The 144,179-nt window shown below is 43.1% G+C and overlaps 1 protein-coding gene across 1 annotated transcript; it reads right to left on the bottom strand.

The window, feature by feature from the left end:
* Positions 1–26,421: 26,421 nt before the first annotated feature.
* Positions 26,422–108,180, bottom strand: FER1L6 (fer-1 like family member 6; the record flags this gene model as incomplete). The annotated part of the gene is made up of 41 exons (XM_082479020.1): positions 26,422–26,602; positions 30,821–30,921; positions 33,583–33,746; positions 34,836–35,077; positions 37,148–37,246; positions 39,049–39,137; positions 39,710–39,852; positions 42,647–42,807; positions 43,967–44,137; positions 45,980–46,107; positions 47,141–47,266; positions 48,310–48,441; positions 49,550–49,665; positions 51,446–51,485; positions 51,617–51,739; positions 54,111–54,295; positions 54,493–54,676; positions 55,807–55,968; positions 58,162–58,272; positions 62,463–62,612; positions 63,183–63,317; positions 65,799–65,923; positions 66,474–66,660; positions 68,002–68,154; positions 69,291–69,410; positions 70,185–70,275; positions 70,932–71,032; positions 72,357–72,477; positions 76,860–77,040; positions 78,990–79,098; positions 83,016–83,365; positions 85,051–85,243; positions 86,858–87,044; positions 88,138–88,294; positions 89,808–89,886; positions 93,439–93,501; positions 94,228–94,359; positions 94,455–94,509; positions 95,137–95,263; positions 98,303–98,385; positions 108,146–108,180. The coding sequence occupies 41 exons, from the start codon at positions 108,178–108,180 to the stop codon at positions 26,422–26,424; spliced, it is 5,592 nt and encodes a 1,863-aa protein (XP_082335146.1).
* Positions 108,181–144,179: the final 35,999 nt, after the last annotated feature.

Raw genomic sequence — 144,179 nt, 5'->3', positions numbered from 1 at the left:
TTAAGTACTGGAAGGCTGCTATAAAGTTTCCCTGGAGCCTCGCTTCTCCAGGCTGAACAACCACAACCTTCTCAGCCTGATGAAGGGACTGGAGCACCTCTCCGTTGAGGTGCTTATTTGATTTTCTTGGCCAGTCTGGAGGCAGGGATTTCTCTTGTAGGACCAAATGAAAGAAGCTTCCAACTGGGAAGCAGAGGAAATGGTCTGAGCCTGGATCCCCTCTGGAGCAGTGGGTGATCGTTCTTTGCCTGCTTAGGACTCAAAGAGCAGTCTGCCCTGGAGCCATGATCAGGGAGCCCTGGGGGGCAAGGACTTTCAACCCACAAACTTACTGAAGCTGAAAATGGTTTTTCACAATAGCTGATGCAATTTTCCACATGCCAGTTAATGGAGGGAGCCTTTTTCTCCACGGGTTGCAGACGTCAGATCACTTAGATGTTTTAACAGAACTTCAGGAATTAATTAAGTACTTCAAGCTAAGTTAAAAAAAAAAAAGAAAAAAATATTTTAAAGTGAAGTGCAAAGTTCAGAGGTGACTAGCCCACAGGGAAATACAAGTGGTGTCAGAATGAGATTCCCTGAAATACCAGAAGCATTTGCAAGTCAGTGAGAAAGATTTACAATGGGGACTCTCCTCTTCTCATAGGTCCATGGGAATATATTGCAATGTGAATCCTGATGTGTTTGTTTTCAGAGCCTATGATTTAGAGGGAGTCTGCCTTGGTCATTGGGCTTGCTCCAGCAAGGCGCTTCAACCAAGGATGAAAAATGGGTATGAGCAAATTGTGGGTATTCAGCAGGGTGTTACTGAGAGAGAAATCATCTTTACATGCTCAGAAATGGAATCTAAATAAGATGTGAAAAGGTGCTGTGCTGGGATAACTTGGGGAAGTTGCAGAGATTCCTTGGCATATTTCAGTGCTGTTGAAGAAATTATTTCTAAGTCTGCCTTATAGCTTTGCAGGAGGTTTGTGATGACAGGAGTAATCGCTGAGAAAATACTGGGGTCTGGGAGACTCTTGGCTACATTCTGTTTCTTAGTGTACAGCCTCAGTCCTCTGCATCTGAGGATGTGTCCAATGCCGTTTTTCCTGGGTACGAGACCTCCAGGCAACTCCAGGAGTGGGGTCTGATGCTTCTCCAGCGGTGAACACCAAATAACAGCTGTAGTCCTTTTGGTAGTTGCCAAGTGTTCACAACATTGTCCTGTGAAGTGAACAGCCCAGTGAGTGAAGTGATGGCTTCTTCACCCTAGGAATGAGCCTTCAAAGTCAGCGTTGCAGTCCAGTGATGGATGAGTAGGTGGAAATCAAGGCTGCACTATTTACCCTGGAATGATCCTTGACCAGTATGTGAAGAAGAGCAATTTCCAGGGCTGCAAAGCTGCTCCCTTTCCTGGAGACCATGTGTTCAGCCTGCTCTGAATGAAAGACCTGGGAAAACTCCCAGTCATATCTCCTTACCATGCCTTTCAGAGGAACAGTGTGCAAGGGCAAACCTACTGAGGCTACTGGACGACCCTGCTTCTCTTATTATTAAAATAATTCTTATCACTGAGTCTGTAGTAATAACATTCAATTCCACATTGTAATTTTTGGAGTCACCCTCCAGATGTAATACCCTAAATCCAATTAATTATGATCTCTCTCCTATTTTTATATAACAAGCAATTCTTGGCCAGCTTGAGAAAAACAGCTTAAAGAGACTGCCACCATGACAGTCCTTGGCAGAGAGAGACCGAGGCACTTGGCACTGGATTTATTATTATCCAGTCTTGGCACTGGATTTATGACAGCTGGAGGTACTTGAGATCTGGTACCTGATGCCTGAGATACAGCTGTATGGACATGTGCTTCTCCAATGTCTGAAGAAGAACAATTCATGGAAATGCTTTCAGGTTATGGCTTTGATATTCAATAAAAGCAAACCAAATAATATCATGTTCCATAACATCAAATGACATTACAAATCCACTTGAAACCTTACTTAAGACTGTCATTCCTGTAAATACAACAATCATTACTCAAATACCCTTTTTATCTGACAAAAGCACTCTGATTCCCAGGGGAACGTTCTTATTCATGGATACTATATATGTCATCTCTCAATTCTCAGTTGAAAGGGGTTATCTTTTACATATGTAAATAATCACTTAACCTGTTGCACCATTGTTTTAGTTGGACAGGCAAAGATAACAAAGAAAACTCCAGAACCTTGTCATACAGATTACATTAATTTATTGCCAGATTAGGTAAAGCTGAATAACAAATAATATATTGTATTTAGAGGATATCCCTTCTTGCTGAGGACCTCACTGGCCAAGCCTCCAGCAACAGGATGAAGGTAATTCCTATAATGTGCTTGATGGGTCTTCAGTCTTCAGATCCAGCCTCTTTTTACTGTGCTTTCCTTTCAATTTAAAATATTGTTAATGTCCAGTTGGTTATTTTTAAACTCCTTGATATGGATGAATCCTAAAGAAAGTGATTTTTCTCTACAGTTTAGGTCCTTTACTGAGAAATTTTGCATCTGTGATGCTTTGTCATTTATTAGTTGCAGTATCACATCCTTTATTTTGTCTTGTCTGCACTTACTTGCTTACAGTATCCCAGCAACAGCAATCAGGGGTCTGACTGGATTTACATCATTTTCTTTTGGCATGGTGAGAGAAAAAGTGACAGTGAGACAAGGTAGTATGTCACCCACACCTTTAAGCAACATGGATTCCACATACACAAAATGTCATTATTTTAGCTATATTCAAGCCCACAGAAGTGGATTTTTCTTATGAAACAAACAAGAGGTTGCTTTATGACTGAGAAACTGTGCAAAAGGAAAAACTCAAATTTTATTTTCAGCTACAGAAAAGAAAGAAACAGGGCTTATAGCTCAGCCTTCCCCAGCTGAAGTGTTGCGATCATGGGGTTATTGCTACATTTAGTGAGTGATGGGACACGAACAACTTCTTCCACTGTATTCCATGAGAAAGGATAGTCCTGGCTGAAGCATTAGCTCAAGGGAAAGTCTTATGGAGAAAGGTGCATTTAGCCTGTCTCCTCCTCCCTGTCACATGCCCTGCTGTGGCTTGGGGACTGCACCACTCTTACTTACCCCTGTGGCGTTTGTGTAATATGATTCATGCATCTCACTGAGAGTTTAGGTGTTGAGCTGAGGACTAGGGCTTCAGAGATGGGGCAAGTGGTTTGAGTCCTGCTGCTGGGATGCTGCGTGCTGCCAGTTTCCTTCATGGCCCTCGCTCGCTCATCTTTAAGACTCTTCCATGGTGGGTCACTCCCAGGGCTTGCTTGATGCGATGTCCCATTTTTTTTCTTAAAAATCCTTTGTGTCTAATACTTTAAACCTGAATCGATATGTAGCTAAATCCTTTTAATATCCACTTTAAATTTCCTTCTGGAAAACATAGCATCCATTTTACAAGCAGTACATTGATTTCTTACACTAGTAGAAACCAGTTTGTCTTACACATTTTTTCCTCTTCCAGCCTCTGGAATATTTTTGTGCTGCATTGACACAGATAAAGAAACTGCAGTAATCTGTGGAAAAGATGGGAAAATATTAATTTTAGTAAACAAAAGAATATATTAAAATAGAAATAGACTGCTCAAAAAGCTTCACTGGCTATGGTTAGTCAAGGTGCAACCTTACACAGTGGAATGCTGGTGTAATTCTACTGGCTTTATAGTTGATTCACTTTGGATGGAATTACATTACAGAAATAAAAGTAGCTGAGTGGAATTTTAAATGGATTCAACAATCTTCCATCAACCAATTTCTGATATAGAATTACTCTTAACTAAGTCCTTCATTTCTTTTCATTCTCTGCTCTTTGGATAGCTGAATCACCGCCTTTTATTGCACCAGGAGAGGGATCATGAAATAGTTTATAACAATAATCAATCTTCTGCCCAGCCTGTCACAAGTAATCCACTATTAACAGAAGTGGGAGGCTGAGTTTGCGTTGGAGACAGTCTTTGGGGGATACTGTTATGTGGTACATTTTGTGTCTGATCTACAAAGTTCACTTAATAATTGCAATCTGATCTGAGGTCAGGATAAGACATAGAATTTAGATGACATGCAAATAAGCCACATGTCTGCCCTTTAGTCAGTTTTTGAAGTGTCCATGTTCTCTCTGAATCTTTACAGGAGTTTTTTTTCTGCTATCTCTTCTGCCCAGATTCTGCATATAATAGTTCATAAGGTCACTCTGCATATAATGATACGTTGGAGTAAAAAAGATTTAGAAGTGCCCTGATACAATAAGACATCTTCCACAATGCAATGTGTTGTGCGCATCTGTCCTTATGCTCTTATGCTCCCCAAGCACCTTTCAACTGAAAAGTTTTAAGAACAGCTTTATAGATCCACTGAGATTACTGATGGGAAATATAAACATTTTTCTTTGAACTTTTTCTTCCTTCTCCTGGGCTGGCTGCAGTACATGCCTACAAAACATGGACAACAGCATCAGTTACTGGACCTGCCTGACTCCCCCACCTTTCCCCAAGCAATACAGCTTAGCTGGTCACAACAGGCTAAATATTAAGGTGACTGTTGCAATTAGCCTACAAGGCCTCCGAGGTTTCCCTGCTGCCCTGTTCAGCACAGATGCAGTCTCAGATGGAGTACTTGGGTCTGTTCAGAGGCAGTGATGCAGAAACATTAGAAAGGTCTTGAAATACACATCAGGTGCCTGCGAGGGAGAAAGGAATAATCCCCATTTCCATCTCATGATGGGCAGGACAAGAAGTAATCAAAGAAACATGGGCGCATGTTCAGATTGGAGAGCAGAAAACACTTTCTGTGAGATCAATGGATGAGGAATGACTTATTTGCCTGCTCTGAAGGCAAGATCCTTCCAACCCTACAATTTTCCTTATAAGCATGTCTCCCATCACTTGTAATTTTGCTCATTTCCAGCTGCTTGAGCTGAAGTCCTTGAAGATGAAGGACGTAGGGAGTATCATCAGCAAGTTTGCAGATGACACCAAGTTAAGCAGGAGTGTTGATTCCCAGGAGGATAGGGAAGCTCTACAGAGAGACTTAGTTAGATTGAATCACTGAGCCAACATCAATGGTATGAGTTTCAACAAGGGCAAGTGCCAGGTCCTGCACTTGGGCCACAATAACCCCATGCAGCGCTACAGGCTTGGGGAGGTGTGGCTGGAAAGCTGCCTGGCAGAAAGAGACCTGGGGGCTCTAATTGACAAGCGGCTGAATATGAGCCGGCAGTGTGCCCAGGTGGCCAAGAAAGCCAATGGCATCCTGGCTTGTATTAGAAATAGCATGGCCAGCAGAAGTAGGGAGGTGATTGTGCCCCTGTACTCAGCACTGGTGAGGCCACACCTCGAGTATTGTGTCCAGTTTTGGGCACCTCAATACAAGAGAGATATCGAGGTGCTGGAGCGAGTGCAGAGGAGGGCAACGAAACTGGTGAAGGGCCTAGCAGACAAATCATATGAAGAGCGGTTGAAGGAGCTGGGACTGTTTAGTTTGAGGAGGAGGAGGAGGCTGAGGGGAGACCTCATCACTCTCTACAACTATTTGAAAGGACACTGTAGAGAGGTTGGTGCTGGTCTCTTCTCACAGGTAATTAATGACAGAACAAGAGGGAATGGCTTTAAGCTCCAACAGGGTAGATTTAGACTGAACATTAGGAAAGAATTTTTCACAGAAAGGGTGGTCGGGCATTGGAATAGACTGCCCAGGGAGGTGGTTGAGTCACCATCCCTGGATGTGTTTAAGAGACGTTTGGATGTGGTGTTGGGGGATATGGTGTAGGGGAGAACTTTGTAGAGTAGGGTAGATGGTTGGACTTGATGATCCCAAGGGTCTCTTCCAACCTAGACAATTCTATGATTCTATGATTGTATGAAGTTTCCCAGCCTGGGAAATCTACCTGGACCTGAGGTTTGGAAAAACTTTCAGCCCAAGCAGCGACAAAGTTTTGGTTTCCACCACTTCTCTTGGCTCCATTGCTGACTTGGATTGGAAGGATTGGATTTGGGAAAACACTAGTCTTTGCTGTTCTCAGTCATCCAATCCAAACTGGAGGAGCTACTTTAAAAAACCCAGGGTCTCTGTTTGTACATACCCAATAGAGACATTTGCATTTTGTGATTATCAAACAGAAAGAGTCTGTGTTCAGGGAATTGAGCTCAGCCCCTAAAGACTCTTTACATGAATAATGTTTGATCGAGTATTGGAGAAGTTCCTTCTATTGCTACTTTTCACAGCATGTGGAAGTCTCACAAGATTCCATTAATGCCTCCCATTCAGCTTCCGCCCCTCCCCCCCTCCCCCCTGTAAACTAAATGAAAAAGTGATGCAATTGTGGCTACCTCTCCAACAATTGGCATAGGACCTATTTCAGTCCCTTATCTCTGCTAACTTGAAACACTCTCCTTGAATTTGGAAACTGAGATGAAGCACAAGCCTTTGCCATCTATTTGATGTCAGTCTGCCAGGGTCACTAGATCAGCTGCTTTTGTTGCTGCAGTGCTGTACAAAGCTCATGCATCTTCATCTGCATCCTGCTGATACTTTCAGGGGGAGAGGGCCATCAGATCCTGTTAGCCTTTCTCAACAGAATCTGCCCCCTGCTGCCATTCATGGAACCAGCATACAGCTTCTGGGCTGGTTCCATGATGAAATGGGCTTTTTTTTCAATCAAACACCTATTTGCAGCACAGTTAATTCCTCAGCTAGTTAGCTTTAATAATAGTAATTAGCAGATTGGAAGAGCACACTTGATTTCTGAAGTCTCTGCAATGATTTTTCTGCTGATTACTTGAAGAACAGCAATACCCTGAACCTCAGACAAGAGTGCAAGAAAATTCTATATTAGAACAGTTATCAAAATGCAACGATATCACCATTTGAAGAAAAATAGATAGCTCATATTCTCCAAAAGAGATTGATGGATAAATGCTGTGATGAAAGAAGGATAATAGTATTTTCACTTGGTCAAATATGGAGGTGAGATAGTTCCTCCTTTCTTCATGGTTATCCCAGATGGGGTCATGGCCCTACATTGACTGAGATGAGGCAATGTGAAGAGACAGAGGTATCTGTTGGGGCATTCTGGGCTGTGATCTCACCAGGATCAAAATAGAGAAAACAAACTCTGAGACAGGAAAGACCCAAGTGTTTTTGGAGACTGTCTTCCAGAAAACTTTCCATTCCCTCAAGGAAGCGAGGTATGTGACAAGAGCAGGCGAAGAGAGAAGGGTGCTTGGAGCTGGAAACTCCCTCAGCTGCTGGAGAGGGACTTCTCTCTGGGAGCTGGCACTGAGTGAGGCATATATGATAGAGACAATAACACAGTGGGTACTAATTGGCTAGTAGTGACTTATAACCTAAAAGACAGGCCTGATAAAAACCTAGACGAAGCAAGAAGTCTTGAGACTTTGCCAAGGACAGCTCCTGATAACGAATAAGAGTATGTCTTGAAAAGCGGTTGAAACCAACCCTGCGGTCTGGACAAAGACCAAAGAAGAACTGAGTCTGCGCAGGGATGAAAGGTTACTTGTGGTGATGAAGAGGAATCAGCAGCCTTCATCCTCAGGACCCTCAGTGACCACCATCAGGAGGCATTGCTCAAGCGCAGTCGGGAGGAGTTTATGAAAATGACTTCTTAGAGCTAATTTTAATACGAAGCGGGGACAGGTTATGCATATGTATAGGCATATTGGGAAGTCTTATGATTATGTAATTAAGTACTATATATATTTGAGAAGGCTGCTGCATTGGGCACGCACGATTGTGGTGGGGCGACCCCCCGTGCTGCCTGGTGCCAAATAAACATACCTACTTTACAACCTTCTCGTTTGTGGAGTCTCTGGAGTCTCATTTCTGCACATCAGCACCAGGGAAAGCTGCCTTATGAACCACCTCTAAAGCTTTGCAGGAGACATACCATCACTCGTCCTGGGTGGCAGGTCCCAGTGGTGCTGCCTATGCACATCTCCAATTTGTCTTATCACTGCTGAAGAGGATTCCTGCTTCCCCAAAACTTCTAACACCAGGGAAAGCAGGGACGGCAACGTGACAGGCTTATTGCAGCCAAGCCGAAGGATCGGTAGCTGCACTTCAAGTAGGGGAAAGATTACAGAAGAGAAAGGCAGAATAAAGGAACCCAACTGCATATCCCACCTGTGCAGAAACATTCCTCCCCAGTAGTTGCTCAGGTGCCCTGAGGCTTTTCTCAGCTGCTGGAGAGCAGAAAGGAGTTCAGGCATCGCCACTCACCCCCCTGCATGCTGCTATTCAGTGTAGAACCACTTTAGGGGTTCGACCCCTGAGGTCTTAGCCCCAAACAAACACCTTCACCGTCACTCCCACGGTAACTGTAGCTGAGCTCTCTCTTGCTCCTTTTATCTGTGAAGGACACCTCTTTTCCCAGCAGTATTTGAATTTCTCTTGCTGCTTCTTCACGGTAATAGGAAGGCAGCCTTGGCGGCTCAGACTTGTTATATGGGACCATCTGCTCTAACGCCTTCCCCTGTCATGTCTTTTGGAGACAGGCTTGGAGGTATAACATGTAAATGTAATGGGAGCTCCCTTGTCCTCCCAGGTGGCCCCTCAGTTCTAGAATCTTCTTTGGCTGGGACCTTCCTTTTGCTGTAGTGACTCACACGTCGTAAGATGCATTTATTGTACATCGACTGTAGGCAACCCACGGTCCTGCTGAGATTTATCTCTCCACAGAGACTGAGACCTACATTGCTAACGCAGAGGATGGAGTTGTCCAAACTTCACTCCCATGCCTGCCCACCCACCTCCCACAGAGAGTTCGCTGGGAAGTCAGTGTTTATTTATTGATTGAGCAGAGGGGTGCGGGGGAAGCAACTGAAGGGGTTTCCATTACTTTGGTCCTTACCTGACAGCCAAAACATTTTCCTTGATTTAAATAACTATGAAGGGTGTTGTTGGCACACTTTCTGAGTGCCTCAAACTCTGAAGAGTTTTCTCACCTCCCTGATACAATGTCAGATTTTACAGATGGAAACAGAAGTTCTAAGTATAAGTAATAAGGAGGCCAACAGCACCCTGAGCTGCATTGGAGAAGCGTTGCCAACAGGTAGAGGGAGGTGATCCTTCCCCTCTGCTTAGCACGGGTGAGACATGTCTGGGTGCTGTAGCCAGGGCCAGGCTCCCAGTACAAGAGAGACAAGCCTAGTAAAGGGCCATGAAGATGATTAAGGGACTGGAGCATCTTTCTGGAGCTGGGACTGTACAGCTTGGAGAAGACAAGGCTTTGGGGATCTTATCCATGTGTATAAATACTTGATGAGGAAGGAATACAGAAGACAGAGCCAGTATCTTTTCAGTGGCACCAGCGAGAGGACAAGATGCAAAGGGCACAATTTGAAATATAGGAACCATTTCTTTATTTTGCAAGTTCTCCCAGTTCCATGAACAGCACAGGGATTATTTGCTTCTGCATCCCCATAAGAATAAATATGCTGAAAAAGACAACTCAAAGCCAGGGCCATGTACTGGCTTTGTGGCACCAGTGTGACAGCAGCTCTGGTACTCCATAGGCAGTAGCATGCTTCCACGCGCCCCAACACATCCTAATGTGACTCCATAGCCAGCCTCAGGAGATGATGAAATGTAGGAAAACTTCTCTGTGAAATACAGATCCCATCACAGGCTCCTGCAATAAGTGTGCCTGCGCTCAGCTTGTGTTTCAAGTGGGTTTTGCAAATATTTCATTGAAATATGAAAATTGGGAAAAAGCCCACAGTGTTCAAGGTCAAAAGACAAACCTCAGACTGAGTGGTAGATCCAGCCATGCTGATCATCCAGACAGGAGACAAGCACAGGGTGGTTTTTCTGTAATACGAAAGAAAAGCTTCACATTTTTTTCAGAAAAAAACAGTCTTTGGAGAGGTTCACAGCTGCAGTAGTTTGGCTGCAAAAATTTGTTATTTAAAAGTGTTCATTTGCAGCACATCGGGGGAAGGACAAGTAACTTTCAACTCTAATTGTATATTTTGAAAATAACGCAATGATTGCCGAGATCAGGACAGTATAGTGAGCATAAATATGGTCTGATTCGAACCTCCTGTTGCTTTGCTGGGCTTGGAGTGGACTCAGCACAGAAGGGCCCTTATTGCTGTTGCTGCTGAACCAGATGTGAGAATTCTGAGCTGGAAAAGACTACAGGGCTTGGTAGTATTGCAGAAATCTCTGACATGGATGATGTGGGAAGATCAGGCTACGTACGCTGTTCAGACAGATCAGAACAGTGAATAAAAGCTTAAGAGGTCCTGAGGATGATATTCAGTGAGCACAGCGAGAGCATTTAAGCAGGAGGGTAGTCTCAGCCGTAGAGCTCACCTGTCTCTAATTTGGGCAATACAGTATATGCCCATTTTCATATACATCCAGCAGGGAAAACCAGACACAGTGACTCTTGGTTCACTACGGAATTTTCATTGAAGACAAGGACACGTAATCTGGATCCCCACTGTCCTGGACTGCCATGACCCAACTCCCGGCACAAAGGAGAAAGGTGGTTTTTAGACAGTCCATACTGCTCTTCATTAAAAGTGAGAGTTGGCAGCTCCTCTGTTGTGGAGATCTGAAAACCAAGCTTGCTGCTTGGAAGAATAGCATAGTTATTGCAAAGCTTTCAGAAATTTTCAGCTTTTAGAAGCAATTTAAAAGTGCATCAGATGCTACAGCTCTTGTTTTCTTCCAGACAGCACGTCAACTGAGCTCCCACCTCCAGCAACTTTCCCTGGTACAGCCAAAACCAAATGCAAGTCAAATGAAAGCATCAGAGCTGCTAAAGGTGGTAAATGTATTTATGCAGTTTATGGTTTATTCATTCACAAAAGGCAGCCTTTTGAAAGCCAGCAATGGAAGGGATGGGTACCCCCTGCCACAGCAGAATTAGTTACCACCCAGAAATCCTACCTCCATCCCCTATACCCACCTCAGGCAGGCAGCATATTGGGAATAAGCTTTCTCAACTGCAGAAATTCTCAGCCCTGAAATGATCTTGCAAGTAGAGTGTAATCATTTTTTTAATCTAGCTCCGCCAAGGTTAAAACAGCCATTTGCATTCCCAGTAGCCATAAAGGGGCATTGGGCACAACCCACCATCCTGGCTACGTCCTCTTGAGTTCTTCAGAGTGGATGTAAGTCTTCTCTGAAGACAATGTGATGGATTATGGGATGATGTTATTTGAATATACACGATATTCAAGCACTAGCGAAGTGTACTGCATTCACACACACACACACACATTCCTGCTAAGGTATACCGCTGTGTAGAGACTTTTACAAACCTTCCTAAAATCCAAACTTCCTAATTGTTCTTTCCAAAACTGAATTAAGGAAACTTACAAAACTTCCGCCAAATATGAGCCTGGGAATTAAAAGTCATATTCTTATTGCATACCAAAAATCAGTGGCTCTGTAGCAATATTGCTTTTATGGCACTTAATTGCCCTTCTCCCTGATAAGCTCTCTTTGCTCCACATTTTCAACACTATCTTGCTTTCTCTTTCCTCAGGCAATATCTACCTCAGCACCTTTCTCTCCATCCTATTAATATCTTTCCACTTGAGAGGTACCAGCCACATTTCCTTCAGAGATGGTCTGATATACAGCTCTTCAAACCACGGTAATTTTCTCTGCTATTATGCACCTGTGAAGCTTCCAGCTTCTATTGCAGATCTGAAGAAGTTCTTGTGCACCCAAAAACTTGCTTAATTTTCCCTTTCGTGTTCTAAAAAGAGATGGTGTCTTAACTTACATACCTTGTCTTGACTTAATAATTTTTATATTCTTTTTTTTTTTAAAGAAATGTTTACATTAGGATTTGCTTTAGGATGCCGGAACGACTGAGGTTGGTACTGCAATTTTTCTGCAGTGTAGGGAGTGATGCCTTTGCACCACCAACATCCTCGTTACGCCGGGTGGATTTAGAGTCACTGCAGCATGGTAACTGCGCTGGCATAACAGCTTTTCTGCTAACGGGCTTACTTAAAAAATATAACGGCATATAACTATGAATTACTTATTCTACAAACAGAAAATGAGGAAAAAGGAGCAGATGGTAATACCCTGGGTAGGTGACTCAAATTTTGCCCTTTAATGAAACTAGTCACTTTGTGCTTCACCAGTCGGGTTATGGCAAACCAATACATAAACTTCCAGGGAGTTATGGTGAGATGAGAAACTTCTGGCATTTCAGTCAACAATAAGAGGTGATCAGTGAAGGTACAGCACAGATTATGGATAAAAATTGACATCCCAATAAAAATGTAGTGAAAATGAGGTGGTTGAAAATCACAAGTGACGTACTAGAATCTTCTATTTCATATTCTCCATTTTTACTCATTTTCAAACTGAAACGTTACTCATTCTTTTGCCACAACTGAGAAATAATTTAGACTTCTTACCAGCTTTTGCAATAAAAGGACTGAAATCAGCAAAACAGGAAGGCAGTAGGTTTGTCTATTGGCCCAGCCTTGCTCTGCTGAACTTTCTGGTTGTTAATGCAGCACCATCTCATAACCATGATGGTCTATTGAAACAGCTTGTTCTGGGTCCCTGCCGCAAAGCAATCTGAATTCAGGAGGTCTCTCTCTGCCACCACTTCAAATTGCCCTAGTGTGTGCTGCACACTCCTTTTTTCCAGTATTTAAATGCTCCTGACTAGGAGACTTCATTTCTGCAGCCCCCGACTGCTAAAAATGCTTTGTGGCATCACCTGCCCCATCTCACTATGTCCTGTGGGGTGTTATTTGTAGCAATAGCTCATATCCAGGCTTAGAGAAGCATGTGCAGATCTCCTGGTGAGGATGGGCTGGTGAAGTCCTCATGTCAGGTGCTGCAATTTGGGGTGGTGGGGTGAGCGCAAGCAGATGACTGTCCCGCTTCTGCTCTTCCTCAGTGTCTGCGCCACCACGGCAGTGCAAATGGGGCATCTGATGTCGGTCCTGCCTTGGTGCCTTCCCAGGTGATGTTCCTAAATGCCACCCACGGCTTCAGAGCTGCACCTGGTGATCCTGGGTGAGGGAAATTGATCTTCAGGGATGCAAGCAAGTGGTGGGACTTTAGAGAGGCTTTTTTTTGAGAGAGGTTTGTTGGTTTTTTCCCCCCATCTTGAGTCATGCACAACGAAAGTCTGTAAATGTGAAATCTTGAAGCTACTAGGAGCTTTTTTATAATGCAGCAATTGATCGCAGTGGCTCTTTCTTTCCTGTGTGTTCAGTTTCCTCTCACATACAAAACTATCAGAAGCACATATATTTGACAAGAGGCAACGGAGGTTTTTTCCAAAGCCTTGAGCAGCAAAGTTACTTACTCTCAATCTGTTGACTGTTTTGAAGTCTAGCAATCTCAGGCCCCGCACACATCAGAAATGAAACTCCCACTGTGTTCAGCACGACCAGAATTGCTTCCCCGTGTGATGCTTTGCTACACCAGGGGCTGAACGTTGGCAGCGAGTCAATTCAGATTAATGTCTAAGCTGTGCCGGGGATGATTGACCACACAAACCATCTTGTCTGTTTGGTAATTAGTTGAGCATGAATGCTCTGGCATACCAACGTTTCAGGAGCTCTGCTCTGGTGGCGGGTCTCACCCTGGGAGCTTTGCAAAGTGTGAGGAGGACGCGCAGCAGCAGCACACAGCTCAGCAGATGACTTGCAACTGCACGCACAGCGTTCGGAGCCGTGCTCACTTTGCTTCCCTTTCAGCAAGGCATATGGGAGCAAGTAAAACCAACCCACCAGGATTCCTCTGTAAAAGACCTTACGACCCTGGGATGAAAGCTATTTTGATGGATTAAAAAAAAAAAAGAAAGAGATCAGTCATGCATATTTATAAGTCAAGAGCCTGGTGAAAGCTCCGGGTTAATGTGATTATAAGCAGTGCAATCAAAGAGCTCTCACTTACGAAGTACTTGCAAGCTGCCTCAGGTTAAAATAACATTATTCGCTGACAAATTTGCCTTGCCCTCTCAAAAGCACTGACAAAACAATACTGATAATTTTTCTGATACAGGGATCATCATTTCTTTACTCAGTTCCAAGAGAAACTGCCAGTGGTTTTGAATCAACTGTAGTCTAGGAGAAATTTGCACAAAGACCTGCAAAAAGTATTGAAATGCCATTAGATCCACAGAGCTGAGATGAGACCAGATCACACAGGGATTGGAGAGTGCTGTCAAAGGCTGATCCTGATCAGCGCTGAGGAGCCTTGGCAGCATGAGAGCCTATGCACCATCACACATCCCACGGGGCACCTCGGTCCAGCTGGTAAGTCTGCTCCTGTCGTGCTCAAGCTGCTCTGAAACCTGATGGTAGCAGGACCAGCTGTGAAATTTGGAGCTGGTTCCTCCTCTGTGCTCCTGCTGCAGGTTGGGATGTACAGCAGCTGGGTTCCAGCTCTCGGTCTGATTTGTGCTGCCAAACCTTCTTGTAAAATGCACTTTCTGTTGCTCATTTTCACTTATTTCCAAGCAGGCTGCATGTTTCTCAGTCCCAATGACTGCAGAGACGTGATCCACCTGCTTTTGCGCAGTTACAGCCAGTAACTGAGGAAAGTCGATAATACAGGCTCAGTAAATAACATGCTGTGGGTGCTCCACACCACACACGGCAATAATGAGCTCTGTTAAACCAGGTGTGATTCTACTTTCCATTGCTGGTGGAAGGTGAGCTTGCCTCACCAATATTTAAAATGAAAGAAGAACCCTCGAGGGTGCTTTCTTCCAAAGAGAGAATTACTTGTCTGGTCTTGCAGTACTGGGAACGGGTCACACAGGGGAAAAGAAACAGAGGTTTTAGGGGATCACTTGGCAATGGTGAATGTCTAATTTTAGCAGTGAGTGAAGGCTGATTTAGACACCTTGTCTTGTGATCAGAGACTGCAGGGACAGCCTTGTGCCCTTGAAGCATGCAGAGGAGAGGTCTGAAAGGAGGGAGCGACCCAAAGTTAATTGACAGGTAGGATTCGTATCACATGCTCTGTTCATCCTTCAGCCCTGCTGGATGGGATCAATTGACAAAGCAAGGCATGATCAGTGGGGCTTGTAATATTTATACAGCTTTTCCAAGACTAGACTCAAACAGCAAATTGATACTTCTCTCCCCAGGTGCCAATCCTCCAGTCTGTCTGGGAGGTCCTCGGGATGCTCACAGTGACTCGTGAGGAGCTCCCTCGCAAGGGAACACACTGAATGGGAGTATATTCAGAGTCAAACCCATCACTTCTTGTGAAGCTACTGAAATGCAAGTGACGGCAGCAGTCAGTGTTTAGGTTTGTGTGCAGCAAGATAATTTTCTTGCCATGAATAAATTATCATATTTGAATACTAACGAAGTAGAACAACCTTTCAGGCAGATGTCAGACTTTTGTTTCCTGTTCCTTAAAAAGGTTTTGTCTCTGGCATAAGCAGTTGAGTGTCTGGGGATGCCCCACATGCCTGGATGCCACAGGGAATTCAGTCAGCATCCCAGTGATTTACAGGTGCAAGTGATTTACAGGTGCAACTTCCCTTTTGGGTCCAATGGGAAGAGCTCCTTGGATAACCTAACACCTGCTAGGAAATAAATTGCCTGAATTAGTAAGAAACGGCTTTGACAAGGGGGTGTTCAGCTGTGCAAGATCTCACTGTCTGGAGCATGTTTGTGATGCAGGCCCCCAAGGATTGATGGAAGAGCTTAGCCTGGACTGTGCCTCTCATTCAGCTTTGCGTTCAGCATGGACAGCCAGGTTCGATGGCTCGTGATCCAACCTGATGCAGCAGTCACAAGTTCTGGTCAGTCTGTGCTTCCTTGTCCCTAAATCCAGCTGACTTCTCAAACCACCTAACGGAAATGGAAACACCAAAGCCAATCTATAAAATTTCAGCCCCAAAACTGAAGGTGATTTGGGGGAAAGTGAAGTTCTTGGAAACAAAGATGTTTTGGGACTTGAGCTGAGGGGCTGCAGGGGCTCTACAGTCACTGGAATTTGAGAGGGGAATAATGGGATTTTGACTAAAAACATACTTGTTCCCAAACTTTCCCTTTTTAGCTGCCTGCACAATCTTTAGTTTTACAAATCAAAAAGGCTCTGACCAAAGCCCGTGGAGTCAGTAAAAAGGGTTTGACCTTTCCATCTTTCATCTCCCCATCACAGAGGTTACATTAAAAAAAAAAAAACATGCTGACAAAACATCCCAGCTTCACTTTTCAGGCTGAGAAACCTTTCATGTCCAAAACTCAAACAACTGGAGGAGCTAATAAATTCCTATTTCTTGAGCACGTGTTGGCCCCACCCTCTGAAGGTCTGTCCTGGTGGCAGTGAGCATCACCAGTGAGAGCTGCTGACCCAGGCTCACACAGCACTGGAGAGGGCAGATATTCAGCTCTGTTGAGGGTTTACCGTGCTCCTGGGAGGGGAAATCACAGTGCCTGGCTTCGAAGCCCAGACTTCATATTGTCACATTTTACACATCCAGCCCATAAGTGTGCCTTACAAATAGCTACTCCAGCTCCTTGTGCCAAGAACAGGAAGACCTGGCCTTGGTAGATCAAAATCCACCCATGCTCCCAGAGCCATGAGCAAACCTTCTTTCTGGTCATAGCTGCCAATGGGGCATCTGCATGAGCTGCACCCTGTCAGGAATCAGTCAAAACAGAGCCTGGGACATGCAAACCATTTCCAAATAAAGATATTGAAGGAGGAGAAATGCGTGAACTGAGCAGAACAAGATGACTGTCACTAATCCTCTGATTAACGGGTTGCTCTTATTATTACTGTTTGCTTAATATCTTGACTTTACTGTATGATGTTCACTGCAGTTGTGTTCCAAGGCTCTAAAATAGTCTTTGAAGCTGCTATAGTTTAGCACTTTCGCACAAGCTGTGTGCATCCGTCTGCACCGTGGGTACCAGCCCTGGAGATCTGTCAGTTGAAGGCAGAGCTGCTCTCTTGGGTGGAGATATTCACACACCAAGAGCCAAGAGGATAATGATGGTGTCAACAGGCCACGAACTTTTGAGAAATTCTTTGTTTAATGTTTTGGTGAAGTTTTATTGCCATGTCTAATTAAAAGTTCATGACGTGCACCAAATGCAGCCAGCGTTTATTTGCTGTAGAGTCATATTGACAGGCCAATGCTTTGTCAGTATATTAGAATTGTGTGCTTGTTTCTGGAGTGGATTAACTATTGCTTATCTGTCAGGAAAAAGAAACATCACTAACAAATAAGTAAACAAAAAAATAAATCCTTGTCTCTCGTGACGTACCAACAGCCTTTGGTGTTGCTCCTGCATTTGGCTCTTTTTCGAACATTTTCCAGAAATCTGGCATGGAAGTTGCGGTGCGGAGCTGGCATGGACCAGCATGCTCTGAGCATGACAAACCTGTCCGTATTTCCTTGTGCCTGAAATCTATCCCTTAGCCCAGCGGGGGCTTGCAGCTGCATGTGTGCAGGGTGCTTTGATCAAGGATGAAGGTTCAAGAGGCAGGGCCTCCAAACGAGGCAGCTGGACTGGCTGTAGCCACTTCGGCTGCAGGTAGCAAAAGTGAGTGAAGGAATCCCTCTGAGGTGTGACACCGCAGGGTGGTCAACTGCCCGGGTTCAGGGAGCGAGGGCACAAAGAACTGGAGTAAAAGGAGACCAACGGAGGAGGGTGACTGCAGTGTAGCTATCCTGTTTAACCATTCCACCTAGCAATTCAGACACCTGAAGAGTTCTTGCTCTGTATTTTTAATATATTTTAATATATATTACAGTATTTCCCAGTCTCCATTGACTCTCAATTTTGCCCATTAATGGATGACAAGTTTCTGTACATGCCTTTCTTAAAAGACATTTGGGAAAGAAGTCTTAATGCCTGCAGATACCACCTACAAGTCTGCCATGTTTACAGTGCCTGAATGGCAAGAGAAAATGCAGGCTGGGGCTGGACATGGAAACTGGAGATGGTTTCCTTCCCCTTTTCCAGCCTCCACTCCAGCTTCTGAGCCAGCAGTTGCGTGGAAGAGTGCAGGAAGAGCAGCAGCCACTAGCGCAGCAAAAGGGGGAGGCATTGCTGGTAACAGTGTCCTCCCACACCAGCAGATCAAGCACGGCCCTTTTGAGGAGCTGCAATATGAAAAGCGTTCTGTGCTGTGATGAGCAGGTAGCTCTGAAAGAGCAGGGTGCTGGAACTGGCCCATTAATTACCTGTCAGTGTCATCAGAGAGAGTTCAACCAGGGCCGCTCTTCTGTCAGTGGGAGAGACGGAACAGCCAGAGATCTTTCCAGCTTGCTCCTAATGAAGGTGGCCTCTGTTACTGCTGTGGAGTCCTGGAGCCACAGCAGAGGCGTCCAGGAAGCAAATGTATAGCATCTGTTAATGTAACCCTGATTGGTCTCTATACCTGCTTGCAGAATTGATTAAAAGAGATGCAGTCTGGAACATTTTTATAAACCATCCCTTCTCCATCAAAAAAGACGTGAAAAGTTGTTATTTGTTTGCTTTTGAGACGGAGAGTTAATTAAAAAGTGGCAGGGAGAGTTGGTTGTCATATACCAAATGTCTGGGAGCCTAGAACTAGATCTTGGGTTGAGCTTTTCTCCAGTCACAAAGAGCTGATAGAAAATGTATAAATTAGTCTGGAAGGAGACAGCACTCCGCGCTTCAGAGCTCAAGGCAAACAGGGTATTCAGCCAAGCTCATAAATATCCCTTTTGGAGCTCACATCCAGCACACAGCGCGACGGGGAGCTCCTCCCAACAATCTAAAGCCATTTCTGTGAGTAATGTGTGGAGGACACAAATTCTTCTATCATTCACCAGGGTATTTGTTTCTCCCAAACGTAACAGTCATTTTAACATAGTCTTTAGTCAGTATGCGACCAGCAGTGCCGTTCGCGGGCTGGGAGCAAGGCACAGAATGGTCTGCAGAAAGCCGGGCAGGGCAGACCCCCGCTGACCCCGCTGGCTTCATGACCCTGACCAAACCACCTTCCCAACAAACACCTCAAAAGCAGCAGCAACTACAATGTTACAAGATATTTTCTGGGCTTTGTGGAACAGCAGAGGTGCACAGAGATGGACATTTGATTTATAATATTCCATGTAGGATGGATACGGCTGTCTCTTACCTATACAGACAGCAGAATAGTGATAGGTAAACATGAATGGCCTCCAGGGTACCTTTAGGTGAGGAATAAGATTCAAAGGTCTGGGTGATGCCTTCCTTTTTTTTTGATATGTCCTTAGTATATCCTGGCTGGTGGTGACCACCTGTCTTTGTATTGAAATCAGAGTGGCAGTGGAGGACACCTTGCACTTACTGAAGGTGCCAGGACTGGCTTGAGATGGTGTACTACGTGCAGTGTAAAAAGGGAGACCTTCAGGGCATACGTGTAATGGTAGGGAGACCCCCAGGTATTGAACCTTCAGATAAACTAACCTCTGAAGCTATGGTCACATCAACATCAACCAGAGTGCCTTCAAACATTTTCTGAGTAGGAAAGAGATCTCTTTACAGGTAAAATCTCTTAAATTTTTGCAGAATCTTAACTTTCAAGAAAGTTCAGGGGAAAAAAGAATAATCCAAACCCAAACAACAAAAACAACCCCCAACCTAAACAAAAAATACCTACCCCATAATCAGGAGATATGGACTATTTCATATTGGACTTAAAAAAAACGAATATTAAATCCACCAAGAGGCACAGAGCTGTAGAATTTGTTGTCTCAGAAGAATGATAACTGCAGGATAAAGATGTATACAGTCTGTTTTGGAGCTTAGCTTTCCCCCCTTGCTTTGCTTTGTAGGATAAACTGTTCTGCCAATCTACAAATTCAATATTCAGCACAACGTTAATGCAGTCTAGCTATGAATGGCCACTCTCACTATGGTAATCCCATCAAAACTACATGAGTAAGCTAGCCATAATTTCTGCCAGTCACATTGCTATCTTCCCTTTTAGAAATGTTCTTCCCTTTTAAAAACGTTTGCAAGGAGCTAGAAAAAATTAAAAAGACTGGGCTTTTGAAAAAAGGTATCCCTTCCTTGCAGACTGAAAATTTTAAAAAGCTGTCCCTTCACCTTTATCACAATTTGGTCAATAGTTAGGTGTCTCTACATGGGAACTTTTATGGATTTAATCCACTCTTGGTGCTTTTCGTGGTTTGCATGAAAACCGGACTCTGTGCCCTTTCAAAAAGCAAAGAGGTGTCCGCGGCAGAGCCAGGAAACGGTGTCAGATGGCTCTAGTTGTAGTGCTTTTCGAATGCCAGCTCCTGGCCTGACACACGGTTACATCCGTATCTAGGAAAGCACTGCTCTGCCTCTTTGGTGAAGCCTGGTTTATCCTGAAGCTTTAGTCTCCCTGAAACATTTCAGGGATACAGGCTGATAGAGTAGCTTGTTTTAAGTCACAATAGCTCTGGATTGACCAGCTGCACCACCAGTTTTGTGACATTTCTAGCACTTCAGAGCAGGTATGGAGGTGCCAGCTGCTACAAGGCAACCATGGGTTGTGCAACCATGGCTGTGCAACCAAAGCTGCTGACTGACACATTTGAGAGAGCTGCGGTTCAGCATGAACAGCCAGGGGTCCAGCAGCAAACTAGATGCCAACTGCTGTGGTCAGGTGGCTAAAGGTTTGGGGCAAAACATGCATTTCCATTGGTCCCTTGAAAACAGAAGGGACAGTGTCAATGATAGCCAGCAAAGCTTCCTTTCACTGAAAGGAAAATTAGAAAATCTCATGAGAAGCACAGTGTGTGAGCTGCTGGAGTTTCTCCCTTGTGTGAAAGGGATCTTCTGACACTCCTGCTTCCCGCCGTGTCCTGCTTTTCCACAGTCTGAGCAATGCCAGGGAAGGATGCCAGGCTGGGCTGGAATGGCTCCTCAGAGCCTGCCAGCACCTCTCATGGTGACTGTAGAGGCTCTTCCGAGTCTTCTGGCTTGTACTGGAAGAGGCGAGCACACACCATCCTCAGAGCATGATGGGTCCCAGCACAGGACCTGGAAACATTTATCCATCAGCTAGGTTGTCAGAAGAGCCCCCCCAAGCCCATATATTTTAGGTGGGAGGTAGACATACTGCCTCATTCACAGAAGCAATCAGCCCTCAACCAAGGTGACATTGAGAAAGGAGAGGGACATACCTGCTGCCAAGGGGTCCGTGCCAGTGCCAAGGCACCACATGGCAAAGAAAGAAGAACAGATCTCTGGAGCAGGTCTCCTGAGAGTGCTAAGTTGCAGATGTGAGTGTAGCTCATCTGGACAACCTATGTACCAGCCTGGTCCTGTATGCTGCTTGGGACACAGACCAACTGCATAAGACACACAAACTGGCAGGGCCCTGGTGAGTTTTGCAGAAATAACTCTGCAGATGATGGTGAGCATGCCCTGGCTGGCACAGCACAAGTCTGAGCTTGAAACCTCGTTCTCCAGCACAGCCTTAGGACCTGGCTTTGCCAGGGCCAGGGCTGCTGCAGTTGTCCTGGCTGTGCTGGGTGGCTCAGCATCAATGGAGGCTTGGTGGGAACTTGGCTCATGGTGAAATCAAGTGCTGCTTTTCCCTGGCTCACTCAACAGGCAAGGAGGGGGAATTAGAAATTGCATTTTTTTCCCTGATCCCTCTTTATCCTGTGGTAGTTAAGCTCCTAAGTTGTGGTGGCAGTGGGTGGAAGACTTGAGTTTTCCTCAGGGTTTTGTGATGGGCTGGGATGTTATGAGTGGGAAATAGCTGGTAATGGCCCCATCCTTAACACCTAATGAGTCTGGTCATCATTTCATGCTATGATATTTTCCGGATGAGCACACGTTTTAAACAGCTGGACTTCAGCAGCTGGGCTATGGTAGCTTTTGCTTACACAGATAAATGTTTTTTTGTTGCAGCAAGATTCAGTAACAGCAAGTGTATTCTTTGGAAGCCTTCTACACTGTGTGGTGTGAGACAAGGGGTTTTTTTTTTTTTGTTGTCCTAATTAGCTATATGGGAACACAAAATTGTCAAGAGAGATCAATATTCATAAGACCTTTTACTGGTCATCATGTAGCCAAATCAGTGATAACAGGTCTTTCCTGTTCTCGCAGTAGGAAATCAGGCAAGACTGTGGCAAACCTCACTGTGGGGTTACTGGTATTGGGGTACTGGTTACTGGTAACTGTTTGCTTTTACTAGCTGAACTCAAAACTTCTGCTGCTTCTTAAGCATTTCATGCTCTTGCTTGCCTGTAGTATTACCATGCCACCGAATGTTCCCAAACTGAGCCAATAGAAATGAGAGAGGCATAAACAAACAGATATTTTTTCTCAAGGACTCAGTAATCTGTTGGTGGGTTTCTTCAGTATTGTTCCATTTCATGGGAGACCCTGACAGCAAGATCTGATAGTGATTTTCTATCATTTTCCTTCTGCTCTGTTAGAGTGAGTGGTTTCACATCTCTGCTCTTCAATGGCAGTAATGCTTCTTCCTTCTGACTCATGTAATAACGTTTTATAAAGATTTCATTTTAGTGTGCCTATGAATATGCCTGGAGCCAAGCCTTTTTTCCCACAGAGAACCATTCCTCTTCTAGCGATTCACATTATACCTTGATTAGCTTTTGCTTTGTTTTTCCTCCTTAAAAGTAGACTTTCCATTTCCTTTATTCGGATGTTCTTCAGCTGTATCGCCAGAACAAGGCAAAGGTCCATCTTCCCTTGTTGCCCTGTCTCTACTGCTGAACATCTGCTGGTAGCATTTATTAACCTGTACGATTTCTTTTGACGCAAAGTTGTCCCTAGTGATTGAAAATGCGGCACATCCAACTACAGCAATGGCCATGTGGGCAGGTGACACCAGACCGCTATTTGCTCTGTGTCCTGATGTGTCCTGTTGAAGGCAGCAAGGCTTTGGTACCAATATGTGTTTCCAGGCTAGAGCTGGCTTCAATCTGGTCAGCACAACCCTCTGACATGTCTGTCCCCCATCACCCATCGTGATGTGTTAAATCAGCTACAACTGGAGTCTAGAGCAGGAAGAGGAATGCCCAACTTGCTCTGCAACACTATATCACGGGACTCTGTTCCTACTTTGCTCCTTAAATGCCAGCAGGAGGTGAGTTTGTGCCTAAAAATATGACTCAGGGTACCTGAAATTGGGCAGTCAGAAATTATTGTACCCCAAACTTGAGTCTGTCTTCAACAGTTTACGCATAGTTCTCTCCATCTTCCAGGTTTGTCCACCAGAAGGATAACATCAGCTCCTGCCCGAGAAGGTTTTTTGTCACAAGCCAAATGTCTCAAAGCAGGATGTGCCTTTTTAGATCAGCAATGGTAGGCTTTTATTTCCAAACATTTCTGGGATTCCTGGCTAGCCTTCCCATTGCAAGAGCACAATCTTATATCCACAGATCTTGTATTTGCGAATGGTAGCACTCAGCTATTTAATGAGCTATTTGTGGTCAAGTACCAGTCGATAAAACTCAAAATTGTACCAGCTGGCCTCAAAATTGAGCCAGCATAATTGTGGACCAATGTTGAGATAGCTGCTCAGGATAAGGATCTCTTCTTTTTGTATGAAATAGGTAGGAGCTCTTGACAATAACAGCAATCCTCAGTATAAACCTCACTCCCTACGAACCACAAAGCCCATGTCACTATAAATCCACTTAAGATGCAAACCTGTAACATCTGGCATCCATATGAGTAGTCCAACATTGCGTCCTGCTATGTTTTTTCCCTTTAATACTTACTGACAGCCCTACCTCTCCAGCTACTTTGCAGCCATCTGGAAGATCGTGAAATGGTATTTGATTTAGCTTTACCCCATAAGACAATGCTACCCATCTCAGCCTACATGTGCTAGGCAGTTCAAGAGTTGTGGAACAGTTAGCTTGCTTGATTTTTGGCTGTGTGATACCCTTTTTAGCCCAGACTGTAGGGCTATGCAGGGGTAAGGGGACCTCAGTGCTCAGTGATGCAAGGGGCTCAGGGATGGTTGTGCTGCAGGAGACTGAAGACCCCAGGGGCAGCAAGGGTGAAGGAGATGGCTATTTGCACTGGGATCCAGGGGATGAAAAGGGACAGGGTCTGGTCTTTGCATGGCCCCTGCTCATCCAGACTCAGACCAGGGCTTGGAGGGGGATGTCATTTCAGCCATTTTGTCCTAACAGTGCTCCTGCCACTATGTGTTTGCTGCTGAGCTCCAGAGCCAAGGCTTGGTCCTGGAAACATGCAGAAGGACCCTCCGGCAAGGGCAGGGCACTCAAGCCACAGACCAGTGCTTCACACAGTCCGTGACAGCAAGGGCAAACAAGCAGAGTAAGTACAGATGGACATGACAGCTGCCATGCAGGATCAGACCTACTGCCCTGTTGCACTGGAAAAAAAAATAATCAGAACCATTGCCTTTATGGCCATCACAACATACTCCAATTGTCGCAATTCATCTCCCACATTTTGCATCAAAATATTTTTATTTGCTTTTATTGGAGCTTTTAAACTGCATTTCCAGAAACCATGGTATGGTGAGACCTATTAGGAGAAATAACATTTCCTTTTCTGTTTCATACAGGCTCAATTGCAAAATAGCACATATCCGAAAAACAAGTGGTTTCAGAGGAATTTGTCCCACGTGATGTGTAAGCAGAGAGTGCACCAGACAAGGGCCCAGTGCAGAGGGATATGAGACGAAGAAGGACTTGAGGGTGCTCAGCACCTTTCCACATTGCTGTCCTGCATTGCTACATTTAACTAGTCCAGATTCAACCATATAATTGTGTTCTAATTTCTTAGTCATAATAAATACACTCTAAAGGAAAATAGCACAACAGTAAAACCCATCCAGTGTGGTCCTTTGCCATATGTCCAGTTGTAATGTAATTACCCACATACCTAAATAATTTAGTTGTATTTATTGTATACTTAGAACATGAAATTTAGAAGAAATACTGAGTCACAATCTGCTGGATGGGGTAGGGATGGGATGCTTTCAGTCTGCCTTTAGCCATCTGCCTCTATCGTCAGTGGAATGAGGAAGAGGCACTTTTAGAGCAATTCATCCCATCCAAAACAAGCTTCTAAAATGCTTTTTAAATGTAAAATATTTTCTCTGTGGAAGATTCAATGACATGCAGCATTCTGTGTTGTAGGCCAGAGGGGAACACGGGCTCGTTGTAAAGCCTTAACAGGCCAGGTACAAGCAATACCACAGCAGCTTCTCACAGAAGTGGACTCTGAGAATTATGCAGATGCCTACATTTCTATTCCTGCACCCTGAGCTTGGCAGAATTATCATCATTTCTAGATTTCTTTTTCTTGCCTTTTAATACTTTTAAAATTTGCACAGGGTGCTCACAGTTTTTATGAGCAGAGCATGATGGAAAGCATTTTCTCAAAGGTCACCTTTACAACATGTCTAACCATGGATGAGACTAGAGGAGATTTCTATAGCTACTTCACATCCATAATCACTCATTTTAAGGCCTAGTGTGGTCATTAAGTTATCAAGCCTTGCCTTGCATGACACAGGCTGCAGCATTTTCTGTGTTCTTAAGTAGGATGAAGATTTTCACATTGACATCTGTGTGAGGTTTTGTTCCTTGTGTTCTTTAATCCTCCATGATTTGTTCCACTCTGCAGCTTTCTCATTTCCAGCCCTCTTTCCCTCTGCTCGTCAAGCAGCAGGATTCTCCCTGTTCCCTCTCCTTTACAAGGATCATTTGTTACCGCAGCGCCTGTAACTGAGTCTTCATCCTCCTGATCCCTCTCCTCCAGCGACCTCCAGCACTTTCAAACTGCAGCTGAAAAAAGTTCTTTCCATCTCTGCTTCTACCTCCCCCTGTCACTGACACTACCTCATCTGTAAGCATGTGAGATGTCTTTATAGAGCACAGAGCTCCTACGGAGAGGCGCAGGATGAATTCTGCATGTGACACCAAATGAGACAATTTAACCTTAGATTTTCTTTTTTTATAAACCTTTTATTTCAAAATAATTGTGCCATTATAGGTCATAGGAAAACAGTTCAAATCATTAATTAGAAAACTGTGCAAAGGCTGAACTATACATTTGTCTCAGTGTACAGATTTTGCTCTTAATATTTAATCACTTCTCTGTAATAAAAAATACTTGACTGAAAAATCAGTTTCTGCACAGCATTAAGGAATTTACTTTCTAGTTCTGTTTTAGGTGCCAAATCAAACTTTCATTGTCACTAAAGCTGCAGCAGTATGTTAATGATAATGTACATTAAGGCTGGGTCTGAATGAGCAGCCAAAAAAGTAAGATGTTAAAATATTCTAAGTGAGCTCCAGCTTCTGATACGAATATTTATGTTTTCTTCTTAAAAGGAATGAGACCTGTTTCAGGTTCATTAATTCTGTATGCCTGACTTTTATTTTTAACTGAGTATATGATTGATTACAACGAGAGCCATAACCTGTGCTCATCCTACAACTATCTTATGACTGATCGCACCTGGCAGAGTGTAGATGAAGAGCACCAAGAAGACAACAAGAATAAGTAGAATTATGCCGATGATGATGTACTTCTTGTAATTTCTCCAGATCAGGTGATACAAACACTTGAAAGGACTTACAAACCAAGAGAAGGATGTGTCTGGTCGGCTAAAGGGGAAGAAAGAAAAAAAGTTTTGTAAAGGCAGATCCAGCTATTTCCAAAGGTACTCCACTGCAAAATATGTATTTGAGTTTTAAAAGGACCATTAACCGCAATGAACTGACTAAAAAATTTAGAGGGAACTTCCACAAGTTTTGTGTACTATGGGGTCACTCTTCATCCATCCGTCCCTGAACCCAAGCTCCACACACCACTGGGAATGAAATTCCAGTTCACACTTCACAACTACTCCAATTTAAGGCAAGACTTGGAATTCAAAATTACAGACAAGATCATGATAAATCCTAAAGAAGAAATGCAGACATCTTGAACTTGAGTACAAAATCTTTCTAATCATTGCATGTAATTTAGCATTGCAAAAGGTGTAATGAGCCACTACAAAAAATCTAATTGCTCAGTGATAGTCATGGTGCCATAACAGGGAGAGCCAGCTCAGGCCTGGCATACAGCCAAAATGGCATATTTTCAGAAGGAGTTTGAAAACAGGCCTCCTGAAAACAGGAGATGAGATGAACTCCAAAATCTAGGTAGTTTGCCTGGGTACATAAAGGCAACAAAAGTCACCTTCTCCTGGTGGCAGCTATCTGCACTTCACAGTCCTAAACTTTTCCTAATTGTTGTCCCATGTCATATTCTCTCCGTAACCAGGAGTTTCTTCACACTGTAGGACGAAGCTGGCTGCATACAGAGAGGAAAACAATGTTCTCCTCAGGAAAAATGTCGGCATAGTCTCTCCTCTGGCATCCCACCCAGCTTGGGAGGTCACTATGCCTCTGACTTCAACAGCCCTATCCCTGCAATGAGCTGAGGTAACTTCCATCAGCTCTGTGTGACGGGGTGACCTGACGAGTATAGCGGTGTGGAGCAACATTAACAACAGCAAATTTAGGTGCAGGTTGTCTTTCTTACCCAGTATCACTGTAATTGTGCAGATGATGCAGCAGTAAGGAGAACGAAATTAAGACTGAGGGTCACAAAAAGCAAAGGCCATGTCTCAATCTAGAAAGTCATTTAAGGAATTTAAGCAATGCCTTCGTCATCTGGAGAATTCAGCATTCTGCACATGGAAGTGAATGCCAATGTGACAGAAAGTCTGTAAATCTAAAAGGCCAACTGAATATCTTTTAATTAAAGACTGTGTTTTATGCTGAGGTGGAAATGACTCAGAAATAAATCAACAAATAAGCCCTCCAGGTTAAAAGGAATTATTAAAAAATGGATACTCTAAAGAGCAAAACTTACTGAATCAGAGAGTTGAGTAACAAAGCCATTAGTCTGCATGTTCCAGCTACCTAAGGGCTTTGCATAACCTTTAAAGACAGGGGACAAAAAGCCAGACTGTTGCTCATTTAATTTGTTTTCTTTGCAACGTAGGCAACAGAATTCAGTACCAGTTAAAGCAGTGCATTGGTTATAATAGAGTGCATCCGGAAAAGCATCCTGTCTTGATCGGCAGAGATGAAGAGATGGATAACCTCATGGTGCCCTGGCCAGCAGGAAATTACACTCACTGCACCTTATATCCCATTTGCATGTTTCTCTTTAGTTCCCAGACATTTAATCTTTGTATACCTTTGCTCTGGTACATTAAAGAGTCTTCCACTATCTAGTAGCTCCTTGAAGATAATTTTAGTTTTGAAATTATTTTGTTTCTTGATTTAAAAACTTAATTACACAAAACAATCTGAAAATTTCTCTGTTTCTCTATGTAAGCCTACACGATTAGCAACAAAAATGTGAACCTACGGTACTGGCATAGAGATATGGAGGTCTTGACACAAAGCCCCCTGAGATCCATTTCTTCCTGAAGAGAATTCATTTGAAGTGCAGAAACAGTTATCTGTTATCTCTCCATTGATTTTGACTACTCTGCGTGTATGAACCACGTATTCCATCACTCGGGGGCACAGAGCTGGTAAACTTTACTACCAGATTTACGGAACTGGGGCATGCAATGTCTTCAGCTATGAGTTTATTTTCTTTCCAGTAAGTGAGTGTCTAGCTAAAATAGTATTTACTATCCACATGCTGATATTGCTTTAGTAACCTTAGCATTTATTTTTGCCTAAGTTTAAAACTTAGATGCCTGGCCTGGTCAGTCATGTGGGCTGTCTGCATGTGGAAAGGAAGGACTTTCTGGAGGACAATTCATCTCTTTCCCCAGCCGCCATCTTAAGATAGGTGTGTTAATAATTTGGATGGCTCCCCCACCTGTACATGAGCAGCTACAAATGGAGCCTGAATGGCTTCCTGCTGAGATGGGTAATGTCAGGTGAGACTAGCCCCACCCTAATTTTAATTTAATTGAGGCACACACCTCAGTTAAGAGTAGAACTGGATTGAGCCAGTGTTCGCTGTGTATTTCATCATAAAAACCTAGATGTGAAGCCTCTCTGATTACTCAGTGCAAGATCTGGGGGAACAATCTGGTTTTGTGGCTTCTGGATCAAAACACCTCCAGGTTGGCTGTGCAGCAGAGAAGGGGCCACCAGGCTAGTGATAACCTTTTGACCCAACAGCACATTTGCAGATAAAATACCCTTGAGGTGAAAATGCAGTGAGCCCTGGAGCCCCAGGCTGCCTGGGCTGCACAGGCTGGGCTGGAAAAAAAATGAGAGGAAAACGAGAGGGTGCCTTTGCGCATCCTGTTGACAAACTTCTGGACAGGTAATCTTTCTACTACAGACTACGCTCCCTCTTAAAACTGCCTAGGCTGATGTCTCCCACCAGGCATATTTCAGAGCTATCCCAGACCTCTCTTCTCTGTAAGACAGTACTTTAGTTTCCATTACTGGGAATCTTTCAGACAGACATCTGTCAGGCGTAGCTCATCCTGCCTTTGGGGAAAGATGTTAATTTTCAACAAGTCTCTGATACCTCTAATTTTCAGGCTGAATTTATATCCTTTGTAGGAGTATTGACAATTCCACTTTTATGTTGTTTTTGCCTTTTTCCTGTTTATCCCGAGATATTTATCAAACTAACAAGATTAAACAGAATGTGCAATGATTACCATTATGATTAGCAATCGATTTTTAGAAGCTTTGGTAGCAGGAAATATAACATCAATTTCTCTTTCTCTTTTTTAATCTAGCTCATTAATTTAGTAGAACAAAGTACTTGAGCCAAAATAGATTAGAAGTACATTTTTTCTGAATGCAAAAACCTCAGCAAATATTTTTTAATGTGAAAAATACTGAAAGATAAAATGTACCTTTGTTAAACCACTTAAAATGTCCTCATTAAAAAGCCTTATGATGAAAAATAAGTATCTTCATTCTTTGATTATGAAGTACAAAAAAATTAGAGACAGGTTTGTTAAATTCATATTATTCCTGTATGACTTGATTTTCATATTTTATGTGCCTTTATCTGCAAGTGATTAATTTATGCAAAAATAACTAGATGTATGTAGAGGTCAGTTTTCCACTGATATGTAGCACCTAAGACACCTTTAAATGTGTGCAGATAATTCTTAGAATCGTAGAATGTTAGAATCACAGAATCATTTAGAGGGGAAAAGACTTGAAATCATTGAGTCCAACTGTTAAACTAACACTGCCAAGTCCACCATATCCCTAAGAACTGCCTCTACACATCTTTTAAATACCTCCAGGCATGGTGACTCCACCACTTCCCTGGGCAGCCTGTTCCAATGCTTGATAACTGTTTTGCTGAAGAAATTTTTCCTAATATCCAAAATTCTTGTTTCCTAATACTAAGATTCTGCCTCCTAACGATCACATTAATAAAAAAACCTGGACATAGGACATATTTCATACAGTCATTTTAAAGCACTTAAACATTAATGGCCTACAGTTATCCTCTTAATATAATAGATATAATACATCTGATCTTTACAGGTGACCAAACTGAGGTGTTGGGTGTATGCATAAGTTACAATAGTTTAAGAGGTTATCACATGTCAGGTCAGCTATGGAACGACCCCGCATGTGAACCCTAGCTGAGGACAAACATGTAGCAATGCAATTTATCTGGGCTTCTAGAGGAAGGCGTTTCAGCTAACCTGGAAGGTGCTGCCACCTACGAGTGCCGGCAGCCGGGCAATGCACAAGTTGGACAAATGGCTTGCTCAAGGTTACAGCAGGAAAGAAAAGCCAGGAGAGGAGTGAGGACACCTGCTCTTCCCCATCTCCTGCTGAAGGCCCCTGCCCAGCTTGTTTAATGAGTATGCTCCTACTCACTTGGGTTTTTCCAAGGGCTCAGGCTCCTTTCGAGCTTTTCCTACTGGATTCTTCTCAGCTTCTTCTGCTGTGACCAAGTGAAACTCAGCTTCCACCTTGCCCTGGATCAGAGAGATCATATGTAAGCATCCAATCCTGGGTTATTATCACTAAATCACAGCAGGATTCATCTTGTGGAGAAATTATGGAACCAGCTAAGGGCAAAGGAAATGGGTTAAAGAAAAGATAAAGTTTTTGCAGTTAAAGAGAAAGCACAAAGGAAAACCAGGCATCAAATTCCTGACTTATGCTTAAGGACCATGAGGAAAGAGAGGTAGGATGTTTTCTTCCAGACCCTTCTTTCTAAATTATAACATAATTCATCTGAGAAGACCTGTCTTTTATCTACCACAGGTCCTGGCACAGCTGAATGGCCAAGCTGAAAGCTGCATTGCTGATGTGGATGAGGTGTAGTCCACCAATGGGGGGAAATTCAGCCAGCCACAAGTTCTGGAGCTGTTGAGCTGTGAGGTCTCAGCTCACAAAAGGAAGATGGCTAGAAATGAGATCTGTGTGCAGAAAATGTTATGCAATCCTAGACCTCTGTTCAGGCTAAAAGAATAGCGGTCTGGCAGGTGGTTTCAGAGTCAATTTTTTTGATGGATGCCCAGAAGATGATACTCAGAGCTGTGACAAAAGGACAACTTCATTCAGCACCAATTTACTGATAATTTCTAGAATTCAGAAAAGTCATAATGGAATATAACTGCTGATTTACTGCTTGTTTTCATTGTGACAAGTCATTAAAGCATGTTGAGTGACCAATAAAATATTAGCACTTGTAAAAGATCATGTCTATTACACTTGGCAGTAGAAATACGTAATTTGGATTCTTAGGATCTACTGTAACTTCTGCTATGGAAGTTAGAGCTTCCTAAATATGGGTTAAATATTTGTTTTTCCCTTTCCCAGCAACAAATTTGTTGATATTTCTGTCTGTGTTAGTTTACAGAGACATTCTTTCTTTTCCCTGTTCATCCAGATGCATTCTTCAGTACTATCTTCACTACAGATTGAATTAGGCCAAAGGAAACAAAAAATTAAGATTTCAGAGATTTAAAGATTCCAGTGACAGTTAAGAGTGGGTAAATCAAATCAGCTTCATAAAATCTGTGATGGATGAAAAACAGACAAATGGCTTTCAATGTATTTGATATTTTCCTGCCCCATACCTTTGTGGATATCAAAAACTAAAGTGTTAATCTATGGTCAGTGGCTGGGATTCAGCACAGAACTGGACTGAAGGAAGGATGAGGATAAAAGGGATCAATGTGGAAGACAAGGGGATCAAGAGATGAAAGTGAACTAGAAGAAAGAGAATCAATTGTATGAGAGCTGAGAAAATTGAGGTAAAGCAGGGATTTGCAAGTGGAGTTCATCCACTAAACCCATGGAAAATACGCAGTCACCTTCAATCTGATGAAGGCGATGAACTTGAAGATGACACTTTTTATTAAAGAACCCTTCTTGCTGGAAGGGATGGAAATATGAAGGAAGGGTGCTGTTTAGGAAAATTCTTGGAGAGTCAATTAAAATCTAGAGAGGGAGGTAGATCCCCTAAAAAAGGGCCAAAGCAGGTGAATTTGTGGAGGGCGATACTACAGGAAGGTAGTTTGTAGCTCTTGATTTCACAGGGCTCTGGACAGACCTAGTAAGACTTCAACCACCCTAAACCCAGAACTGGTCTGAAGAGATGCCTAGGTTCAGGTCCAATCTCCCAAAGTGCTCTGTGGCCATGTGAGCACATCACCTTGGGTTTTCCTTCACTTACACAGCTTTGCTTCATGTAGACATGCCCCAAAGACCATATGCAGAGTTAACTATCTGCCTAGATTACATGCACTCCACCTAGGGAACAGAGGAGCAGAGCTGTCTTTCATTTACACTCAGGATCCCTATACTGCTGTAACAGTACAAAGAAGCCTTAAAGAAAGAGGAAAAATGAGATGTGTTAAACACTGAGAATTTCAGTGTAGCTTAAGATTATACACAGAAAGCACTGCATCATTATGAAGAGAAGCTGCAGTAGAAAACCCTGAGATAAATGGCTAGGTACATGCTGAGTGAGATTTCCACCCTGCTGGCAAGCCTTGTTATGCTAGAGGCTTCAGGTAAATGAAAATTTATATGGCAGTATTTCTTCTTCTTAGGAGGATACTTCTAATATAAAAAGTCTTGTAAAGTTTGGTGGAAGCTTTCATTGTCCTTTGCATTCCTTTATACCAATTGTATCCTTCCACTAAAACTAAAAAAGAATTGGCTTAGTGAGCACAGTTCAACAGGAAGAGGGGACTGTGCTCTTTCTACTTGAGATGTGTCGCTAGCAAGGAGAATAATGACAGACTCCAAAATCTGTTCCTTCGCCCTGGTTGAAATGAGAAATAAGTAGAAAAGAAATAAATACATGGGTGAGATTCCTCCCAGGATTTCCTCAGCTGGCACAAAGTTGGCTGGAAACAACTGATTTTCACTCTACCCATCCAGTGTGCTGGGAGATGAAGAGTAGAAGAAAGCAAAGAAAAAATACAAAGAGCTATGGCTGCCTGGGATTATCTGAACCAAATCTATGGGGGGCCACTGAAACGTTTGGAGGAGCCCTACAGATTGCCAGTGGTGATCATTCTTCAGATACCGTATGCAAAATTAGCATCTGTCTGTCTCAGGACCTCAGCAGAGTATATCAACCCCAGAGAAAAGCTGTTCATCTGTAGTGCGCTGCCTACCGTGAGCTCCCCAGCTTTGATGAAAGGCCACCAGCCTCGGACGCGCTTCTGCTGAAAGATGGAGATCCTGTTTTCTTCACTTGCTGCCACAACCATGCCTAGGTCACAGCTCTTGGCTGTCTTTGCTGCTCGAGGGAACCCATTCAGGTTCAATTCAAGAGTGCCTGAAGGGAGGAATAATGTGACAACACTCAGAGACCAGACAGATGCGAACGCATTCAAACAGAAGCTTCCAGATCAGATACATGGAGCGAAGCAGCACCTTACGCCCCAGCTTCATAGCTGGGGATCTCTCTGTACCGTCAGCCATTCATTTGTATTGCCCTGGCATCATCTCGTCTCAGTTCCTAATTATTCCCTCTCCAACAAATGTATACGTTTGCAACATGGTGCCTCAGAGAAAGACAAGCAAAAGTTGCGTCTCAGACACCGCTTTGTACATACCTGTCCTGGTTTGAGTGACACAGGACTAATTTCTCTTTAATGCTTGGGAAAACTGCACTTTTAGAAGACTCTAGTGCCTAAATTTCTGAAAATATTTACTTTATAGCCAGCTATGGTGTGCGGGTTTCAAGGTCTCAGTGTTTTCAAGCTCGCCAGGTGCGGGGATGAGGAGGAATGAGGCCTGGGCACTTGACCCAAGCTGGCCAACAGGATTATTTCATATCATGAATGTCACATTCAATATAAATTAGAAAGTTTGCTGCAAAATGCTCTCTCTCCCTTGATGGCTGTGATCCAGAGAAATTCTTGCCCTGGCGCTGAACCCCTGAGGCCTTCCCTTCCTCCTGAAGCCGCAGTGCTTGCAGTGTCCAACATTTGCTGTCCACTGCTGGGAGTGTACAGCTTCCTACTGATAGAATTGGCTGAGTACAATCCTTGTATATTTTATATTGCTATCACAATCAATATTGGTTCTTTAATGTTATTAATGTTAATTATCTACCTCTACTAAATCTGTTTACATTTCCACCCCTGGGTTTCCTTATTTTCCCGATTCCCCTTCCTGGGTGGGGAGGGGTCATCGGGTGATAGAATAACTGTCTAAATGACAATAAATTACAGAATCACAGAATTTTCAGAGTTGGAAGAGACCCCTAGAGATCATCTAGTCCAACTCCCCTGCTAAAGCAGGATTGCCCAGAGCACATGCAAATTGTTGTGGGGTTTTCTCAAACCATAACAATACCTCTACAAAATACAGGTCTGGCAAGACTACAGGTGAAGTTCAGGCAGATCCATTGCATACTTACCCAAGAAATCATCTGAAGAGAGTCTTTCAAAGTCCCACACCTGAAGCACCAGCTCAGCAGGTACTTTGCGCTCTGTCTTTTCCAAAGAAAATATGTTTTCTCTCTTACTAACCACCATTTGTTTCTCCGCTGGGAGATAGTAAAATGGAAACACAAAGCGCCAGTTGAAGTTGCCCTCTCCTGTCAAGGAGTTGTAATGTACGTCTGTCTCCTGCTTGTCCTCTTCCAGGTTCTTTATCCACCTATGGCAAGCACATAGTGGAATACAGTGCTGTCACCAGGGAGGCTGGAGTTGTGGTTGTTGTTATTCGATTACAGGCATGATAATTTACTGGTTCCTCACTAATCCGTGTGAGCAAACACCCTTCAGGACTGTGAGATGCAGAGGCAGCCCAGGCTCAGGTATCTCAGCTACCTTTGAGCCACAGCACAGGCTGCAGCAATGGCCAGTGATGATCAAAATTTGAGAGTGGGAACATGATTTTTATTTAGATCAGACCCCAAAATACCCCTTGGCCATTTATCGTTGGGCCAATATGTTTGTCTTCTTTGGGACAGGCAAAGACAACTCTAGTCATTTATCCATTGCTAATCACCCTGTATTCATGTTGTGCCACACTAATAAATTCCATGTCAATGTCCCAAGACTGATTTAAGTGCTCAGTATTAGAGTTTAAATTGTTTGCAGTTGCTGTTTGGGGGTATAAACATGGCGTAAGTATGGCTGGAGAAGGCTCTCTGTTTTTTCTTGTGATTTCTTCTTGGTTTCTGCTACAGCATGTACAACATCTCATGTGCAATGCTACGTTACAAAGGGATAACGCTTTCCTAAACATAATCATCTGTTCTGAAGAGCTCCACTGAGGTAATGATCCAGCTAGGTATGTTTTAGGTCTGAAGATGATTTATCACAGCTTGAATAAAACTTAGCATTTTTGTGCTGCATCCAAAGAGTGGCTTTTCCCCTGCAAGCCCCATTATTTCAAAAAGGAATTGAGAAAAACAATAACAATCCCAAGCACAGCACTGCCCTCAGTGCAAATCCATGCCTGGTGACAGATTCGGTGCCAAGAGCACTGTCTGAACATAATGAGATTTGTGTCTTCATTATTAAGGCACAGAAGCAAAAAGTTACCCACTCCTGGCTTTCCCTGTCAGACTGCTCTAGCACTGATAGTGATGTTCTCATGTTATCACACGGCTCAGCACAAAGGCTGGTTCCCTATTTACTTCCTCAATTTTGCCCTCTCAGAGCTACTCTGCTACTGCTCTGAACATGTTAGTTTATTGCTAAGTTGGGTATATCTGTGTGAACTGCAGTGATTTCAGAGTAGCTCCTCTAAGGGAACTGCAAGGGGAGGTTTGCTCAGCCAATGTGTGCAATAACCGCACTTGCAGCCCTCTGGGGGCCATATGGCTGAATTAGTGGGCTAGCATCACCTGGGATAATTAGTGAGCTAATATCACCTGGGCTAATATCACCTGCTCCATAGGAGTGGAACCACTTCTGGTGCCCCACACAGCTTGGTCAGAACTAACGCAAGTTTCCCTGGTAAAATGTATGTAGATATACCCTACACAGGAGTAAGAGCTGCTACCAGACTGCCCTGTCCTTATGCTTACTTTGGATTTCATATTACGTTCATGTGATTTTCAGAACCTGCAAAGTGGAAAACATCCTCCCTTCCCTGCTCCATCAGCCCCAGGGCTGCCTCCTCCAGGTCTTTCCATCTGGTCTTTGGCAACACTGCAACAGGTTTTTAGGAAAATTCATTTTTCCATATGCCGAGTGCTCCACAAATTCTGATTTTTCCAGGACCCACATTGGCACAATTCATGCTGGTGTAACATTCTCCCCAGCATGGCCATGGTCATTCACCCACCCATGCTTCCCACATGAGGTTAGAAAATAATTCCCATAGGAATAGCCTGGCATAAGAAGCTTTCTTGCTTCTGATGTGGTCATAAATCCATTTCCTCTGATTATTTCATACCTCTCTGTGCTTGTGTAAGTCCTAACAGTTCAAATTGTGTAAGCGTTTGATCTCTTTTGCTAAACCATGGGCTTGGTTCTCTGCTTACGACAAATTTGCTTGAGCAAGAAGTAAGGACTAGTATCATTTTTTGAAGAGGCAAAAAAGGGGGGAAATAAAGAAGCAGTATCCAATATAGATGAGTAATTTGGGCAGGCATTTAGAGCAAAGTACCAAGGTCACAGAAACAGCTTATCGGATATTCTCACAACATAATATTTTCATCATTTTGAATGAAATATTACTTGTTCTTTTGAAGACAAGTCCTGAAGAACTTACCCTTTTATATAGATATCACTTGATTTTTGCCCTGTAAAGATGTTTTCATCTTCTAGAATGACATCCTCTGTATTCCAGATTATTACCCTCAGTTCGTAGCTGAAAAAGAAAAGAAAGTAGGCCTGAGTATACTCAAGCTCTGGTCAGACACTAATGTAAACCTCTATCCAATCATGCTTTTATAAAATGAGAAATGTTGTATTTGTGCAAAACTCTTAAAACAACATCAGCTTCAGGCCCCTTCTGTTTACAAGAGAGTCGAGTGATAGAGTGGGGATGGTGGCTCCTCTCAGCTCTCGGAGCATGTCGGATGACAGCAGCGTCACTACCAGGTTTGGATGGATGGAAAATTCCTTGCTTTTTATGCGCCTGTTCCTTTTCAATTCTCTTCACAAATGCTGCAGTGAAACAGGGCAAAGTTGATCTGAGCAACATCATCAGAGCAGCCTCCAAAACAGTGAGCAGCTTGCTAATAAAAACCAGAGCTCCCCGGGAGGTGCTTTTCAGAAGAAAAGCCTGAAAACATTGTACGTGGTGCAATCCAGTGCATTAAAAGGGAAGAGAATCACTGCTTAGGGATATTCTCATTTAAGTGAGTGCAATCATCTTCAGTAGCAACAGTAAAAGGAATTAAAGCTTTCCTATCATTTCCACTCCTTATATACAGACATTTATGGTGGTCTTCCAAAGCTCTAGAAGCTTGAACTGAAATGCAGATGTTGCGAGTGACATAAAAATTTGATACTGAAAAAATTGTGTATGCCTTGAGCCATTAGGAAAATGTTCTTCACTGAGAGGGTACTTGGTCACTGGAACAGGCTCCCCAGAGAAGTGGTCACAGCACTAAGCCTGTCAGAGTTCAAGGAGTTCAAATATGCATTTGTCAGTAAAATGGGTAACTCGGGTTTGCATGTTTACTTTCTTTCTCGTAATTAATGGTTTGACAATATTTTTCTCTACTTTTGTAGAGTACAAAAATGGCAGCAACATTTTGGTTTTGTGGGTATGATTAGTTTTAAATCTTTTCGGCTTGGAAAATGCTTGTTGTTAAGGAGCTTTACAGAAAGTTCTGATCTGAAGAAAGTAATTCTTACATAGACTCTTATTTTTGTCAAATCTTGGCTTTTGTAAAAGGAAAGGAAAAGAAACACAGTTTTATTACATTGTTTCTTGTTCAAACATAAATAATACAGGAATAGCACCTGATGCTACTTCAGACATAAAATTCTGAGGAAAGGCCTTGCTAAAATATTGGAATAAAGTTGATGCAGTGTGGGCTGAGAACTTGGTTGGTAATTTTCGTGTTTTATTTACAAGTATTCAATTAGCTTGAAGAGCTATGTGTAATGTTGCATATAAAGTAGCATAAGTATCTGTCTGAAACTTGAGAGATGGTTATTTCAAATATGTCTCTGTCTGTTACTGCTTTATGTGTTTCTTGATCTTTGAACCAAGTGCTGAAAATCCAATAGGTGCAATACTATTGCATCAGATTGAAGATCTCAACCAAGGTCAAGTACGCTATCCTACTGAAAAAGGTAATGAAACCAGAATCACCTCTTTCAGCTCAACAACTGGATGATAACATCAGAATTATTAAGGGACTCTTGGCTCTAACCACCTGCAATTTCTACATGAAAAAGCAGTATCTTTCTAAAAGAGGTGTTTGGTAGCCCTTGATGGAAAAATCACCACTAGTTGTTTGAGTTGTTTAACGGAAGAGACCAAACTACATGCTCTCTTTTGACTTGAATTCATGTGAACCTAAGAAAAGTTTTCTCAGGATCACAGAAGTTTGTTGTGGTAGTTCTTTTTATAGTTCTTTCCAGACACTTAAGAAAGGCTCAGTCTTTGAAGACTTACACCACTGTGTTGGGAGAAAAGCTTAGAGCATTAATTACCCTTTGGGTTTTCTTGGTGAAATGTCCACTGGGGGTCCTGGCAGAGGCATATCTTTAGGAAACATGTCAACCCACATCTGTACACGACCCTTGGGGAAAAAAAAAAGATTAACATCTCTGTAACCCTATTTTAGAGTGATTTTAAAAGGCTTTAAAAGTAGTTCTGACATCCAAACCCACCACTTCCTTTATGAACACCAACCAGCTCATCATCCTGTAACTATGATTTCATTTATAAACTTGTTGTACAATATATTTTTTCATACACATATTCTATTAATCTCACAGGAATTTGGTGAAGTTGGAATTGAGCTTAACCATTGACAATTTCAATGTAAAATCCATATAAAAATAGCACATGATGAAAGGAAAAAAAAGAACCAAAGTCCAAATACAAGCACAAGAGATTGTGTTAACTTAATAAACTAAAGCATTTAAAAGAACGAAAAGATGCAGCTACTCCTTGTATGGTTACTGTGCATTTAGGGAACCGGCTGTATACATGCATGTGTGACGCTTTCCAGGTACAAAGTCTCATGTATGATCTAACACCTGGATGCTGTCTCTACAAGTCTGCAGATACAAATAGAAACCACAGTAACTGGAGGAAAGGAAAATTGCTCCTGGGTATACCATCACCACCATCTCTGAGCTGCTCTACCTGTTCCATGCCTGGCTTATCCTTATGGTAGAGAGGCCGAGTCTCAATGTGCTCTGGGACCAATTTGTATCCAGCTCCAGGGATTTCTTCCCAAGCACGTAAAACCTTTAAGGAGAGATGTTCATATGATTCAATTGGCTCCTCTATAGGAAAAAAAGAACAAAGAGAGTTCAATTATAATGTTCAACCCCTTGGTAATATATTCCATTAATTATTAAAGATGGTCATTAAAATATCTACTTGAGTTAAATGGAAGGCTTTATGTATCCCAGCTAAGTAAAGAAGGGTCTTGAAATGCATTTAGTTCTGGTAAATAAGGGTACCCACCAGGGTAACTGTAAGATTAGCACTTAGGCAGTAGTTTATCTATAAAACATAACAAATCGCTATTACAGTAGCAGTTTCTAATAGTAAGATTGAAGAAAACTGAACTACTCTTTTTACAGAAAATTGTGAATGTGAGGTTTTTTACAGTTCAAGAAAGACAAGGAGACTTGGATTTTGATGGAGCTGAGAGTAAATAGGCACCAGGAGTTATATCTACACCTCATTTTGTCTTGTGATGGCAACAGCAAAGACCCTCCTGGAGAACTGAATCACACTTCAAGGGAAGAGGGCTGAAGTCAAAGAACATTTCTGGTCCTGACCAGCTCAGCTTGGCCACTGGAGGAAGTGAGACCCCAAAGAAGGGCACATCACGGAAGGACCAGTGCTAATATTTGATGTAGGGTGGATATTGGAAAGCAGAGAAAGCCTTTGGAGGTCTTGAGTTTCTCTTTCCTCTCTTTTTGTGTGGGATCCACACAAAAGGAAACCAGATTTTTGAAGAGGGATATTTCCTAGATCAGGAGAGAAGTACCTAAGTGAGAAGAAGTTAAGAGTTCTTTGTGTCAGCAAGCAGTTATCGCTTTTCTCACAGTATTGCTATCTCCGAGTTGCTGGAAGGTGACAAAGGGTTTGGTTTGTATTTAAACAGTAGGTATTAAACTCTTCCTAGTGGCTCAGAGAGCAAGGAAGGATGACCCTGTGGTTATGATTCTTGGTTCCCTTTTGTGCACTGACATATGTTTGAGATGTGATGGATTTAATCGAATTTTAGCCATCTAAAAGCAAGGTCTGTGGCCTGAGCTACTCTGTCAGGCAACCTCAATGGCAAGCAGGACAGATTGTCCCATGATAACCTTTACCCTCTCTCAGGCACCTTTCTAAAGATTGTTTTCACAGTCTGAAGATGCATATTTCTTCCCATTGGCTACAGATACTTCTAGACTATCTGAGAGTAGATCTCTAACTTCTGTGCTCTGAGAACAAAAGTTATTATTCTTTCCCTTGAAATTTAAAGTTGGATGTAAGGCCCATAGGTATAATTTTCTCCACCTGTAATGTGGAAATAGTACTGTAAAGTACTCCTCTAGAGATCAAATCTGTGGTCTTTGCTAGTTTTACAGATACAAATGATAACCAGCACAGGAATACAGCAGGAAATAAGGACCCAGATGCACTTGTCAGAACAGCAATCTGGACAAGAATTATGCAGAAGACTGTATGATGTAAACGATTTCTTTATAACATGTTGCAAAACTTGTGTACATAAGTACTTTGGACTTTGCCATCTGGTTCTGTATTTCCTTGCTTTTGGTTTCCATCATCTTGTCTGATGTTGGTTTGCCTGAAGCTCATTTTAGTGAACTGGAATTTTGATCGAGAGATCCTCTTGCTGTCAGTTTCGCTCAATCATCTGCTAGTGAGGAAAACAAACAGCAATACCGGAGCCATAAATCTCTCTCAGGCCAAGAAACCAAAAATGGATCAACTCTTTTCCCTTGAACAGTGCTACCTGAGCAGCCTTCCACTCGAGATGTGAGCTATATATTGTAACTGCCAAGGTGAATTTGCTCAAAGATGAATAAACACAGATAAGTGAGTAGAGGTTTCCCTACACTGCCACAGTGTCCATTAGTGTCTCCAAGACCAGATAATTTTGTTCCCCTTTGAAAGTCTCCATCCTCACACCTCTTTTCCTTACCCAAAGTATAAATCTGAATCATAGAACCGTTTGGGTTTGAAGGGACCTTCAAAGATCATCTAGTCCAACCCCCCTGCTATGGCAGGGACATCTTTCACTGACAGCTCTGTCCCACTCCACCCGTATGTGATATGGACACTCAACTTCCCAGTAGCTTTGCCCTCTTTTTAATCTGGGAACCATGAAGGCAAGTTCTGTCCTACTCTCTGGTTTAGTGGACACCGCAGATACCTGGATTTAAACAGAGCTGTGTTAGTGCTTCAGAAGAGCAGTCAGAGTCGTAATAATCAAGAGGAGGAAAAAGGCAACAGAGAGGAGGAAAGCCAAGTAGGTAAGGTAGGACTGGCATGTAAGTGGCCTGGAACCCAACTGTGGTCAAACAGATACTTGTCTGACCTTGAGTAACTCACTTCACACCTGTATTTCCCTTCCCCCTTCTTCTCACTGCTTGGGTCTGTCTACATTAGTGTTTTAGTTTAGACAGGGAACGCATTTTTGAAAAGATTTTCCCAGTGATCCTGACTTTCTATGCTTTGGTTTGCTGCATGGAGGGGTCTCAGAGCATGCAAGCTGCACTCCTTTCAAATAAAACTAAGACAGAAGACGTGTTCCAAGAGGATCCCATGTACTGCATCCTTGGGATCAGGTAGGATCTAGACCAAAGTACCCCCCAACACCTACTATGGGGATATCAGGTCATCAACAATACCTGTCTCACCCTACAGATTCTCCACAATTAAGCTGCAGTAATAGCTAATATAGACACAGCCTTCATCACCACAGTTATGTGAGTATTTCAAAGCAGAGACAGGTTCTAGTAATCTGACTTTAGACTGCATAGCACAACTACAGCTGGGAAGCCTCTTGGTACTGCTGCAATGTGGCTGAAAACTGATGAACTACGTCATTACCGTTCTCATCTTCTGTGAAGACTGTCTGTCCTTTAAAGACTTTTGTTCCCACTTGTATCTCCCCTGGCCGCATGAAGGGTCCGCTTATTCTGTAGTCCTTACACAGCTTAGTGAGGATCTCACTAGGCTTGGTTGCATCTCGCCATGCATTGTACCCTTCTCTGCAAGGAGGGAACAGAAAGTGGAGAGAAATGGGTGAATTTTTCCTTCAACAAAGTTCACTGGCAAATCAGGACTTGCCACGTTGATATTTGCTTTGTGGCCAGTGGCTCTGATGTCTGCTCAGCCAAAATTTTCCTTTGAGCTGTCTAGCACTACTTCTTACTTGAGACAACCCCTCTGCCTGCTCAGGTCCTGGGGCCAATTGCTCTTTTCTCTTAAAACATAGAAGTTGATGCAGCCTTACTTGCAGCTTAGGTAAAGTGGCCCAGGCATCAGCATGTTCCCCAAGAGGAGAAGGACCAGAGCTCTTTCCCTGTTCTAACTAAAGGATTCAAGTCTATATGTTCTACCTCCAGGACAACATTTAAGGAAGAAGCATTCTGCTTCTCTCACATGAAGAGGAGAAACTGGGATTATCTTGGGACCTGGAACAAGGACATAAAGAAATACCTCATACTGGAGACTGAGCTGGCAAGGGACATCCTGGGGTTTGGTCTGTGCTCCTGAATTGCTTTTTTGCTTTATCCACCCTTTGTTTGTAGATAAAATAACAAAACAACCATAGGAGAAGAACCCCAAACCCCAGTCTCCCACGTTAGTGCCCAACACCAGGGGAATGGAGTTATTTTACTTTGAAATTCTCTGCATTAATCTTCATGCAAAATGTCATTGAGAGTACAGCTGTGTGACTGGGACCAGGAGCTTGGCACCACTGTCCTGCCAGCAGCCCTGCATTGCTCTCGCTCCTCCCAGTGCCATGCCAGTCCCACCAGCCTTGCTGCAATCACTCCAGTTGCAGCTGAATAATGCAGAGTGGAGTTTAGCCCTGCCATAACCTCTCTGACAGATTATTTTCCATTTGTCCTTTATGCCTGTCCAAAGGCAGTTTATCAAGCACGTATGTTATACAAAGGCTGTTTACTATCTAAAATACTTGGTAAACAAACAGTGTTGTTAATTTTAAAAAATCCACTTCCTACTGAGGCTAGCAGCTACCCAAAGCTACTGCTAAGCTCTTTGGTGAAATTTAATTAAAATACCTCCTGTGACACTTTCGTGCTGGAGAAAGCATAATATTTAGCCACATCTGGAATTTCTCCTTCAAGTCAAGTAATTAATCGTTTGCTGCTGTCTGTTGTTGTCTGAAGAGTTACTTACATTTCATATTGACTTTGTAACCCACAGGTAGCTCGATGCCTGCTGTAGAAACGATTTTCCAAGTCAATTTTAGTCTCTCCAATGAGATCATCTGTTCCCACAAAGTCATGGTCGTAGATCAGGACTGTGAGCAAGGAATCCTTGGGGAATGTAGCTTGGATTTCAAATGATCTACAGCAAAAAATGAGAACTACATGCAGTCAAATCACTTTTGAAGCCTAGAAGACTAAGTTAATGAATACTGTGCAAACAACATGTAGATAGTGTCTCTACTAGTAAACAGTGAGAGGTTTTTTGTAGTGCTTTTTGTTTTGATGAACTATCTGAACATACTGGAAACACACAGTGTAAAAGTATTTCTTTCTCCTGCTTCTCCATCACCTCCTGTATAGGATTGTTCCTACCTACAGTGGACAGAGCAACATCATGGAGCTGGTCAGCTGCAATGATTTATCCTGAATCCAATAGAGGTGGAAGTATGGAAATTACAAGGCTAAAGAACCTGTACGTATAAGAGTTCTCACATGCTTTTCAGAAACCCCAAGAGGAACACCTGAGTCTTTTCTGTTTTCTTCCAAAAGCTCCAGATTAAATATTGAATATGAGAATCTGGGGGCACCCAACAAAATCAGGCAAAAGCTTTAAAACAAGATTCAAAAAAGCAAAGATCAGAACCCCTTTTTCACTCAGTGCATTTTTTCAGGGGTAGGAATTGTTGTCATTGAGATGTTTAGAGAAGCTGAAAATATAAAAGTGATTTTAAAAGGGATTTGACAAATTAGTGGAAGACAGGACACCCTCATCAGCTCAACACTGGCTCCAGATTTCTCCAAAGCACAAGCAAAACTGAGCTTTGTCTCCTGAAGGACAAGCTTTGTCCTTTTTCTCAAAGTGGTTAAAGTCAGTTTTGTAGCAACAGCAGAGTAGTTTTTGGAGGAGAGAGACGTTTGGGAAGGCTCTGGGATTGCTAAAGGTTGGTGATGCCATGCTGCCCAGGGCTTTTAGGATGGTGAGAGGTGGTTACCATGACTGACGCTACAGCTGCAAAGGAGTTGCTGGTCCAGTCACCCCAGTGTTGCCACTGGCAGCAGCAGCAAGGGCTATCCAAATGAACAACCCATTCCTAAACTTGTTTAAAACAAATACAGTCATGATTTCCCATTCCATCTATATGTATCTATAATAGCTGTGCTTTATGGTTTATCATAATGATGGCTCAGTTGCAACCTCTACTAAGGAAGAGCTTAAGTCACAGAAACTGATATGGCATGTTAGGGAGGGACAACTCTGTTCTTGTCTTTTCTCCTTACACTTTTTTCTTTAAGTCTCTGCTTTTGCAGACAGCACCCTGGCCTAGGGGACTTTCAGTCCAACGTATTATAGTTTCTCTGTCTTAGTGTTCTTACAGAATAACTCCATCCCAATTCAAAGTGTTTTCAACCTTCTTAAAACAGGGAAAGGTACTGGCAAAAAAAATCACAGCTATTAGCATTAACAATATAAATAAGTATAAAGCATTGATAATACAAAGTTGATGTGCACTGACAATTTGCCTCTGGGTTCCCCATTCAGAAGACTGTGTGGTTTCAAAAAAAATAGTTTTTTTGTCCTAGTCCTAAATTTATGAGATTTATTTGGCACTTTATTCAACCTGAAATATCAACAAAGATTGTGAAATCACACTTTACTGTACTGATATTTATTTCACTTTAAACTTAAAAAATGCATTAATTTGTACAAACAAGATCATTTGTTGTCTCATTTACTCTCATGCATCATTTTGCAAAACCTCACACAGATTGCATTGCATGACGTGTTTTGACTGGTATGAAAATGAAGTAATTCATAATCATACATGATGGCACCAATTCTCAACATTTTAACCAGCAGAATTACAAAACATCCAAACAGGCAGAGATCAGCGTATACAAAAAATTTGTAATAGTAACAGCAATATTGGTGGCAGTGATAAAGCAGAAATAGCCCCTTAATATAAAATAAGCCATCACTGACCTTCCAAAAACTGGGTTTAGCTGCTTGGGGATGTAGTTTTCCCTGTCTTTGATTTCTGTGTTGCCCAGTCTCAGCACAATGTAGGGATCTGACTTGCCATCTGGATCAGCTGGGCTGAGGTTAAATGCCTGTTAGGAACAAAGACTGTGTGCTCAGGAAGCTTGCTTAAATGCAGCATGGTCATGACATCGGACTGTGGGTTTTCTACCCAGTCCTGGGTGTTCTGGAAGTGCAGGGGCTTTGCTTGCCTCATGTGATATGAAATTTGGCATGTAGCTTTGCAGGCTACTGGGAAAAGATGATCTGCAGGAGAAGAGAGTCTGCAAAGGTGGAGCAGATGCAAGTGCTGTCCCAACACTAAGATGGAAAAAGAGATGAGCAGGAAAGGCAACGCTGAAGAAGGTGGCTGGCTGCACAAGTGTATGTAGGATTGATGAAAGGTTTCCCAGAAATATTGGTCCAGATCCTTGAAAAGTGCAAAACAACTCCTCAGACTGTATTTATGAGATGGCTTGGAACTCCTCATGTTCAGGAAACAAAGCAACCTCTTGGTTTTCTCTTCTGTTTTGTTTGCCATTGCCTCGTTGCATGCTATTCTTCCCTTCTTAGATCACCTGCAACTCTCTTATTTCTCTGAAATACCAGCTCCTTCTACTCCTTTCACTTCTCACATCACGCTCTCTCATCATCTTGTCCTCCATATTTCTACTTCTTTCTCCACCCCATAACTTATTCACATCTACCACTTCGATTACATGCAATTCACAACCCTCATAAAATATGGTCCCATTTCCCCCTTACTGAGAAGGTTTCTAAATGCGTGTCATTTTGAAACAACTCTAGTGATTAAAACTGTCTGCATTTGCATAATATGGCTGGAACAGGTTGTCCATACCATGTTAGTTATGTCTCCAACCCTTTCAGTTGGAACAAGTAAAGTGATTCTCCAGTCTTGTGGCTTATCATGAGGACTATGTAATTTTTTCTACTCTGAACACCCATTTCTACAACATGAAACATGGTATGAAATATGACCAAAATAAATTCTACCACATGGGTGAGAATTTTCAGAGGCTTCACTGCTCTTTGCACCGGAGGTAAACTGAGTTGAAAAGAAATGTCCAAGTTATTTCAAGGTTAAAAGAACATCTGTCTACTTACTGCCACAATATAAACCCTGATGAGGACTTTGACGGAGTGGTTTGGTGGTATCCCTTGCAGGATGCGGGGCTGCCCTCTGTCCAGCAAGCTGCCATCCTCAGGACTTGGGTATATGCAGAAAGAGCCCTGGTAATACACTGTCTTTTATCTCCCTCGAAAACAGATCAAGTGCAATAGAACAATCCTTTGAATGCAAACAAAACATCACTCGCAGCCCACACTGCAGCACCTATATATACACAAGACATTTTGTGGTACTACTCAAAGGGAACACAGGCTTCAGTGCACTAAACAACACCTTTAAAAATATCTTTGCTCTATAACATGGTACTATCATCGCATCTAGATGAATGCAAGAAGTACTTGCATGCTCTTAGCTCTCTATTTTATTGTTTAAAAGACTAACACCTACAGGTGATGTAACTCTAGTTTTCTTAGTATTAGTATTCTAAAAATAATATTTTGCCCTTAACTATATATTTGCAAATTGATAATTCCACTGAATTACTTTCAGAACAGTGTGACTGGAATCCAGCTATGTTCTTGCAGCCACTACACAACTCATATAAATCAATATTGACTCATGCTGCTGAGTAGCTCATACTGCCTGAAAGCAACTAGCAAGTCATTTGAACAGAAATTTGCATTGCAACCTAATTGAGGTATCAATGAGTTTAACGAGTTCCTCTAAACTACAAAGTGCTTGAAATCCTGCTATCATTATTCATGCTTTGAACTACGTTTTCAGCTTGCCTAACGGTGCCCCGGATCAGGCTGTGCAATTGTTTCCAACTGCAGTAGCTGTAAGGGCCTCCACTTGAATTACTGAAAATTACACATAAGCTGCAGTAACTGATAGTGCAGTAATAAAGTTGCATTAGCGGAATCCGGACTACATAATGTATCTCTTCTTCCCCTTCTGTGATTTAAAACTTTTTTTGTAATTCCTTGTTTCATAACAACAGTGAACACCTGGTGCTGGATGCTGCTTTCATCTACCAGATAATGGCAAAGGAAAAATATGACTCTAGATCCAATAGAAGAGATAACTCTATTTACAACAGACTGTCAATGACTTTTTCTTTCATCTTTGATATACCTGAAATATGCAAAAAAAAAAAATACAAAGTCTCTAAATTATTACCCATTTAATCAACATTAAAACTCACCTTAAATTTTCCTATTATCCTGTCTTCAGAGTCAGCATGAACTTCATCATTAGATTTTCCTCTTAAGAGCTGGAAAGTTTTCACCCAGTCCTCAAAGTTATTAAATTCACTCTCCAAGTCTCCTTCATAAATCTTTGAAAATGGGAGAATGCTTATTTTTTGTGGTGCAGTGAATATATTTATAGCAACTTTTTTATTACAGGATGACTGGAAATCCATTCTGACTCAAAATACAGATTTTAATAAAACCAAGGTTTTGCAAAAGTCCTTGAGGAAAATAGTTAATTCCCCACTTAAAACAGGAGCAGTTTTGTCCTTAACCAAAGTCCTTCCTAACTACTGCAGTAGCAGAAAGTAGAATTGGCTCTAGAAGGGCCAGAATGAGCATTTTTAAGTGCTAGTGTGGGTCAAAAACAGTGTGGATGTGCTGCTCTTTGCTTCTGTTTCCTCTCTGCAATGTGCCTTTGATGTACTGACCTGTTCTGTTATGTTACTATGTCAGAACATGAAAGCAAAGCCATAAAGTGCTGTGGGGACAGAGGTTCAGGATAGGTAAAATCACCAAATCATTTTTAAAAGGACGGATATTTTTTCAACACTCTCCCCCCGTAATTTATGAAGTGTTATTCTGTGTGGAATAGAAGGGCCTAGACTAGTGCTATCGCTTAAAAAATGGATACAGCAGTTTCAAATTCCCCTTCATTCAGCTACAATCTAATCCAAGCACTCCTAATATTTTCAAACTTCCTCACCTCTCCAGTCATTCTGCATGACCCGTATAGTTCTCTTTGAATTCCTTCTATCGTTACCCAGCCAAATCTAATGCAAGCTGAATATTACCTCCCCATCAGGGAGGATGCACTAGCAATTGCAGCAATGCTTTCCATACTTTTTTTAAGTCATTCTTAATAGGCTGTTATATTTCCAACGTGAAATTTGGAATTTCCGAATTCCATGTTTTCCAAGTGAACAACAAAACTGAATTTTCACTTAAGTATCTCCAGGTGCATCTATACTGGTAAACCGAAGGTCTGAGGCCAATGTCCACCCTACCAGACCCTGGTTTCCTCTGAGCCCCATGCACTGATCTGCATTATCACGGTCATTTTGTGGGTTTTATTCATTTTAAAGTGTCTGAAATAAATGTAAAGAGGGTTTGCTAAACTTAGCCGCTGATGTCAAGCTTTGGGGAGACAGTGAATAGCAACACCCTTGCCCCTCAGCCTTAGTTCTGCCTTACCTGCAGTGTTGCTAGGTTTGGAGTTTCTTTCTGTTTCTTTTTCAATGTCTTATCCTTCTTCTTCTTGTCTGGCTCTTCTTCTATGATCAATGCAATGTGGTCAGAAGTCTGCTTGTCTGCAGAGATTTCATGACATCACGTAGGTTTTTAGTGAGCAAAGCACATCAAATGCTTCAGATAAGGATGCAAAATACAATTTGAAGATTCCCCCTTGCTCTTTCTCCATTCAGTCTTCTACTACCAAGCACAGGGTCCTCTCTTCTCCCACCACTCCTCCCAGGCAGAGAGGTGGCATTTTATCCTTTCTGTGGCTAAGTCTTCATGATGAGCTTCAAGGACCAAGTGCGATGGTGTCCTGTATCACTCCTTCCCTGATGGCCATCTTCCAGAACACCCTTCTTCCTCATCTCTGACTCCTCCCAGACCTAAACTAACAAACCTTAACATCTTTTACATAAAAAGGCTTATTTGAAACTGGAAGCCACTATTTAGGCTGACTGGTACTAGATATCAGGTGATCCAAGTCCTTCTCTGCTCAAAAGCATCACAAAATAGAATGTATCTCACCTTGTGAAAGCCCAGAAGTATGAGAAATGGGAGGAGGTATCTGACCAGCCTCAAGCCAGACTCCAAACACTGAGAGGGGACTTCCTAATAAATAGACGGTGAGCCCTCAAAAATGGCAGACATGGTTCAGTTCTTTGGCTGAAATCTGGATTTTGAGTTCACTTTACTTTCATTTTTTGAGTAGTTCATGTGTGCTTGATATCACTAAATGTTTAGAAATACATATATGTATATATTATATCAGTGCTGTCCTATATATATAATGCTCATCTTCGTAGGTGAAAAAATGTAACATAAATTGTCAGAAGAGAATTTACAAGATCTGAAGTCATCAGTCAAAAATAATATGCCACAACTGCCTGAATGGCATGTGGGTGGATGTCACAATGACAAGTAAATTTCTTATTGTAAGTGAGCATCACACCTTTGTAGAACATTTTCTATCTATTTCCTCCATGTGGACAAGTGAGTTTCACTCAGAAACTGATGTCCGCCCCACCTCTCAGCAGCCCTGTTGATCACTGCAACACCGTCAGCTGCTATTTCCAGAATGATACCATCTGACATGTAGGTCATGTCTTCTATCCAGAGCAATCTCAACACTTCCTTTAAAATAGATATCACCTCAGTCACTGGTGAAGTGCAGTCAGCTCTGGCATGGGAAGACACTATAGGTTAATTCTGAATAGCAGCTCTGTGTAAATGTAAACTTTTGTTTTCTTTCCCAATCCACTTAAGCAGTCATATTTGTCAAAAACAAACAAACAAACAAAAATTCCTAGAACTCTGTTTGATTGTGGGAGGACCTGTTAAGTCATGGAGTATATCTGTATGGAGACATATATGCATGCATATACACAGAGCCTATTTCTGGCCAATTCTTTTAGGTTCTTGTGTAAAAACTTTCCGCTAGAGCCTGAGCTAGACACAAAGCTTTTCAGATATGGAAGTAACACACATGACTATGGAGTCTCCTAGCAGAAGCTGTTCCTATATCATTGATCCTGAATTGGATTCAAAACTGAGAGAAACTTCTTTTTATGAACCTGTTACAAATGCAACCTCAGATTAGGATAACCTCCACCTTCTATCATTTAGGACTTTGACTTTGCAAATCTTCGTGCATGAGATCTGAATGTCAGGAAACTCATGTTAACTCAACACTGCCTGTGAAGCTTTAACCCACCCTCCATTTGATCAGCTGCAGAGGAAAGAGCTCAGTATACCGGCAGTACTCTGCTACCAGACATTAATTGTTGACAGTAAAATAGTAGAGAAGCAAAGTATTAGTAGTACAAAATAATAGAAAAATGCAAATAATTTACTTACTGTCTTCAGCTTTTCCCTCACTGGAAAAAAATCCTTTTGCCTTTCAAAAGAAAAAGACAGTGGACAAACTCCTCATTATGAATGTAATACTGAAAAGCAATCATTCAGCAGTAAATCTACTTTTACGACATTGCTCATCTATGAGAGTTTTGGGCATGCTGGGTGACTTACATTTTGCATTTTGAGCACAGAAGCGTAGTATTTTGACCACCAGTCAATAACATTTTCAGCCGATTCATCTGCAATTGTTCTTTTTCTCCTCCTTGTTGATCGTCGGATGGATTTTTTCATATCCTACCAAAGCATGGGAAAACCACTGCTGTACTGATTAAAATTAATCACCTGACTCATGACATCAAGCATGAAGAGATGTATATGAAGAAAATGTCAATCTCCAAGAGCTAAATAAAATGCAATATGAATTAGTGTCTCTGTCTTTCATTCCAGGACACTTCACCATGATCATCATATTATTAAAGCTATCTCTATATTACCTTCTGATGATGCCAAAACTTTGAACATTTGAGACATTGTCACAGGAGCAACCCATACAACAGGCAAATCTTGACAGATAAATAGGTAATGATGTTTTAAGGGATGCAAACATTCAGATACAAACTGGTTTCTCTCACTTCAGTCTGCAAGTATTTTAAGAACTCCCATTATTACTTTATTGCCTTTTGGAAGAAGAAAGAGTCCCAACAGTTGCTGCAGTTCAGCTGTTCTCTTCTTACAAAAAGCTGAAATCGTATCCTGAAGGTCACCTGCTCATGTGGCAAATCTTACTAACTTTGTTCTTGCCCAAAGATTGGCCCTTGTTAAATAAGCATGTTTCATCTTACACCCTTACAGAGAGTTGTCAGCTTGGCCGGGGAGGCTGGAGCAAAGAGAGATAATTGGGAATGATAGATAGATAAGTGGGAATGATAATTAAAATAACACAGATGGTTAAATTACAGGGTTTTCTTTTCTTACTATACTTTGCTGTCATACATTAAAATTGTTCTGTACCAGATGAAAGATCCAGACTGGTGTGTACATCTAGGAAACAAGTCATCCCTGCAGTTCCTTTGACCTCCTAATTATGAAGGATGCTGGAAACATCTGATCACTGAAACATCACAGGTTAAAGAAGCATGCTTCAAGTAGCTGCAGAAACAGCTTCTGAAATGAAACTCAGTCCTACATCCTCTGCTTTTAATGTTGTGAATCATGGAATCACACAATCACGGAATTTTCAGAGTTGGAAGGGACCTCTAGAGATCATCTAGTCCAACTCCCCTGCTAAAGCAGGATTGCCCAGAGCACATTACTCAGGACTGCACCCAGGCGGGTCTTGAAAATCTCCAGAGAAGGGGACTCCACAACCTCCCTGGGCAGCCTGTTCCAGTGCTCTGTCACCTGAACCGTAAAGAAGTTTTTCCATGTATTTGAACGGAACTTCCTATGTTCTAACTTGTGCCTGTTGCCCCTTGTCCTGTCACTGGGAACCACTGAATAGAGCCTGGCTCCATCCTCCTTCAACCCACCCTTTAGATACTTGTATGCCATAATAAGGTCTCCCCTCAGCCTTCTCTTCTCCAGGCTAAAGAGTCCCAGCTCTCTCAGCCTTTCCTCATAAGGGAGATGCTCCAATCCCTTAATCATCTTAGTTGCCCTACACTGAACTCTCTCCAGTAATTCCCTGTCCTTCTTGAACTGGGGAGCCCAAAACTGGACACAGTATTCCAGTTGTGGCCTCACCAGTGCAGAGCAGAGGGGGAGAATGACCTCCTTCAACCTACTGGCCACACTCTTCCCTATGCAGCCCAGGATTCCATTGGCCTTTTTGGCGACAAGGGCACATTGCTGGCTCATGGATAATTTACTGTCTACCAGGACCCCCAGATCCTTCTCCTCAGAGCTACTTCCCAGCAGGTCCGCCCCTAACCTATACTGGTGCTTTGCATTCTTCCTCCCCAGGTGCAGGACCCTGCACTTGCTTTTGTTGAACCTCATTAGGTTCTTCTCTGCCCAGCTCTCCAGCCTGTCCAGGTCACGCTGGATGAAAGAGTGATTGTGATGGGAGAAACTACAGAGAAAAGAGGAGCATGTGCATCTGAACAAAAAACAATGTGTACAATCTAGAGCATATACTGTACTGTAAAAGCCATTCTGACCAGAATTGCCTTGTTTTCCTGTACTATCCCATCTTCTTCTACCCAGACTGACATCAATTCTATACTTTGACCATAAGATCTTTTGGAAACAGACTTTCTACCCCACATTTGTACAGCATCTAACACAAGGGGGTTTTCATCCCTGCCTAAACACCATGGACCCAGAAACAGTCAATCACAGTGAGAGCATTGCAATTAAGTAGATCATTCAAGGCCAGGAAAACCAAAAATCCTACTGCTCCAGTAGTACTTGCCCATGTGCTAGATGATCATCTAGCACAAAAGGAAAGAAAGGAAGTATCTCTAATGGAAGTAATTAAATTATGTGGGGTCAGAGCTGCATTGCTAACCAGGTCAGTTAAGGGTCAGCAAGATAGCGTGGGTGTTAACATCACTACCCAGAATTTCTGATCCTGAGATAAGTAGGAGATTACCATTCTATAAGGAAAGGCTAAAGTCTGTAAGACTGCAACAGAGAGTTAACTGGCAGTTTCAGCTATACTCACCTTCTGTTTTCTGTCTTTCCCTGGTTCAGACGCAGAGTGCTCCGGTTCAGGGGCAGGAAGTGTTGCAAGATGCGGGTCTGGCTCTACCACAGTACATTTACCCTGCTCCACCTCGGCGTAGATGTAATCAGCTAAAAATGGTTCTTCTCGGGATAACTCAGCAGGCTGGGATGACTCAGACGAAGCTGAAATTGAAACTTGGCAAGTTAGGTAACATTCTGCCAGAAATGCTGTCATCGCATTTGGTGATCATCAAATGATTATATTAAGGGTTTGACCCTACACTCAACACAATAAAGCATCTCTTCTAAGCATGTGCCTAGCGTTAAGCCTCTGAGCAGGTCCTTTGTCTTTGTATTTGGGGTGAGGGTTGGACATTTACCTTTCTCAATTTCTACAATGTCTAGTCTGTTTGGTGTAGCTTGAGGACCCAACTGCATCTTACATAGGAATTGTTTAAGGCAATTGATGGTGTGTGTTCCAACAAGAGTACTCCTCCCAAATGCTCTCCAGTCGACAACGCAGATGCTTAGTGGTGGATGCAGGAGTTCATTTTCAGGCAGCTCCTAGTGGAGAAGGACAAACAGCAGTAGGAGAATTAATAGAGAATATAGAACACGTATAGAATATTTGTCATGCACGGCAATAAGACTGTTACTCTTCCCTCCCTTTTTCTCCCCACACTCAAAACGCAAAATGCATACACCACAGGCAATATAGTTCTGTCCACAGTTTTCTGCAAAGTCTGGAGAAAGCATTGCCCTTAAGAATACAGAGTGGACCATATGGACTGTGCTACTGAATTGAGTCCCATGCTGTCGCATACAAGCATCTCCTGTTGGAATAAACTGGGAGAATCAGGAATGTTCAGAAGGAATGAACGCTATATTGGAAGTTGTGAGTCTTAATGCCACTGCTGCTTTGTTGAAGTCTGTTAGCCCTATCTGCCTCAGTTTGTCCAACCATGAGATGAGGACACTGGGTGGTTACATGCCTTATAGGATGAATTACAAAAGGGAAAACAGCTCTTTTGACACGTGACGTACAATTGAAGCTAAAAATACTGTAGCAATTATACTTCAGTATCCAGGTTCATGTTTTGATATCCTTTTATCTTATAAATAAACCTCTCCCTTGATGCTAGCAACTAAAGCAAATCAAACAGATTATTTTTTTCTGATGCTGACTTTTGCCCACTGAAAACACCAGCTCTTATAACCTAGCCAACAGGCAATTATTACATTTCCAGTCCATAACAGCAAGTGCGACAATATTAAAAGGTCCAGAGCTTATGAGCCAGAAATGGTCAATCCCCTTAGTAGCCCAGTAACACATGAAGGACAATTAAAAGAATTGGAAGAAAACAAAGGAAACTGAGCACTAAAAAGGAAAAAAGACTAAAAATATCCCTGTTATTTGCCAACAAGTTCCAACCTATCAGTGAGAATCTGATTGCTATATATTTCCTTGATTACTTGGGACATAATATGAGAAACATCACCTTCTTTTATCATACATTTGTAGCAGGTGTCTTTTAAAGTATATTCAAATCAGTAGCTTTTGCATAAGAACTGATGTCACTTAGTATTTAATCAAGACACAGAGGAAATTATTTGACAAGAAAGGAAGGAAATTAGTAATTAACACCTTGCCTAACTGGAGAACAGAGAGTGAAGGAGCAGCATGCTGTACATACCACTTCAAACCAGTCTGCAAGGCCACTGAAATTGGGATTTTTCTTGTAGCTCTGAATGACGGAGGATTTCACTCCTTTCCCCGCACATTCAATGAGAACCTGGGGGCGATCTACAGAGAGCAGCTGGACTTTCTTCAGCTCTCGAAGACCCCAGAACAGGACCTGTGGTGGGCAGAGAGAAACATTGGTAACCTGCAGAGACCTCTCAGTCTGCTGGTCAGGAAGTCACTGCTTGTATCCCTTTGGGAATGAATGCAGGACTACCAGAAAAAAATTAACAACTTAAATCTGATATCAAATAAACATCAGGATTATGGTGGAAGTTAAAGTAATTAATAACATCCAACTGTTATCAAGAAGTTATTGCCAACAGCAAGCCATAATAATCACATTTGCAAAAGTCATCTTTTCAGCAGGGCAAGGGGACTCTTCGGGCAAACAGCATGGGCTCAGTTTGTTTAAAGTGTCAGAGCTGTTGAAGGAGCAAACAAATCCTGTAGGAGCAGAGGTGATTAACAGAGGTTTGCCAGCTGACCTAGCCCTCAGGTCTGCAACGGATGGCAGGAGGTCTCCAAGCAGCTTTCCTTCAAAGGACTGTGCTCCTGCTCTGGAGGACAAGAAGGAGACTGCATCTGTAAAACAGGGGTCTGCAGGAAAAAGGGGACTTTGTACAGCACATGCTGGGGGAGGCCTGAAGGAGACGGCTGGGGCAGGGAGAGAAAGTTACGTTATAGTTGGTGAGAGAAGCCGTGAGTCTCATGAATCTGAAATGAGGGCTGGAACTAAAAGGGAGTGTGGGGGCCTTTGTGGACACCTTGAACGCTGGCAGGACTGAGGAGTTGTGTGAGTCGGGGAGTGGCAAGGGGCACTGGAGGGGAGCGAGGATCGGTGAGATCCTGCTCTGTTGTCAGAGGTTCTCAGTTAAAATTGGGGCATACTTCTGTAGCTACAGTGGCTTCATGGCCATTTCCACCAGTGTGAGATAGAATTTATAATATCTTAACAAAAATAGTTATGTTATATTCATTCTGTATTATTTCCTTGCTGGATACCCTCCAGTGTTCGTATTTCACTACATATTTGTGCACTTCCACTATAAACCTGTTCTCGTAGCAATTAAACTGTTTGGATCTGGACGCAATTTCGCTGATTTTAAGGTGCCTGAGGTATCAGACTGAGGAATGGATTGGTCCTGGGCTCTCTCCAGAACCAAAAGAGACAGAGATGCACTTCCAAAACATAATTTAATCTATTTAAGCTCTGAATCATTCTGGCAGGGTGGCTGCTCTGCTCAGCTGTCCAAACAAAAAGCCTACAGTGATGATGCTTCTAAGCTGGGTGCCTTAGGGATAGTTGTCATCAATGTCACAGCAGTGTAAAAAAGAAACTGTAGAAGCAGCACAAAGCAATCCTACTGCAGGGTGATGGGAAGGCCTTCGTAACACAATACTTAGAGGAACCCCTACGTTTAAGGATTTAAATTGTCCCTTTAGCATCAGCAGAGTAGTTCATGGGCTTATTTACCTTCCAATGTCAGGTGTAAAAAAAAAAAAAGAATGCTGCTAACAAAAACTCTTTCCTATGTACCAAAAACAGTAGCTTAACTAAATGATATAGCAGAGATAATAATTGTTCACCCCTTTTCATCAGGTCAATTGCTTGATCTTTGAAGGCAAAGCTCACACTGCTTCTGGGCTCCCAAAGGAGTATTTCTGGGGAAGCGCCACCGGGTTACACAAGCAGGATCTGACGGCACAGCAAAATGGGCAAATAAGCAGGTGGTGTGAAGGCTGCAGGAGGAGCGACAGGGAGCGGTGGGCCTGGGAAGCATCCAGGCATTACACTAACATGAAAAGCTGCCACAGTTCCCTGCTTTCTAACATAAGGGGACTTTGGGTCCAAATGGTGCAAGAGACAAAGGGAGAGAAGGTGCAAACATTTGTACATAGGTAGGTGACACGGCTTGGCTGAAGTTTGGGACCCAGAAAAGGCTGATCTGAATTTCACCTCCAGTGAGGTCAGCTGCAAGGGGATGCTCTCCATCCAGCAGACACTTCCCTGAGTGCATAGAGCGCAGGTCCATCAGCCACTCTCTGCTGTGGGTGCAGTCCTGTCCCAGCAGGCCAGGATGGAGATGTCACCTTTGCTGGCCTCAGGTGGAAGCACTGCCTCGCATGCCCAGCCTTGGAGATTCAATTTGACCTGAGCCTACCACACTTATTTAGGGATCTACATGCTATTTTTATGTGATTTCTATTGATTAGAATTTTAAAATCATCATCTCTTACTGTTACAGTTCAGTAAGAGAATAAAAGGAGCTGAGATTTGGAAACAGAAATATTCGAAGTAACTCACCTCCACTCTGTACTTGCTTAAAACAGGTCGGATGTTGGCTGGGACTGGGTAAATCTGGCCAATATCTGGTGGGTCCAGTGGGGGAAGTCTGTCTGGATCTGACTGAGGAATCTGAAAAATTAAGCAGTCATAACTTAAGCTGTTTTTTGGAAGAATAAAACCAGTATCAGATATGTCTGTGAACGGTACATAGAACACACCAATTTAATGCAGTTTTACAAGTCATGTTGCAGAGCAGACGGGTTGTGCTGTGAGAAGAATGCGACCTGGATTGCGATCTGCCCTGCTGTGATGCTAAAACACTTGGCAGGAAGAGTATTCAATAGATTGGGTTTATGCATCTTTCTGGAAAAAAAAAAAAGTCTCCTTTGTCCTAGCAGGACATAGTCTGCCCTAAAGACATGCATGTACTGAAGCATGGTAATTTACTAAAAATGGAAAGCATGGTAATTCTATTTAACAGAAATCCTGAGCAAAATTACTTAGAAGACATTCACGGGAAAATTCTAGATCTGATTCTAGTTTAAAACAGCTGATGAACAGACAGTACACATCAGCTAAACCGCACATTTGCCAGACAGACATAATGCTCTTCAGCCACTGTGGAAGAGTGGTCCTGCATTATTGCCTACTGTCACCACTTGAGAACTTGCAAATCTCCATCATTAGGGCTCAGTCTTCTGTGTGCAACTACTAAAAACTTGCAGCAGACGGCACTTATGTCCTTTGGGTGCGACTGCACGTAAGCCTGCCCCACATTCAGGAGCTTATTTGGGTATTCAGGAGCTTATTTGGGAGTGCAGGACTGCCCTGTGCCAGGTGGGTGGGAGGAGAGCACGCCCCACCACAGCTCTGAGGCTTGACTATCTCTTTGCCTCTTGCCATGCTCCAGGCTCTGCTGCCTGTTTGGTTCTCCTTCTGTGGGAAAGCTCCTTGGCTTCATTTCCCAATCCCTTCCTAATTTTCAACGGTGTATTTATGACCTTATCAGTCCATGCAGGGCAGACCTGAAGCCTGGCCTGGTTTAGCAAATTTCTACATAAAACAGTTAAAGCCAGGACCTGATGATCACTCCTACCAAAAGCTCAGGCTGTGATAGCCAAGAACAGTAGGAACACACGTTCCACAGGTGAGCTATAAACCTACAGGCAGAGCTCTCCTTGGCATTCTCTTGAAGTACAGTACCTAAAGCATACTGTACATAAAGATTCTGGGAAAAAGAAACACAACTTCTGGAGTGCTTCATCGTTACTGAGCTAACTTCTCACCGTTGAAAAGTGAAGCACCTGAGATACAGCTCTCAAAGGACCTGTGAAGTTGAGATCTTCTGCTTCTTTTAACTAGGCCATCTGCCTATTATTTGCAGCTATGTACAGTTGCGTGGGAGTTTAATTAGCTTAAGGGAGAAAGGATGTATTCCCTAGTATGTTGTAGGTGAAGGAGAAGATGAATGGAAAACGTATCTTCTAGCATAACACCTGCAGCATATGTGAGTAACTAATACATAATGAAGAGCAATAATTCACATGCATAGGTTTACTGCCCTTTAAATAAGGGAAAAAAAAAAAGTAAAAAACCAAAGCAATTCATTTAATAGATTTCATAAAACTTGAGGCCAGATATCTAGGTCTAATTTTGCTGTTCCCCCATGCATCTGGTTTGTATCAGCCACCTATGTGATGCTGTTTAGAAAGCCAAAGAGAAACAACTTTGTGAACAATACCTGACTGTCTAGAAATCTACCTGTTTAGCTTTAATTATATTTAGAGCTTTCAACTCTATATTAATTGACATTAGATGGTCCAAAAATTTACCCCATAATAGATTAATTGATGCTTTAAATAAAAGAATAAATGGATAAGAGGCAAAGACCACTTGAACCAGACCACATACCAGCTGTCATATCCCTGCACACAATTCACATTTCAGGGTACCCACTTCCTTTGCATTATCTGACTTGGGTACTGATAACAGGTGATCAGGAAAAATATATTAATCTGCAAGATACAGTGACTTATGCGTATGTAATTTCTAAACTGCACCATTTAGTTCCATTTTTTAAAAAATAGAATTTACATAGCTATTTGAATCTATTCTTACAGCTGTGAGAAGGGATTGGTTCCCCAGGACATGGCCTAGGAGAGGAAGGCTGGACAGATCTCACATTTGAGGACAGAATTGTCTCATGTAGGGTTTGATTAAACTGCACTCCAAGACTACAAAACCTCAGAGTGATATCAAATCAAGATTCCCTGGATTTTCGCTTTTGTTCTTATTAAGTATTGAGGTTAACTGAACAGTTCTCCAATATATTGCGAAGTCCCCAGTTTTCCAAGATCATAGAATCATAGAATGGTTTAGGTTGGAAAGGACCTTGAAGATCATCGAGTTCCAACCCCCCTGCCATAGGCAGGGACACCTCCCACTAGACCAAGTTGCCCAAGGCCACATCCAGCCTGGCCTTGAACACCTCCAGGGATGGGGCCTCAACAACCTCTCTGGGCAACCTGTTCCAGTGCCTTACCACCCTCAAAGTGAAAAACTTCTTCCTAATGTTCAATCTGAATCTGCCCTCTTCCAGTTTAAAGCCATTCCCCCTCGTCCTATCCCTACATGCCCGAGTAAAAAGTCCTTCCCTAGCTCTCCTGTAGGCCCCCTTTAGGGACTGGAAGGCCACAATAAGATCTCCCCGGAGCCTTCTCTTCTCCAGGCTGAACAGCCCCAACTCTTTCAGCCTCTCCTCATAGGAGAGGTGCTCCAGCCCTTGGATCATCCTCTTGGCTCTTGGATCCAACAACGTCTAGTGGAGTTGAGAGTATTTCTGTGTTACACAGTGAAACTCTCTTAATTTCAGTGAAATTAGCTTGGTATAACTCAGAGAGGACTTTGCTTCATGGCCACAGTGAAGCTGCACAGAACAAGAGGTGAAGAATGATCTAGCACTCAAATGACAGTAGAGGAAAATACTCACAAGGTGTGTTTACAAGAGGATTTTGCTCTGCAGGTACCAAACGGTACCTGCAGATCAGAGCTATCAAGCATGGTATGTCATGGGAAAGGTTATGGGCTCAGAAAAATGATCAATTAGTGATGAGAGATTTTCCTTTCCTTCCTCACACAAAGCATCATCAGTAATCCCCTGATATTAGAAGGAGCCACTGACAAATCAGCTCTGGGAGTACTTTGAAGCCTGACAGATGTTTATATGTACCTTTCCCTGAAATTTTCTTTAATGTCCATATTGCTATTATCTGCCATGTGAGATGCTCTAGAATGTTGTCACCAAGAAGAATAATACAGAGCATGAAAATAAGGATGGCAGGGTCTTTACTTACAGTTCTTGTCAACTCTCTAGAGAAGTCTTAGGGGTATATTTGGATAGATCCCAGAAGCAGTGCTGCTTCCCTTGTACCAAAAGATGGTAAAACAAAATACAATGCTCTCTTTGTTCACCAAAAAGTGGATTTCAATTAAAAAAAGGGGAAAATTACGGCTAAGGGACTAGACTCTATCCCTAGGTACCCACCATAATGAGATGTTCCACATGGTGTCATATTTCACTAAGAACATAATTAGCCCATAATGCATAAAAGCCTGTTTTATCTCGGGGATATCTGTAAAGTGTGTCACAGAGTTCCACATTTTTCCCATTTCAGATTTCAGAATAAACTGCTGTAGGTTTTCAGCAGAGAGAAGTTTCCTCTAACTGGTGACTCGGCAAATTGCAGTGAAATTCCCTGAAATCCCAGGCACAATATACCTCACTCGTGTCTGCTGGGCTAGCCCTAGATGTAAGCTGAATTTGCCTTTTGTCTTGCAGTTGGAAACCAGTGTAACATTTCTGTTAATATGTCAGGGGTATCTGAAAACTCAGTCTCCCTAATCCACTCCTTATTATTCACCACTCCCTTTTCCAAAGTGGGAAAGTAGTATCGAGAGCTTTGATGTTGCTAAAGTCAGGGCCATGTGGCCATGCGCTACTCCAGAGGGCAGGTCATTGCAATGGTGGTGCGATTTTCACAGTGGTTTGTCAGGCCAGAGCCCAATTTAGGGCAGGGCAAGTGACAGGCAAATGAGACTCAGAGCATGCGAGGGGCTGGCAGTGGTGTGTGTGTGGACAGTGGCCCCTGGCAGGGTGGAGGGAGTGATAAAGATTGCATACGGACTATGAGGTCCAACAGCAGAAGGGCCCTGCTCTAGTTGCAATTCCCATTAATTCAAGGGGTGGCGGGCCTTGATGCCACAGCTGCTTTTGTGAGCCCAGGGTGCAAAAGTGTCATGGTCCAGAAAGTCTAGTTTACCTCCAGAAGTTCAAATGTAGCAAGAAGGTCTCCTCCTGAAAGACTTCCACAATGAACTGGGTGGTAAGAAAGTTTAGGTGGTTCATAGTTTTGATCAGCAAGTCTCACCACAGGGGCAGCCACTGTAGACCCGATATATTCTGCCTTTCCCTAAAAAAGGGAGAATATAGGTGTCAAATGCACTTGAATTTCAGAGCCGTCATAGGGGACAAAATGATGCAGAATTTAGTATTTGTGAAAAAACACTTCTCCTGAAGTAAACAGCAAGGTAAAATGCAAGGCAGCTATCCAAATGGAAGAGCTGAGTACTTATTACCTCTTCAGAGCACTCAAAGTTTCTGAGCTCTATATTCAGTCAGTCAGACTGTGTGAGAGTTTGCGCGGTCAGAGATAAATCCGTGTCTCCCCAGACTTAGATACACAAGGGAGCGCAAGGGAGGTGGGGGCAAGATGCTTCTGATGTCTCTAAGCCAGTCTTTGGGAGCAAGATTCACTTGGGAAAAAACAAGGCCACGGCTTTGCAAAGACATAAAGTGAGTCTCAGGACTGTTTTCAGATGGTAAATTGGAAACCACTGTAACACTGGGCTTCATTCACCAGGGTCATCCATGTTGATTGACAATTGTCCATTTAATACCTATTCAGAGACACGCTTTGCTTTTACACTTGCAGTAAGATGTGAGAGCTTGAGTTTTTTACTAAGAAGGATTTCAAGTTTACCACTGCATCGTCATCATACAGCTCGATAACAATCTCTGGCGGGAACTGAGCGATCTCCTCTCTGTCGCCATGAAGCACAATGCTGTTGAAGAGCAGCATCTGGTTCCAGGTGGGGGATAACGTCTGAGAAATGATCTAATGGAAGAGAGGAAAAGCTTAACGAGCTATGAACTGTTGGGTTGTGCTTCAGCAGGATGTGCTGATCTGCTGGTGACATCCTTTCCCACGGCCTGGACATCTCCCTTGTCTGAGACACCGCATTTTACAGCAACAATTTCAAGCCAGAAGAATGTGACTCTTTCATTTTGAGACTGGTATCTCTGGTGTCTTCATTTCCCTGTTTGCCTCCCAGACCCCTCACAGGCATATCAATACATGACCACCAGTCTGTACAGACAAAGTTCAGTATTAAATTTAAAGGAAAACCGTTGATTTAGGAAAGCAGGCGCATCACCGATACTGTTAAAATAAAGCCTTTGCCCTAACCCGAGGCCGGTTTTCACTTCTCCAGGGTACATTTTTTCAATCTTGTTTTTACTTCAGTGTAATGACACGTAACACTTTATAAAAAAAAAAAAAAAAGAAAAAAAAAGAAAGAAAAATATTTTATTGAATCACTCATAATAAATCAATAGTTTTTAATTTGCTGTAATTTGGCTTATGTGGATGCTTATGGCATTTCATCACGGACAATGTTTTAACTGTCTTGGCAGGAAATATATTTAACAAAGATAACATTTAAAAAGGAAAAATGTGCCAACTGCAAAATGATTCATAACCTGCTATCATTCTTTTGAATGGAAATAAGGCTCTTGACTACAGTTTATTGGCATCTGGCTGACAGTCTTCTAAAAACAAGAAAGTTATTGGCTGCAATATTTTATTCAGGCAGTGAATAAATTTAACACTTCTGTACTTATAAAATCCTTTTTTTCTTGGGCCAAATTCTACTTTCCTGAATCTGGTGCATCTAAACACTAGCTTCATTGGCTTCCTCCACCAACTTCTGTTAGAAGTTAAAGTCACATTACAGGAAAAAAATCATGTTCTTGAGGCAAAAGCAGCATAAACAGACCTCTACGACTTAGAGGACAGAAAGGTTTATGCTTCTTTCTCCCTTTGGCACATGCTACAGAACTTGCTTCATTAGAGAAGAAGGTGCCAGAGGAATTTCAGAACTAATTAAATTAAAAGTCTTCTGTGGAGGTTTTGGGGGGAAGAGCTGGATGGGGGGAGTTAAATACTTTTTCTGAAGCAGGACTATATTTGGCCCAGCAAATTCTGCTTGTGGCACGGGGTTCAGAACTCCTGGCCCCATTTTAACTCCAGGGTAGTTACAGAGGGCTCAGGACCTCTGGAAGTCAGTTTTCATGTTCTTTGAGGGACTATTGTCCTGCTCATTTGCCAGGGCTGTACTTCAACTCTTCTTGGTGGAGTTCCGTAGAAGTTCCCCTTTCTCTCTAGAGGCTCCATGTCTACAGGAGACCATTTGCCCCCTGGAAATGCCCGAGGACGATGTGAGACCACTCCCTATGGGCACATTTTTGCAGCACTTAAGTGGTGCAGAAAGTCTAACAACTCTCTCTTTTCAGCTCATTTCAACTTTGCCACTCTAAACCCACCAGTGTTTTTTGCTGAATTCACAGAATCACAGAATGGTCAGGGTTGGAAGGGACCTCTGGAGATCACCTAGTCCAACCCCCCTGCCAGACCAGGGTCACCTACAGCAAGTTGCACAGCACGGCATCCAGGTGGGTTTTGAATGTCTCCAGAGTGGGAGACTCCACAACCTCTCTGGGCAGCCTGCGCCAGTGCTCTACCACCCTCAAAGTAAAGAAGTTCTTCCTCATGTTAAGATGGAACTTCCTGTGTTCAAGTTTGTGTCCATTACCTCTTGTCCTATCACTGGGCACCACTGAAAAAAGACTGTTCCCATCCCCCTGGCACCCTCCCTCTAAGTATTTATAAGCATTAATAAGATCCCCCCTCAATATTCTTTTCTCTAGACTAAAAAGTCCCAAGTCCCTCAGTCTTTCCTCATAAGAGAGATGTTCTAATCCCCACATCATCTTTGTAGCCCTTTGCTGGACCCCCTCCAGCAGATCCCTGTCTTTCTTGAACTGAGGAGCCCAGAACTGGACACAGTACTCCAGATGTGGCCTCACCAGCGCAAAGAGCCATGCTGGCTCACATGGCTACAGAAGCCATATAAAGGTCTTCACTCTTTGCTCAATCATTGCACGCATAGACTACAGGAAAAGAGAAGCATGGGGTTCATCCTCATACCAAGCAATGACAAAAGCCCAAACTTAAAACATATAGAAAAAGATGTAGAGAAAGGTAATTCACTTGCTACAACGTTCCAGTAGCCCGGATTATCTGACATCTGAGCTAAAACAAACTAGTCCTACTGCACCACATGTTAGAATAACAGGTTACACCTAAACTTTTGTCTTGCTTCCACTGGACTGTCAGGAGTTGCCCTTTAACAACAGGCATCTAACTTTTCCTGCTAGGTACCTCCCTGCAAAACCACGATTTTTCCTTTTCATGGCTTAATTGGAAAAAAAGAAAAGAAAAGTGTTTTCATTTACTGAAAGAGACTTTGGAACTTACCTTCGTGGTCTGACAGTGTGATGTGAAAGTAACTTTTGCAAAAGGATCAGAAAGTCCAGTGCTGTCAGCTGCAATGAGCCCCCTCGCCTGATACATGTGGGCTCTCAGCTGGAAGAGGTGCAGGGCTACGTCATCGCAAAGAAAACAGTTATGTCAGCTTCATGGAAATGATGCAGCGCATAGGTAGGAAGGGAAGATTCATCACCTGCTGTCCAGCCAGGACCTGACAAGGGGAACTGTTGCTAGTGCTGTCTCACTAAAGAAACACCTGAGACAGAAGTTGTGTAAGACTTCTGTATTCACTTAAAATCAATATCTCTACTGCAAGGTTGTTAACTGCCAGATTTATCTCCCATCACCGGTTTATCTACTCAGTGTTCAGCATGATAGCTTCAGCAGGAGAACTGAAGGGTGCTTCCTCATTACGAGAGGACCGACCCACGGCACAGGGAACAGAAATTGCAAGTGAACAGGTCCTTTATTTCCCTGACATCTGCAAAGTGTCAGTGGCAGGACTGATGACTTGGCAACGAAACCAGCCTTTTCTGATGAAAAATGCTAAGCCGTCATCATCTTAGAACTGTTACTTTAAACAGAGGTTGTGCCACCCTCTGAATCAGGGCTTTTGGGGCCATGTCTCTTAATCGCTAATATGGAGAAGAAACAGTGCCTTACTTTTATACAGCAGGCAGGCAGGTGAGGGCACAACGCTATGCCCTGAGCTGGTGTTAGATGGTATTTCAGTCTCATATCCTACAGGCAAGTTCTCCATGATGCTGTGGGCATAGCTGGCAGGTCCAAGCCACAGGTATACGTCCACCTTTGCCTGCACGGTCCAGCCCAGTGGGCGCTTGCCTGGTAACTGAAGAAAAAAATCCACCCGTCACCAACAAGCTCAAGAAAGAGAGATGGCTGGATGCTGAGTCCTACCATGCCGGAGTAAAATAAATGAGCATTCACTGAGTTGATACACTCATAAATGGCATTTCTCCACAGTGAGTGGCCCTGGGACTTGTTTAGTACAAGAAACTTCTGTGATTCTTAGGGAAGAAATTAGCAGTTTGCTCAGCTGAAAATCTATGTAAATGGAATACTGCCTAATATGCAGAGGTTTGTGCAGGCTACCTAATAGCTGCAAGCATATCAGTGCTAGCCAATACCCTACTTTTCCCAGACTTCAGCCCACTTTGCATTTCATGCAGTTTTGCTGGTCTCCAATAGTTAATTTCATGTATTACTAAAAATATTACTCCATTGAACAGGTCAGAAAACATATTCCAGTATAAGATGTTACTAGTCCTGACAAACAATACTTATTATTTCCTTCCTCTCCCTTACACTTCATCTAGCTCTGCTAAGCTCAGTGTTTAGTATTATCTGTTCCTGAGGTAATTCTTGATACTGAAGGGGCTGGAGAGTTAACTATGTTATTCTTTTGTTCATGCAGGCAAATAGTACTGTGCTTAGCAAGTACCTATGGCAACCATTAGGAGCTTAGATATTTCTATTTGCTCTTCAGCTGTGCTTTATGGGAGTGCTCCCATGCGACTACACAGCTAAAAAGTTGTTATATGAAGTTACTATTGTCTTGTGTGTTTGGGTTGTTCCTGATGGCCATAGTAACAATTACACTGCATAACATTCCACTGCCAGGTACTACTGGTCACACTGCCTTTGTAGAAGTATATCCACTAAGACATTCCTTCGAGATTAGTAATTCCATAACAATATTTTGGACATATAATGCACAAACCTAGGTACATTTTAAATAGCAAGCATAAGTAATTGCTGTATTACCACTGAATACCTAGGTTTTCTCGCTATCTGAGTTGCTGTGTGCTGATCTCTTACCAGTTTCCTCTCAGACTTCCACGTGCTGCGTTCTGACATCTTTGCCAGCAAAGAGGCTGTGCCTCTTCTATCTGTTTATGTATACAGCTATAGATAAACAATGCTATACACTTGCCGTAACAACTAGTGAGAAGATTAATTACTCATACACCAAAAGCTTGGCAATGATACAGTGCTTAAAGAAGGACAAGCATAAATTTAAGAAGCAAACATTAATTGCTGGCAGATATAAACATGTACACATTTTTAGTATGTTTCAAAGATGAGCCTGTAAAATACAACCCCTGGAAGATATCTGAATACGGAATGCTCCCCAGGCATTACCTGTGTTTGCGGAGCACCCCAAACTCACCTTCAGGAAATGGGTTTTGATCTTCCCACAGTCCTTGCCTCTCTGCTCTTTCGCTGGAGAATAGAGTATGGTTTTTGCTGGGACTCTCGCGTATGCAACTCTCTTGTTGCTGCTGAGCATCCAGATGAACACATCAGGCACTGTATTCTGCGGCTATTAAACAACAAGTATTGAACTAAAACTCAATTCTTTCTATGAGCGAGCACCATTATATTTTGTTAAACACTCTCTACCAAGAGCTGATTCCCTCACAGCTCCTGTGGAGTGGCAGATGTGCACCCAGAATAAAAGAGGCTGCTACTTCATGCTTTGCAGTCCAAACCTCCATTCCTAACCACAGCTGAAGTTAATGAACTTTGTAGAGTGATTAAGGAGCATCCACTCTGTAAATCAATGCAGGACAAACTAAAACTAAAAATCTGGGTAAAACTCTGTCTCAGGAAATAACTTACCCACAGACTGCATAAGCTGAAAGTACCTAACATGGAAATACCATCAACTTCATCTATACCAGCAAACCAAAAAAGACTAGGGCCAAACTCAAGCACTGGCATACGATCATCTATCCTGCTTGTGTGAATGCTCCATGACATCGCCTTGCCCTGCCCCAAATAGCATTTCCCCCTGCAAAGCCTGAACGTGGTTTGAAGCAAAGACCAGCCCAAGGGCTGTTCCCAGGAGGCACTGTGAGCAAGGTCACTCTGTTTTGGGAAGGAAGAGAATTTGGGCATAGGCTGCAAACTATGCCAGGCTGTGCCACTTGCCCTCTGAGCCAGGGAATAGCCGTGGCCCTGTTTAGTTTGCTAGCACAGACAGCTCTCAGAGGGACAGCACTCCACTGGCTGGATTTTGGCCTGACCAAATGTGTCTGATCTTCTGTTATTCTCAGGCTTAATAGCATGTCTAAGCAGCATCTGCACAGTGAAATATAGAACAGAGACCCTTGAGCTCATACCAGTCCAAATCACTACGTCCATACAAGTGGAGACATGAATTCAGATCAGAAAACAGACTGTCTCCAAACCACCAGGTCACATATGGGATGACCTTATTTAAAAAAAAAAAAAGAAGAAAAAACTCGCCGTACTGCATTCTCTCCATATCACATAGCCCCGTGTTTCCTACCCTAGTCTGTTAAAAGCTCCATTTAATGCAAAACAGGATTGGGTCCAGATATCTAAAGAACAACTCTTTGGACAACCAGGCCAGGAGTTATTATTCACATGGGATTATGAAAATCAAAGTCAAGCCCTGGATTTTAGATTTATCTGAACTTCTGTGTGGATTACCTCATCAACCAAGAATCGAATTTTATCTATAAAGCTCTGAGTCTCACGCATCATCTCATCCAGTGGCATCTTCTTTTTCTGCTGCTGAACAATTGCCTTGGCATCACTGGACATTGCTTCCTGCAGTCAGGAAAGACAATATGTATTTTTTATGCATTATCAAGTAGTTTCAACAGAACACAAGATGAGAAAACAGTCTTTGATCCAAGTTGAAAAGAGAAGATGGAGACACTTGGTTCAAGGTAACAATTACCTTTTTTGTCACAACAGAAAATGATCAACTCTTTGGAGCTGAGTAACATAAAACATGAATGCCCTCCAGTTTCTCTTCTTTTATATATAGATATATTGCACGTATGGAAGTCCCAAGAGACTTGTGATTACCACCTGGAATTATTAGGCCTCGGTCCTCACAGGAGTCACAACAAAATTCTGTTCTACAAAAAGCTAGTAAACATTCAGACGACCTCCACCCAATTTGATTTCTTCTCACTGGTTCCCTGGAGGGTCCAAGAATATCAAATGCCAGACTTTACTAGTCTTGAAGTTCAGACCCACCACAGTAATTAAACGCCTAACAGCAGTGTTAATTTGGTGTTTTTCCACTGAACTCAGCATCATCCCATTTTAAGATGCATGGAAAAGAAAAATCAGCTTATTATTATAATGTCATATTTGTATTTGAAAACAACACGTTCTGAATTATTTTAGGGTATCTTTACTCTTTACTAAGCACAGAGGGGTTTATTTAAAAAAATGCTCTTAGATACTATATTCATATTAATTACAAAGCATTCCAGTACGGTGAAATCAAATAGAAATTAAAATGTGTACAACCAGCATGCTTTCAGTTAACATTATTGCATTGATGCTTAAAGGAAAAAACACACATACCAGCTCTTGCTTGAACAGCATGAGTCTCTTTCTGTCCAAAGCAGTGTAGTTCAACCCTTTGGGCTTCTTTTCAGCAATGGTAATGAAGGCCCTAGGATACAAGAATAACAAGTTCTTTAAATGTGTTATTTTTTTAATGTGAGCGCCTAAAATACATTGGAATGAAATGTTCTCTGTCTGCTGCAGTACATGAACCAGATGACAGAGATGCTGAAATTCTCTAAAATAAATATCAATCACCTATAAGATTCAAAGAATTGAGCAGAAAAACTCTGCACCACATTTCACAGAAACAGGGTTAATATCTAGAAATTAGGGTTTATATCTGTTTTGAGCCCAATCATGTAATCTGACACAGAAGCCATTGGGTGATTTATCTCAGCATGTGGAATCCTTTGGTTTTATGTTCACCTTGTCCTTTTTTACAGTAGGTCTATCACACACTTTATTAAATCCTACTTATCCCATATACATTCTATTCTTAGAGTCCAGAAAGCCAAAATAATATGACTCTGATTGGCAGCAGTCTACTGTCAATACTGAATATTGAAAATAACAATAAAATATTTTCTCTGTATAAATATAAGCTGCAATTTGGGAAGGCCTTAGCTTTTATAGCAGAATAGATAAAATATATATCTCAGTCCATTTACTGTACTTTTTTATTATCAGGTTCTTTGTCTAGGCTCGAATTCGTAGTGAACAGATAAAGTTGATTTTCTGTATGCCTCTAGTAAATGTAGTTACCTGCTTTGATTGATAAAATCATTTAGGGTCATTCTCAGTTTCTCCTCAGATGCAATCTCTGAAACCTTGATCAAGTCCTTTACTTGCTCTAATGATTCTTCCTGTGAAAAACACATGAAAAAGCCGTTATGTAAAGGAGGGCACTTTGTCATTCTGCCAGTGGTATAACACCATTATTCACTGTATGACTAGCAAGAATGAGGGAGGCAACTTTGTAATCTGACAGAACAGGACCTTTGATGTATCTCTACACTTGAAGAGCGCAGAGAGAAGACTCCCGCAGCAAGATTTATTTTGACCTTTCCCCAGTCTCTAACTACTAGTCCAAACTACTACTGCTTGGAGCAGCTTCATTTTCTCACTTCTTTAGTGAAGATCAGTCAATGGGAAACATTCGCCACTAGGTAGGAGGAAAAACTGTAGTTTTCCTTGGTTCTGTTTCTAGCCCTGCTGCTTAAATTTAGCAAGTTGTTGGAGTTAACTTCTCAAACTTTAGTGGGCACCCAAATCCATATGCAAGGTCTACCGCAACACCTACTGTTATCATTGAGAAATGGCATCTCTTCTTACAAACCAAAATAAATGTCCGGATTTCCAGCAAGGTCTGTGGGTGTTCAGGTACACTGACAAACAAATCTCTCCATATATATATTCAGATGTTTAATTTTCAAATACCTGGGTTGGAAATGTTGGCCTGTAAGCCACTGTCTTCTCATGACACAACTTTGCATGAGTATGACTTCAGTGTTGTTGCTCATGAGGTATATAAGGATAAATGAGGGATGAATCAGACTCTTAATCTGAGGGCCCCAAATTAAACTATTCAATATTAGAAGTCACTTAAAAAAAAAAAAATACTGCTACTTGCTTGAGACTGTTGATTGTCAAATTTAAACAAGGGTAGAAAAAAAATGTCATTATGGGAAAACAGTATGACTAGGGCATCACAGTGACAGCCCACGAGATGATATGCCATTTTGTATCTAGCAATGCTTTTAGGAAAACTAAAACCAAAAGGTGCCCTTTAAAGAGTTTCCAGCATAAACACAGTTTAAACCATGTGGTCTGGGCAAGAAGACATCAGAGGAAGAGCCACAGGAGATGGAATTATTCCATATCTCGTATTTTAATTGCTTGACTCTTCTTACAAAGACTAAAATGTTTCTGAGAAAAGAAGACAACCCTACAGCCAAAAAAAAATGTAAAAATTGTGGACAGGAATGCTTGAGTAGCTCTAATAGATCAAAGAAATTTGGTTAAAAAAAAAAAGGGGGGGGGGGGGGGGCTGATATCAGCTACCCTTTCACAAAATGAACAGCAAGGAATGCAGCTGGGGGAAATTTTGAAGGCCTGTTTTGGGGAACGTGTCCTCTCACTGCCATACTCTGCTGAATACATGAGCCTGGGAGGGTGGTTGCCACTTACCAGGTGATCCGCCATTTTCTCAAGAGTGTTGGAAGAGTACAGACGAAAGGTCTGGTCACCCCAGTAGCTCTTGACACAGATACAAGGCTTCCTCTCGTTGTATGGCAGGTACTGGTAGTTCCTGTAAAAACAAAGTACGGAGCAGATCATACGGGTGACAGAGGAGTTCAGGGGGAGGCGCGGGAAAGAAAAACTCTTCAGTGTTCTCTCACAGCACAGAAACCAAAGACACGACAGGACACGTTCACATGTCCTAACTAGTAAATACTGGGAAGAACAAGCACAAACTTCACTTATGCTACTTGTGAGATCCCTGAAGAGAAAAAGTTTGAGGTCAATGGATCTCATTTCAGTGCTTTCCATGGCGGGAGTCATGCAGAGAAGCTCTGAAATACTGTTAATGGTGGGAAGCAACAAGGGAATAAAGGAGCAAAGATTAAAATCCGAACACCTCTTCAAGAGCAATGGCTCCACACACTGCACTGCGGAAGAGAAACGGCAGTTTCACCACCACACTACTTTTCCAAGATTTATTTTTTTTCAGAAGCAATAGCTAGTGGAGATTGACATTCCTTGGCAGAAGCTGATCTGCAGGACTCTACTTAGAAAAAGTGATACTCATAATAACTCAGTGATAAAATGCATCTGCTGCTCTCTCTTTTCTCACTTTCTATCTTAAGCCCAAGTTGCTATACTGACTCTTTTTGTAATGCTGCTTTCTTTGGGTGTTCAGCTCTATGAGTCCTGTAGTGAAAAAAGTGAGTGAGACGCCAGCATAACTAGAGGCTCTGCAGACTTTAACACACACCTGCCACAAAGCCTGATGTTTTGATTAGAGTTGTGGTAGGCACTATGTCAAAAACACATACCTGATAAGCACGTTGTCCTCCCTTTATATAAACACTATAGCCCTATGAAACACCATGCTCAGCCACACTGTATTTAACACCAGAGGTCTCATCGTCTTCCTTACCAGTAGTGGGACAGTGGAGAGCTTTTTAATGGATATGAAGCTCTACAAGCAGCCTTGTGTTCCAGGAATGGCTCTAACCCAATGCCACCAATATGTGCTCTGCAGCTAAGAGGCTGTACTGGAGAGCTATTTTCTGGTGTGTACTTGTGTTGTGGTTTAACCCCAGCTGGCAGCTAAACATCACGCAGCTGCTCATTGACTCCTCCCTGGTGGGATGGGGGAGAGAATCAGAAGGGTAAAGGTGAGAAACTCGTGGGTTGAGATAAAGACAGTTTAATAGGTAAAGCAAAAGCCGCACACGCAAGCAAAGCTAAACAAGGAATACATTCACTACTTCCCATCGGAGGCAGGTGTTCAGCCATCTCCAGGAAAGCAGGGCTTCATCATGTGTAATGGTTAAATGACATCACCCCAAATGTCCCCCCGCTTCCTTCTTCTTTCCCAAGCTTTATATTGCTGAGCATGATGTCAGCTCTCCTGGCTGTGTCCTCTCCTAACTTCTTGTGCATCCCCAGCCTACTCACTGGCTGGAGTGAAGGAGCAAAAGTCTTGACTCTGTGTAAGCACTGCTCAGCAATAATGAAAACGTCACTGTATTATTAACATCGTTTCCAGCACAAATCCAAAACAAAGTCTCTTACAGGCTACTATGGAAAAAATTAATTCTATCCCAGTCAAAAGCAGCACAACTTGCCTTGTGACCCTTCAGTATTTCTCCACAGAAACTGATTCCCCAAATAATAAAGAATAAAACTACCTGAGCCTCCTGCGCTTCATGACGTTCAACAACTGGCAGAAAAAACAGTTGCATTTTCCATTTCCTCTCCCCTGGGAGAGGCTGTGGTATCCAAGAAAGGACAGTACACTTGGTATGGAGAGAAGACTTCACTTTTTCCATTTCAAGGTCTCTCTATCTGAGCACAGCCAAATTTTTAGAAAGTCCTGATCATCTGCTCCTGAATTTCAGAGCCCCAATAGGCTGAGTCATCTAAGCATGGGCATGCTGTGGGCCCAGAAGTGGCTGCATCTCTCATGTTTGCTTGTAAGGATACCTCAGATACCCTAAGCCATTACAGACAGAACTGGGCAGATGTGTTTAACCACTAAGCCAAGCCCACAGAAAACAAATCACTTGTCGCTCTTGAGCAACCTATCCATAACTTCTAACTTCCACACATCCCTAATAGGTTTATGTGGGAATTTTTCTGTTTCATAGAATCATAGAATGGTTTAAGCTGGAAAGGACCTTGAAGATCATCGAGTTCCAACCCCCCTGCCATAGGCAGGGACACCTCCCACTAGACCAGGTTGCCCAAGGCCACATCCAGCCTGGCCTTAAACACTTCCAGGGATGGGGTCTCAACTACCTCTCTGGGCAACCTGTTCCAGTGCCTTACCACCCTCAAAGGGAAAAACTTCTTCCTAATGTTTAATCTAAACCTGCCCTCTTCCAGTTTAAAGCCATTCCCCCTCGTCCCGTCACTACATGCCTGAGTAAAAAGTCCTTCCCCAGCTCTCCTGTAGGCCCCCTTTAGGGACTGGAAGGTCGCAATAAGATCTCCCTGGAGCCTTCTCTTCTCCAGGCTGAACAGCCCCAACTCTTTCAGCCTCTCCTCATAGGAGAGGTGCTCCAGCCCTCAGATCATCCTCGTGGCTCTCCTCTGGTTTAAAAAGATGAACTTCCCTACAGCTTCATTTTACTTCCCCATGGGATATCAAAGGAGAAAAAGAACTTCCCATTTACTTTCTACTCTATAATCTACAGCAAGGTGAGCATTACCCATTGCGTTTGGTGCATTGCAAAGCTACATGGTCTTAGGCAATCATTAATTTTGATGGTTTCATAAAAGGGAAAAACAATTCAACTATCTCCCAATGCTAGAACACCTTAACCTGAAATTCATAGAGCTTATGAGTCTTTTCATGGGATTTACTAAGAAAATTATATAGCCATGAAACAACTCACATGAAAGACTGAACTTTCATGTCTATTATTCCCTCCAAGAGAATTTGGGGGAACCACTTTTTCAGTGTTAGCTTATTCTTTTGCTATATATTTTGACTTAAAGAAGGAAAATTCCTGGTACTTTCATAGTGTCTGCTTTAGAAGTCTCAATGCTCTGCCTTAATTAGTTAGTAGTTTTAATCTCCAAAATGGACTCTTTCTATTGTTTTCTATTGTTCATTTATGATTCTAAAATGCAGAGTTTATCTAAACTATTGGATATCCCATTAAGTACTGATTAATACTAAAAAAATACAGTGATGAGACCAGTAAGATGTCAATATGAGATGACAGTCATAAAGTCATTAGTTGGTATCTGTGGCTGGCCAAACTGTTTTAGATAGCACAGGAGGGAAAAAAGACGCAGCATTTTACATAAATTTCAGGAAAAGGGATCTTTAATGAGAGAAAACTTTGTTAATATTGGAGTGAGCCAAGAAGCAAATAGCAGATTTGAAGAGTGATTCATTCTTTACAACAGTTCTTTAAATCTAAATTCCTGTTAAGGGAAAAACTAAAAATCCCACAGTCTCTCAGGGAGGATAATAACCCAGCATGTACCCAAATCTGAAGTCCTGTTAATGAGGAGAAGCAACTATCTTTCCGTCAAACATTGTTGTTTATTCCCCCTCTCTTTATTTATTTGCTGCAGAAGCAAAAAAATCTACTATGGTATTTTCACTTTCTTCCACTAGCTCTTATTTGATCTGACTGAGCCATTGAAAGTACTTTTTAACTTTAGGGACGTCCAGAAGCCAAACAGATCCAGGTTGAAATTTCCCATCTGGTCTTTATATCTGTAAACTGCTTGGCAGTGCCTGGCCCTCTAAAGAAAGAGGTACCATTTAGTCTTGGCACTCAACAATATCAGGGATCGTTCTACCTGCCAAAACAACAAAGAAAATATTTCTTTTTATTAGCATCTTTGAAATGAATTAAACCTTTACACTTCTGTTTACAAACAAGGCCATTTAGAAGAACTGTTCTTCATGTTTTCATCCATTGCTCCATTCTTTTTTTTAAGGACTATGTCCTCCTACTTCTCTTACTACTTGCTATTTAAGTCTACAACTATAATTATTAGGTCTGGAAAGTGTTCTGAGAAGCTGACTCTGTCTTGAACAGATTTCAATATTTTTGATGTGTTATTCTGTTTCTGGAGCTGGTCACTGGGTGGATGTTACCTGTGATCAGAGTATGGAACCCTAAATCAGGGATAGCGCTGAAGGAGTTTCACTTTCCTATAGCTTTTCAAGGTACAGTTGGTATAGTTCAGTCCTTTTGGAAACACCAGAAGCTCAAGAGCCCATGAGGCCAAGATCAGAAGATGAATGGAAAATGGCTCAGAGCCCATTTACTTCAGTGGAGCCTAGAAAAATTACTGTGAAAGATGGAATTGAGGATTTGAAAGCCTCAATTCCATACAACCTGTTTAATGCTGCCAGGGTTCATTAATGAGTCCTGCAGGATTACAAAATAGGAACAAGAATCCTGCATGACAAGGTTCTGAAACACAGATCCTCACCTGTTCCCACATGTGATCAGTGGCTTCTCAGGGGGTGTGGTGGATACCAGGGGTACTCCAAGGTCATGAAAAATGTCATCCTCTCCCTCATGCAGCAGGCTTTCTTCTGCTTCTCCATCACGTGTCTTCTTTTTCCCTCCAGCTCCTGCTGACACCCCATCAGTAATATTTCCAAAATTACCTAGAGGCACAGAATTACAAGTGAAGAGATGACTAGCTTGGACGCGGCAAACCTGACTGAGTTTTAAAAAGAGAGAAGGACCAGTCATACCAGCGGAGAGCCTTTGTCCCCACCTGTTCATTAGCTGTTCTGGCCATACCACAGTTAATAAAGGTCCTGACAGGGCATGTTAGTCCCAGTGACTTTTCAGACTCCAGGACAGTGCTTCCTTACCTGCCCTGTGTAAAATATACCTAGTTCACTACCTTCACCACTAAGTGATGTGATCCTCTGGTTGCTGGCCCCCAGGACATTCTCCTTTTGCTAAATAATTTCAGAAACAAAAACAATACTGCTGTTGATATTTCTAGACCCAGGAGCCCCAATACGTGTTTGGTTTACATAGCAAATGTACGCGTGTGTGTTCTTTACAACATATGGATGATCATTTCAAAGTTCAATCTCAGAATTGCTAAAGCTTGTTTTCAGACAAGCAAATTTTGCATAGTAGGTGCATTATCAGCACGGGGGAAGAGGTGCATCCATCAGACTTGTAATTACACATTTTATTAGAGACAGGCAGAAAACATTCCCTGCGGGAGAAGGATGTGCCGCATCACTCCATATGACATCCTGATCTGGACTTTTGGTTCAGCTTTTCATGTGAATAATGGCCATTTGCCAAATTTGGATCCAAATTTCAACTGCACAGGTAGTTGGTAAAAGTTCAGGTCCGGAATTCAGAGCTGAATTCATCTTTAGTACTAATTCTAACCAGAATCAGTATAATTTCTTGCTCAACTACACAAATGAGTTTCTTGTCATTCTCAGCTCTGCTTCCTGCTATGTTTCAGCAGGAATCAATATCACTCATTAGTTGCTCTGTTTGTTACAGACATCTCTCCCTGCACACATAGCCTTACAGTTGACCACACTCAGGTACACAAGCACAAAGATGGGAACTGCCAGGGTGCTACTGTGCACTCGGACTCTAAGTGGGGCTAGCACAGAGATAGGCAAATCCCTGCAAGGGAAATGAAACCAACTCAAGCTTCCCTCTTAAGGGAAATTTCACAGAATCACAGGATGGTCAGGGTTGGAAGGGACCTCTGGAGATCACCTAGTCCAACCCCCCTGCCAGACCAGGGTCACCTACAGCAAGTTGCACAGCACGGCGTCCAGGTGGGTTTTGAATGTCTCCAGAGTGGGAGACTCCACAACCTCTCTGGGCAGCCTGCTCCAGTGCTCTGCCAACCTCAAAGGGAAGAAGTTCCTCCTCATGTTTAGATGGTACTTCCTATATTCAAGTTTGTGCCTGTTACCTCTTGTTCTGAATTTCTTCTGCTTTGAAAATATCCACACAATGTTCATGAAAATATCTTTATTTTCTCCTTAGTCTGCTCCCGGGGACAATTCATCTCCACCATGAGGAGCTCTCTCATGCAGTACAGTCCTGCTTTACTCAGAAAAAGGACAGGACTTACCAGGAGGATATTAGAGGACAAGCTGGTGCATGCATTTATAGGCTTGGCTGTACATCACCCCCATGCTATGTTCACAGACCCACACATAGCTCAACAAAGTTGGCCAAGAGGGTCCACATGGGTCCTCCCTGCAAAGGGGCTCCCCCACAGCCAGGGACTAATTGCAATGGGCACGACAGAATTAACACTGGCCTCAGGTAAATTATTTGAGTTGGATGTCCCAAGAAATTAGGAGGCTGAGTTGCTGTATATATTGGGTGAGAGGATTTGTATTAATACAGGGCATCTGGGAGTAGAGACAGCTAGGCATCAGTATGCCCAGCTTAACTGCTACCCAGAGAAATGATGATCAGGGTTTAATTCAAACGTGTAAGCCCTGCTCTGAAGCTGACTCCTGAGCCCTGAGACACAGCTGTCAATAACACGTAGCATCCCCTTGGTCCTGAAACTCCCTCCCTGCTTTGGAGAAGAGCTTAACACACTTACCGACGGAAACCTCAAAGGTTATCGGCTTGTCCCCAACCTTCCTATCAATCATTGTGGCCTCAAAAAATGTCCCAAAGAGGAGGAATTCCTCAAATTTCTCTTCATAGATCTATTGGAGAAGAAGGAGGCAGAAAAATGACATTTATTTTACCTTCTACTCTTTTTTACAGCACAGACGAGTCTTTATAAGTCTCTAGCAGCTGTGTTACTGCTGTAGATCTTTTGGTCTGAGGTGGTCAGTGAAGCACAGTTTGTAGGAAGAAGTAATACATCTTCTCTGAGAAATTGATATGATTGGAAAAAGAGATAAACCTGTGTGACTTTGGTCTTGTCAGTATTGTCCAGTTATGTCATAACTGATTACACAAAAGTTATTACCCCTCACTTCATACTCTGCCTCACCAGTAGTCACTACTAAATGGTTTTAGTATCTTCACATACCATCATTCCAACTATACATCTGTGGCAGTTCAAGGGCCCTTTTAGTGCAACAGCAACAAAATATCACTATCCCGACAGAAGTCATCAAGCAGTCAATACAGCAGTAGTCTTCCTTTGCAGTGCAACAGCAAATGCTTCCATCCCAACGCATCCAGGGAGGGGAGTGCTTGTCCGGCTCTGCTTTCCCCAGGGAGGGCTTTAACCTACTGCCCATGTATTTGTACTGTCAAGACTTTGATCTCACTCAGGGACAAGCAGCTCTCAGTGATGCCAGTAAGACTTAAAGATTTCTGGCATCCACATTTTTTTAGACGAGAGCCCTGTGCAAAAGCCTACTAAAACCAAGCCGTCCTGCATTTTTTTTTATTATCTTATTGTGCTTTAAACTACGGGCCCAAAGGTGGGTCTCAATGCAGGGGGGTGCAGTCCTCCACTGTTTGCCTTCCCTGGCATCACAGCACAGAAACCAGTAACTCTGTTTTCAAATCTGAAAACAGAATTTGGAAGCACAAGAACCAAAGGGTCTCTGTGCAGCAGCACACCCTGAAAAGGCTAATGACCTTTTGTGGAGTTTTAAGGCACTGTTTGGCTCTGTTTAAACCTATTGGAGCCCCAGCATCTTCTTGGTCTTGGCACACAGTTTCACTCAAGGAAGGTTAACTAACACCTCTAGCGCTCTTGGGTCATTAACAAAACAAGCTATTGGCCCCAAACCAAGACTAAGCTCAGAGGAGATAAATGTTGTGGTTTGAGTTCTCCCCAAATTTACACCCTGACTGCCACAATTGCTCCAATGCAAACCCTACTGATTTCACAGCATGGACACCAGTGTACTGAAGTCCATTAGGCAAGATCAGTACTAGTTTCTTTTGCAACAGAGTGAGGCAATGAATAAAACATCAGCTGTATATGAATATTTGTTTCCCTCACTTTTGCAAAGCAGCAACAGCTTTTGACGCAGCCCATGATCTCTTCATTTTGAAAAACCTCTGCTATACACAGTAAAAGGGCAGAGGTCTCCAGTGAAAGGATTAGCAGCATCACATCTCAAAGCTAACACCACAAACAGATTGCAGCTCCAGAGTAGCTTTAGCTCCCCTGAGCCTTGATTATTTTCAGCATGAACCCAGAGCACAGGGTGCCTAATAAAGCTGAGACTCAGAGACTATGACACACACACCTGGCTCCCATTATAAAGAAAGAAAACTGCAAATGTTTAATGTCTTCTTGCTGCTGGAATAGGTCAATAAAGTTGTGCTGTGGGGTTGGGTAATTTGCCTCTGTTGTCTCAGAAGCTCTATGAGACATTTTTTGCCTTATTTGTAATGTCTCCGGTTCCTGCTTTTCCTTTCAGAGAGTTGTAATACAATTACTGTTTCTACTGTAGCATGAAATATTGCTGAATGTCAAAAACCAAAAGAATATCAAGCATCGCTGTATTATGTTGTTGGCTTTTACTCATTCTGTATTTGAAACTGAGGCACAGTAGCCAGAAATATATCCTTATCACTACTATTAATATTTATTGATGTTACAGCAGGGTTTGTTCCTCTACCTGGAGCATTTAGCTAGCACCTAAGACCATAATGATTGAGCCACTCACAATAATGGATTTCTTCCACATAAAGGAAAATCTATATGGAAATAAATTTCTTCTCATGTCACCTCTATTACAATCCTCAGAGAAGAACTGAGGGACAGAGGCAATTTACAACTATATGAGTATATAAAGCAAGACCAGGGCACAGGTTCATACAACTGGCTTGCAATTACCCATGCCATTTCTCTGCTAACACACTCCTTGACCAGCTCCAGCCAGCACTCATGCCAGCAACGCCAGGGCACGGGCCAAGGAAGAGCGCTTGACAAGGCTAGGCCTCAAGACCAAAGAACAATTTATCCTCTCCTATTTACTTGTAGACATAGAGCCAAAAGACCAAGAATCAGATCTAATAAAGGACATGAGTTCCTTAAGCTCTGAGGTGGGACTCCCACTACAAAAGCCAAAATTTTGATCAATGACATACTGAAGTGAGAAGAAAATTGGTTATGGGAATATTTTTCTTCCTATTTATTTGGTTAAAAAAAAATGGGGCTTGCATATGCATCAATGTGCTGTTGCTCCCAGACAGTGATGTGATGGAGCAGAGAATAAAAGCTCAAGTATTGGCTCAGCATCTGAGGCCACATGCCCTGCCATAACTGCACAACCTTCTCAAAGCACCATAATACAGGTCTTCCCGTGATGTAACCCAGTACAACAGGTGGAGTTGGGAAAGTAATATCAGATAACACCAGTTGAAGCTGAGCACATGATTTGCAGCCCCTCTCCTAAAGAGATTAGCAATCTAAAACCACATTGACAATGCAGGGTTGTCCTGGTTTGAGGTAAAACAGAACCAATTTTGTTCAGTAACTTCACTTCTTAGCTGGGCCTCTTCTAACTACTGAAATTAACTGCATATTGTGCAGACAGTGTTCACTCTCTCAGAGTGATAAGACCAATTGTTTATAGCTGATGCCGAGACATGGTATGCAGGGAGGCTCTTGCTTATACTTACTGCTATAACCCCCAGGGCCAGCTCAGTTGGTTATTTGCCCCGTTGGAGGGTCATAAGCAGAAAAGCGTAGTGGGGTCCCACCTGCACAGAGGAGCGGACAGGACAGGTGACCCAAAATTGACCAACAGGGTATTCCATCCCATCTGCCTCATGCTCAGTATAAAAGCTGAGGGATCAAAGGGTCACTCTCTCTCTTCCTTCAATGGCCGACTTCTGAGGAGGACTCTGTTTGTCTGCCTGTGATCCCAATCCTGAATGCAGATCCGGAATCCAGTTCCTGTCCGTCACTGAGTCCAGCCTGGGACTGTCCCAGTGCTGGTGATGTGATTGTCATCTCGGGACCTTGATACGCTTTTGTATATTTTTCATTATTTCTTTTTATTTTATTATTAATATTTCATTAAAGTAGTTTAGTTCCTTCTAAACTCATAAGTCTCTTTTTCCTCCTCTGCCTCTCTCTTTGAAGAGGTGTAGAGGGGAGCATCTGTCAGTCCCATCTGGGGTCCCTCAGGTCCCCAGTAGTGGATTTTGGCCTAAACCACGACAAGGGTTAAAGGAGAAGAGTAAAACAGGTTAGGCTGTATCTCTCTGCATTTGCACAAATTCTATGTCACTAATTCCCTACTGACTTCAATTGACAACTACCAATTTTCTCAAATGAATCTAGGAAATCAGACTTTATAATTACCAGCTGCCCCCATCGTCTCTCTGTCATTTAGCAGATATTACTTCATATATGTTTCTAGTAGGAGCACATGGATGCAGCTAGTGCAGAGTGGACAACAGGACAGGAGTTTTATGGAAACCAAGTCCTTCTTGAGATTTTTTAATGAGTTACAAGTACACATTAATGCTCCATTTGTGCTGCATTATTATGGCAAGGTCCCAAGACTATGGAGGCATGGAGAAGCTGTAGGGAGCACATAAAAGCAGCATTACATGGCCTGAACCCCAATACACACATCAGTGCCATCCTTGGAGGTTTAGGGACACATGTCAATCAATCTTTTAATATCATACCAACCTCTAAAGGCACATCGAATGGCTCGACTTCCACTTCAGTTGAGTTCATCTTATCTGAAGGAGAAGCTGATTTTCGATCCTCTCCTGCTTTCTCAGTTTTGTCTTTTCCTTTGGGTGCTTTGAAGTCTTTATCTTTAGACGGCAATTTAATATCCTTGATAATACTTGAAAGCTTTGATTCACGGGCTCCTCCTGAAAGTATCTCCACAGCAATCTCAATGAAGAGACGTCCCCTGAAGGAGACCCCTTCTCCAAAACCTTCGTTAAGCTCCTGGTGGTCATCCATGAGGCTGTGGTTCCTGGGTGAGCCATAGAGATTGATCCAGGCAGGCCCAAAGGTAGGCAAAAACCCTGGAGATAAAGCACCTTTTATGACATTTCTGTTAGGTGTTGGCACACTCTCCTCACTGTCTGCTCCAAGAAAACTTCCCTCTTGCACACCAAAAGCCAAAACCTGGACCCATTTCCATGCAGGTGGAGACCATTTCATATAGGGCACTGTTTTGCAAGTCAATTCTTAGGCACCAAGGAGCCTCTGCCAATACCCAACCAGGGACTGCCGGTATGGAGCTCTTTCTCAGAAGGTGTTCGTACCACACATGCTGGGGCATGAGGTGTGTTGCACCTCTTGAAAAAAAGAGCCTTCTCCCAGAAACTGAGGGCTGGGATGTTGTAGAAGAGGAACGGTGGCCTTCTCACCTTGTCCAAACTGTTCCCAAGCCCATGCCACTACTCACCTTATATGATTTATCTTTTATTTTCTGAGTAAGGACTCAGATCCACATTTGAATTGCCAAGTTTAAGGAGTCACTGTGCCTTTGCTGAGCTGTGATAACTAAACGTGTTCCACACTTGAATCACACAGCATAAATAAGGTTATACATGTGGGCTCAAACATCAATGAAAAGACTCCAGATAGTGAGCTTTACCTCACATACGTGGGGACAAACACACTAGTCTGTGGTACCTCCTTGAGCTATGACAGCACCCAGCTGAGCCCTACCTAGAAACTTTGCTCTTACTGGTTAGATAAAAAACACAAGCCTGCTCTGCCTGTGATTTGCACTTTGTGCTTTCATTGCCAGACAGAAACTGGCACAAACTATAAACTTACATCAGTCACTCCTAATGGAGTGTCCAGAGAAGGGCTACAAAGCTGGTGAAGGGTCTGGAGGACAAACCTTATGAGGAACGACTGAGGGATCTGGGGTTGTTTAGCCTGGAGAAGAGGAGGCTGAGGGGAGACCTTATCACCCTCTACAACTACCTGAAAGGAGGTTTTAGAGACATGGGAGCTGACCTCTTCTCCCTGGCGACAAGTGATAGGACAAGAGGAAATGGGTTCAAGTTATGTCAGGGCAGGTTTAGATTGGATATTAGGAAGCATTTTTTCACTGAAAGAGTTATTAAACATTGGAATAAGCTGCCCAGAGAGGTGGTGGATTCACCATCCCTGGAGGTGTTTAAGAAAAGGGTAGACGAGGTGCTTAGGGACATGGTTTAGGAGTGGTGGTGTTTTTATCAGGGTAGGTTAATGGTTGGACTTGATGATCTTAAAGGTCCCTTCCAACCTCACTGATTCTATGATTCTATGATTCTAATAGAGTAGACTATCGCCACAGTTACAAAGAAGGTACCAAATTGTGTAGCAGCCGTGTAACAAGAAAGGCAGTGGCAGACCACCATGCACCAAGCAAAATGTAATATAACTTCAAATTAAGCAAGAATAGAATCATAGAAGGTTGGAAGGGACCTTTAAGATCATCAAATCCAACCATCAACGTAACACTGCCAACATCACCACTAAACCATGTCCCTAAGCACCACGTCTACATGTCTTTTAAATACCTCCAGGGATGGCGATTCCACCACTTCCCTGGGCAGCCTGTTCAAAAACGTCTCTCAGAACCAATAAAAACTATGGATACTCACTTGAGCTCTGGGCAGTCCTAAAATGGTATTAGTCAGTGCCCAGATCCCAAGCAAGTAGAATTTATCTTAAGGGCATATTCTGGAACAGACATTTTCCCCTTTACCTTTGTCACCGTCTTGTTCATTAGATATTTTCTTCAAGTCAATGAAGTGGGTGGCTAAGGCCACATCATTCATGCTGCCTTCATCCCAGACCTGGATTTTGACTCTTCGGCAGAGTGGAGGGAACATTTCTTTGAAGATAATCTGTTCCTGCCATACTGGATCTGCACAGTTCTTTTGCACTGTTGTCCGACCCTGAAATGGAAGTCCAGCAAATTTAACCCAAGAGGGGTCAGACTCTGGAGAATGGCAATGAGTATAGCACAAATTACACTTAGCCACATCTCTCTGGTCATTTTTGAAGCACAAATATCCTATCTTGAAAATACTTCAGCTTTTCTATTAGCTTGTTTATTTTCCTCTCCATATCTAATAAAAGATCACATTATGGCTAAAGAATTCTCACCTGCACACAGCAGAGTCTGGAATAAGATCTAATTCTTCAGGACCCTTATGCACAAAACATATTTGTGAAGCCAGACTTTGGCATTTCTGCTACTAACTGCACTTCTTCAAATGGCTTTTGAAATACCAGGGTAGTAGTAATGCAACGCAGTTTGTCTCATAAAAGATGAAATTCATTACAGCTGCCAGGCTGCATGTACCAATGGAATTACCTTAAATGAGGCAATTTATCTAGTATAAAATATGATTACTGTGGCCAGCATTCTGGGCATGTGCCTGTGTGCTAGGGATGTAGAGACCAGAGCTATTCCTCCTAGCCTAAAGGAGACGGCAGGACCATATCTCAGTCCGTGCAGCCACAGGCTGTGGCAGGCCTTCTACTTTCACATTCGGCAGGGAGAACTAAGTCAGGAAACCCACCAATGATACCGCTAGAGTCATATTTTATACACCAGCATGCAAACACACATCAGTGACCCATTCTTATGTCTTCAGCCCTCTATTAAACCTGAAGTAGCTGCGTGCTTTTGACCATTTTAACCCATGCTAGTTTGAGATGTAATACTTCGCAGTTTGGATTCACAACAAAACACAGAATCAGCACCAAGGGCCTCATTGTCATGCCTGAAATGTCTGTAAAGGACTAGCTGGAGTTTTACCTGAGGCTTCCTTGAGCACAGAAAGCATTGCTGGCTTAAAATCATTTCCAGTTTGATTCTTTCATTTATACCAACATGCAAGACTAGCTCCCTGACTCGACGTTTCATGCGTGTACCCCAGAGGAACCAAGCCCCTGGACCTCCTTTGCATTCCTCTTCCATCAGAGAAGGCCCCTCTCAGCAGCTTTCTGGTAGCACCATCTTTGCTGATGAAGGAGCTCCAGCAGCAATGAAGCCAGGCAACACTGAGACAGACTCTACTCAAATGCTTCCTATTCTGCTGCCCGCAGAAAAGCTGCAAGGGTCCTGAATTACAGCAGAGTACTTCAGAAGTCAATACACAGCCTTAAAATCCAGAATGGACCATCTTTGCTGATTTCAGCCCTGCTTCCTTTTTTCACTTGAGGGAGACCAGAACATAGCACTTACCTAATACTGCACTGGGTAATTCGCTGTCCTGTAATTTGATGTTTCAGTAACATATCTACAGAATTCTCTTTTCCCTCCTGCTACCTGACTTTAACTTACTGCTGTGAGGCTGATATTAGACCTGCTGGCATTAAGTGTTTCCATCACTTTACTCCTGCATAATTGAAGAACTGAGAAATTTCTTTCTGATGACTGAAATATGTGTTTTACTTAATTTATGTAACTATAAGTTAAAGGACATCAGCATAATCCCCTGCCTGTGGCACAGCTAATAGGAAAGAAGGTCTACATTTGTGATCAAGAGGATCCCAATTACCATTTGACCTGCAAACATGACCACCACATAGGGATCCACAAGGTCCTTACTGTCGCCTATGAATGCTTTGGTGACATTGGCCATAATGCTAGAGTTCATCTTCGGAAGTCCTTCTGCTTTGAAAATTCTCACATAAAATCTGGCCCATGGTCTTTCAGATGGAAAGCCTTTGGGGATCAAGAGGTTCCTGAAAGAAAACAGAAGCCATTTCCTTAAAATTGAAAACTCAATTACATGATTTTTTTTCCAAGAAAATTGTCATCTCGAGTTAGCTTGCGTCCTGAGAAGACACAAAAAGGTGTATGAATTTGCTTCTGCATCTAAACTAAAACATTTTCTGGTTACCATGAGAAAATGATAGAATCATAGAATAGATAGAGTTGGAAGGGACGTTAAAGATCACTTTGTTCCAACCCCCCTGCCATGGGCAGGGACACCTTCCACTAGAGTAGGTAGAGCATTACTCAGCAAACTTGTCTGAACCAGGTCCAGTTAAATCAGGTTGCTCAGGACCTTGTCCAGTAAATTCTGAATATCTCCAAGAATGGAGACTCCCCACTCTCTCTGGGCATCTGTTATTTGACGACCTTCATGGTAAAAAAAATAATCTTGTATCTGTCCTGAAATTCCCTTGTTCTAACCTGCATCCAAAGCCTCTCATCCTACTATATTCCTCTGGAAAGAGGCTGGCTCTGCCCTTTTCATGTAGGATACCCCTTAACCTGCTCTTCTTAAGGCCCAAGAAACCAACTGCACCCCCACACACACCCCCCCCTTTCCCTGCAGACCATGCGCTCTAACCCTCCGTCATCTTGGTGGCTTTCCATGGAGTATGCTTACAGCACACTTTACCACTTTGAACTTCTGTATTTTACAAGGAGAATGCTAATGAACTTGAGTTTATCTAAGGATATGGAAAATATCTATGCACACACACCTGGTAGAGGAGAAGGAATAGCTGCTCCTCATATTTTTTTCTTCTTGCTTCTCTGCTTTTCAGAAACGTTTAACTGGTTTCAGATCAATGAACCTTCTGTCAGGGATAATCTGGCACTTAGCTACAGGGCATGGTCAACTCTATCAGCTGCAGAGAAGTGACCCTAACATGCCCTTCAATTTAGTTGAGAGGATTGTAAAAACTCTCTTTGACCACATCAGAACAGCCAGGTGTACAATGCTATCCTGCTATTAACCCCGAGTTAGCAAGGAAAGGACTGAAAGGAGGGCAGAAGACTCTAGAAGTAAAGAAGAAAGCAGCAGAAAAGAAACTATTGCAGTACTTTTCAATCTGCTCCTCAGTATCAGCTGTTTTCTGCGTAGCTTGTATGGCATCACCTTTCCCAGTCACACTGATGTCACACTTCAGGTATCCCTTGGCTCCCGTCCTAATGTCAGCAGGGTCTGTGAGAAGTGCCCACTTGTCACAAAACTGATGACCTGCAAGATGGACAAACTTAAAAACCCAAATAGAGGGTGCAAAAACTGCAAATATTTCTTCACTCCCAGATAGGGCACTGCAAACAACGTTTGTGCTTTCAGGGGGGTCATGCTGAAGTACGCTTGTTTACCAGGCACATCTAGAGGGTCCAAAATGTTGTGTGACCAAAAGGGCAAACAAAAGATTGATCTAGAACTCGACAGAAACAAGCTCATTTTCATCAATGGTCGCCGAGATCGGCGACTAAAGACCAGTGCAAGGTTGGATGAGATTTCAGCAGCAGAATTAAGGCTGAGGTTTCATGAGGAAAGACCAACTTTTTGACAAGAACTGTCTGAACATCTCAGAACCCTCCAGGAGCAAAGCTGGGAGCTGTGGCCAGGTGTAGCACCAGCAGCCAGTTGAGAAAGGGAGGAAAGAGGGTGGACAGCCACCACAGGAAGAAGCAGCAGCCAGAAGCAGGTTCAGCCCCGTCTTTCCAGTGGGAAAATGCACAAGACAATTCACCTACAACAGCCCTTGCTGCAGCCCTGCTTCAGTAACGCCGCTTGAGCGAGGTCCTAAAACCTTACAGTAAGTCCTTGGCCATCACCCTGGCTGTGTAAAAGAGTGGGAGGGAGAGATCAGAGTGTACCAGGGATATGAGCTCAAGATCAGCCCTCAGACATCACCCTCCTGTAAAAGTGTGAGCAGGAAATACAGCACAGAATTCAGAGACTAATGCCTTCTAAGTGCGGACATAGACTGCTCACTTCAGTCAGGCCATTTCTCTGCACTGACTGTTGCAGGAGCCCTGAAGAGAGGGTGGCCTAAATGACTCCGCTTCTGGCATAACTGGGTGACATCTACAGCAAGTGGCCTCAATCTGTTCATTCCCAAAGACTGAGAAAAGACCAAGTCCTTGAGTAATTATGGAAGAAAGATACATGTTTTGTGGATGGTTATAAAAACAAGCTGACAAAGGGGCAGGTGATCTTTTCTTAGCTTCACATTTCAGAGAGCACTGGACAGCTCTGAAAATGGCAGGTCAAGTGGACCCATAGTCGCCTCTTTGTCATCTCCTTCTTCTCTCTCTCATTATGGTCTGCTCCTCTTGACCTCTCATGCTCTCCTTGCAGTTCCTCTCATGTTCCATCCCACTCCCTCCACCCCTTCTACCCCAACACATGCAACAAAGCTCTGGATGTAACGAACCTGTAACGAATGAGTGAAGTTGGGTTTTGTAGAGCATTCAGCTGCCTACTCTGACCCACTAAAGAAAAGCCATTCTTCTTAAGTACTTCCCACCAATAGGCATATTGTCAAGGTGTTTTCAGTGTTGAACTTTTTTTCAAAAATTTGGTTGGTACTCTGGTATCCAAATAGGACAACAACCTTTCCAAAAACCTTCTTAAGTTCATCCCTTGGCATAAACCACAAGCATCTAAGTAGAAAAGCATACGTCCCTCTCCTCTCCTTCCCTGCCTCATGTCTCATTTAGCAGACAAAAAGGGCAGAAAATGCATCACTTACCTGGCTGACCATACACTGTCCCCAGATCTACTTTGAAGGAGCCTATCAGCACACTCCCAATCAGTTTATTGTGCATAACCTGTTAGAAAAAGGCCAGTAGTGAATGTCGCTATCTCTCTTCCCAGTCAGCATAAGAAAGAGCAATCCCAACAAAGATCACATTTGGTTCAGAGGTAATAAGCAGCGGCATCCAGCACCACCCAAAACTGGGTGTACATAGCCACAACAGATACACTAAGCATTCAAAATCTGCTCTTTACTCAATATTGTGCCAATTTAGAAACCAATATAGTTGCATGCAAGTGGAATCACACAGGTTCATCCCAGGCCCCAGGATTATATAGGGCAGTAATCAGATGGATGTGTCTTCAGAGCAGGTGCAGTTATATTACTTATCCTGGCAGTTTTAAATAAATCATAATGAATATAAACACATGGGACATAACTGGTTTCACACTAAGCTGCAGAAGTCATATCACTTTCTGTGCAATTGCTGATTTGCCATAAGTACTGAGTACACCCAGGGGAGAAAGAATTAAAGTGTTTCTTTGCAACATTTCGACGTGCACATAAACCAAGAGACTCAATTCTGATTTACCTCACACAATATTAATGAAATCAGAGAAGTGATATAGATGTAAATGAGATGGCAGGCAGGCCCTAGTGATTCTGCTTCCTTATCCTTCCTGCCAAGTAATGAATTTAACTTAATTTATTTTATTTAATTCAAATTTAATTAATAATTTTCCTTTGTCATGATTCCTGGATCTATGTACTTCTGTGTCTGGTTTTCAAATATATGCATGTGCTTCACTTTACAGACAAGGCAGAGGCTAGCAACATTTTCTAAGGGAAGATTAGCTCTAGAACTGTATTTCCTAAAAAATGTATCTCACCTCATTTCAGAATAGCTTAAAAGGTTGAAACCTATTCCTTGGTTGTGGAAAAGGTTCTGAAAGCAGGCTGACTTGTCTGGAACCCCTTGGCCAAACTGCAAAGAGAAGCTAAGCCTGTGGGATTCAAGTCCACAGAAGATAAATCTAAATGTTGGAGCTAAACAACCAAGTCTCTGAGATCATTTTAGGAATCTGGAAGACATCATACCCTGGCTTTGGACATACACATCCTAGATAGGGATACAAGACTTTTGTGATTTTGCATTGGATTTGTTGTGTGATTTCATTTAGATCATTTTTCTTCAAGACCAGGAGACATACATTTCAAAGATCACTGACACCTTCATCAAGACCTACCTTTCTAGTTGTAACATAATGTCATTCCCTGTTAAAGGCCTGGGGCCACTGTGGCCCTGTGATTTAGGGAACACAGACTAGGGCACACAGGGGTGGGGAAGAAGCCGTGAAAACTGCTGGGTTTCATCCTGAAGCCCGGCAAAATTACAGCTTTGGAGGAACTACATGGAAGTAGGAGCTCACCCAAATCAACAGATCCAACACAGGATGGATTGAAGGGGGAAGAAGGCTGTAGCCTTTTTGTAGCCAAAAAAAAGGAATTTCTTTAAAGCCCAGAGACAAGAGGAGGATACGTGGTGAGTCCAAGGCGGTGTTGTCTTATTGCTCTTTGCATTTTCTCTCCAGGGCATGACAGCATGTTCAGAGACCGTTAAATGTGTAAACCTCACTTCTCCATCCTTGAGATCTGCTGTGTGAAATGTGGTGCCCTTGGGTAAATGCCCCATTTCCGCCGAAATGATGGGGGTTTCCTCTCCCAGTAGTACAGATGTTGATTTTAACTGCTGAGGAAAACACTCACTGCTTCTATTAAATGCTCTGCATCTTTCATGGTACTTTTTTTTCAAGCGTACTTTTTTTCTAATGTAACAAATCATCCAAGCATGAAGTTTATACCAAACACCTCTTGTCTTCTCCAAGACAGAGCATCACATCTACATGGTATCTAATTAAAGGTTTGTGTCTTTTCACACTTGATAGACCATAGATAACTCAATGATTTTCTTCAGATTTTCTGAATGAGGACAAACATGCACAGTGTTAAACTGGGGAGTATTTTAGTACTGGAGATACAGGTTTAGCATGAAAGGGGCATCTCAGTTTTACTATGGCATTACTACAAGGTTGTTGGAATGCACTGGAAGATATTAATGAAGAAAAAATCTATGAAGTAGCAGGTGCTGAGAAATTTAATATCTCATTTTCACCTCAAATGCAGTGTTTGAATACAGCTAGACTAACTGCTGAACCGATGGACAACAGCACTAATCTTTTTTGTTTTCCTCGAGCTTCCATATGCAGATGAGTTGATTTTCACAGATTAAGCATCAGTGCATGAATGATGGCTGGTAATGGAGGTTGCCAATCTTTGTTTCTTCTCAAGTGAGATTCATGCTAAGCAAGTGCTGTGAAACTTTCCAACCCCCAGGGCTTCCTTCACTCCCAGCACATATATTTCTTCTATTTGTTTTAATTCCTCTGATATATTGCATTCTGCAAAACCATGTTGCCAGGTAATGAATCTCTGTTTTCAGTAACATACAAGAGCATTGCACTGGGTTGGTTTGTGGGGCTTTTTTAAGCCATTTTTATCTAGACGACCTTTAATTTCTTAGTGTTTCACCTTCACCAGCTATAAATCAAATAAGTTTGCTGAGTCTGATGAAACTATGCAGGTAATGGTGACACGTTTCTCCAAACCCCCAACATACTCAGAGAGCTGGCACTCTCCCCTCCACCACTGGATATATGGAACCCTTATCAAAAGAATGTGAGATCAGAAAGATTGGCCATATCTTGAAGAAAAATAGCTGTACATCCTCAAGCAGCAGTAGCTCACAAGAGTAGATGCCTCGGTACTGCGCTGATACTAACTATGTCAGAAACAAATATAGAGGGCATACCCTGTGACAGAAGTCATAACAGTGAGACAATATCTATTCCCATGCAAAAGATGGGCCATTGTCAGCCTGTGTAACCTCTGTCCTCGGGGATACGGGAAGGTCAGATCCGCAGATACCTTATGTAGGTATGAATTTCATATATTTGAGCTGTGCATGTGATATAGTGGATTTGAACTGGAGCTTAGGATTCAGACTGTCAATTTACTACCACCATTCAAAACCTAGGCCACGTGTAAATGAACATTTTTAGCTTCTGTAGCTAATAGCCAGCCACTGACACTCCTGGACAGCCCAAGAGCCACTGCTGAGGATAAGGTACCTGAACAGTTCAGTTAGAAACAGTTGTATCTGAGGAACTGAGATAAGCTGGAAGTTTCAATTCAGTCAGTTGAAACAAGCAGCAGCTGGAAAATTAGAGGGATGAAGACAATGCTGACAAGATTTAGCTAAGCTGAATTTTCTTCTTCTACCTCACAGATTGCTAAGCCAGCGGTTAATGTCCCTGAAAACGCACACTTCATCTTCCTTTAGGGTTATGTTCCTTCAAATCATTGCTAGCTGCCTTTCCTCCTTTTCCTCCCCCCTAGCCTTGTTCTTTCTTATACTTCATCTTGACTTCATAGCACTCTTGGTACTTAAAATTATTTTTCTTTTTAATTACATTACAAAGAATCATTTGTAGCCAAAGTGACACCAAAAAAAAAAAAAAAAAAAAAAGATGTTTAATTACTGCGCTAAGATTGCCTGGGTACTTACAGAGATGTTGATTATTTTGTCAAACAGGAACACCTGCGGTCCAACGAAATCAAACACAAAGTACTGTGGGAAAAGGGGACAGCAGATCAGAATCACCCTTGCGCTGGTAGCCAGTGCTGTCAGCAGCATGGTTTAGCTTTTTGGGTTAACACACAAAGCCCCAGTGAGACACTGGGGATGCTAGGGAGGTGGTGGTGGACACAGCAAAACCTTTTTCTTGCTCCCTGACTTGTGTCTGCCATGGCCCGGACCTGTTTTCTACTCTCCTCCTTGCATGGCTGCCCAGCACTGCCCTTCACAAATGCCCATGTCCCTCACTCCACATCAGAGGGTATTGTCAAAGGGACAGGAGGCACAAGGAAACCCAAAGGACTGGTTGGTTTGGGGAGTTTTTTTGGTCTCATTTTTCACCAGCTGGGACAAACACACGTCAAGGAAAGGCTGAAGCAGTGAAATCATATAAATGGGAGGTTGGGGGGCAGTTTAGACAAAGCTCCCGAATGGATCATTTGAAAAAATGGAGAGGCAGCAGTAGTAGGGCAGGATGCAGTGGAAGGGTTGGGGAACAGGATGGACAGAGCTTGAGAAGAGAAAGAGCAAATGGAGCTAAACTCAAGGGAGCTATTGCTGGTGCTTGGTCAAGCTTGAAACTCAAACAGCTCCTGGACAGACCTCCCTGCTCAGACACGCAGGTGCTACAAAATTAGTTCATCCCCTTTTTAGCTACCAAGTGGCGGAGGCTAGACAGAGCCATCGAAGAAAGTGACTTCTTCAAGAGAAAGCACTTACCTCATTGTAGAAAGGGGCGTTTGTGCCTTCCTTTACTGTCGTTTGCTTCTTCTCATCACCTATCTCGATGATCACCACAGGGTCAATGTTCTCACCCACCAGCTGCCTGGCCTCGATGACGGTGATGGCAATCTATGGGACACAAGGACAACACACACAGTCCTGGGCTCAAGTCCAGCCTGCCTGAGGATTTCACAGGTGCGTAAGGGCCTTCACCCCCTGCTCACCTGGTAGTTCTGGGATTTCATCTCCTCTTCGTGAATTCTGGTCACCAGCTTTGCCCTGTTTAAATGACAAAAGAGGTGATTAGGCATCTCTAGGCAAGAGCTGGTACTTGAACACATTGCAAGGACTTCTCATCACAAAGCAAGCATTATTTATGACAGGTAGCTTTGTTGTGAACTGTGATTCTGCTTGATTTCATCAGCAGAGACCATCTCTCTTTCTCATACACTTGGTAATAGAGAAATGTTTTGCATCCACACAGACCAGTACCACTACTTGCCATGCATGGGAATGATTTAACTTGTTGACTCCATAAAACCTGACTCCATTTCTCCCCTGTATGAAAAAAATTACACAAGCTCTTGGCTATAGAGATTGCTGTCCCCTTTGGCTCATTTTCATTAGCAGAGTTCATCAGCACAGTTGAGGGACTCTCAGCATCCATTTCAATCTCTCCCTGCACTGGATAGCATCTGGTGACAATCTGTCTTGAGCTGATAATATTTTGCTGTCAAGTACATCCCACCCTGTCATGTGGCAAAGCAGGAGTGAAGGGATCGCTGCTGTCAGCAAATGGATATTCTGTCATCTGTCAGCAGATGTATTGTCCTAGGGCAATGCTATTCCTGAGAAGGACGAAAAAGGTGTTTTGGGGAATGTTAGGTACAGTACACCAAGGAGCACCTTTTCCTCTTTGGGCTTAAAGATCCAAAAACATTGGACAGTGCATCGCTGTTCATCAGGTCTTCCTCTTCCTCTTCTTGTTGTCCAAGAGTGTCATGGTGAAGATTTACACTTTCATCATGATCACCTGGTGAAGAAAACAATCAAGAAAGTAAAACCCGCCTCTGATTTCTACTAGCAAAAAGCTAACTTGGAGCAGATCAGTGAATTCATCAGCATGAACTGAATATTTTATTTATTCAGGTATCACAATTAGAGATGCAGTAGTGGTTTGTATTGAGCAGCATTGGTTACAGCAGCAGCTTCTCTCCTGTGCAAAATCATATACCATATAAATTGTGGCTGTAGCCGCTCTCTTCACCCTATGTGCGCCCACAACAGGCTCATGCACACTGCTTGCATCTGACTGCCCCACCTCTCATCTGCTAGAAAGACAGTGAGACAGATTATTGCTGGGTTTTGCACATATTATTTAACAGCAGTGAGTTTGCCATCCATGGTTTGTCGTAACTGTCTGACACACTTCAGTCCCATCCAAGCAACCAAAGCAGAGCCTAGCTTAGAATAATTTCTCACCTTTCCTCTTTGCAGAGATAATGAATTGGAAGATCAAGGACAGAAAAAGAGAGCTGAAGACCATGATTCATGGGATCTCTTGTTGAAAGTTATACTCAGATGAGAAAAATTGCTTCCAGAAGGGCTTATTTTTCTTCCTGACCATAAAGAGAATCTCAGCAACTAGCTTAGATGTACTCATCTACATTTGGCCAGGAAGGCCTTCCCACTCTGCTTTGCTTTGTCCTCCTGGTCTGACAGAAGTCCTACCAGCATCTCTGCCCCTTGCTGAACATGCCTGTGTTTAACACCTGCCTTGGGAAGGCAGTATGTTTTAGGTGAAAGCTTAAACTTCGGGTGCCTGTAGTTCATTCTGATAATTACATTTATAAGCAAGAAATGTTCATTGACTCTGTATGCAAGTTATTTCTGGTCTAGAAGCTGTCAAGGGGTACCTGCAACATAAAGATGACTTGCCCAGCAATACCCAGGAGCTTAGGTGACCTTATAGATGACCTTGCATCAAATGAAAAGAAACACATCCAAGTGCATTTTCTGCAAGTACTCTACAGCACTGTGCTTCCACTGCAAAACCAGACAAAGGGTTGTAAAAGTGCTTCCTTGTCTGTTTGCAAAGGTATGGTCACTTGAGGGTTGTCTAGAAACTGGTGATGGCAGCAACGGACCATCCATTGCACAGTAAAACTCACTTAGATAGCTCTCATCGGGTCTGAATGTTCCTTTTTTGGCTCACTTCCACAAGCACCTGCTCCGAGGCAAACCACCAGACTGGTACAGACACACAGAACTTTTGATTGTGTTGCAAGGCAGCCAGGCATGAGCCAGCTCCATGCAGGTTCTTCCACTAGCAATATCTCATATAACATATCTGCTCCCCAACGGGAGCACTCACCTTCTTAGAACACAGAGAAGGTGAACTCATCTCTGTATCCATGTAGGCACAGCCTGATTTTCAGCCCTTGAGGCAAAGTCATCTGTCCATATTTTTGCATCTGTAGCACCAAGTTCCCATGACTACCCTCCATATCCTATTTACTCCAGAGCATGCTGTTTGATTATGGGCTTGTAGTACTCTGTATAGTTTGCTCCAAGGCTAAAGCAGATAAAGACAGGAGTGTGTCAGCGTGACACCCTGTCTGGACCATTTTTTGCGACTTCCATGTTGTTTCTATTGAGATGTAAACTCTTTGCAATGCTTCTTTCCCTTTACAGCTCCATTTTGCTGACATTTTAATGTCTGAATTGCTACCCTTTTTCCCCCCTCAATAACCATATGTATGTCGTGCATAACTGACCAGCAGGAATTGTTCCCCTGTACGGACCCAGTGACAGAAAATGCAAATGGTTCAGTAGTGTAAATGTTCCCCTACTGTACACTTCCCCAATAGGTCTTCTAAGCCCAAATCCCAATCAAGACACGAGAGTACGGGTGAGTGCTGTATCTTTGCTAGTTCAGACTCTTCAGCAGCAAAGACACCAACAAAATACACAAAGATGCAGCATAAGGACCCCAGTCTATCCTATGATTCAAACACAATCATTGGAAATAAACAGAGATCTGAATGTGGACAGTGAAGCCTAAAGTACTACTAAACTACAGTATGGTGTATCTTGTAGAGCATGGTGTATTTCATGGAGCATAAGATAAACTCCAACATATCTGTAATTAGTAAGAAGTTTAATGGTCTTTAGTTTTCCCTGCTCCAAAAGCTCAAACCCCTTGCTGTAAGGACAAGAGAAGAATCTTTTTACAAGTAGTGCCCTTTAGCTAAATAATGCTTATGGCACAGAATATGTATGGCTGTTTCTGCCCAACAGTGAGTCAAGACACACATGGCTGGTTTACTACAACACTGTTATTCAAGGGCTGCACTAAACACACAGTAGTCCACGTTTTAAAAATTCCATGAAATTTGAGGCATGAGACCACAAAATAAAACTACAGAAGGTGAAGACTGTTGTGGCTGAACTACAGGTTTTGGTGAATGGAAGGACTGTGGTGATAGGAGAAAAATGACAGCAGTAGGATGTGCAGAGGAATGTATCCTTAGCTTGGAAACAAATGCTGTGTTAAGGGAAAGAAGTGCTCTGCATATCTTATGGGCGTACCCACATCTGTTAAAAACAAAAAATAAAATAAAAGAGCTGCCACACATTTAAGGGGAGAATTGCTACTAAGTAAAGCTCCCAGCTTTATCGGGCCAGCCCGTCCAGCCATCAGAGCCTACTCAGGTTGTGGTTTTATGCTTACTAGAAGAAGCAGATCTTCTGGAGGAATTACACACCTGTAATGTATTATCTAACTCTAGAATAGAAAAAAAAAACTTTCAAAAACGTGTTGTTTCTCTCTTTTTGTTTTACTCTACCAGATACAGCAGCCTGAACACACAGAATCTGAAGGCGGACTTAAGGAAACAGTTAATGCAAAAAGAATTAGCCCTCTGTTTACTTGGGAGTGATAAGGAGTTTACTGCCTGTTTTATCATTACTAAGCCCTCAGACACAATTCAAATGAGTTCACATGAAACTAGATGTAATATAATTCCCCACCTGCTCTTCCCAATTGCAATATTGATTTATGAGGCCTCACCCAGTGCATCTTTGTTTGCAATAGTCAACCCTTTCTCGCCTTTTTTCTTCTTCTTCAGCTTCATGCCAGCAAACAGCCCCTTTCTGAAAAAGTAAAGAAAAGCAATCAGTGCAGTATCCTCAAGCCCTCTTCTGTTTTGGACTCAAATTTAACTCAAGGAGCTGTTAAGAGGGAGGTTTGATTTCCAAGTGAGATCATTATATTCTGATTTTTCTTTTATTGAAAGCAAACAAGAGAAAGCTCTGGGTTTATGCTTCATCTAATTTTGTTTATTTTTACAATTGGCAAGCATACTGAGAGAAGAGCCAAAACTTCTTTTCAAAACAAGACAGCAAGAGGCAAAGAAAGGAAATCCAAGATAAGTTTCCAATCTACTGACATGTAATTCTTATGCCTGTGACAAGACCAGAGGTAAAAGCTTCTCACAAATTACAGGTTCCGGATCAAAAGCAGTTTTCCAGTGAATTAAGATAAACATAAAAGCATTTGTATAAACTTCCTTGATGAGGACAACCACTGTATCAGTGGCACATACACCACAACAGCTTTTGCCATTCATTTCGTTACTTCTCACTCCCTTCCAGCAGCAAAGCCATGAACAGGACTGGACAAGGGTTTCTCCTCAGGCTATGTCACAGAGATGCTTCAGCCCAGCATCAACCCCAGCTACCACTGTGGGGGACTTTTCTGCCTCCCACTTCTTTCTATTAGCTTACAACTAACCAACCTAGTCAAAGCTCGGTGACATCATTTTTCAGATCATGCCTGGCTAAAGTGGCTTTATAATCTCATTAGGGCTTCCTTATTCCTTGCGTTCAACTCAGTTTTAGCCACAACTCCTTGCCAGGAGTCTAATATAGTCATCCAGGAATGAGGTGCGTTTGTGGGGTGAGACGCAGGCAAAGAAGCATGGATGGCCCCAGTCTGGTTGCCATCACAGATAAAATATATCAAGACATTCAGCAAGGCCCCACGGTGCAGCGCTGCTTCTTGGGAAATTGATGGCAAAACTCCCTGTGGCCCCGAGGCGGTACAGCTGCCGAGCTGAGACAGAACACTCTCCCAGTGATAGTGCAGGCCCAGGTTGGCTGTTCAGAGGTCTGCGCTGGTTGTCCTTTTCCTATTTTACTCTTCCATTGGTCTTTCAGCTCTTCAGTGAGTAGAGAGATTAGAGGGAAAGAGCAGTTATTTTCTGTAGAGTTGGTTTTAAAGAGGGGGAAGAAAGGAAATATCTCTACAAATGTCATACAGCATCTTCCCTTCAACAAAGGGTCTTCTTTTTCCTCCCATAGCCATCAGTCCCTCCTCCTTGGTTGCCAGCCTTCCTCATCCCACCAAACTCTTTGTCTGCTCTATGTCAGGGTTCAGGAGCGCCAGCCCTGCAGTAGGACACTGATGCTGTTCTGGCATTTTGCAAGCACCAAACAACGTATGACTACAAGGCTAATAACTTCAACAGTTTCCAATTCACACCTGACCTACTGCTCCAACTTCATACCCTAGAGCTGAGGCAGGAGCTGATACTGCAGAGAAAGCAAGCTGTGGGAAGAAGATGGGACTTCTCCCCCTTGCCCCTGAGCAGGGTCAGCACAGCATCCATCCTCAGCAATGTGGAAGAGAGACACCATTTTCTGTGTTAAAGCTGTGCCCCGAGAGCTCCTTTCAACCCAAGATTTTGGAGAAAGGGGGAAGTGGCTGTCTGTCCTGCATTTGCCTTACACTTTGGGAAAGGACTGGCTCTTCCTTGTTTATCTTCATGGTTTTCTTTTCTTCCTTTTACAAAGTGTGTGCTTTTAAGCTACATGATTCAACATTTGAGAGGGGGTTGGGGAGCAGAAATCAAATTTCTGAGCACTGGGGCATGCAGTTTAATTTTTGCACATTTCTGAAGGTTTCTGGAGGCTTGAACCAGAGCTTAATAATGACACTAAGAGTCTGCAGATGTCTATTCTGCTGTGAATAAAAGTATGGCAAAACAGTAACAATAATGTAGGAAATATACACCGAAGTTCTTCCTTAATGCTAAACTGGACAGTGCTTGGAATAGGGGTGGGTGATAATGCACTCTTGGCTTTGAATGCCTGAACTAAAACAAAAAAAGAAAAATGGGAAAAGAAATCACTAGAAACAAACCAGGCTTGAGAGGTTACTTTCATTAAATAAAAACCTGTGGACTTATCATTTTGAATTAACCAGACTATAAATAATGGTAATTATTATTATAATCAGAAATCCAAAGTCACTGAAAACAATTCATTTGGCTTTATTTGATGGTGAAAATGTAAATCTCGTTGCAGATCTTACCTACTTGCTGAAATCAACATCGTTCCAATTTCATATTATATAGTACTGAAATATGTGGTTCTATTTGTAGGCAATTTGGTCCTTTTCAATTTGAAATGTCAAGAAAAACATTTCAGCATATCTGAAACACTTCATTTTTAAATGTTGAAATTACATGCTTTTATATATTGAAAGCATAGTTCTTTACACCCCATTTTGAGAGCTGAAACATTCACTAAATCCCACACAAATTTGTAAGCAGTAGAGGATTTCAACCCACCTGGAACGTCACTATTATTAGTATACCACTCCGTACTATTTTCTCAATTACTGGTCATGTTGGTTCAAGAGGACCTCTCTGTGTGCATGATTTCATACTACAATTTTTCCAAGGAAACAAATATGCCGTATATTTCAGAGGTAGAAACAACCTACGCTGCTCGAGAATTTTGCGCTATGAACTCTACTGACAAACGAACCAGGTGGTGAGAGTGGAAAAACAAAGGATTTAGTATAACGGCAACATTTTTCAGGTTCTCTGTTTGCCACAAGCAGGCAGTGATAAACATTCAGCACGTATCTTTTTCCCCCCCTATCATCAGAGGACGTTTGCCTAAATTGCTGTAGGAATAAAAACTTAGCCAGGGAAGCGCAGAGCCCAAGTAGCTCGAACAAGCAGGCGCCTACGAGCTAAGCAAACCTGACAGCAATCAATGCTCAAACATCTGAAATCACCCGCAAACTCAGGGTGCATTTAGCTATGGAGGAAAAGTTACTGCAAACCGGAAAGTGACGCTGATAACATTTTAAAGTGATATTCAGCGCAAGCAAATTAAGCCTACTGCCCAGGTCCAAGAGGAACTTCAGCAAAGCTGGGCACAACCGCAGAAAATGCACAACTTCAGTGTGCCAAAAAATGCCAAAACCTGACCAGTATGAGAGGGAATGTAGTACCAAGACAAAAAATTGCTCAAACAAAGCAGCCGTCAGAGGACAACTGGAGGGAATGGCGATTAATAAAGCCTGATATGGAAACTGGGCTGTCTTCCATGATTTTTATGTTTACATAACACCAAAACCAGTTAAAGAGAGAACTGCAGAAGGTGCCACAGAATGAGAGAAAGAGAAACAGACACACTTGAGATAACTCCACTGGAGTGGAGTTGGTGGCACAATCTATCTTTGAAGCAAACCAGATTTCAATCTCAGCTTTTCAGTCTCCCAGACGTTTGGGCACAGAGAGGCAGCAGGGTGCACCTGATCTCTCCTGCATCCCCAGCCCCACCGGTTACCTTGGCCCAGGGCAGCTGTGGCCATGCAGAGAAGCATCCCTCAAAAGCACCGGAGAGGCAGCAAGCATAAGCCACTTGCAAGGCTCAGCTATGGGGAAGGAGAAGAGCATGGGGTTGTTCGCTAAGATGGCGGGGCAGCGCTCATTATACATGGGATTTACCAGAGAGAATCTTCTCTGTAAAGGTCTAAGCTAAGTAAATGAAGTTTTCAGGAAATTGAAGGTGTCAACCCCTCACAATAGAGAGGCTCTATCACTTGGGTATGTAAACTGCTCATCATCCAGTGATGGCGTAAGTGCTCCAAATACTGTGCACATGGGTGACATCCATGATGTTTAATAAAATCGTTTAGCCTTCTTAAAAATGTTGTGTGGATACTTTTTATTTTTGCAAAAGAAAGGCTGTTCTCCTGGAATTAAAAAATTAAAGTAAGCTTTCTTCAAATTTCCACAAATAATGTTTCTTTTCTCTGCAGCTTCAAGACAGAAATTCGATCAACTGCTGAAAATTACTCCTTTCCCTCTCCCCAAGATTGTGAAAACGTTCACAGGAAAGTGTTGCAAAGAAGGGAAAGTTTCATGCTTCCATGCAGTTTCACCAGATTTGATTATGTCCCCGAAGTTATTCCTACCCATTTGTTATCCCCAAGCCAGGCATAAAATTGTGCATGCCACCTCTAGGCAGATCCCAAAGATGTTCTGAGGAAATGTCTCCCATGTTCTCCGCAGGGCCTCCTGGCTGTCAACAAGGCACAAACATGGCACTGCAAGAACCTGGGAAATCAGGAGAGACTTGGGGTGCAGAAAAAGTCTTTCACCTGTCTCGGACCCATGGTGAGATTGGAGGGTGTTAGTATTGTGGTAGTACTGACAAACTTCAGTGATGATTTAGCCCCCATATGCTACGTGAAGCACAAATACAGACAAGGCTTTTGTTCCTTCCTGGATCCAAGCTAATTTAAGATACAATAAAACAAATTCGTGTCCAAAGAGAAGGTGGAGGAAAGTGTTCCCACAGGCTACTAATGGGTTTCCAGGTTTAAGTGCCTTGATTAGAAGCAATTAAAAATCAGTCACCTCAGCTAATCCAGAACATTGCTGAGTTCAAAGAGGACTGAGTCTCCCAGCTCCTTCCACATGCGGATTGCAAAAAAATCTGGAGTGAGGACAACTTTTTCTCTTCTGCATACATGCAGTGACAGTGTGGGCCCTAGTTTATGAATGTGATTCATTGAGGTTTCCCTGATATAAATAGTAAATAAGACTGGGACACCAGCTATACCACAGCATTTGAATATGCTCAGACCATGTTGGGTTTGCACCAGAAATCTGTAATTACAGGGGTTAATATCCCGTTATCAGTGCCACAAGTCCATTGGGTCTCTGAATTAATTTTCATACTCTTTGAAAAAGACTCACAAACTGTGTTCTCCTCTCATCAAGATTTATCCATGGCAGCTTCCAGCTTTCCAGCTTGTTAGCTTTCAAAAAAATCCTTTCATGCCCTTTCTATTTCATTTAAGCTGTCACATCATCACAGAGGCTTCATGATCACTTCTTGCACTGCATAATGTTCTCTCAGATATCCAATAATTGCAATTTGCAGTCTAATTTAAAGGAAAGCTGGCAAAAAAAGCGCTTCAGAGTTGTCAGCAAGAGAGTACAAGTGACCTTACTAGATACTGAATCTCCTTGGAGTTTCTCCACGTTGTTTAAACTTAGTTTCTTCTTCCAGCAAAATCCTTCCAGAAGTCCATGTGCTCAGAAAATCGACATATGAGAACAGCTTCTTGGTTTGGGAATGATCACACATCATCCAAAGACAAACGAGGAGTTCTAGGGTGCAGGTTATCTAATTCACTCTAGACACTTACTGCAGGATGGCAGAAATCACTTCTCCATTGGTTATAAAGTTAGAAGAATAACTTGAGCCATCCAAACACAGGCACGTGTAGCTCAAGGAGGGACCTTCTGTCCCCTTCCACAAGATTCCCTCTCAGTGCAGCTTTCTACCTCTTGTTCAAGCAAAACGCAATCTTGGGCTGAACCTGCACTGGTTGTCAAGGTCCATTTTTGTAGCCATGAGCCTTGGGATGCCCTTCCCTAGCGCTGGTGTGCAAACCGTGCTCCTGGTGGGCACGGAGGAACAAAACCAGGGAGTGAGATTTGGAAACACAGAGGGCAGACGCAGAAACAAACCCTGTTTTATCCAGAAGATCTCCTGAGACCATCCAGAAGTCCTCACGTGGACAGGGTGAGTGAGCTGCCAACGTGCTCCTGGCAGCAGAAAATACTTATTGGAGCAGCCGCCTGGCTTTTCCCGCCAAGTCCCTCGCCCCCTGGCAGCAGCAGTCTCAGCAAACTTTTTGGCACCATGAAAATGATTTAGTTTAGGGATGATCAAAGGTTTGCGCAGCTCAGATCTGAGCCAGCTCCAGCACCTAAGGACTGTAAAGCTATGAGTACGGTGACTGCCTGGACTAAGAAAGCGTTAGACACTGAAGAGAGAAGAAAAACAGCCTTCAGCCTTCTTGCACACAAATGTAAAATTTGTTAGGTGGGTCTGTATCTTTGCATTTTGTTATTTGCATTTTGTAAGGTGCTTTGTATTCTTTTTTTGCACCTTCTTAAAATTCTGCTTCTTTCAACATAACTTTCTTTTCCAAAGAGTTTTGCAGTAGGTCAAACAGTATTGCACTAAGTGAATGATTATCTCCACGATTAGTTCTAATTTTCTTCAAATAAACACAAGCAAAAAAGACCCTAATTCTCTAGGTTATAAAAAAGTTTTTCCTTTCCTTTTGAAATGAAAAAACGTAAGAAAGACTCTTGGTTCATTTTATCACTTCCACAATATGTACTAGTCAAAGAAATTGAAAGGAAAAGTAAATTATCTCATAATTCAAACCACTCATTTCAAAGAGTAAAACATAATTCCAATACAAAGATGGGGCTTCAAAATAAAAAGCCTAATCAATCTAAAACTATAATGTAAGTGCAATTGGTTAATTCAGAAACATTTTTTATTAAGCTAGTGTGTCATTTGTGATAATAAATGAAATCTCAGGGAAGAAATTTATTGCAGTATGTTTAATTGTCAAAGAAGGCTGAATAAAATAGCGTCTATGTTCTCAGACACACGGAAAGCAAAAAACATCTTAATGAATGGTTAATGATGTACTCATTTCATGCCTTCTTTTCACAGGATTACAGAAGTTAAGAGAAGATTTTGCCTGTTTATTCATTTAATTTATCTCTTTTGCCAGTGCAGGGTTGCTTTGTGCAGTATATTTTCAGATACTTTATTCTGATTCAGTAATAAGACTTCCTTTATCCCAAAATCCATTATTTCTGCTGTGGTTCTTTCACAGCCCGGAGCTCTCACTAGCTGTCTTAACTTGTTTCCATTTTTCCTGATTTCCCACATGTTCTGCTGTTTTGACAGGACAAAGGATTTGCAATAGAAAAGCTTCACCTCCACAAGACGGTTAGTACACAATTCCGTCTGACAAGCTGCTATTTAAAAACCAGCTGTGACATACACACAGGTATCAGTTCTGAAGCTTGGGGGGTTTTCATATCTATATGACACTATGACATTATACGTCTTGCCTCAACTATCGATATCTCATCCATAAGAAAACAAAATTGCAAGGTGACAATATGGTGATCAACATTACTTATACACTAACTCTGTACATTCAAGAACAGGCTCTAAATGAGCTATTACAACTCAGGAAAGAAATTCTGCCGTCTTTGTGGAGAATTCTCTAAAACTTCAGTTTATTGCCGAGCAGCAGTCAAAAACTGAGAATAGCCATTAGAAAGGGTAAGAAATGAGATAAAAATATGACAGGGAACATCATATGGCGCTAAATTACTGCATTTTGGCTACTTCTTGCTGCTCTGGTTGCCCCTCTCAAAAGGAACTCAAAACTCATCAATGTGCGGAAAACACTGGTAAGTGTGGTCAGAGGAGGGTAATGGCTCCTGGCAGAGACTGTTCAGCCTGGAAAAGAGATGATAGCCTGTGTTTTGAAGGTGGTACAGTGAGGTAAAAATAATCAAGCATGCCTGAGAAGTGCTGAACTGGCAATCAAACCCAAGGAGACGGTCTTGGAGTCATCCCTGGTGGTCTCGGAAGTCAGTAGCTCAGTGTGCCTCATCGATAAAAAAAAGCCAACGCAGTGCTGGGTATTGTCAGGATGGATGTTAGGAAGAAGGCAGTGAGTGTCATTTTGCCTCTAAAGCATTGTGAACGCACACAAGATCATATCACAAAATAATTCAGGTTGACATCTCAGACACTGTGTGCAGGTTTGGTCTTCACCTCTCAGGAAAGATAATGGGGTTAGAGGAGGCACAGAAAAAGGGTGGGAGAATACACTTTATGAGAGACTGAAACAGCTGGGACTCTTCATTTGGAGAAGGAGTGACTAAGTGGGAATAGGATGAAAGTTTATAAATTTAAGCCAGTGAATAAGGTGAAACAGAGCTGCTTGTTACTCGGCAAAACCCACAACACTAGAATGAGGATGCACTTGATGACAGAGGTCTAAAAATAGTAAAAGGACTAGACAGGGAAATATTCATTAACACTCATGATAAAAATGTTCTGGATGCTGAGGGGAACAGAGCACAGAAAGCGACCAGGTTCATGTGCTCTCCCTGAATAACACCTCCTTTTGCTGCTGCGGGAGACAGCACCGTGCCAGATGGACACCAGATCTGACCTCATCGGGTATTTCTCATGTTCTGGTGGTTTCCTGATCATAAATATCAGATCTGTCCCTGGCTGGGTCACCTGACAGTCACGCTAGACTTGAATCAGGTATGGGTTCATTATCCTGACGGAAATGTAATCAAAGCACACAACAGAAGCCTTTGCCAGAATTATACCTAATCCAGCATAAACCCTGACAGTGAAAAAACTAATCCATTCTTGGAACACACTTGAACAGGAAGGTGAGTTCATCCCCAATTAGCACGGCCTCGTGATCACCATGTTCTTGAGAGGTACCTGGATTTACTGTATTCTCTAACTGCAGCCAAATTGGTGTGTGGAAGTGAGCTATAAAATAAGTGACGTGGAGAGATGAATAGAGAAGGAGTTTCTCAGTTTCAGTCCCCAGAATGAAAAACGAGAGCACTCAATGACACCATCAGGCAACAAGTTTAAAACAAACAAGCAGAAGTGTTCTTCAGCGAGATACATAAATCTTAAGGCATGTTGCAAGGAAGGTTGTTGAGACCAAAGAATTCAAAGAGATTTCAGGTAAATTTATGGTGTTTGTGGCCAAAGGGTCTGATATTCGTCCAGCTCAAACTTCCTAACTGCATGAAACTGCTAAGGACAGGATCACTTGCCCATACCTGTTTCACAGACTCTTTTCCCAAGTATCCACCCTTGGCCCCTCTCGGGAGGCAGAAACTGCGGTGAAGGAGACCTTACAGTTTGACCCCGTTGCTTCCATGTTTTAGCATTTTAATTAAAAAAATATACTATTTCCCTGGATGCTGTTATATGCAGAATGACTAAAAGACAACCTAGAAGAAGAAATACCAGGTATATACAAACACACTCTGAACAACCTATAATTTCAACTTTTGAATTGCACACAGTTCTGTCACAAAAGGTCTTAAATTCCAAAGCTCTGAGAAGGCTTCAGAGAGAGCAGTGCCACAGCATGGCACCTCTGCAAACACTGCCCATTCACCCAGGCACATACAGCCCTGCTTCTTTCAAATCCTGTCCCTTCTGCAGAAAAGCGATGACTTTTTATTGACACATTTAGCATCCTTATACATCATGAGTCATGACAGCAAAGAAGCCACATCCTGAACAGGTGCAAATTAGTGGTCATTTTCAACAACTTGTCTTATGTCAATGAACAAGAGCTGGGTAACAGATCTACTAAATACTAACCTATACCTACAAAATAAAGAATGCAGTTATTAAACACAAAGGGTTCTTTTCTCCTGTTCCTGCGCCTCTTAGAGTCCTTTCCTCCCTCCACAGGGAGCTTGAGCCATCACCTGTTGGTCTCAGAAAGTCTTCCTTGACTTCCTGCAGGTCGAAATGATTAAAGAAGGCAAAAGGCAGTATGGAATAGATAAATACCAGCAATAATAATCATGTCTGCCCGGAGCAGTTAAACAAAGATTAAAGGACTTGTTTATTTTCTTTTTGTTCAGGAAGAAGTCTTTCATTATAATTAGCTAAAGTTAACTAAAATCTTGGAAGAATTCCCTGAGGGTATTACACATACCTGTGGGCCTGAGGCACCACTGCTGAGGGCTCCATCCTGCTGTCTTTCTTCCAGTCAGTACCTTTTACAGCACGAACATATTCTCCAGGCTCATATTTGCATTTAAGACTGCACTGAAGTTTGCTATTTGCTGGTAGCAAACGTGGTGCCTGGTTAATCAAGTTGGTAAACACTGAACAAGAGCAAAGACTTATACCTGTGCAAACATTAACTCCTCTTGCTCTGCAGAGACCCGCAGGAGCAAGCCAGCGAGCCACAGGCTGCCCTCAAGCAACAGCTCCAAGCTGAAGGGACACGGAGATTTTCACACCCACCAAGACACCCTGAAAGGGTTTAGATTTCAGACAGACTGAGCAACCACCCTCAGGAAAAAAAAGGCCTATTTTAAGTATGAAATAATAACTGGGCGTAAATACATGAATAAGGACATCATTTCTTTTTCTCTATTTTATCACTTTTTCCACCCACAATTTGCCCGACTTCTCCCTGTTGCAGCTGAACATACAGGGCTCTGGATTGTGGTTCCCTCTTCCACTCCTCCCAATCTCCCCAGTTAAAAGGCTTAATATGTGTTATTTTTAGTCAGTAAACTTTTACATTATTCATGACTCTTGCCTCCAGTCTTGTATGTACAGCTTCTTCCTTGACATTTCCTCCTGGACATACTCCAGTCCTTGCTGAGAATAGGTAACAGAGGCACAAGACCTCTTTTGTTCTGCACTTTCCACAAGACCATCTTCACACTGTTCTTAACCTTGTCTGAAGGGAATTGACCTATAGAGAGGACAGTCTGTTACCACGAGGCTGAACATCTCTTTAAGGACATCTTTGGACTGAAGTATTTGAACCCCAGCAGAGTGGGGGGATTCATTCTTCCCAAGACACATAATTAAGTTCGCTGCTGTGATGAAGTACCTGTGCCATGTGAGGCATCAGTGGTTTTACAGGAGTGAGAAATGCAGCAGAGAAATGAAACGACATTAGACAGCTTAACCCAAGTGATCAGCCAAGTTCAAAATTTTGCGTTCTTTTGTTTCTTTTGGGTGACTTTTGGGAGACAGCTTCCTCTGCTGATCAGGTTTATTTGCTCTGCCTCAGTTCAACAAGGTACAAGCTTCCAGCCTAGCTGTCCAGAAGCTGCCCTGCCAATCATACTTTCGTTTGGCTTGAGTGGTCGAGCAAAGCTCTGCTAGGAGGAAAAATGGTAATTAAATCAGATATCTCATACCCTATATCTTTAAAAAGCATGTGCCAAATCCCCTTTTCTCCAGTGGAGCAGAAAATGAATTGCCTTTTTTTTTTTCCCATTCACCCTTCTGAAGTTCACAGTTAGTCTCAACTCCTCGTCCTGTTTTTCTAAGGGGGTGTTTTTCTTCAATTGCTTTTCTGTCTTTCATCTTCCTTCTCTCTTTAACACAAAAAAGACACCATAAAGAATAATAATCATAACAGAAATCACCAGCAGCACATGCCTTAGGTTTGGGTGGTGATTCGCATGTGCCCCAGGCAGTTACTGTTGCTTTAGCTTTCTAATTCCCCTAAAAGACTTAATAACTTCAGTGAAAAGCATGAGCTACACACAGGAAGGGTATAGCAACATGTTTAATAGCATATAATAGCACATCTAGTCCAGGCAGCCGTGGCCAACGGCAGAACAGCGTGGTCCCTTGGGACATGTCACACAACACTGCCACTTCAAAGCATGTTCACCACCAAAGCCAGGTTTTAAAGCACTCTGTTTCTAGATGAAATTCTGAACAACATGAGCAGCCAGTGAGCCCTCTCAGCAGAGGGTTGCTCACAGCCTGGTAACATTTTAAGAAGAAAAAAAAAAAAAAAAAAGGACAACATCAAACTTTTAATTGCATGACGTCCAGCCACATCTCTCCTGCAGGACTGAATTCAGAAGTGTTTCATTACCAATACAAAACGGTTTCACTACCTTGCCCTAAAATTTGCAACTGAATAAACTGAACTGGCAGCTCTGCAGGAAAAGGGCTGTCACAGAGACACAGTCCTACGTACCCCAAGTACCCACCAGTGGATGGTCAGTTCTGCTCACCAGCATCCCGGCAGGCACCAAACTCTCCTTGTGAGGGCTGAGAGCCTCCCTGTCAGGCTGCGAGCGCTTACATCATTCGGGTCCCCAACAGCTGGTTTCCTAAGTGCATAAAGCTTCCCATAAGACCTGAAGCAAGCCAGCAAGCATCTCCTTTCCTCAGCTGGAAACAGTGGCCCTACACTGAGCACCCAATTAGTACTTGAGTAGCAAAAGCTGAGGTGACCTTTTAGCAGCTGCTCTGTCCTAATCAGGACTTTTTTTCTTTTTCTTTTTCTTTTTCTTTTTCTTTTTCTTTTTCTTTTTCTTTTTCTTTTTCTTTTTCTTTTTCTTTTTCTTTTTCTTTTTCTTTTTCTTTTTCTTTTTCTTTTTCTTTTTCTTTTTCTTTTTCTTTTTCTTTTTCCTTTCCTTTTTATTTTTCTTTTTCTTTTCTTTTTTTTTTCTTTTTTTTTCTTTTTCTCTTTCTTTTTCTTTTTCCTTTTCCTTTTCTTTTTCTTTTTCTGATGGTAACAAAACCAGCTTTTGGTTAAAGAGGAGACGCTTTGTTGGGAAGAAGGAGAAAGAAGAGATTATGTGTGTTTTGACAGTTTAATTTTGTTTGAACATTTGAAATATTTTCAGACTTATGAACTTTAACAGTCAAGGTTCAATGTGCAAAGAGGTATAAATCAATCCCCAGGCTTCATAGGATGCCTGCCGTGAGCTGCCTACAGGGCTTTTTAAGAAGAGGTTTAATGCTGAAAGACATGGATGTAAACATATGCACTGCTGCTCAGGCCATGTGCCTCCAGACTGTCAAGTGTTGGCATGGAGGAGAAGGCCCACTGACTGTTTTACAATTAAGTGTAGTAAGAGTAAGGAAACGCTGTGAGGGTGATATCCGCTGTTCTCATTATCAGGAAGGACCAAATTGTTCTGCTTCCACCTGCAACTTCTGCTCATGTTTCCCAAAGTTTAAGCTTCCAGACCTGCCGTGCAACGTATATAAGGTTGGGGGAAGACTTGGCTTCAGTGATCACAAGATGGAGTTCAGGATTAAGTGCAGTATGCACAAAATGACAAGTAAGATTGAAACCTTAGACTTCAGGAGGGCTTTCTTATGAGGAAAGGCTGAGGAACTTGGGTATTAGCCTAGAGAAAAGAAGACTGAGGGGGGATCTTATCAATACTTATAAATACTTAAAGGGAAGGTGCCAGGGGGATGGGAACAGTCTTTTTTCAGTGGTGCCCAGTGATAGGACAAGAGGTAATGGGCAGAAACTGGAACATAGGAAGTTCCATCTAAACATGAGGAGGAACTTCTTTCCTTTGAGGGTGGCAGAGCACTGGCATAGGCTGCCCAGAGAGGTTGTGGAGTCTCCCACTCTGGAGACATTCCAAATCTGCCTGGACACCATCCTGTGCAACCTGCTGTATGTGACCCTGTTCTGGCAGGGAGGTTGGACTAGATGGTCTCCAGAGGTCCCTTCCAACCGTTCTGTGATTCTGTGATATATGGCGCAGACTCCATATATGTGCCTATATATACACTAAAATCAATCCATGTTTGCAGAGCACTTGGTACAACAGACAGTCTCGTACCGGGAACCACCCTTTCTTTTTATTATTAATCACTAAGAAAGTCATGGCTGCTATATAGAAGATACAGGATGAATTACTGAAATCAATCTATGTGATGCTTCTTCCTGTACAACCTGTACTGGTAATTCCTTTCCCCTCACCCTTTGCCTGCCTTTGCTAGTGAAACTAACAGCTCTTCAGAGCAGAGACTGCCTTTGTGCACATATCCCGGCCCAAACACAGTGGGGTCCTGGCCCCTAACTGCCATTGTATCAAGGGCAATGAAAAACTTCACCAGAATAATTCTGGCTATTGCTGTGGCACACAGTAAATGCCTCCTGAGGGATGCTGTGTCCAGGCTTGGGATGCCAAGCTTCAGGGAGATGGTAGCCAAAACTGAAACTTTCTTCAGCAGGTTATTGACAGCATCCTCTTGAAATTGGTGTAAAATAAAGGGGGCTGGATCTACCTGTGGTGTTAATTCAGGAAAGTGGCAGCAAACAGCCCCGCGGGCATGCTGCCTTCACCACCCATCCATCAGAGATCACAAAACACATCACAAATCGCTGCCTGGGGGACCACGCTTCCCTGAGCCTTGCCTCTTTTCTCCCCTCCCGTAGCAAATCCATCCCTAGTAATACTTGTCGAACTCATTTTTTCCTGCCATGCTGAGAAGCATCTCCCATTGCCATCCAGGAGAAACACCCCCACCACCACCAGGGTGTGAGCATCTCCCTCCGGCCACAGCACCAATGCGTTCGTGCTGGCTGTGCAGGGTGGCACAGGGCAGTAATCCCTCTGCCTGATGAGCTGCTCTGTGCCATAGGAACAGCTCAACAGCAAGTGCTGAGGTTTCATTTCATGAAACTGAGGCTGAACAGAAAACACCCTTGTATTTACAAAGGGAGTGTTTCTCTGAGCTGCTTGATAAACCAAGGTGGGAGCTCTGCCCAGCACCAAGTCATAGGACATTCAGGAGTGTAAAGAAATAGAAAGCTTACATAAGGGGAGGTTTTCAATAGTCAATACATTAAAAAAGTGACTCAGCCCCTCTTCTCTCATAAAGAAAATAGACCAGTCCTGGTCTAAGTCAGGTCTCCAGTGAAACGGAAAGGATAAGAAGAAAGTCAAAATATAGAGTCTATTTCCAGCCTTACTCCTGCCACGTCCATAAACTTCCGTAGTTTTGGGTGGTCTGTTCAGCTAATGGATTTAAAACATTTACCTGTCCCATGGGAAGAGCATTGGGAGACTTAAGTGTTGTTTGAGAAGTGCTCTGATCGAAACCACAGTGTTTATAGAGATGGGCTGGTGCATCTAAGGCTTGAACAAAATGGTTCCTTGCAACTACCATAGGCACTTAGTGATCCATATGTTTTGTTTGGGGCTTCTCTAATGAGTACAGAATATTGTTCTCAATCACCTTTGAAACCCTTAGGCACCCAGTGCCTTTGTTCTGTGGGATCTGGACTGAGCCACTGGCACAGGTTGCCCAGAGAGGTGGTAGATGCCCCATCCCTGGAAACATTCAAGGTCAGGTTGGACAGGGCTTTCAGCAACCTGATCTAGTTGAAGATCTCCCTGCTCATGGCAGGAAGGTTGGACTAGGTGACCTTTAAAGGTCCCTTCCAACCCAAACCATTCTACTATTCTAAATTGTCCCAAACCGGGCATGTTCCTGCCAAAAGCAAGCAGCTACCAACAGGACTTAGTTCATTTTGTGGTATGTCAGAGAACATGCACCACAAATCATCTGCTGCTGGGGAGTCCTCAAAGTGTTGGAACAACCTTATCTGAGAGAAAGAGAGATCTTGGTTAGAAAACACAAGAAGCTTAAATAGGCCATCTCCTCAGCAGGTATAAATTGGTGTGTGATCTCAGTGACTAGGTGGCCCTAGAAATGGGATTACTGTAATTTTTAAGGGAAGAATCCATGTGTTAAAAACTATGCAGAGGTATCTAGCTAATGATCCAGCTGAAAATAAGTAAAGACGTTTGCTAGAGCCTCATATAAAAAGCAGGATTTGACTTTTATAAGTGATGCTGCAGAGCTGATCATGGGCCAAGAGAAGTGCAGATATGGAAGCATCTGTACAGAACTGTAGCAGAAGCATTTTCCCAATGCTTCCTGCAGCTTTGGCGAGCATCTTGCTGGGCAGTCAGCCAGGGATGGAGAGCCAGAACCTGCCAGCTGCTGAGAGTCCTGGCTCGTGTGGGTCAATGCTATTGGGTTATCCTCACTTCTTACTGAATATTGAACTGGTGGACATTTTGGTGTAAATGAAAGGATTTCAAATTTGAAAAATAAAATAAATTTTTGTGGAAGTGAAGAATTACATTCAGTGCCCTACCTAGGGGGACCTCAGCTTTGTGATATCATCTCTCACTCAATCTTTTTGCACTTAATTTACTAGAAGTTTTTATTTTAGGAAGAGAAAAACACTCTGACATGCAGAGGGGGTGGTACTCGGGAGTCCTGAATTGTAACCCCAGCTTCGCCTCAAGGCAGCAGAGCAGCAGCTGGCAGGTCTCCATGCCCCTGCTTCCCATCCTACCTGCCTACTCCTGCCACGGGTGCTGCAGAGAGGCTCAGGCAGCACAAAGTGCCTCAGCCCCTTGCTAATGCCTTCGGTTCTACTTTTGCAATGTCATACCAACCTACTGTGTCCACAGAAGTAACGAAGCACCAGTGACACCCTTGGGTCTGTGCTGGTCTGCAAAAGAAACTGCCCAGCCAGCGAGGCAGAGAGAAGCCTCACGGCCAGGTCAGCCAGGAGAGATCTATAGTCAGTGCTGATACCTCACTTAGTGACCTGTGGGTGTAAAAACCATCCTGGGTCTCCGTCCTGGACAGGAACCATTCTTGACCAAGCTTTGTTCCCATGAAGTCAGGCAGACAAGTCCCCTATTGAGCCATTTCTCACAGGCAGTGGTTGAACCCTTCACAGCCAGTGCCAGGACTCAGCACACAAGCCTGCGTTTCGCAGCTCAGCCGTGCATCCCACTTCTCCCCAAGGGGCTTGTTATTTTACAGTACTCCAAACATACTTAATTTTCAACTTTCTGAAGACTGTTGGCAAGATTTGTCAGCAAATTACTGTGGAGCTAGAAGAGGAGAGGAATAATAAGTCCCATCTGGGTGGACTTAGCGCACAATAAGATGTAAGGTTTGGGCATGGTTGTAGGGCCAGCCCCGAGTCAGAAATTAGTCTGTTGTCAAGGTATGAATTAAGCCACAGGATTTAACTCCTCTCCCTCCCTTCCCCATACGCACGTTCCCCATCATTGAAGGCTGCCTGGCCTGTGGATATGAAACATCCCTAGGGCTGCCCTATTTTTCACCATACCCTGTTGGTCCCAAAGGTAGAGCTGTGAGCTCTCCTGTGCTCTGATGGGGAACAGAGTCTCTGCCTTCTGCTCAGTGCGGGGTCCTGCATCCAGCTGTCAGGACTCACAGCCCAAAACTACAGCCCACCAGTATGACCCACAAACTGCTGACCAGATCATCACTCTCCAGTGGCGACATAAAATATTCTGTGAATGCCAATTAAACAGTGACCTTTGCAAAGATGCTTCTGTTTTATCAGCACATTGTTTGCGCTGGAGCCTAACTGTTGGCTGTTCAGCAGGGAAGTATTAATCCCAAATGAATTATTTCTAGCATAGGAACAAAACCAAACTGTTTGCTGTGGGAAGTGCCCTGCATCTGAGCTCATCACATACACAGTGAGACTCTCTACCAAGCAGACATGAAGTTTAAAGATTGTTCAGGAGGCCAAGCAGGTTGGTTTCCATAAACAAAAAGGCGTCTGAGCACAAAGCAGCTCAGAAGTCACTCTAGCTGGCAGACCGCCTTTTTTTTTTTATTTATTCTAGCCTCAGAAAGGTTGTAGCTCACCTTACCAAGCCCATGACAAGTAGAGGTCCAACAGCAAGAGACCTGTTGGGCACACACAAGGACCCTGATGGACAGATGAGGAGGATAAGGGATGTAGGTTGCCCTCCCAGAGTTTTACTAAAAGCTACTGCCAATTCTCATGCACATAATATAATTGTCTATTTACAGCTGCATACGTATGAGTTTAAAGTCATGATTTTTGCGTTGCCCATGTGCTAACAACATTTTTTTCATTTCCTGTGTCCCTGTGATCCTACAACACCAACACTGGATCTCTTTCCTTTTTAAATCTATCCTTCCATCATAAATCTGTTCTTATTGTGCCTACTTCTGTCCCAGTCTGAATAAGTCTGAATAAGTAACGAGACAGCTGTTGACCAATGTAAAAGATGCTCCTAGAAGAAGAGGCTAGTAGCAGGTGTTTCTGACATTTCTTGAAACAGAGGGAATATCCCACTTCTTTTAAAGTGCTAAGAATTAATTTATTTCTGGCTCAGTGGGGCTGTGAAATGCTAGAGCTTAGCAGTGATAGATTCCAGAATAACCTCCTGTCCTGAAAAACTTTCAAATTAATCTTCAGTATGATTTTAGAGGATTATCTTCGTAACAGACTTTATCTTTTGAAAGCCAGAAGAGCAGATGCTGCCTTCAGCTTTTCTATAGCTACTGAGTTTAAACTGAGCATTTTATGAAATAGCTGGTACAGTAATTGTGTCCAAGTTCAGACAGCAATCATTGCAGGGTGATTTGATCTTCACTCTGGACCCTGCCAGGTCAAATAAACTCCTTCCTTTTTCTGTCCTGAACTAATCTTGAGAGAAAGAAAAAAATAATATCACCTTTAACAATTATTTATAGAGCATTAGGTTATTGCCCAAGCCAAATCCCAGGAAGCTTCCAAGGGCTCCAAGCAGGACACAGGGCTGCTGCCACTCAGTGGGAGGTGACCTGCTGGAGGTGCTGATCAGGGACGTAGTAATGGTCAGCCACGAGTACACGTGCTTCATGCTGATGCTGCCAAATCCCTTTAAACTAGATAGGAAATCAGTCTCCACTGGTATTGCAGCAATTCAGTTTCCATTTGCTACCAAAAAATCCAAATTTATAGAAAGAAAGTGTGCAACCAGCCCAGATTTTCCACAAAATCACCCCTTCATTCAAAGTCAGCTGTATCGTGCAGATCTCTCTCCAGTTTTATCATAGGCATCAATATAACATCATCCTTCAATATTGTTCCTTCATTTTACTGGAGCTGGAGGGAAGCTGCTCAAATAAAGGCTGTTCAAAATGACTAGGGCACTACTAGTGCCTAAAATAAACATCTTTATGTCTCAATATTTGCTTCTCATCCATGTCCCTGAGAGCATCCTGCCTTCACAGGGTGCAACTCAGAGTTTGCTGTTCGGGGGTATGATTCACACTTTGTCAACAACAGGCACATTTGGTTGAACTCAGCACTTTCAGCTACTTCAGTATTTCTCAAGGTGTTTGGAAGCAGCCAAGCTCCAGCAATCGCCACAAGCATTGTTAGTATCAGAGATGGAAATGGCGGGTCAAAAATAGCTGTCTGTATAGTCTAGAGCAAGGAGCTTGGCTCCAAATAAAAATTTGGAATGAGCCTCATTGTGAAGGATCACGTCTGCAACCCTTGTGTTTCAAATTTCATTCATATTTTACTGGGACTATTTAATAAAGAAGAAAAGTAAACAAACATGAAATAAGATACAGATTATTATTATTATTTGACTAAAGATTGTTGGAGGAATGACTAATATGCCCCCTTCTGTATAAACATACAGGGAAATAATTAATCTATTATTCATAGAATCACGGAATCATAGATTGGTTTGGGTTGGAAGGGACCTTTGAAAATCATCTAGCCCAACCCCCCTGCCATGGACAAGGACATCTTTCACTAGATCAGGTTGCTCAAAGCCCTGTCTAACTTGGCCTTGAACACTTCAAATGATGGGGCACACACAGCTTCTCTGGGCAACCTGTTCCAGTGTCTCAACACCCACATCATAAAAAATTTCTTCCTTATGTCCAGTCTCTTTCAGTTTAAAAACACTGCTCCTTGTCCTGTCACTACAGGCCCTGGTAAAAAGTCTTTCTCCATCTTTCTTACAAGCCCTCTTTAAGTACTGAAAGGGCGCAATAAATGTTCCCTGTTTCCCAGTGGCTTTCTGGGCTGCAAGCACGCATTACCAGCTCATGTCCAATTTTTCATCCACCAGTATCCCTAAGTCTTTATCCGCATGGCTGCTCTCAATCCATTCATTCCCCAGTCTGCACTGCTATTGAGGATGGACCCAGCCCAGGCGCCAGGACCTTGCACTTGGCCTTGTTGAATCTTATGAGGTTCACATGGGCCCATTCCTCAAACCTGCTAAGGACCCTCTGAATGGCATCCCACCCCTCTAGTGAATCAACTGCACCACTCACCTTAGTGTCTCCTGCAAACTTGCTGAGGGTATTCATATTACCGAAGGAGGAAAGCAATACATCACTGAAGCAATTTTCCATGACATTTTTTCTAGCAGCCCAGAAGGCCAACCGTATCCGGGGCTGCATCAAAAGAAGTGTGGCCAGCAGGTCACAGGAGGTGATTCTGCCCCTTTACTCCATTCTCATGAGACCCCACCGGGAGTACTGCATCCAGCTCTGGAGTCCCCAACATAAGAAGGACATGGACCTGCTGGAGCGTGTCCAGAGGAGAGCCACGAGGATGATCCAAGGGCTGGAGCACCTCTCCTGTGAGGAGAGGCTGAGAGAGTTGGGACTGTTCAGCCTGGAGAAGAGAAGGCTCCGGGGAGATCTTATTGCAGCCTTCCAGTCCCTAAAGGGGGCCTACAGGAGAGCTGGGGAAGGACTTTTTACTCGGGCATGTAGTGATAGGACAAGGGGGAATGGCTTTAAACTGGAAGAGGGCAGGTTTAGATTAAACATTAGGAAATTAGGAAGAAGTTTTTCACTTTGAGGGTGGTAAGGCACTGGAACAGGTTGCTCAGAGAGGTTGTTGAGGCCCCATCCCTGGAGGTGTTCAAGGCCAGGCTGGACATGGCCTTGGGCAACCTGGTCTGGTTGGAGGTGTCCCTACCTATGGCAGGGGGGTTGGAACTCGATGATCTTCAAGGTCCTTTCCAACCTAAACCATTCTATGATTCTATGATTCCCTAGTGCAATTGGTTCACTTTTCTTTGTGCCACAGTCCCTAACAGAGCTGCTGAGCTGTAGTGAAGAGGACCATTGCCCCAGACTTGAAATAAAATTCACCCACTAAGGTAACCATTGCTGGGGTTGAGGAAGGGAGGGTGCCACTGCCTATTAGCAGGCAGGATTCTCCCTGGCAGACCGGTGGAGACAGACTCTTCCAGACAGCGTTTAACAGCAAAGGCTTATCTGGTATTACGTGAATTGTTTTCAGGAGGAATACTTCCCCCAATGACAACAAGTGGCCTGGATCCTATATAATACCTAAAATTAATCAGAATAATCCCACCCAGCCTCCTATTGCCTTTCTACTGTGATAAGCGCTTTTCAGAAGACACTTCCCTTTGTCTATTTTAAATGTATTCCTCAGTAATGTTGCAGAAATATCTAATAGTAACTAGAAATGTTTTCTTCTGAGGATTTCAGAGAGCTTTGCGAGGGCAAGCATAGACTCATTTTTAACGATGGCAAAATCAAGGAACAGAGAAATTAATGGTCCTACAGAGGCTAGGCTATAAGTCATAGCTTGTAGTTCCTATCTGCTTGCCCAAAAGGCAGGATTATTTAGGACACAGTTAAAGCATGTGAAAAAAAAAGGTGAGAAGTGAAAGCTGATTTTGGCTTTAGAAAGGATTACTTATTTTTGTCAGAAGCAGTGCATTATAGCAAGTGTCTTTTTTAACTTTTATAATTCCCTGCCACCGACAAATCCCCAGTACAAACGAACAGTAGCTGGAGCAACGTGAGACGCTCTGGGAGAGGCAATCAGCCATTTGCTCTTGGCAGAGAGACCATCCTACAACATCTCTGTCTTGCAGGAAGACACAATGGACCCCTTTGCCTTCAGCAGGGACGCACCACAGCCTGGTAGTTTTCCATCTGTGGAGTCCATTGTAAGGGATGTGCCTTTTTCAGCCACTTCTACCAGGGCAGCATTTCTGACAGTGCTGGCTAAAACCGTCTGTTTAGAGTTCGTCAAAGCCCTGAGCTACAGCTTGGAAGAGACACGGCCGACGAGAACAGGGTTCAGACAAAATTGAGTTGCCTCGTATCAGTATAGACCATTAACTGCAGGAAAAGCCAAGTAATTTCACTTAACATAAATGTCTGCTGTTGCAGGCTAAATTAAATCAAATTATCTCCTATTTTCTAAGAGTATAGAAGCCCAGAGCTACTGATGATCAGGCAGAGTCTCAGCCTTGGTCTGCATGTGCAGGTTGAAAAATGGTTCTTCAAGGCGTTTTGCATGGCTCCAGCCTGCACAGCCAGAAACAAAAAAAAAAATGTTATCCATTGTCACTGAAAAGATTGTGTATTTCAGAAATTCTATAAAACACCCAGAAAATCCACCTCGTCTCCTCAGAAGGCGGCAAGAGTAAAGAGCTAGCAGAAAAAATACACTTCACTTCAATTTTGACATTTGCAAAGGTACAGCTTAAAAAAAGGAAAAAATCCCAGGAAACAAGATTTCCAGAGTGATTTACACATAAATAAAGTAGGAAATATGGATCAACATTGAAAAGGAAATTTAGGACAGATGCTCTGTTGGCTGTCCCTCTGACAGTTTCCCCACTTACACCAGCTGGATCCAACTCAGCCACCTGGCCAACACTTCCACCAGAAAGCATGAAAGGAAAAAGACATAAATACCCCATTGAAGTCACAGTGTAGTGTTTATTTCAGCATGATCTGTGGCCACACATCTAGACACTAGTGACAGTTTTATCTCACCTAACTTCAGATATTTAAAGGTAGGCTGCTACATCCCAGCCAGTCATCCCAGGTAATCCATATCAAGTAGACATCAGAAATTCATCCAAATGAATCAGGCACCAGAAGTGTTCATTTCTCCCCATCAACTGGGAAGGGAGTCTAGACACTTGAGACATCTACATTTGTCCAGATTAATCCCACCCCCATGTGGCAAGTCCGAGCAAGAGGGTGCAAAAGCAACAAAAAAAGATGTATCAAATTTTCTTAATGAGACAGAGAGAGATTTCAAATACAGAGAGATTGTGCAGAGGGTTTTGAAGGAAAAAAAAAAAAAAAAAAGAGTATGTTTTTGTAAAATCCAGGGGATTTCATTTGAGAAGCCCAAATGTAAGGGTTTTCCCACATGGAGCACAGCTCATCTTGTTATGAACAGGATCAGTTTAGCTCTACCTCAGAGCTCTACACAAGTAACTTGATGTCCACATTTCTCTGGGTTGGTGAAGGGGAGACAGCGGTGTGAGTTCTTGCCCGTTCATGGTTGGAGTCAGCAAATGTCCCCACTCCAAAGTGAGATTATCCATCACCCTGTCCTGATGGAGGAGTGACACTGCAAAACCTGTCTGTGCCACCAGTGCTTTGGTGCTCAAATGCCACCCAGTGGTGTCTCTTCAAAGCCCTGTTGGGTCATTACAGGCATCCTTTGAGGATCAAAAGGGCTGAGTTGCATCCTGTGAGTAGCAAGCTTTTTGCAGGAATGTAGATGCCTACAGGTCTGGTCCCCACTGAACGTATTTATTTGATGGGCTTGTAATAAAGAGTCTAAGGCAGAAGTAAACACTGGTACAAGTACCATAAAATAGAACAGAAAAGGGGGAAAAGCTGCATCAGAACCAGTTCAGCAAAACTTCCCTGAGGTGTGTGCAGCACGTGTGCATTGCAGGCAGGACCCAAGGCTGGTGTTACACGCAGGAGTCAATGCATGTTTTCCAAATCCTGTCCAAAGACTTCACCATCAGTCACCTTTTCTATCCATGTGGTTCATTTTAGTCAGGTGAAGTTGTTCAGTGATACCATTGGCAGCTTTAGGAGCAAGACCTGAATGCCAACCTCCCAGAGCTTTTAGAGTAGCTCTGTAATAAACAATAAAAAGGCAATAAAATGAAAAAAAAAAAAAGCAATAAAGAAGTAACAAGGAGTCAGGAAGAAGAGGAATGACTTGATTTGAAGAGCAGCAGCTTCTGCCTTGGCAGGGGATGTCCCAGTGCTTCACTGCCACTGCACGTGCAGCAAGTGGCTGGTTCTCACAGCAGATCACAGGTGATCTCCTACGTTCCCCAGGGGTACTGGAGGAGATCCCTTTCTCCCAGGGCAGCTTTCTCCATCTGCAGAGAGTGAAACCAGGACCTCGCTGCCGTAGGCTTCCCAGGTCACCTGCTGGAGGCACACACTTGCTCTCCAGTGCCTGTACATCACCCTGACCCATTAAAATTCCAGGAAAAAGGGTTCAAGGCATGTAATGATGAAAGAGGAAGAGGGGAAAAAGTGTTCTGGAGGTACTTGCTCAAAATGCTTCAGAGTACCACTGATTTTTTTGTTTGTTTGTTTCTTGGTGGAGAGCACTTTCTAGGCCTCATAAGCCACCACGCTTTATCTAGGTTCAAAACTGGCACAGCAGGAGGTTTCCCGCTATGTTTACAGACTTAACACCAGGATTTACTTCTACACAGACAGGTCATGCAACCCTCAAGCTGGATTTTGCCTTTCCCTGAAAGCAAAGCTTGCATCCATAGCTCATGGCTTGCTATAAATTAAGCGTATCTTGAGCAACAGCCCAATACTCAGAGCTCTAAATCTGAACTCTCAAGTTTTTCATGTGGCAGGACTTTTACACACGGGAGTTGGGGATGTGCTGGCTTGAGCCAAACTGCAGGCACTGGCGCATCCAAATCCCATCCTTAGACATAGGCAACCAAGTCAGGAGAGGTCAACCTCCAACACTAAGCCACAGAGCCCCAAGGTGCCAAACGCCACCATGAACAGCTGAACACACCAGTGCCCCAGAGCCCCGGCACATGTTCATTTCCTGCTCACACGACAAGGACAACATTGTGCCGTTAGGCACAGGGTTGATGAGCATAAAATGCTCCCCAGGGAGCTCACGAGGGGAGCTCCTGCAGATGATGATCCACAGCATGGGGCAGGAAAATGAGGGATCGCAATTCCCTGAATGCTTACAGAGAAACCCAAACCCTCTTCCAAAGCAGTGACAGTGTCAGCATACTCAGGTGCTTCTGGCAGCCGCACAGAACTTCCCAAGGGGAGGCCCAGCTCCTTCTTTGCTGCATGTTGTGTGGTTTTTCTGACAAGCTCCCCGTGCCTGCCTCAGCCCAAAGCTGCCTCGCGATGTGGGGTTCTTCCAGTGCTGCACACAACACAGCTGCGTGCTGCCAGCAGCCTCAAAGCGCTCACACAGTGGGGTGGCAAAGAGACATACACAAGTGGGAACAACTGTGCTTTGTTTTCAATTGTAAAATAATTTTTGGTCTCATTTATACTAATTGTGCATTTATTTTTTTTAAATCGGTCATTTACACCTTAATAAATAGCTAAAGCCACATCATTTATTCTTGGTGGATAAAATCCTGCTGTAAGGTATGCTGATGTAAACTCTGAAGCAATTACTTATTTCTCTAGAGCCATCTGAGACAAAATCAGAATCAATAAGTAGAATGTCAGCTCTGATATTACCCGTATTTCCCTACTACTCATAGAAACTAGATTCACTGCTGAAGTTACAATAGCAGTACATAAGAAAACAAGATCATGAACTGAATGAAATACCAAATACTTCAGCATCCTCAGAGTAGAAATCTATTGATGTCAGAAAGAGCAATCTAAGCAAAAGACACAAGAAATTGGTACTAATATTTTTTAGATTGGATTCATGTCATTGCGGTATTTCACATTTTCCTGTGAACGATTCAAATTCCCAAGTGCTTTACCACTGCTTGTTTACAACACTTTGCATTGTTGCAACTACGCTTTCTTAAAAATCAACTAAATCAACTGAAATGAGATGTTTCTAATCCATGAAAAACAAACCGTTACCATTTTCCAAAGCTAATGAACTGTTTAGAGTCCATTTTAAAAGCCCCGAGCCTGGGAACTCTCTGGTGCAGAGACTAATCCAACACCCCGGGGGCATCTGACAGACATTTCTGTCGTCTGCAGGATCAGACCCACAGAACAGTAAACGACTCGGGCGCCAGAACCATGTCACGCTCTCAGCAGAACAAATCTATTTCAGTAGAAGAAATAGAACAGTTTTTTTCTAAATCTTACCAAAGCTAATGCTAGATTAGTTTTAGATACATTTTCTTAGACTGTCTCAATGAAGGAAGCAAACTAGTGAAACAAAACATGGCTTTCTCTTCACACGCAAAACCTCGTGCAGTTGTCCTAGGCACAAATTAAATTTTTTCATTATGTTAAATTTACTTAACCACTACTATTTGTTTACTATTTATATAAATTAATTTTATATAAAAGTTCTCAGGCAACTCCTCTAAGCACTTGTGGCCAAACTTTGATCTCTGTGCCACATCTCTGAGTCCTTAAACTCTACAAAATCCATGAAAAAGTTCTGGGTTTTTGCCTGCTACAGCCAGGGTAAAATTTGTTTGCTAGTACCACATTCAACTCGACTGCAAAAGAAGGTAGAAACAAGAAAATACACTATGAGCAGGATATCCTAATTAAATAATCTTCCTGTTAACAGAAATACAGAAACAGTCAAATAAACATGGTTATATGCATACATATCCACTCATAGGCACAAACACCCATACGTTCCTCTGTTCTCTTTCAGCAAAACACCAGTACTCTTTCCTTATGAAAAACAAGGACTTCACAAATTAGAACTAATCCTCAACTCGTGAATTGGATTGATTTCAGGAAAATAAGATTATTTCCAGCTGCTGCACCTAAACATTGAAAGACCGAAATGTTAAATTTTGCCCTTCGGTGCATCCTATTGAAATCAAAAGAAGTTCTCACTTGGTAAAGTCAAGCATACGTGCATCTGCCCAAGACTCATGGCATGCTGTTTCTACATACTTCTTCAAGGCAGGATCACAAAACTACAAGGAGAGATCCCAGTTATGTTAGACCAATTGATGAGGCCACAAAAACCACTCTCATACATTCGAGCCCCAGAGTCCCAGACCAGGGCACTCCGGGTGATTTCTGTTCTCCAGCTGCTGGGCTGATGCACACCAAGTGTGAACCAGGATAATCCTGAAGACATTACACTTCTAAAAAATAGTGGACAGGAAAAGAAAACCCTGAAGACACAACATTCATCTGTTCCCATTTGCAGTTCAGTGGAATTAATGCTCTTTCCTGAAAGACTTTTAAAGGATAAACCTGTACCAATATAAAACTCACTGACATAAATGAAAGCCTAATACAAGCACCTTAATGTTAAAATTCTAAGTCTTTAAGTATTCCTAAACCTCATTTTTCTCGCTGCAGAATGTATATATTTTCACTGACCAAAAAAAAAAAAAAAAAAAAAAGGAAGAATAGAAGAGACATTACCTTGGCTTTTTTCCCTCCATCTCCTATGCTTTCCTGTTGTCCAATGTCAAAACATCAAAACGGCCTTCAGCAACTCATCCAGCACCTGCAAGACACACCACCCCTTCCCTTGGCTGCCATAGGGATTCTGCCTGTGTTTATGATTAACCCACCAAGATATCCGCCACAGTAGGGTGAGGCTATTTAAACACTTAATTATATTCATGACTCTTATTCTAGATAAGGCTTCCCAAAGCACTGAAGCGTACAAGTGTAGTTAGCTGCTCAGTGAAGCCTTGCAAAACTCTGTGGGTTTGGCTCGTAGTGTTCCTTTACAAAGACATTTTTTCCTCCTTCTGCCACCAGTGGGTTCTCACTGAGGCTGCGGTCAGGTGGAAACAGCTTATGACTCGGTCAGCCTTTTGGCTCATAAAAGAGCTTCAGAAACACAACAGCCTGATGTTCGGGGGTGCGACTATGCCAAAATGGGGTATGCATTTCCTTTCACAGGGCTTCATGCAAGTCAGGTACTTGCTGCACTGATAATACAATTTCTGCTCCTTCTCCATATGCACAAACCCTCTCCAGGCTTGCCAGTCCAGACATCCCAATGAAATCAGTGGGAGTTTGGCCAAGATAATAGAGACTGGTGGAGTTGATAGGCACAAGAAAAAGCTTGGGAGTTTAGTTCCCTCCAGGGTTCAGAGATACTGCTCCCTATATGTCCTGGATATACAGAAAAATGTTTTCATGACAAGGACGGTCAAGCATTAGAACAAACTGCTCAGGAGGCTGTACGGTCTCTGTCCCTGCAGGTTCTCAATATCTGGTTGGACAAAGCCCTGAACAACCTGGTCTGCGATCACGGCTGACCCTGCTCGGGGCAGGAGTTTCGACTAACGACCTCCCAACAGCCCTTACAACCTCATTTCTCCTATGATCATATATCCTGATACTGGTAATGGTGTGTGCAGGCATATCAGGATTTACAGCACGGGTGGGGGATGAAATCTGCTCCCTGTATCAATGTCGATGTTACTGCGACCGCACAAGTCAGGTACTTGCATCATCTGACCGCACAAGTCAGACCACATCATCTCTGAACTACAGCTTATGCAGCTGCAATATGGGAATGATTCTCGTTCCTTTTTTCCCCAGGGCATTTGCAAGCATAGCATGATATTTTCAATTTATTCATACAGCAAATGATGCTCTACGGTGTCACAGCAATACAGCAAATGAAACATTTCCATTAGTTCTTGGAGCAATACAAATGTAAACTTTGGGCCAAAGCACAAGTATATTTTAGGCAATGTCTTGCTCAACCTAATTAAACTAACAGAACATCAACCTGCTGACCACATACAGAGGGTGTTAATTAGCTGATCATTTCATCTCTCATATCAAAAATATATACATGCTTCACTGTGCTGCACAGTTCTGCAAAAGTAAACCTGCTTCATGTATTAAAAAATGCCATTCACACAAGAGGATAAACAAACTGCTGCAATTAATACAATTAGCACAAGAAAAGGAGACCTGTGCAGTACATCACATATGCAGTCATCTTGCTCCTCAGTTCAGTAGATTTGCAATGTTCAAGTGTTGCCAAAGAGTTGTGCTGAGGAGCAAATGGGGAAGAAAAGCCTGGTCTCTTGGCAAGAGGGATGTCTTATATCATGAAGGTTAACCTCTATCTTTCCAAACAGAAACTGCTCTCCATCTTGGTTAAAAACAGGTTCTGTCAGAGTGACACAAGAAAGGGCATCAACATTTGTTAGGATTTTTTTCATTTGATTTTTTTTGGTTTTATGGCTGTTTTAGCCCTGGGCTAGTCAACACAGGTGTTCTAGATGCTAAGGAAAACACACAGGGACACGTCTGTACCACCTAGTTTAGATATTTATCATTGGTGGGGTTTTACGCAGCAATCTGAAGCAATTTAACCGCTCACTGCTGCTGAGAAGGGATTGGGCATCACTCCCCTTTACCAACCCCCTCTTCTGCTCTCAGCCATGTTCCTGATGTTTATGTGACGCCAACTATAGCAACACTGTTCTGAGCCAGTTTAACTCACTAATCCACCAGAAATGACTGGACAATTTGGAACTGTCTTTTAGGAGGAACCAGGGAGCCTGGAGCCAGGAGGAAAGGAGGGAGAGTTGTCACACCATGGGGAGCAGGAGGAAGGACAGGAGGGAAGATGGAGCCATCAGGCTGGCTCAGATGCTGACGAAACCACAATTTTAAGTACGTTCCAGATTTACAGGTTCCCTGTGAGGCCTATGAAGGCACCAAGAGAGCTGTTTCTTCCTTCCTTCACCCAAAGGTAAGTTTATCCTGACAAAGTAGTTCTAGCAGCTGTCTGAGGAAGGGCTCTAGATATGTCTAGGTGGGTGCACAACAACTGGAGAAAGGAGAGGACCCAGGTTCAGCAATAAGGATGCAAACGGAGCAATTCTGCCGCAGCAGTGGCAATCAGTGCCATCTATGATGCTTCAGGACATCCCGCTTAGTCTCCCTTATCTGCTCCAGAAATGTGTGAGTGCCCTGTGGATCCTGTGCCATATCTGCCAGCCCTTGTGAGTGGCTGAGCTCCCTGGCATCACTAGATGCCTGCGTTTATACAGTTCCCATTTCGCATGTGATACAGCAGATTGGGAGAATTGAGTGTGACCCACTCGTTTTCAGTAGGTTATGCTGCAGGGCTGATTTCTGAAAATTGATTCAAATAAAACAAAAGGTAGAAACTCAACTTTTTGGAAAGTCATTCCAGGCTATTTGGGGTGAATCTTAGTCAGTCCAGCTCCCACATTCAAGGGACTTTCCCTCCCACAGTGCTGAGCTCTTTCACTTTGTAATTATTTGGGGCGTTTTTCTGGAGTGCTGTCAGCTCAGTGGGTATTATAGCCACTACTGATCATTAAATAACAGAACTGATGTAGTTTCCTTCACATTTAGGATGCTGGCCCATCTTAAGGCAGGAGAATCATCTGACATGGTGCCAGACATCCATCAGGGTCCAGCTGCCCTCGATTCACCACTCCAGGGCACTTGCTAATGTACCGTGTCCAGAAGCGGCCAGCGGAGCTGTGCCTCACTGCCCTGCACGGACTAGAAAGGGGCTTTTTGAGGTTAAGTGACATTAATCTCACCCTAGGTACTTTTATTTCTCGAATTCTCTGGAAGATGCCAGTCTCTTGTCTCTGTGGGAGACCACTGAAGGCTTTGCTGCAGGGACCCAGGGGAGTTAATCTGAATTAACTTTTCAAGTGAACAAATTCAAGTGCATTAATCTCTATGTAGAGACACATGCTCAGAATTACTGTGACAGTAATTTGATTTGGTTTGCTTAAGTTCAGAAGTGAAATGAATGAAAGTGAAATGAGGGACACTTCAGTGCCCTGGAGGAGGTCACCCAGGAGTTCAACGAGGTCTGTCTGATCCGCCTGAACACCCCGGGGGCAGAGGAGGCTGCAAAATACTAACTGTGAGCTGAAGAGCAGTGACTGTGGTGATGGTGTGTTGTCTGTGGGGGGGGAAAGGAAGAGGACAAGTGTGTCAATACCAAGCTTTCGCTCTGCTGATATCTTTGGATTAATACATACTCATAGAAATGACAGGTATTTTTATAGACTTTTATAGTATAAATAGACAATATTGATTGACTCTACTGGAAATCCACAGTGGGGCTCCTGCTGTCCTCCAACAGTGGGATTTGGTTCGGTATCAATTGACACTAATAACTCAAGAACAACACATGGACATTTTTTTCAAAACAGCTACCTGATGGTTAAACATGGAAGACATTGTGTCTTTCAGGGGGGAGGGGGAGGGAGCAGAAGCAGGTCTGAACCCATCTCCAGCGATGTAATGCTGATCTGAGAGAGCTCTCTGGCCAAGGCATTACGTGAGCCCAGGCACTTTGCTGCTTTCCGGGCAGGTGACTTCTAGAAACCTCTGTGACTCATAAGTGTTTACCCACTAATATTTCCTCAACCCCTGACAAGGGCAGTTGATTGGAGAATTTAGATGTGAGTATCCAAAAGGTGTGGCTAGCTCTCATTATATGGTTATCATTATTAGTTTGAACAGTGCCATTATGCTTGCGAAGGAGGGTTTGAGTAACGTAATGTAGACCGTTGAAATGCCGAGGAGAAGCACTGAGCAAGTAAAGCATATGGCTGGACAGAAATGGGAAAACAGGCAATGAGGAAAAGGGCTCCACCCAGGCAGATGCAAAGCTGGCAGAGGTTCTCATACACTTCAGGAGGGAAGGGAAAATACAGACAAATGGAGTGGTTTATTGTAAAAGTAACATTGGATCAGGTTGCCCAGGGAAGCTGTAGATGCCCCATCCCTGGAAATGTTCAAGGCCAGGCTGGATGGGGCTTTGAGCAACCTGGTCTAGTGGAGGGTGTCCCTGCCCATGGCAGGGGGGTTGGAACTAGGTGGTCTTTAAGGTCCCTTCCAACTCTAACCGTTCTATGATTCTGTGATCCCACAATATTTTTATTTATGCAGTGGTCATGTCTAAGAGTCCCTTTTGTGCACCGAGCAACCATCATTTGTCCATTTTGTGAGAAAAAGTATGATGTCACTCTGTACACCTGTATTTAATATTCTGTACAGTCTAATATCCTGGGCAGTCTTCCCAAAATAAGAGGGTAGAAACTGGCAGTGGATAGAGAAGGGTGGCTGAAGTCACCAAGGGCATGGAGTAGTTTCCAGACAGGTTACAGCTACAAAAATTAGGACACTGATGCTTGGAAAAGACAAATGGGTGGCATTCATGAGGGCCTCTAAAATCCTTAGTGAACAGAGAACACTTGTTCACTGTTTCATGCAGTAGAAGCATTTTGCATAAGATACAAAACTGCAATGCTGGACAGATGAACCAGTTCAGCTGCTACTGCTTAGCGCAGGACCATGTATTGTTGATATACCAGAACAAATTCAGGGTGAAACTACCCTGGTCAGAACCCAGAGGACAAGTTTCTCAAATATAGTATGGCTTTTAAAGCAAGGCTTTTTAAATTCACAATTAATAGATCATCATCTTTAGCTTCTCTGTCAGTTCAGACTTCTCAGAAATTTGCTGGGTTTTCATGAATAAATTCAATCCTGAAAAGAGGGTTATTGATGTAAAAGGATTGGAATAGACATCATGCACAGCTACAATAAAAACATTTTCCATGCACTGAAACGGAAGAAGGGTTCTCATATAGATTAACTACAATCTGCCATAAAAGTTTGATGGTCCTTTTCTCTCTGCTTCCTGAATAGGAAACCCCTGAGGCACACAGATAACTTCCTACGCTGCCTAATTGAAGCTGGTGGGGACTCTGCAGCACACCCAGCGATGCTGCAGCCCATCTCTGCCCTGCCACAGCCTGCGCAAAGCATAAGCCTGGGCCACACTTTCCAGGAGAAGTTTGTGCCAGGAGTTCCTCAGGCATGAGGGCTCCTGGAGGTCCAAGTCTTCCAGAGAAAGAGAGGTAAGGATGCAGCCCTGCTGCCTTTCTCTGAATTAGCAGAGGTAGCAGCAGTTATGGCAAGAGCAATATCTGCTGGGAAATGCTGGTAGGGCACACTCCGGAGAAACTCTGCTAATTGGGCTGAGCCTCCCAAGAGTTGGATTGTTGGTCTGTAGCAAATTAATTGGGAGGGGACGGAAGAAAAATCAAAGTGTTTCACCCCAGCATCTCTAACAACCACAGCTCCCCAGTGCCGCCCGCTCCACAGCTTGCCTAAACCAAACATTTTTTGTTTTGACACTGTCTTTTAGTGCAATTTATTGCCTGGAGTCCTTGCATAATGTCCCCCCTCCTCCCCAGGCCATTCTGGGTTGTATAGACGTCCACCATGCCCTCCCTCATCTCTTTTTATCTTCACAAACTCACAAAACTCTGTTGTTCTCAGCTGCTTTCCATCCTTTGGATCATCAAAGCTGTCCTCTCTGAACCTTTCCTGCTCCCCTATAGCCTTTCTGAGGGGGAAAAGCTTCAGCTTCCACCACAAGGGTTTTAGGAGGTACCACCCCCCTTCAGTAGCAACAGTGCAGCCTGACTGCAAGGGGAGACATCTCCAAATGCACAGCAAAGAGAGAACCAGGCGTCTGTCATGCAACTGCAGAATGTGAGTCGCAGCTGGTGTGGAAGAAGACCACAGTCAGAGAGACCACCACAGTGCTGTCCTCTTTTATGGCCCAGCTCTCCAGCACAAACAGCAGCATCTGTGCCAAGCCCCACAGCAGCCATGTGGGCACCAGGACACTTCGTTCCTCTGTCCACAGGCAGCTGTGTGTGAGAGCGGGTGATGTACCTGCGTACACTGCGGCACCTTGCCCATCTCAGCAGCATGAAGCCATCTTGTCCACCGCAGGAAACTCTGAGCACCAGTTCCAGTATGAATTACAACAGGGCCAAGGAGAAGGGTTGTACCACTGTGAAATCTATGGGCTGGAGCACACGGGGCTACTTGGCAAAGTCTCCTCCCTGTGATTGCAGTGGGCCCATGGGTGCTCAGCACCTTGCAGACCTGGATGCTGAGCACCCATAGACATGGGTGCTATGTAGTCATGATGCTGCTTTGGGCAAATTTCTGACTCCCTGCCATGACAGCCTTAAATGCTCTGGTTTTTACTCCCAACTTGCTGTGTTTAAGCACCAGGAGCCAAACATGGCAAAGATCTGTAATCTCTGTAGCCCATGCTGTAATTCCTACAACACTGGTATCTCCTCTCTCTCAAACCCACCCACTAAGGTCCATCATGCATTTTTGCTGAGTTGTGTCCTAAAGCTCTAAGGTCTAACGGAACACCCATGACATTCAGATACAGCATGTGAGTAAGAAGAATGGCATACAGAGTTTATCTCCTGACTGAATAAAATGGGAGAGCTCTCGCTGTGTTTTTTCCTATGGATAGAATCATAGAATGGTTTAGGTTGGAAGGGACCTTAGAGATTAGTTCCAACCCCCCTGCCATGGGCGGGGCCACCTCCCACTAGACCAGGTTGCTCAAAGTCCCAGGTTTTGAAAAATGCCTGAAAAATAGTGATGCGAGTGTGCACCAGACCGACCTGCCCCGCAGTGTGATCACTGACACCTTATCCCTCTGCTCCACAGGCAAAGTTTCAACCACATCCTTCGCCTAGTTTTACTTAACAAAATCAAATGTAGTTTACAAAGGCTTGTACCCGGATCCCCCACCACCATTACATAAGCGCTTCCCAACGGTTTGAAGCTATAGTACAAACGGATGTCTCTGCTTCACATGCATCCTTTTCTCACTTTTACTAACAGTATGGAGAGACTGGATGGTCAGATTTCTCCCATGTGAATCAAATAAATTCCTTCTCCTCATTTGCATTCTTACGGCTTCCCATGCAGCTCAGACATAGATGTTTTGGTTTCCCTCTGTGATAAAATTCTGTATAAGCCATTCAAACAGCTGTGTCTGCACAACTGTAGTTAAAAACATGATGAAGTCAGTTTGTTTTCTTCCTCAGCTGTGTTGCGTTAGAAAAGGGAAAGAAATTTTTTTCAGCAACTGCACTTGTTTGTATCCCGTATAGATATGCTCTGCTGTTTTATTTAATCCACAACAAGTTTATTCATTTAAATTTAATCTGAAATCCTATGAGTGACGTTTTTATGCTCATATGTCAGCAGATGCCCACTTTGGTTTTTTTACATCAACAGAAACAAGTTTATACAGAATTTTCTCAGCAGTGTCCATAATAGAAATCCCACCTCTAGGCAATCTTCCAAGCTGCTTGGTCACATGCATGAGGGAGTGTTTTGTGCTTTAAAACCTCACACAGCAGTGCTCACGGTAATCTTTCATTCTCCCTTCCAAAAGTCATCTTATTAGCCGCCTCTGTTGCCCCTGAACCTAATTTTCTACAAACTATTTGCTTTAAAGTTAACATTGCCCATAGAATTATTTGTATACCTTCTCCCCCTTTGTATGACCAGGTAGTTATTGCATCTATAACACCACGTCCTATACATAATGATTTTCCTCCTTTTTCTTAATTTCTGCATGAAACAGACTAATTCCTTCTATAAGCACTTGTGAAATGATGACTTCTCCTTGTTAAGTTGGATGGCTATTAAATCTGATTTTCCCAGCCTTGTCTTTGTTTCTGTGTGTGCATAGTTATGGAGAATACTTAGTGCCAGAGCTTTGCGCAGCTCCCCTGTTACTGTTCCAGCCTCAGCTTTGTGAGCATTGCTTGGAGTACGCATTTTTATCAATTTATGGGCAGCTGCCCACAAATTTCCATAATAGACACAAGGCTTCTAAGCACATCCGCTGCTAATGGGTTTGGAATTGCTCCATGTATTTTATCTGCACCGCTTTGCCTTCATAATACCTGTGGGATAATTTGTAAAGCAGTTTTTATATTATCTCCTTATTTAATTTTCTTCCTTGATGTCTCAAACCAGAATGAGACCAGAATGGTGATGTCTTCATATGGCTCTGCTTCAAAGCTGCGTGCAGGTCTTAAACAGAAGATTACAGCAGTAATAGGTAGCAGTCTCTCTTCTTGATGCCCTAACATCATGGCAGACCAGCTCCAGAAACCAAAATACAGCAGAGGGCCAGATGCAACAGCCTGTCTTCAGCCTCCAGCATAGGTACTGCAGTCCCTAAAATGCCCGGTCCCCCAAACACTGTAATCCAGAGCCCCTAAAATAACTCCCAATACAACTGATAAAGACTTCTCAGGTGTGGTCCCACGTACCAATACAAGGTGTCACTCTCCCCCTCATTCAATTTTACCTGGAGGTAAAGAATCCCCCTGTGAGCAGCTCTCTGCTCCGTGTACTGACGGTGCAGCTCGCCTGGGCTGGAAAACACCAGCGCAGCCTCCGAACTGGCAACTTTTGATTCAGCTGATTCAGGAAGGAAATTTGAACCAAACAAGCTTTCCAAATGATTATGTTAACGTTTGGGCCTGGCAAACATCTTCAGCAATAGCCACGCTGGCACTTCCGAACATATGATAACTTGGCCCCGATTTAGGCATCTCAGTTGGTGTTCAGCTCTCGTTAGGTCTTGCAAACTACTCTGTCAGTAGTAGCTCAGTCCAGTGAAAGAAAATGATGGACAAATGTCACATTTTCTGATACCAAAGCAGCAAGTTGGAAGGGATTTTTCCTAGAGGGCACAAGGTCATTACTTTGACAGGGTCAATGCTAGAAATTTTTCACAAGTATTTCCATGACCAAGTTTATCTTGATTTTACCACGGTTTTGTCATTAGAGGTTTTATAATGTATCATAGACTCCTTTTGTGTGTTTTATTGTGTTTTGTTTTGTTTTTTTTTTTATATAGCCTGAGCTGTTGCAACAATATCACCTGAGAATCTCCGCCTTTTCTTAAATACTCCCCTCCATTTCTAGCACACCTTGGCTGCAGGGAAAAACCCATCCACACATGCAGCAAAACCACCTACAGGCTGAGAAATCAAGGAATAACTCAGAGTCTTACCACTCTTGGGTGGTTTGCAGTTTTTAATGTTCCCACATAGCATGCAAATCAGTCCTAAGAGATCAGATAATTTTTTACAATTACTGGAAATTATTCAGGCATAGCATAGAGAAGGGGAAGGAGATACAAAGCAAACTCTGTCTACAGTTCTGCCGGTGGGACTTGGTTTTTCCCCTTGCAATGGCTATTTTTCAGTTCTTGGCTTCCTTTTGACTGTCAGCCCATTGAAATCATAGAATCATAGAATCAGTGAGGTTGGAAGGGACCTTTAAGATCATCAAGTCCAACCATTAACCTACCCTGATAAAAATACCACCACTTCTAAACCATGTCCCTAAGCACCTCATCTACCCTTTTCTTAAACACCTCCAGGGATGGTGAATCCACCACCTCTCTGGGCAGCTTATTCCAATGTTTAATAACCCTTTCAGTGAAAAAATGCTTCCTAATATCCAATCTAAACCTGCCCTGACATAACTTGAACCCGTTTCCTCTTGTCCTATCACTTGTCTCCAGGGAGAAGAGGTCAGCTCCCATCTCTCTAAAACCTCCTTTCAGGTAGTTGTAGAGGGTGATAAGGTCTCCCCTCAGCCTCCTCTTCTCCAGGCTAAACATCCCCAGATCCCTCAGTCGTTCCTCATAAGGTTTGTCCTCGTTACGTGGTGCAGCTTTTATAGCACATATCAAGCGGTAGGCCTGTTGCAAATATAAAATTGGACTATAACATGGAGTTTCTGCCAAGTAGGCTGGTGTGTCAACACCCTTGTACCCTGTGTGTTCAGATCAGTTTGAGTCAATATCAAACATGCAGCTAAATTTGAGGAAGTATCTTGGTATTTTTGTATGCAGCCATGAGAATTTTCCTTGTGCTTTTTGCAAACATGGGTTTACACAGTCATGATTTCAGGCAAAACTTCAGATCAGAATATGCAAAGCCAGGATGGTGGTTTCTCTGGCTCTGTGGACTCACTCCCCTTATCAGGGCATGGAGGAGACGGTGAGGCTGGCAAACATCACCCAACAGAGTTGTCTTTGTGGATCTCACCAGCCTTGCCATGGTGGGTGACTCCTGGCTCCATGTTTGTACTTCACACCCTTTTCCCTGGTCACTCGAATCTCTTCCTGAGAAAGATGCTGCTGCTGTTGCCCAAACACAAGTATTTTACATCTCTCTGAACAGCCTCAGCAGCTGCTAAGTGCTTGTGAGAGTGTCTGTTTTAGCAAGAGTGATCACTCCTTAAGGACCCCACTCAAAATTGGGTGCCACCCTCTTAGGACTCCTTCAGACCTATGCAGAAGGGGCAGTTCCTGCCCCAAAAAAGCTTAAAAACCTGAGTAAACCGGCTATGCTTCAGTAAGTGCACTGCCCTGTAAGTAGACCCAGTGGCACGGCCTTCACTTCATTGGCTTCGCTTTTCATATCACTTTCATATCACTCACATATAAAACATTTAAAAAATTACAAGGTGGAAGAAAGAACTCTATTTTACTAAAAAAATGAGCTCAAGAAAACGGGAGGTGGGTAAGGTCACACAGATTGAGCCCAGGCCACTCTACTCCCACTTCAGTGAATGAACGAGGAAACCCACAGCTCCATACCGAGTCACAGAAGACAGCAGTGCAAAATGGAAATACCAGAAGCATCACTGTGCCCCCATGGCAGGTCACAGTTGAAGCCCTCAGAGATGCCAGCAAGGGACAGTCAGCCTGGGATGTGCTCCACAAATGCTGGGACAAAGGGGGGACAGAGACTACCCCTTTGCTTTGCAGTACCCAAAACCCGCCCCAAGGGACCCCAACCCCAAACACCGTGATCCTTAATAGGGATAATTATAATGACCAGAATCCTAATCATCCTCACTCTGCAAGATTTTGTTCTCTCATTTTGTGACAGTGACATTTAACCACCTGCCCAGAGCTGGCTGAAGAGCGGGTCCAAGCTCCCTCTGCGGCAGCGTTCTTTCCCTACTGAGAGTTCAAAGAATGGACAAGAATATTTTGGCCTCAGGGCTTTAATCCAGAGGTTTAAGCCCAAACCAAGGGCTGAAGGGAGCTTGTATACAGCATACTACTCCGTCCCTCCCCGAACACCAAACAGGCAGTCTGGCTGCAGGATGAACTGGTTTCACAGTGCAAGTTTGACGTCTTCATTCCGATCACTGGCTCAAACTATACTAAAAATACAGTAACCACAAAAGGCAAAAGTAAAAGAGGAGGAGATGATTCTTTTTGTACAAGCCACTTCTGTGCTCCTTTTGTAATACTCCATGAGACGTTAAAGCCCACAGTCCATCAAGCTCTGTCTACAGTGTCAGAGAGAGACAGGAAATGTAGCTGCTGCCTCAAAGCACCCACTACCCAGGAAAGAAAAGAGCATATGAGAGTTGAAGCATTTCCCTAAGCTCCCTGTGATTTGACTCACTGTTTATTAGCCGGGTTTGATTTGTAAATGGGAGGAAATATGTCTCCATTAAATTGTCTTTCCACACCAAAATTATAGCCCTTGTTAAACAAGGAGGCGCACAAAAAGCTGCGGTGCTTCGCGTCAGTTATTCTGCACAAAATGAAGTTAGCGATAATATTTGCTATTCGGAATGGCCATAAGTCATAGTGGAGATGTCCAGTTATTGAACACAGCACCACACTGCCAAGATCAACACAGAAACAACCCACCTCCTCAGAGCATCAGCTCAGGTTAGTGAAGCACAGAAGCCAAATACTTTTCTTCCTGATGCAGAAGCACATTTGTTGGCCTGCAAAGGATTCGCTTTATTTTAAGCAGCAAAAATCCACAGCACTGGGGACTTGAAAGCCAGATAAAATAGGTGTCTAAGAATATAAATAAGACAAAAAGAGAGAGAGGACAGAAGTTTTGTGTCAGTTATCTCAATAAACATGATTTAAAATCCATTTTTCAAGACATTTAGATAAGTTTTGTGAAAGGTACTCTGTAGACTGCTAGCCATACTTTTCTATTTGAATTTAGTTATTGATACAATAAAAAGGTACTAACACAAAGTTGAAGCATGCTAAAACCTAATTAGTACAAGAAAAACCCAAGCAGCACTGTGATAAAATTGGAAATGCAGCTTACAGTCGCCTGTGGTACAACTTACTCACATCAGCATTTGAGCATGTACAGCCTTTGCTTTTTCCAAAATCTCTGTAGAACGCAGACCGGGATTGCTCTCGTACAGGGTGTCACAGCCAGGGGGTGTTTATCAAACCACTTACACCCAGGAAATGCGATTATCTAAGACATTTATAGCTGTCCCCAAACGTCTACCTCTTCTCTGTACAGATCCTTTTGAAATAACTACTTCATGAAAAAACAGTTGTTCTAAGAACGTTGTCACATTTACACAAAAAAAAAAAAAAAAAAAAAATCCCCCATTTGGGAAAATGGAGAAATTTGACTTCAGATGGAATTGGATTGAAGAAAAAATGACTTCAGATGGAATAAAAGAAAATTCAGGATCTTTGAGATTTCACTCTCAAAACAGCCACTGGCAGGAATTTCTGTGTGCGGAAATGAGCAACCGCATGTAGGAATCATAGCTCTGCAGACCTCCGTATTTGTAGGAGTGTCTGCAAGAAAGTCTGGAGGGAAAACGCTAGACTAACTCCTCTGCCTTCTCCACAGCTAACATGTTTTATGAAAGATTTAACGAAGCTCATTTAACTGTCATTATGTTTTCACACAAACACTGAACAGTACTGGAGGGAAGAAAGCCTGACGCTTTTTTGTAAAAGATAACCAAAATCCTTTGTCACTTAATTGCTCTCTTTCTGAGTGAGGAACAGAGCAGAGCCTGGAGCCCGCCCGCTCTCTCCCTTTTCCCCCAGAAGCCGCAGAAGCAGAGCCCACATCCCATTTCGGAGAGATCCATTTCCACCGCAGCTACGGAAACTCGGCTGCAGCATCAGGAACACACACAGAGCTCTGACCACGCGCTGCAAATAATGCCGTATCTTGGAGCACAAAATATATATATATAGTCAGGAGCCAAATATCCACTTACAAGAGGCTGGATAAAGACAGTTACTAATCTGAAATTACATTTATTTCCAAAAACTCTAGGCATTCCTCACTTTCTTAAAGTGGCTGTACAACAACTGAAGCTTTCCATGATAAACTCTTGGCACTCAACACCTGCTAAGGTGTTTCTGTAGCAATGTGGGAAATGCCAGGTCAGGCTGTCGTCTGATAGGAACCCAACCAGGGGGTGAGCCTTCTGCATCCTGCCCGGATGCGCTAATCACGACACTACGAATTTAGGAAAAAATGAAAAGAGAAAGGAGACGCGAGTCTCAGTCTCTCCGGAACTTGTTCTTCTGCTTTATATAAATACCAGTATATGCATGGGGCAGCCAGGGAGGGGGTCCCTAAACAGCGCAGGCACCCTACAGCCTGCAGCGCAGCAGCCTCAGGCTCACCGCCCTTGGCTGGGCTGAGTGCGGGCTGGCTCTCGGAGCCGGCAGACAAACATGTTCTCCAAATAGAACAAAATACAAACCAAAAAGATCTGGGATCTCAGCCAGCCCTACCCCTCGGGCACCGGGCTGCCACGGCACAGCATCGCCCAGCCCTGGGGCAGCCCGGGAAGGCAGTACGCCAGCACAGCACAGCACAGCACAGCAGCGGGCAGGCAGGTGCTGATCGCAGAGCAAATGCACCCTGGAAGACTTTGAGGGGGGGTGTTAATGCTTTCTGTTTTATTTCTAGGGCAGCTACTTCCAAACCCAGTTTGCCTGCAAGAAAGATACAACCATCTTTATTTTTTCTGATGGCAATTCCCAGGGCGCTGGAGCTTTCCCATTGTGCTTTATTCCTTCTTGGGCTGGTTCCTACGGGCACCTTCACTAGCACAATCCTCCAGATTTATTTCACTGCAGGCTGTTCCCGTAAAGCAAATCCATGGTTTGGTAAACCTGGAACCATTGCCTGCCCACGTCTCTCTTTCCAAAATGACTGTAGACTCTCCACCTCCAAAACCCAGTAGTGATCTCCTTGGCAGAGCAGAGGTGACATGTCGGTGTTACCTGGTCTCTTGTGGTTTTAAAAGCTCTAGTGGAATTATAATAACGAGATAAATTTAGCCTTGAATCTTGCCGGCAGTTGCCTGAATAACTCAGGTGTGCGAGGGTCCTTGCAGATACAGGTCAGCAGGGCCTTGTCTATATGTATCCCATCATACAGTAATGACTGCAGCATCAAGTTCAATAATAACACTCGTGGGTTTTTCACCCTGATTCAAGTACACAGCAGGAATAAAATCCCCATTTTGGCTGACGGTGGGACAGGACTCCCCTGCAACCAGCACTAGGGCCAGGCATGTGGATTTTCTGAAGCCCCCTCCCCCTCACATTTGGAAACATCAAACTATTTTGTCCTCTAACTTGCAATGCCAAACCCTTCGCGTCAACAGCAGCAGAGCAGGGCACATTCCCAGCAACATCCATTTAACCAAATCTTTGCCAGAAAGGCAGGCCACCGTGCATTTTGTGTGTCTGTTTAGAAATACACTTACTCTCTGCCAAAGAGCCGTTTCAAGCCATGCTATGCAAACACAGCTGTATTTGAAACAACCAGACACGGGAATTTAACAAGCTATTTTTGGAACAAGACATTTTGCCTCTTTTATTGTTACAGATCACATTACCTGGGTTGTTCCTGGTGAACTCGCTGTTGTGGTTACCATATCGGCTTTGGAGTCTTTCAGCAATCTTGGCTTTGGAGTCTTTCAGCAATAGGAAAACATTTCTTCATTTCAGTGTGATGATACGAATCTCTGCTCTTTTCCTCAAAAATAAAAGGAATCATTTGAGCACCACAACGCCATATATAAAATTGATGTGATGGTGAAGCTGATGAACAAGTCAGTCCTAAGAGGCTGGTAGGGACCACTGTAATTAGGAAATCCCTTCACTTCTGTCATTCTATATTCACTGAGGTCTTTACTCATTATTCCAAAGTATCGTTCCAGGTATCAGCCAGATGACACACAGATGCAGCACTGCTGCTCAGCAAGTCAAGAAAATTGAGGGATTACCTAGAGCTAAAACATTTTGCCCTTTACATCTCTCCAACAGAACAACCAATCGACACAGATGGTTACAATCCCACTTTAGCACTTTGCCTCCCTGCCCAGCTCCCACCGGCTGACCAGAGTTTGCTCCATCAGGCGTGGGCACCACGGGGGTGCTGGTGGGATGGGGCACGGCAGCGGCCCCGGCTGGGCATCCCTCCCCGCAAGGATGCTCCTACGGTGGAGTTTGACCCCTAAGGGGATGGAGAAGATGAAATTGGCCCCACAAATTTAATGTCTTAATGTCTTTAATGCCTCTTGCCTTAAAAAGCAGCAACTTCTTTAGATTCATGCAAGAACACGTGTTTGCACCTCTAGACCCCGGGGGAGCAGCCAGCACCGACCTCCACGGAACGCACGGGGCCTCGCGGCTCGCTCCCGTGTTGTGTCACCGACCGAAAGGAGAGGACCAGTTCATTTCTGCTGGTGAAGGGAAGAATATCACCTTGATCAGTTTGGGATTGAATGAAATGCCTATTTTAACATGATCTTATTTAAGGTTTTTTTACCTTTCAAATTTAAATGTAGGCAAAATATTTCACAGTGGAATGTACTTAGATGAAATCAGTGAATAGTTCAGCAAAAAAAAAGCCTATTTCATTTACATTTTTTCAACAGGTAAACAATTTGTCCAAAATCTGTCATTCAAATATAGTGTCTCAGCTCCAGTCTTCAGCTTTAACTGGCTTGTTTGCACCAGGAAGGAAACGGGTGACTCGTCAGCCTGAATTATTTAAAAATATTATGATGATTCTTTCAGGGATCATCACAAACCATAACATACCCCTGTAAATAAACACTTTGCTATTACAGTGAGCATTTTTTTTCCTTTCCTAGATAAAATTGCCTCAACAATTTTCCGTTTAATTTTATTTTATGCTTTGTGCTGAAAAAGATTAACTCCATTTCTCTAGAAAATACCACTTATCTGTATTCCTTGAAGTGAGTGATAAAAACAAATTAGAAGTTGGTGCAGGCATGAATCTTTTTGCTATCCTACTTGTACAGGACTGTAGATGGGTTTGCAAACTTTTTAATTAAGTGAGGGTGAAATCTCTGGATAAATCTGAGCAGCAAAGCACAGACAAATAATTTTTTCCTGCTGTCTGATTTCATCCCAAGGAAGAGCTGACAAAAGCAGAGCCCACGGAGCACACCTGCCAGAGGTACATGGCACAGCTGGAGGAGGTGTGCGCGGCACAGCAGCTCAGTCTCCTCCTCCGGAGCTGGCCTTGCAGATGTAAAAACCATTCCAGTTTTCAGAGGTGGAGGTGACAGGCTGTGGAAGTGAAATTCTACCTATTTCAGGATAAATAAATTATGATCTAAGGAAGATCTTCAAGTGATTTTTGCTTCCGAAGAAGGGCTCACGGCACCCTGAAACGAAACCTCTGATACTCCTGGGCACAAACTGTCTTGACCGTATTTCTCTTACGCCACCTTTTCAGCTGTAATTCCCGTAGCAAGGAATTATGAGGGGAAGAAGCCCAACTAAAACACAGACTAGAGAGTAGACGTACATGATGCTGTCTCATCCACAGCTTCTTTCTCACATGAGAACAGTAAAACCATCTGAAGGGCATCTCACACAGAACACCAGCAAGAGGCCACGCACATCTTGGCCAATAAAAGGTGTTTTGCTCCAGAACCCACCAGAGACGTCACTTCCCCCTCGGCTTTGCCCAAGGCAGGCAGCAGCCCAGGCTCACCGCGGATTACGCTGCGGCGTGTGGCACGGGCGGGCTGGAACTGAGCTCAAAGCCAGAGGCGGGGAACAGCGCGCAGCATCCCCCAGGGAGGAATACAAATCACAGAATATTATTTCTTACAGAGGAGGAGTCTGAGTCTCTGCCTGTACCGGGCAAGCGAAAGAGCATCCCCGTCCCTGCCGGCTGTCCTCCCCGTCCCCTGCCAGACGCCCCCTCACCCCCCACACCTCGCTTCTGACCGCACGTGCAATCCAGAAAGCTGTCTGCTTTCCTCTCTGGCCACCACAACTCTGGACCTGAAATACCCTACATCAGACAGACAGCCCTGTGTGGGGACGTTTTAATTATCATTTCCCAGAGCTGACGTCCCAGTGGGGCAGCTGGGATGGCGCTGCCATAGTTCAGCCCACGCTGTGAGTAGGGCTTAACAGAGCTGTCACACCGGCTTCGCTCTCCCACATCATCGCTCAAGACGTGACATTCAGGTAGGTAAATATACTTCAGAAAACCTCCGTGCTGAAAACAGCCTTTCTCACCTCAGCGCTCAGTGGAACCAAATATAATAGTATCGCTACTGCCAACAGACCTTTGACTGCACCTCAAGTTCCCAAACACATTTCCAGGTTTCCAGCGCTGAGTTATCTGCTGCAACCACAGAAGCAAGCTGCCGGCACGATTCGCAATTGCAACTCAATACATTTGTAAAAGGTGAAAAAGTTTGTCTCTAACTTAAAAACTTTATTCAGATTTATTTTTCTTTTTGTTCAAGATACAAAAACTGCATTATTCTTAAAATTTTCATCTCAGGTAGTTGCCTTTTTGGAAAAAGCAAGTGTCACACTCAAATGATCTGTAAAACTAGGAACAGCTCTTCCAGAGTCTAATTCAGTGACTTTTCAACCTCTTCACAGCAGATAACTAAAACCCATTTACAGAAATACCAGCGCTCTGTACTGCTCTTGAATACTCTGTAGAGAACTATGGCACCAGCATCAGAACCAAAGCTCTGCGGGCAGCAGGTGTTAGGCAGGGATTAAACACCGTGGGGAAGACAGTCACTTAAATATCATTCTTTCTGCAGGCAAATACTAAACCCTCCAATTCTTTCTGCATTACATTCTCTGAGGTGCAACTCCATCCAGAATCTGTTAACACAGATAATACCAGTTAATGTTCCAGTGTATAAAATCAACGTACAAACCATACTAAATCCCTTTGTCTACAACAGTCTAATAGGTTTTAAAGATATAAATTGTTATAGTATGACTATGCATCATATATTTGGTTTGGGGTTTAATTCCCATTAGTTTCCTATCAGAATAGTCTGATGAAAATATCAACTTGAGTCCAGGGCAGCTGGTTCACAAAATCACACTGGGAAGTTAAATATTTACAGTTTAAAAAAAAAAAAAAGGCACATATTAAATATGACAGCAAAACGCCATGAAGCTCAGCAGCTGAAGTCTGCAGAGACTATGGTAAACTTTCAAATTACAATGACAAAATGTTGTTCATGGATCTGGCATCCTCAGTCCCATATTCAGAGAGCGTTTCAAACCAGCTTCATGCTTTGAGCACGCCCACTGCTATTCAGCCTGGAGAACCTCAGCTCAGCTTTGGTAACCTCCCTGCTGCCTTCCGGAGTGCTTTCAGCCAAATCCACTCAAAAGCTCAAAGGGCATCTCCCTGACATGCCATTTTAAGAATGTCACA

Source organism: Vanellus vanellus, assembly GCF_965231255.1.
Source record: "Vanellus vanellus genome assembly, chromosome: 2".
In the NCBI taxonomy this organism is placed as follows: domain Eukaryota; kingdom Metazoa; phylum Chordata; class Aves; order Charadriiformes; family Charadriidae; genus Vanellus; species Vanellus vanellus.
Note: the sequence above shows the minus strand (reverse complement) of the source record. Positions and strands in the feature narration are given on the sequence as shown.